Source organism: Delphinapterus leucas, chromosome 2 (genome assembly GCF_059928025.1).
Source record: "Delphinapterus leucas isolate spDelLeu-1000000601 "Yukka" chromosome 2, BTC_Dleu_Yukka2, whole genome shotgun sequence".
Lineage (NCBI taxonomy): Eukaryota > Metazoa > Chordata > Mammalia > Artiodactyla > Monodontidae > Delphinapterus > Delphinapterus leucas.
Genome location: NC_143130.1, coordinates 121843397 through 121987575, shown reverse-complemented (window position 1 = coordinate 121987575; position 144179 = coordinate 121843397). Strand labels below are relative to the sequence as shown.

At 36.7% G+C, this 144179-nt stretch overlaps 4 protein-coding genes across 8 annotated transcripts; 2 read left to right on the top strand and 2 right to left on the bottom strand.

Moving 5' to 3' along the window:
* Positions 1–15616: 15616 nt before the first annotated feature.
* Positions 15617–22665, bottom strand: PNN (pinin, desmosome associated protein). The gene is made up of 9 exons (XM_022570680.2): positions 22496–22665; positions 21761–21832; positions 21295–21363; positions 20864–20936; positions 20654–20748; positions 20415–20490; positions 19126–19281; positions 18910–19048; positions 15617–18173 (listed from the first exon to the last, which is right to left on the bottom strand). The coding sequence occupies exons 1-9, from the start codon at positions 22606–22608 to the stop codon at positions 16705–16707; spliced, it is 2262 nt and encodes a 753-aa protein (XP_022426388.2). The 5' UTR covers positions 22609–22665; the 3' UTR covers positions 15617–16704.
* A 3068-nt stretch (positions 22666–25733) lies between these two features.
* Positions 25734–37038, top strand: TRAPPC6B (trafficking protein particle complex subunit 6B). The gene is made up of 6 exons (XM_022570684.3): positions 25734–26124; positions 31335–31402; positions 32143–32260; positions 33209–33292; positions 35021–35114; positions 35854–37038. Exons 1-6 carry the CDS (start codon positions 26044–26046, stop codon positions 35883–35885), a joined length of 477 nt encoding a protein of 158 aa, XP_022426392.1. The 5' UTR covers positions 25734–26043; the 3' UTR covers positions 35886–37038.
* On the bottom strand, positions 28987–66188 carry GEMIN2 (gem nuclear organelle associated protein 2). 5 transcript variants are annotated; one of them, XM_089907643.1, is made up of 10 exons: positions 65997–66188; positions 65499–65583; positions 64019–64108; positions 63690–63749; positions 60950–61063; positions 59226–59270; positions 58011–58079; positions 54624–54734; positions 52845–52903; positions 28987–35814 (listed from the first exon to the last, which is right to left on the bottom strand). In XM_089907643.1, exons 1-10 carry the CDS (start codon positions 66155–66157, stop codon positions 35763–35765), a joined length of 846 nt encoding a protein of 281 aa, XP_089763769.1. In that variant the 5' UTR covers positions 66158–66188; the 3' UTR covers positions 28987–35762. The 5 variants fall into 5 exon arrangements, with proteins under 5 accessions (XP_089763769.1, XP_089763768.1, XP_089763770.1 ...); XM_089907642.1 differs by having other exon boundaries at positions 65988–66185; XM_022570682.2 differs by lacking the exon at positions 28987–35814 and adding an exon at positions 43101–43521 and having other exon boundaries at positions 65988–66183.
* Positions 66189–77067: 10879 nt separating this feature from the next.
* On the top strand, positions 77068–141975 carry SEC23A (SEC23 homolog A, COPII component). Its single transcript, XM_022570686.3, has 20 exons — positions 77068–77197; positions 82288–82529; positions 84184–84241; positions 84446–84532; positions 85774–86010; positions 89585–89664; positions 90440–90584; positions 94787–94945; positions 96040–96155; positions 99876–99999; positions 104603–104683; positions 105702–105791; positions 107446–107552; positions 117314–117467; positions 123334–123411; positions 125855–126016; positions 128410–128496; positions 129652–129807; positions 131490–131555; positions 140522–141975. The coding sequence occupies exons 2-20, from the start codon at positions 82309–82311 to the stop codon at positions 140609–140611; spliced, it is 2298 nt and encodes a 765-aa protein (XP_022426394.1). The 5' UTR covers positions 77068–77197; positions 82288–82308; the 3' UTR covers positions 140612–141975.
* The last annotated feature ends 2204 nt before the right edge of the window (positions 141976–144179 follow it).

Here is a 144179-nt window from a genome sequence, read left to right as displayed (position 1 = left end):
GCATCATAGACCAATGAAATAGAGAGCCTAGAAAGAGAAACATGCATATATGGATATGTGATATAGGAGAAAGGTAGTACTGCAGAGCAGTGTGGAAGGCACGGACTTTTCAATAATTGAAGTTGGGCAATTTGACATTCACAAGGAAAAAAGAAATGAGACTTAACCCCAACTCACACCATACACAAGAACCAGTTCCAGGAAAATGATACAATTATATATGAAAAGTAAGATAATAAAGTTTTAGAAAGTTAAAATAGGAGACTATCTTCTTGATCTTGAAATAGGGAGATACATTTTAAATAGGACACATAAAGTATCAACCACAAATATTGATAAACTAAACATTATAATCAAGAAATTCTTAATACCATTTAAAAAGTGAGAATCCCAGCTACAAGGTGGGAGATGTTTGCAATGCATACAGTTGTTCCTTGGTATCCCCAGGGGATTGGTTCCAGGACTCCTTTCAAATATCAAAATCCACAGAAATGCAAGTTCTTCATACAAAATGGTGTAGTATTTGTATATAACCTACACACATCCTCTGGTATATTTTAAATCATCTCTAGATTACTTATAATACCTAATACAATGTAAATAGTTATAAATACAATGTAAATGCTATGTAAGTAGTTGTCAGCATGTGGCAAATTCAAGTTTTGCGTTTTGGATCTTTCTGGAATTTTTTTCCCCAAATATATTCTATCAGTGTTTGGTTGAATCCATGGACGCAGAACCTGTGAATACGGAGTGCCGACTGTATACTCAACAAAGGATTCACTTCCAGAGTATATACAGAACTTGTAAAATCAAGAAGAGAAAGTCCCCAAAGAGGATATCCAAAAGGTTTTTAAAAAATAGGAAAACATACTCAACCACAACAGCCATCTAGAAAATGCAAATTAAAACCACAATGAGATACCACTACGCACCAACCACAATGGCTAAAGTTAGAAGACTGACAATACCAAATGTTAGCAGGTATATGGAGCAATGGGAACTTTTATATAATGCTCGTGATACAATGTCTTCAAAGAACTGTTAGGTGTTACCTACTAAAGTGTGTGCTCTGTGTGTGTGTGTGTGTGCACACGTATTTGTGTATAACTTACAACCTAGCAATTTCATTCCTAAGTATATATCTGTGCACATGTTTACCAAAAGACAAGAAAGTTCTATAGCAGAATTATTTGTAAAACCCCCAAATTGAAAAGAATCTCAATATCCACATACTGGTGATAGTTATCTACAGTGACATACAAGAATATGAATGAGTCACAGGAACATAATGTTGGGCAAAAGAAGTCAAACACAAAAAAAATATACATTATGATTTTATTTATGTGAAGATTAAAAAACAGGAGAAAAAATAATAACGTTTAGGATGCATTCATCACTTTCAAAATGATGAAGGAAATCAAGAAAGCAATTACCAGAAAGTCAAAATCGTGGTGTTAAAAGATAAATTGAGGAACATCAGAATTTTGAAGAGTGTATTTGAGCAAACATTGATTCCAATAAGAGCAACACCAAACTGAAAATAGTTCGGTGCGCTCCTGTCAGGAGTTAGGGGAAAGGCTTTTTTTATAGGTCAGATAGGAAACAAAGCAAGGAAATTATTTGATTGGCTATAGCTTGAGCAATTGCGTTATTTGGGAAAGCCTAGTTGGCTGTTTGTGACTGGTTGTTCTTAGATTTCAATTTCTTCCTTCAATGCATTTATGGGACTCTGCCTGAGGTTTCAGTTTGCTTTCTTAGGCTGACAAGGCATTAGGGCCACTCAGTCTAATGACTTCTTTGATTACTTTAACAGTGGTTACTTCTGAGGGTGGGAGAGGGAGGGAGAAATCATTGGAAGGGGATATGAGAGGGGCTTCTTGGGTCCTGGCAATGTTGTAGTTTACCTGGGTGATTGCATAGGTGTTAGCACTGTGATAATTCATTAAGTTGAATATGGTCTGTTTTGTATACTTTTCTGTGTGCTCTTCACAATGAAAGAATAATCTATTTATCCACGTATGAGTCAGGTAGCTAGGAATAAGTCTTACGAAAGATGAATAAGACGTTTTTGGGAAAGGCATTAAAGGAAATTTGAATAAATGGAGATATGCCAATTTCATAGTTTGGAATACTCAATATTGTAAAGGTGTCGATGTTTCTCAAATTAATCTGTAGCAGTGCTGTCCAATAGAAACATAATGTGAACCACAATTGTAATCAAATTTAATTTTGTTAATTAGCCACATTAACAAAAAGAGACAGGTAAAATTAATTTTAATAATGTATTTTACTTAATCCAATATATCCAAAATATTATTTTAAAATGTAATCAGTATGAAAATTATTAATGAAATATTTTATTCTTTTTGTCATATTAAGTCTTTGGAATCTGGTGTGTATCTCATGCTTACAGCACATCTCAATTCAGACTAGTCACCACCTCAAGTGCTCAACAACCACAGGGACAGCATAGATCTATCTAGACAATGCAATCTGAATCAAAGTCCCAACAGATTATCTTGTGGCATTGAACAAGCTGAGCTTAAAATTATATGGCAGTTCAAAAGCCAAAAATAGCCACGTACCTACTGTAAAAGAAGATGCAGATGTTTCCCTACCAGATATCATTTATTAAAAAGATTAAGTAATTAAATCGGTGTAGTACTGGTTACAGACAGAGACAAATAGACTCAGGGAACTGAATAGAGCCAAGAAACAGACCCAATTAAAAAGGTCTTTCAATAAATGGTGCTGGGGTAACTGATAATCCATTTGTTTAAAAAAAGAAAAAAAGGAAAGAAACTGGATTCCTTATACCATACTTAAAATTCAAACTTAAGGATTTAAAGACTTAAATGTGAAATGCAAATATAAAAAGCTCTGAGAATGAAGTATAGGCAAGTATGTACACAAATTCAGGGCAGGAAAGGATTTCTTAAGATGTAAATGATTTATAGCTTTGACATGTTAAAATTAAGAACTTCTGGGAGAAAATATTTGTGATGAACATAGCCAACAAAGGACTAGTGTCTGGAATATATATGCAACTCCTACTACTAAAGACAAACAAACAAACACACTATCCAACAGAAAAAGGGGCAAGAAATAGGCACTTCATAAAAGTTCAAATTGCCAAGCAAAAGCATATGAAAATATGCTTGAATGCTTTACAAGATACTAATAAAAAAGTAAAAAGCAGAGTAACAGGAACACCCATGCACTGATGGTTGAAATGTAAATGGATACAATCACATTGGAAATCAGTTTGGCGCTATCTAGTAAAGGGGAACATATCTAATAACCTAACAATGTCACTCCTAGGTTACTTACCCTAGAGAAACTCTTGCACCTATGCAGCAAGAGATATACAAGAATATTTATAAACAATATTTTTTGTAACAGCCACAAACTGGACAGAACTCAAAGGATCATCACCATAAATAAAAAGAATAAATTATTTTTATGTAATGGAACACTATACAGCAATGGAAAGGATTAACTACAACAGATGATTCTTAGGAACATAATTAAATGAAAGAAGCAAGTCACAAACAAGTACAGTATGGTTTCACTTATATAAAATACAAAGTCAGGCAAAATTAAGTGATTTTATTTTATTTTATTTTTAAATTATTTATTTTTGGCTGTGTTGGGTCTTTGTTGCTGTGCGCGGGCTTTCTCTAGTTGCGGTGAGCGGGGGCTACTCTTCGTTGTGGTGCACGGGCTTCTCATTGTCATGGTTCCTCTTGCTGCGGAGCACGGGCTCTAGGCGCACAGTCTTCAGTAGTTGTGGCACATGGGCTCAGTAGTTGTGGCTTGTGGGGTCTAGAGCTCAGGCTCAGTAGTTGTGGCACATGGGCTTAGTTGCTCTGCGGCATGTGGGATCTTTCTGGGCCAGGGCTCGAACCCATGTCCCCTGCAATGGCAGGCGGATTCTTAACCACTGCGCCACCAGGGAAGCCCTGATATTTTAAAGATACATTTTTAGGGATGCCATGCATAGGTTTTATAAATTTTATTTATTTGTTAAGTAAATTTATTTATTTTGGCTGTGTTGGGTCTTCATCGCTGTGCACGTGCTTTTTCTCTAGTTGCGGCAAGCAGGGGCTACTCTTCGTTGTGGTGCGCGGGCTTCTCATTGCGGTGGCTTCTCTTGTTGCGGAGCACGGGCTCTAGGCGCATGGGCTTCAGTAGTTGTGGCTCGTGGGCTCTAGAGCACAGGCTCAGTAATTGTGGTGCACAGGCTTAGTTGCTCCGCAGTATGAGGGATCTTCCCGGACCAAGACTTGAACCCGTGTCCCCTGCACTGGCAGGCAGATTCTTAACCACTGCACTACCAGGGAAGACCACAGGTTTTAAAATTATAAAGAAAAGCAATGATTATCACAAGTCAGAATAATGACACTCCTTGGGTGGAGGACCCAATAAAGAAAGGATGGACATACAAAATGTTGCTAAATCATGGTCGATGTTCTGTATCTTAATTCATGTGGTGGTGACATGGATGCTCACCATATTCACACTTCCATAGTTATATTTCACAGTGTATTAACATAAAATAAAAATATCATATTAAATTTTTAAACCCTGGATAAAGTGAGTGATAAAGAGTATCTCAGAGTGTTGGTTTGTTTAGTGGACAGTTTTTCAAGGTGTTATAATCTAAATCAACAAATGCAAGGAAAAACTGAATGTTTTAGTGCATATGAAAAGATTGCACCTGTAAAAATGAAGTCTGCATATGGAATGAAGAGTCGACTTTCCTCTAGGGTCATTTAAAACTGTTAGTTCATTTAATATGTGAAGGAAATCACACTGCTGAGAAACTACAAGAAAATGATAAAAAAATTACAGCATGTGAACTTATATTAAAGGAATATCATCATCAGTCATCTTTCTTCTTTCAGAAAGTTCTTTCAGGATTTCCCAGATTAGAGTGAAAGAAACCAGCAGGTCAAAAATTCTTTCAATATTTAACACTTGTCTTCTCACCAGAAGGATACACTTATTGAACAGCTGCATGAGAACCACACACTGTAATATTGCATTGGCCAGTAATATTACAAAAAGTTCATTTGGGTTTTTCTGTAACATCTTATGGAAAAACCCGAATGAACTTTTTGGCCAACCCAATATATTTTTAGCTTTTTTTTCTTTTAAAGTTCTGTCTCTTCATTTATAACATTTGTTGGTAAGATAGGAAGAAATTACCAGGGAGTAAATTGCTATTGGGTGAACCTATCACACACATTTTGTCCCAAAATTGATAACTTTTCATTGTAATTGATAAATGTTAAAAAGGAAACTTTTTGCTTTGTGCTCATCCTATGTTCCATTTGGGAGCATTTTTTTTTTTCTCTTCTACAAATAGGAGGTATTCTGGAGAATAAACTTAAGCAGCACTGGCATAGAATGTAGTTTGTTAAGATCTTTCACTTGAAACACTATATTCCTACTCTAGTACATTCTTTTACCTCTTCCTGATAAATAAAAACTACAGTAACAGAAAAAGGGGGTAACTAGAAGAAAAATTTTTTTATTGAAGAACATACAAATTTACATTTTAAAATATGAATTTTATTTTATTTATTCCTAATCTAAAACCTAACTTAAAAACTTCTAATAGCTTTACATTTAAATGAGAAAATTATTCCACAGTCAAATCAATTTAGAACACAAAATTAATTTGAGTTGCTACAGAATTTCTCAAAGTCTTTAATATGCTGATATACATTATAAATCTCTAAGGAAGGGATACACAGCTGTAATTTCCTAAACTTATTTAACCAAACCTTTTGTAGTTTTTAAAACTGAGGCTACTTTGAAAAATCATGTAGTATAAACTCCATAGGCTGTTCGGACATTCTGGACCACCTACACTATAACCTCAAACCTTTCCAAACCAAAACCAACTAAATATGATCTATTAATTGTCCCTGAAACACTGTGTGTTGCTAACATACGTTTTCCTGACTCCCTCAGAGCCAATGAATATTTGATTTGTATATATATATATATATATATATTATATATATATATAATATATATATATAATATATATATATAGTCTTTGCACTGGCACTTGGAGCCATTTGACCTTGCATACCTTGGCTGGAAACATAAAATGCCATTTCCAGGTTTAGCTCATATCCTTAGGATTCCTAAGTTTTCCACATTCTGAAGATATATAGAGATTTTCCTTGGCTTACAACAAGGTTACATCCTGATAAACCCATTGTAAGTTGAAAATATCATAAGTCAAAAATGCATTTAATACAGCTAACCTATCAAACATCATAGTTTAGCCTCGCCTACCTTACACATGCTCAGAACTCTTACATTAGCCTACAGTTGGACCAACTCCTCTAACACAAAGTTTATTTTATAATAAAGTGTTGAATATCTCATATAATTTATTGAATACTGTACTGAAATTGAAAAACAGAAGGGTTGTATGGGTATAGAATGGTTGTAAGTATATTTGCTGTTTACCCTCATGATCTCAAGTCTGACAGGGAGCTGTGGCTTGGGACACTGCCCAGCATCACAAGAGTATCCCACCACATATTATTAGCCTGGGAAATTATCAAAATTTAAAGTACAGTTTGGAAGTAAAAATTCGAAGTACAGTTTCTACTGAATACTACATACTGCTTTCCCACCACAGTAAAGTCAAAAAATCATTAAATCGAACCTCGTAAGTCAGGGACCACCTGTACAACTTTTTTTTTTCTTGTACCACCTATCTCCCAGTTAATTTCTTCCAAAAGGAAAAAAAATCTTAGACTTTTCCAAAAATTGCTCAGCATACAATAATATTTCTCATTGTAAGTACTTTTGTTCATTAAATGAACACTATTATCACCTCAAAGGCAACTGATTCCATGATGTAACCATTAGTCTTAGTTTTGCTAAGTATTCTTGTGGGAAGATTGTGAAAAATCTGTAGAAGCTAAACCACAGTGCATTGTAAACGTCTGAATCTTGACTATTCTCTAGGAAGCAGTGAGGTCTATGTGAATGCACTCCATTTCCAGCACCAGGTGTTGAATAGATGCTCAATAAATGTAGAGTGAAAGACTATTATCAGTCCTTAAGAGAGTAAAAGAAATCAGCTTAAAGTTCTTCTCTTAGTAATGAAAGGCAAGGACTACCACTCAATCTCTAATGCCCCAAATGTCTTCCCTTTACTTAATAAATAGGCTTTCAGGGACTTCCCTGGCGTTCCAGTGGTTGGGACTCCACGCTCCCAATGCAGGGGGCACAGGTTCGATCCCTGGTCGGGGAACTAGGATTCCGTATGCCGCATGGCATGGCCATAAATAAATAAAGAGATAAAGAGATAAATAAAGAAATAGGCTTTCAATAAATGTTTCCTAAATTGAATAACTCAAAAGACAAACTGAGATTGTTAACATTGATATGTTGAGAGACTAACTTGTTTGGGTTGATTTAGAAGTAGTAATGCACTTCCCTAGTGGCACAGTGGTTAAGAATCTGTCTGCCAATGCAGGGGGCATGGGTTCGATCCCTGGTCCGGGAAGATCCCCTATGCCTCGGAACAACAAAGCCCATGCGCCACAACTACTGAGCATGCACTCTAGAGCCTGCGAGCCACAACTACTGAAGCCTGTGTGCTCTAGGGCCCACATGCCGCAACTACTGAGCCCACATGCTGCAACTACTAAGCCCATGTGCTGAAACTACTGAAGCCCAACACAGCCAAAAATAATAATAATAAAAGTAGTAATAATCTATAAGCATCGTTGAGATGGTCTTAAGTATAACAAAGGTACAGAAAAGTGCACAAGTCGTAAGTATACAGTTCAGTGGATTCCCACAAATATAACCATTACCCAGGTGAAGAAAGAACTTTACCAGCAACTTAGAAGTTTCCTTCAAGCCCCCTTTCAATCTTTAACCTCTCTATTCTCCCTGAAGACAGCACTATCCTGATTTATAACACCATAATTTCTAAAACCATAGATTAGTTTTTGAAATTTGTGTCAATGGGATATTGGGTTGGCCAAAAAGTTCATTCGGTTTTTCTGTAAGATGTTATGGAAAAACTCAAACAAACTTTTTGGCCACCTCAATGATATGTATTTTTACCTGGCTTCTTTTGCTCAGTATTGTAGTTGTAGAAAGTATCATGTTGATGATGTAGCTGTGGTTCATTTATTTTAATTGCTGAACAGCATTCCATGGTATGAATATGCCACAATTTGTTTATTCCACTGTTGAGGGAATTTGGGTTTTTACAGATTGAGCCATCTATAAATAACACTGCTAGAGACATTATGTACATCTGTTGGTGAAGAGTGCATACTTTTCTATTGGATTTATACCTAGTGATAAAATTGCCTGGATATAGGATATGCAGAAAAATGTACTTCAGCAGATATTGCCAGTTTTCTAAGGTGGTTTTACAAATTTACTTTCTCACCAGCAATATACGAAATTTCGCTTTGCTCCATAACCTTACCAACAATTGGCATTGTCACTCTTTAATTTTAGCTGTTGTGGTGAGCATCTATTTCTGGACTCTATTTGTCTGTTTTATACTTTCACTAGTATCACAGTCTTAGTTACTTTAGTTTATAAAATAAGTCTTCACTTTGTTTTTCGTCAAGGATTTAGTTCTGTACCTTTTCTATTTCCATATACATTTTAGAGACACTTGTCAATTCTTCTACACCCCACCTCTCCCTTCCCACACACACTTGTGGAATCTATACTGGAATTGCACTGAATCTATAGATCAACTGGATGGAAACTGACATTTTTATAATAGTATTTTAATGATTGAATCTGGTACATTCTTTCACTTAATTCTTCTAAAATCTCTCTCAATAATCTTTTATAGTTTTGTGTAGTTTTTTTTTTCCTGTCCAATTTTCCTACCATTTATTTTTTCTTCTTGCCTTATTGCACTAGAGTTGTCTATTCTGCAAAATATTGAATAAAGGCAGAGAGAGTGATTATCCTGTTTTGTTCCTAATCTCAAGGGGAAAGTGCTCAACATTTTACCATTGTGTATCATTTTTATACATTGCTGGATTTGATCTTTCAACAGTTTAAGGTTTTACATTTATGTTTGTGAGTGAATTGCACTGTAATTTTCCCTTTCTTCTAATATCCTTGTGTCATATTGCTATCAGGGTTATATAGGCCTCATTAAATGAGCTAAGAAATGTTCCCTCTTCTGCTCTCTGGAAGGGTTTGTGTAAAACTGATAGATCCACTGATGAAATAATTGGGGCCTGGAATTGTTTCCTCTGCTCCCTGTTTCCTCCTCCCCTCAGGGGGAAAGTTCTGAATTATCTTCAAAGGAGCAAAAATAAGGCCATCATTTGACTTCTCAACAGAAACAATGACAACAGAAGACAATAAAACAATGTCTTCACAGTACAGAAAGAAAATACCCACCAACATAGACTTCTACACTGAGCGAATAAACACTTCAAAAATGAAGATGAAATAAAGGAATTTTAGGATAAATAAAAACAGAGAACTCATCACTGCAAGACCCACATTAAAGGAAATACTAAAGAATGTTTAGGCAGAAGGAAAATGATCCCGGATAAAAACTTGAAGGTGCAGGAAGGTATAAAAAGCAATGGAAAATGTAAATGAATACTGAAAGTATGAATCCATAACAATGTGTTGTGAGGCTTAAAAAATATATAGACAAACTATATGAAAAAATTAGCATATAAATGGAGTAAAATTTTCTAAGGGTCTTACATCATGCATGGATGCATGTTGTAAGTTCTAAGAAAACCTCTTAAGAAACAGTAAAAGAATGTACCAATAGAGGGGGATAATAAAATATTAATAATTATTCATTCAGTTCAAAAGAAGTCAAGAAAGAAAAAGAAACATAAGAATAGGCAAGAAAAATAGAAGGCAATTAGTAAAATGGTGAGATTTAAATCTAAATATGTCAACAATTAAACTTAGGCAGACTACTCCAAATAAAAGACAAAGGTTACCATATTGGTTTTAAAAAAATATCTTGCTTATAAAACACATCTTTAATATAAGGATCATGGAAAGCTTGAAAGTAAAAGTATGGAAAAGAAATTATGCCAACACTATCCCAAATAAAGCTGCAGTAGCTATACCAATATCAGGTAAAGTAGACTTTAAGACAAAAATATTGTTAGAAATAGAGACGTGAAAATTCTAAAAGGGTCAATTCACAAAGAAGATGAAGCAATTTTAAATTTATATGCACTACATCAGCCTCAAAAATACATAAAATAAAACTGAAAGGAGAAAGACAAATCCATGAACTTAGTGGGAAATTATAACATGCCTCTTGTAGCTGATAGTCAATAAAGAAGCAATAAGGATATAAAAGATTTAAGCAATACAACCAATAAAAAGGACCTAATTGACATAAACTGCAAATAGCTACAGAATCAATACTTTGTTCAAGGCCATATATAATAGTTACCAAACTAATCATATGCAAGGCCTAACATAATAGCAATTCTCAACAAAATTTAAACAATTGAAATTATACAGAATATGCTCTTTAACGACAGTGGAATTACACTACAAATCAGGGGACTTCCCAAGTGGTCCAGTGGTTAAGACTCTGTGCTTCCACTGCAGGGGGCATGGTTTGATCCCTGGTCAGGGAACTAAAGATCCCACAGGCCACGCAATACAGCCATAAATAAATAAATAAACTACAAATCAATAATAAAAAGGTAACTAGAAAATTCCCATACATTTGGAATTTGTATTTGGTTTTTCAGAAGTTTTACCATGCTCAAGTGGTTTTATTTATCCCACTTGATGTTCAAGACTATGGCCTTATTGAGTTTCTTCAGTTGTGCAAGATCCTCAGCCATTATTCACTGACCATCTCTGATCTACCGTTAAATTTGGCCACTGAATTCTTAATTTCAAAGTGTTTCTCAGTTCTAGAATTTCCATTTGGCTGTTTTTTAAAACTAGTTTTCCATTCTCTGTTTAAATTCTATTCCTTGCATATATTAAAGTTATTTTTAAAAAGTCCAGGATTGATAACACCATTATCAGGATTCCCTTTGGCTCTGTCATCTTTGTATCTGTTGTCTTTCGACTACAAGGTCTTATCTCCTTTTATTCTTAGTTATGTTTGATCATATACGAAAAATTGCATATAAACTTGAAACACTGGTGATGTCATCGTCATACAAAATTTAACTTTGCTCCTGCAAATCCCAGATAACAATCCAACAGGTTCATTCAGTCCCTTTGAAGACTGGTCTATTTCTGGTTCATCTTATTCCTAGAGTATAGCACTTTGGGGTTCCAACCCAAAGCCTGGGGTGTGGGAGGCTTAAAAGGGCTCCCCTTTTTAATGGCTGTTGAACTCAAAATTTTGTCTGCCTGGCACCTTGATTCTGTACAAAGATCTGTTTTCAGCATCTTGGCAGCCTCTTCCATAACAGGATCTAGGGGAAAAATAACCCCAAACACCAGGCACCTGTTTGGGTTTCCTCCTTTCTCAGATTTTGGCCCTATAATTCTATAGTACCTTAATGGTTTTCTGAAGGTTTCAGATTTTCATATCTATACTTCTACACACACACACAGAGCTTTTCTAGTTCTCAGTGGGAGGATAGGTCCAATTTAACTACCTTAACTGGAAGTGATACATATCTCCAACTCTCTTCAATCATCTTACCCCCATCACTCTCCTGAAACTGCTTTTTTTTAAAAAAATTATGTTATTCAAGTATAGTTGATTTAGGGACTTCCCTGGTGGCGCAGTGGTTAAGAATACGCTTGCCAATGAAGGCGACATGGGTTCAATCCCTGGTCCAGGAAGATCCCACATGCCACGGAGCAACTAAGCCCATGGGCCACAACTAATGAGTCTGTGTGCCACAACTACTGAAGCCTGCGCGCCTAGAGCCCATGCTCCACAACAAAAGAAGCCACTGCAATGAGAAGCCCGCACACCGCAATGAAGAGTAGCCCCTGCTCGCTACAACTAGAGAAAGCCCATGCACAGCAATGAAGACCCAATGCAGCCAAAAATAAATATTTTTTTAAATTATAAGTACAGTTGATTTACAATTGTGTTAATTTTTGCTGTTCAGCAGTGATTCAGTTATACGTATATATATACTTGCATATTCTTTTCCATTATAGTTTATCACAAGACATTGAATATAGTTCCCTGTGCTATACAGTAGGACCTTGTTTATGAAACTTTTTCTGAAGGTCAGTAATGACCTATGTTGCTAAATTCAGTGATTCTTACTCTTCATTTTCATTAACCCATCAGCATCACTTCACATTATACTGCTGCCTCCTTGAAACACTTCCTTCCCTTCCCTTCCCTTCAAAAACACCACTCTCTTCTATTTCCTTATTTCTCTGGCTTCTGCTCTTTTGCTGGTTCCTCTTCAGCTCCCCATCCTCTTAAAAGCAGAAGTGCCCAGGGCTGTCATTACAACTCTTTATACTTACTCCTTCATGATCTTACCACTGATACACTTAGAACTCTCAAATTTACATTTCCAGTAAAGTGCCTCCTGAAACCAAATGATATGTCTAGTTTCTTCTACTTTGCATCTTCACTTCGTTGTCTAATAGGAATCTCAAACTAAGCCCTTGACCCACTCACCTTCACTATCCTCAAACCTGTTCGTTTATCCTGGTCTTTCCCATTTCAGCTAATGGCAATTCACTTCTAGCTGCTCAGGTAAAATCTTCAGTCATCCCTGACTTCTCACACAACATAGTCCACCAGAAAATTCCTTGGGGACTATCTTAAAAATATATCCAGAATCTGATAACCACTTCTACTGCTACCATCCCAGCCTAAGTTACATTTTGCCTAATTATTGCAATAGCTCCTTAACTATTTGTTTCTGCTCTTGGTCCCATTTAGTCTTTCGTCAGCACAGCCCAGAGTAGTACTGTTAAATTCTATCATTTAACTCCCCTGTTCAAAACCCTCTAATGGGGAATTCTCTGGTGGCAAGAGTGGATAGGAGTTTGTCTGCCAATGCAGGGGACACGGGTTTGATCCATGGTCCAGGAGGATCCCGCATGCCATGGAGCAACTAAGCCTGTGCACAACTACTGAGCATGCGCTCTAGAGCCCGTGAGCAACAACTACTGAAGCCCATGCACCTAGAGCCCGTGCTCCACAATAAGAGAAGCCACTGCAATGAGAAGCCCCTGCACCGCAAAGACTAGTCCCCCGCTCGCCACAACTAGAGAAAGCCCACACGCAGCAGTGAAGATCCAACGCAGCCAAAAATAAATAAAATTAAAATAACAAAAACCAAAAAAAACCTCTAATGACTTGCCATAAATAAAAGCCAAAGGACTTAAAATTGCCTGTAAGGCCCTGTACAAGCTGGGCCTATTATCTCTCTTAGCTACTGTACTTTTCTCTCTGCTTACTCTGTTCCAGGCACATCTCCTTGGCTCCAGCCAATGGCTCAGTTCATTGTTTCAAAGCATTATCTGGATGTGATGGAAGAGGCAGCTTAAGTTGGAAAGAGGCAGCTTAAGTTGGAAAGACAATCAGAGATCAAATCACACAAACCACATTAATGGCCCATCAGTTTATTCATGATATTGCCTATATCGCACAAGGCCCTATCCTAGGTATTTGAAGTACAGCAATGGGATTAAAAAAGAAATCACTCTCATGGAGCTTGAATTCTAGTAGGAAGTACACAATGAATCAAAGTACAATATAGCTACATAATGCTGTGCTATGAAAGCAAATAAGGCAAGGAAAGGGGACAGCGAGGGGAAGTGTTATAAATTTAAATAGGGTACTGAAATGGCAATGGGAAGCAGAGTTGTAGGCATCTGAACATCATGCCAAGTGAGAAAAGAATAGTGTAAGAAATTTTCAGATACTTGAGGTTTATTTTTGCCAAGGTGCAATGTTCCCTACTGATTTCTTAGAGAAAGAAAGTCCAACCATGTAAATAGGCTACAGGTTTTCTGGGCTAAGCGCTTTCACAGCAGTATCTCAAGGGAAACTAGTTAAGACTTTCATTCAATGATTTCAAAAAAGATTTTTAAAAAATTCATGTTAAGAAATTAAACCCCAAAACATTTTAGTGACTTGTTATTCTGAGGGCATTGGCCCACATTACTATGCCATGTAATCATTTCTTTGTTAACTCATTAGTTTACAAACGCATTCAATTGCTACTTTAGTGGGTTTTGCTTGGCCCAAATTACTAGAGTATTCATGTGTATAGTTAACAGAGGTCTAGACAGTGCATAGACAAGCCCTAGCCTGGATACAGCTCATTGAAGATCATACTATTTTCTAATTTCTGTGGCCACACCAACCTTGGAATCTCAGAGCAAATGAAGTGTTTCCTAAGCAGCCCCTTAAATGTCTCTAATTAACAGAGCTCCAAACTAATTTCAGTCCTTAGTCACTAGCTGTATCCCTATTCAGCTTCTAAATTTCCCATAAAAATAATTTCTAACAGGACCCCTGTATGTCTTTTTCTCCTAAGAAAGTTTCATTACTTTTAAATTCTAACATTCCTTGTATCTTCGCAAGGAACCAATTACACGATTCTCTAAACATAAATTCCTTAAAATATCATTTCCGTTGGCTGGTGGGAAGCAGCAGCACAGCACAGGGAGATCGGCTCGGTGCTTTGCGATGACCTAGAGGGGTGGGACAGAGAGGATGGGAGGGAGGCTCAAGAGGGAGAGGATATGGGGACATGTGTATGCATCTGGCTGATTTGCTTTGTTGTGCAACAGAAACTAACAGTATTGTGAAGCAATTATACTCCAATAAAGATTTTAAAAAAAAACCGGATCATTTCCAAAGATAAAGCAAAACTCAATTTTAAAAATGAAACTTTCCAATTTATAAATGCATACCACTAAAGTCAGTAAAATTCAAGTTATTAGAATTTTTTCTATATACTTCATCAGCAGAGCTTAACTAAAATAACTGAAAATTGTTCTGCATATTCCGAAGATCTTTTCCTTTTTTTCTCCTCATGCATTATAAGCCCAAAATAGTCTTTTGTATAAGCATCATGACAACTGTTGAAATTTTCTGGATAAAAATGAACAAAACTTAATTTGTACAAGATCTTAACACATACAATTATTTTAGATTCATCAAATAAGGACCTTTTAAAAAAAGAACCAGGTTTTAGTCATCCCTTTTAAGTGTTTAACAACCTTTTCCCCATAATTGCACACAGGAAAATAAAATTTGTTACTGCATGCTGGAAAGTATTAAAATTCCTGGGTGAAGTGACCCTTGATATAAACAACTGGCCCAGGGATGCAGGTAGCTAGCTCTGCAGCCTGAGAACTTCTACTCCTTTACTATTTAATAATTGCTCCAAGAAAGGATTTTTTAAAAAGATTTCTTTTAACATGTTCACTTACATTTGTACAATGCTGAAAATGTATGTTGACATTTTTACTCTTACCGTTTACTTGTCAAGGGAAGGCATAATGAATATTCAAAGTCAAGCCTAAAGCTGTAGTCACAACGTTAAATTATGAACTCAAAAAAGGCCGTTTGCAATTTAAGTGCTCTCTTGTACAAAGCATCAAAAAGTTAAATACAAGTACTACTCTTAAGCAGTCACACAAGTCTAAGCCACATTTATTTGCACATGTATAGTAATGGGCAACAGATACTCCAAATTCATACAAATTTATAAAACAACAAAGGTAATAATCATTTGGTACCACTTGCGTGTTATCTTGCTTACAGATTCAAGTGTAGATGAACTTCCTTCATTTTGTAAACTTTCATACAATACTTACTAAAACAAAAATTCTTGAAAACACATTGGCATGTTTCAGTTACGGCCAACACAAAAGTTAAGACAAGACCACAAACTCAAAATCCAAGCTTAGAATATACTTTTCTACCTCTCTCCCCTAGAAAGTGACTTTTTTTCTTGAACAGATGTATATGCTATATCACACAAGTAACCAAGGAGACAAAAAATGATGCTCCCATAATCGTAAAGAAAACTCCAACCAAATCATACTGTTTTAAGTTATCTACCAAATATATGGTTTAAGTATGAGAAATGGGGAAATGCTTAGATTAAAATAACAAGGGAAATTAGAAAAAAATGGTAAGTGATTTTAAGGAGAACAAACTATGTTCCCAACAAATCTGCAAAGATCTGACTTTGACAACTCAAAATAATTGTCTAAGGCAAATAAATGTGAGGAAACCTTCAAAAACATTCTAATCACGTTCAATATCTAGTGATAAAAGCTGAAAATGATATCAAGAGAATACTTATTATACAAGCGTCAACAAGGACATCCCAAAACTAATGAAAGAAATGCACATTTATTTCTACAAAAGCAATGTATGATACAGAAGGGAACAGACTTAAAGATTTACCTATTAAAATATACAGATTCTTACTGAAGAGTATAGGATATTTAAAAAAGATGACAAGGGATGTTAATTTTTTTATTATTATTGTTTTTACATATTTTGGAACCTCACATAATTTTGATAAATAACTCTTACAAAATTATGCAAAAGTACAAGAATGTCTGGTAAACAAACAGTCTGTATTTTCCAAAAAAATTTTTACAACATGCAATTCTTAAGGCAGCATTCTCCTTACAAGGAAAGGTAATCCTTTTACTCATCAAGAAATCTTCTGCTGCAAAGAATAGGCTAAGAAAGCCTGGCTTCTTCCATTAACGCCTTTTGTCTTTCCTGTCTGATTTTCGGTCTCTTTCACTTCTTGAAGATCTTTTGCCTGATCGACTACTCTCTGATATAGACCTCTTTCTGTCAGACCGGGAATTCTTATCCTTTGATCCTTTTGTATCTCTACTACTACCTCCTTTTGAAGATTTGTGACTTCTTTCTAGTCCTGAAGCATCCCTTCGCTTCCGATCCACGCTCCTTCTGTGCTTTCTATCTCTGTTATGTCCCCGTCCCCTACTCCGACTTCTACTCTCACTACTACTAGTAGTGCTGCTGCTACTGTCTCTACTGCTGCTGCCACTTGTACTGGAGCTGCTACTGGAACTACTTCGACTACTGCTACTGCCACTGCTGGAACTGCTTCCACTGCTGCTACTGGTTGAACTGCTACTAGAACTACTACTGCTACTGCTTCGACTCCTACTCTTGCTGGTTTTATTTCTAGCTCGACCTCTACTTCTGCTCCTCGTTTTGGTTTTGCTCTTGCTCTCTGAAGGTACTGTCAAGACTGGTTCTACTATCACCTCAGTGAGTTTTACAGATTCTACAGGAAACTCCTTCCTCTCAGGTGGTAAATGCCCTTGCTCCTGAATAACCTGAGGTGGTGGCTGTGAAACAGCTAATGGCAAAGTCTCAGGCTGAGAGAGAGGCTGGGGCTGGAGTACTGGTTGGGGGTGGGGGTGGGAGTGGGGGTGGGAGTGGGAATGAGAGTGGGAGTGGGAGTGGGAGTGGGGCTGGAGCTGGGGCTGGGGCTGGGGCTGGGGCTGGGGCTGGGGCTGGGGCTGGGGCTGGGGCTGGGGCTGAGGCTGAGGCAGGGATTGAGGCTGAGCCACAGGCTCAGACTGGGGCTCAGATTCTTTTTCTTCCTTTTCCTCAGGCTCATTTTCGATTTCTAGAGCACTAGCATTCTCTTTTGCAGGAGAAAGAGATTTACATTCTTTATCTGGCTCAACTTCAAATTCCATCTCTGGCTCCAATTCCTTGCTAGTTTCATTTTCTGAAGGTTCTATGCTTTCAACTTGGTTGATTTCCATTACCTCCTGCTCAGCAATTACATTTTTGACACTCTCGACCATCTCCAGCACATCCATAACTTCTTCAGGCTGACTATCCTGCTGCTTCTCACTTTCCCTTACCTCAGTTTCCTCCTCCAGCTTAACTTCCATTTCCTGCTTCTGTTCCTCCTCCTCCTGTTCTTTCTCTGCATCACTATGAACTACACCTATTTCCTTTTCCTCTTCCTCTCCTGCTTCCTCTATTTCTACATCATTGTGCTGATTACCTGTCTCCTCCAACTCTTCCTCTCGCTGAGCCACCTTACCCTCTTCTTGTTCCGACTTCTGTTCTTCATTACGCACCACTTGATGCTCTTTTTCCTTCATTGATTGTCTTCTAGGCCTAGCCTCCATTTTATTTATTTGTTCTGCAAATTCGATGCGTCTACCTTCAAATAAAGCTAAAGGATAAAAATTTACACGTGTAAAATATACTATGATTTAGAAAATGCAAAATCACAATTTGACACCTGGTCACAAATTGTTATCGAGCTTATCTAAATGTCTTTTTTGTAAAGAGACGACAAAAGACTGATTACAGCATGTAATTACAAACTGATATAAGATGACAAAAGCAAAGATCCACTGGAAACCTATACACTAAGAAATTAGCAAAACCACACCACATTATCTAACTGATGGAAAAACAGGATAATCTTTTGCTATTTTACTTCATACTAAATGAAGAAAATAAAGCTTCTTTCAAACAATCAGTTTTATGGTATCATATCATGCATTAATTTTTTTGATCCCAAGGAGACACAAATCATCTAATCACCATCTTAGTAGTGTCTACCCTTCCATGTGTGCTTCCTCTATGGACTACATCAATGTTGACTTTTTCTTGATTCATCAGCATTTTTATCTGGCTACTAAGAGTATCAAGCAAAAGAGAAAGCTCACTCAAATGCTTAAGAAATAAACATGCATTAAGCACCATCACCTAATATCCAAGTTTCCAGTTAATATCTATCATGAAACAAATGCTCCTGTACTCCAAACACATCAGCATCTTAGAATATCTTTCTAAAAAGTTAACTATTGAATCACAGATGTCACAGGAAACAAACATGTATGTATTTGTGTGTTACCTTACCCATTAAGGAAATTTCAAGGGACCTCTTCATTTATACTTACCATTCATTTTTCTCTGTGACTCTTCTATTAGTTTTTGGGTAGCTGGACACATTCTTCCAGGAATATAGAACAAATGGGGCTTTGTTTTAGTTCTTATATATTTAATTATCTTGGCATTATGCTCATTCCATTCTTCTTGCTAAAGAAAAGGTAAAAAGGTCAGCGCTTTTGTCAACATGAAGGATTACCAATCTTAGAATTTCAAAATATACTCACCAGCTGCGCAAGCTCAACCTTCTGTTCCAAAAGCCGCAGTTCTGTCTGTTTAGCACGCCTCTCTTCAAACAGTTCTCTCCTCTCATTTTCAACCTGCTTTCTTTCTTCTTCTGCCTGCACTTCAAGTTTCTGTTCAATTTCCTGGCGTCTCTTTTGCTAAAGATAAACAATAATCTTTGAAAGCTTATTATACATCCTGATTATGTGAAATATCACAATTTTACTGTTGTCTGCAAACATGTTTCACATCTGCAATTCAGGACACCAGCTAATTCAAACTTGGCGTTTGAGGTGGACTGCAATTTCCCTTCCAGGAAATGGAGACTGAAGCCTTTTCATGTATAAATCTAAAGTTTAAAGCCATTAGCTATAATATCAGTAAGTGTTTTATTCCAACATAATTTATGAAAGAACCTTACCTAAAAGTTAATCTGAAAAAGAAGAGTACTGTCTTTATAGGTTATCTTCAGTTATTCTTTCCAAAGCAAAGAATTTGAGACAAGTGATGTCCTAGTGAACAAAGTAACTAACAAACTAGTCAACTGTTTTTAAAAATCTACGAAAAAAAAAACTACATTCTTCAAACGTTGATGCTTTAAGTTTTTATATTTTCTAATAAAGTTAACATATGAAAGATGAAATAAAATAACTGAATTGTTATCTTTCACTATAGTTCTCCCGAGAAGCAACAAGTTTGTGTTCAACTCCAAGGACACAATTTTGTAGCTTTAGTAAAATAAAAACTTCCAGGAAAATGACACAGTTAAATAAACTCTGGAGGGCAGGGAATATAATTTATGCTGTTGCTTCTGGAGTGCCTCTGAGTGTGTAAGTCTTAGAAATTATAATTATTTAATAAATTACGATGATTAGTAAGTTCAACTTCCTGTTTGAAAGAAAGCACTCTAAGCCTAAAGAAATGAACAGACATGTCCAAGACCACAAAATGAGATTGTTATAGAGCTGAAACCAGAATCCAGGTTCTCCTGAATCAGACTAGGCTCTTTGAACCACAAAGCAAAGTTCACTAAGTTACTTTAACAGCACCTCAAAAAGAACCAGTCAACAGTATAACAACTTGAGAAAGTTTTAAACGTTTCTGCTTGGCTTCATTTTAGGCTAGCAATTAAATCTTTTTCTTCTCTTTTTTTTTTTCCTTAGGAAATATTAGTAACACGCTTTATGAAGTTTACAGTTAAATCTTGAGAACTTTTCAGTGTTTAAGAAATATGCCATCAACTACTTTGATAGCTTAAATAAAGGAAGCAAAGGAAAAATTGCATAAATACCCTTTCGGTAGCAACAGTGGATTCTTGTTTAAATTTCTGAAGGGTGCCCATCAACAAGCCAAATATTCGTCGGTTCCTAAAGAACAGAAAAAAAATCCAATTTCAAAAGGTTCCACTTCATTTAAGCCTGCCATTTCCTAAAAGAAGCATAGCATAGACACTTAAACAATTCCTTAAATTTTCTTAAAATTGCATTATTTGACAAGAGTTGTTTTCCTCCAGAAAGATACTTAAGATACCTTTGCTTTCCCTTTTCATCCATATTTTGATCCTGGATAAGGTCTCTCCGTGTGCGCTCTTTGGAGGTAGCTACAACTGAAGACTGCAAAGCTGGCTACAGGAGAAAAGAAATTTCAGTTATTTAACTAGCATACAGTGGCACTCCTTTAAATGTACTAAGGTGAAAATACTATATTCACCCTCTATGAAGTTCTTTTAATCTCAATTACCTTCTTAACATCATCGTCCTCTGGGTCGCTTTCTTGGCGTGATTCTCTCCGAGTCCGACGCTCCCCGCCCAGCCTGACAAAGGAAAATGAATTTAAAAGGACCAATTCAAACTCTGATCTCCTATACCTCTCAAGCTGGTTAAGTTTTTGTAGTACAAGTCAGAAAAGTAACCCAAATTATTTTCTCAATATTATTCTTCTCATGACCTTTACTTTGGTAAAGTTTCTGTTATTGTTAGTGAAGAATTGAGTTTTGAGGGATACTGGCTGTCTCAGTTCAAATACCAAGGAAACAGACTCAGGGTAAGTGCTATACTACTCAATTCTAATACAACTTAATTCAACAATATTTATTAAATTTTTATATTTGTATGCTACCTCAGAAAATGGAACATACAACTATGCCTTCAGAAACTTGTCCTCTAACATACCTACTGACTGCCCCTTCAAGGTCTCTCTGTTTGGCTGGGGGTCCTCCTCCAATATCTGAGAATCCACGCCTGCAAAAAAAAAAGGCCAACATAAAGTAAAGCACTTGGAATTTGAGAAAACTGGTATTTCCATTTAAGGAAGATAATTTAGTTGCAATTAAAAAAAAGACTTCCAGTTAAAGTAACCTTAAATTGGCATTTACTTCAAGATGCTTTTGTAGCATTTCTTTTAAAACTATGAGAATAAGTTAAGTGTGCACATAACTGGTATAGTTACTATATTCTTCAATGTCTAGTTTTGAATGCAAATGAAATTCCAGGAAAACTCTACAGAAAGCTACAGCTGATCACAGCTTCAAACAAACCAAACATTTCTAACATTGGCTCGACCAAGAAATTTGTTTAAACCGTTTCGTTAATTTAGTGTAGTAAGTACCAATGAATTAAAATCCTAATGAAATCTTACCTCAGCAATAAACTACCACGTCCTCTACCTCCACCAGGACCAGAAAGGGCCAGCAATCTGGCTTGGATAGGCCTACAAGATATTTACAAATCAGTACAAAAATCGTTTCTAATAGCACCAAATACTTTAACGGGTGCGGTTCATCATCAAAAGAAATTAACCAGAAAAGTTCGAAGATGATGGTTTCAAAACCCACGTGTTTGAAACAGGACACTAAGCACTTTGTTAACTTCCTGATTTTTCCAAGACCAGTATCACATAAATTATATTTACCTCGATGCCACTACACATTAACAAGCTTGAATCAGGTCCGGATTTCGCCAACCCAAAGGAAGTTGCACGTGGGCAAGAGCCGGGGGGCAAGGCGGCCGGACCGCGTCCCGGGAGCGTCTCCGGGCCAGCCCCGAATCGGGTGGCCCCGGGAGAAGGAAGGCTTTGTGCTGCAGTTCCGGGCCTGCAGGGCCGAGGGCGGGAATCGGCAGTCTGGGCCTTCCCGCAGGACGGGAAGCCATCCTGGCGCACCCAGGCCCCGCTCTCCTTCCTTACGCACCTGAGCTCCAGGACTTACGGTGGGAACCTTGGAAATTCCCACCTCACCGAGGACGGGGTTCCACGGCTGCCCCGGTAACAGGCCTCGATGTTCGAGTCCTCTCAGGACTGTCCGCCCTCCCCGCCCCAACTCACCCCGGCTTCGTGGCTGCCTCTCGGAGCCGGCATTTCCCATCCGCCCCTCACCTCACGTCATTCGGATCCCGCCCGGTGAGCTTGCGAATATTCTCATCCACATTCTTTAAGCTCTCTTTGGCCTTTTCTAGCTGCTCCTGCAAAGTTCTCACTGCGACCGCCATCTTCTCCCTGCAGCAGGCTCCGAGACTGCTCTCCAGGCCACGCCTGCTTGTGTCGCGCCGCGAGACGCGAGAAGACTGACTGCTGGACTCAGCCAATGGAGATAGGAGTTGTATTTCGGCCTCAACCACTCAGCAACCGGAAGGGGGAGAAGCTGCCAGCCTTTGTGACTCTGGGCCAATGAAAAGTCCGCCAGACGGTCGCTTCCCTCCCCGATTAGCTGCGGGTGGCTGGGCTCCGCTTCTATCGCAGAGTCGGGGCGGATTTGAGAGTCTCTGGGTTCTCCAAGACGTGAGTTTGCTGGCCGGCTCTTCTGGCGGGGAGAGTGGAGTTTTCCAGCCCTTTTAACCTGTATATGACGGCCTCTTATCGTTTTACCATCTGTTCCCCTCAGAGTAGGGTGCAGGCGAGTCTTTTTTTCCCTTTTTCCCGGGTAAATGATTTGATTAGGACAGGGTGCGGCCGTTCTGTTGGTGCGCATGCCCAGAGAGGCAGTGGGAGGGACGCAGGCTTCTCTTGACTAGGTTAAGCTCAAATGAGCAGAGGGAAGCGAAAAGTGAAGGAAGAGGAAAAGTCATTCATCATAATAGCAAACAATTGCTTTGTGTTGTACTCTGTGAAACATTTCACGTGCCTTATCCCCCACAAACCAAAAGCGTGAATAAACTGCCTGTTATTAATGATAAGGAAATACCGTAACTGTCCCCAGGTCACGCCGGCCCAGAATCATCATACGATCGATCAGACTATGTGCAAGGCTTTACTACAATTAAAAAAGCGACGGTGAGACAGAAGAGACGTGCATTAGCCTCTACACTGGTCTAGAGCTGGTTGGTTTAAAATAGGGTCTGGGGGAGCAGCGCTACTGTTAGCTGTGTGTGTGTCGTCCACCTTCTGGTTCTGCTCTACCCGCACTGCCAAAGTGAGAACCGGCTTTGTTCCAGAAATGTATTTGTCAATTGTAGATCAGTAAGCATTTTCCCACAGAAACAATATTATCAATAATCCTTGTGTTCTCATCATCCATCTGCAGCCAGGCATCCTTGGACCAAGCATTAGCAGGCCAACTGTATTTAATCCGAGTTACCATTTTAATTCATCCAACAATCCTTAAAAGCTCTTACTGTGTTAAGCTAGACTCTGGAAAAAAGCCTAGAACAAGATAACTGTGGTTCCTGCTGCCATGTAGTCTGTAGGCTCCTCAGGGAGCAAAGATCATTCATGTGCTTATTCATTCAACAAATATTTATGGAACGCCTACTTTTTGCCAGGCACTATTCTAGGCCCTTGGATAGTCAGTGTACAGTAAAGATATCTGCCCACAAGGAGCTTGGCGGCAGGAAGAGTGAGGAGACAGACGATAAGCGTAAGTAAATTACATAGCATGATAGAAATGGGTTAAGTGCTATACAAAAAAGAAAAAGTAAAACTGGATAAGAAGGATGAGTGTTGATAAATAATTATATGACTCTGGGACTTCCCTGGTGGTCCAGCGGTTAAGACTCCGTGCTTCCACTGCAGGGGGCTCTGGTTCGACCCCTGGTCTGGGAACTAAAATCCTGCATGCAGTGTGGTGTGGGAAAAAAAAAAAAAATTACATGATTCTGATTGTGAGCATACTTTGTCTCATTGATCCTTATTACAATCCTGTGTAGTAGGCAGTACATGAAACCTGAGAATGTGGTAATGGTACCACGAAGTGTAACAATGTTTCCATGGGAGATGCTTCTAAAGTTAGCCAGAAACGTAGGATCTATTCTTACTTCCGTAGACTCTATTACTAAGATCCTGGGAAATTTAACATAGTCTAATTTATGGGGGATAATCAGTAGGATGCCATGTTCAACATTTAGTAATGCTCAATAAATATTAGTTTCCCCTTTAGTCTCCAGAATATGCAAAGAACACCATGTTACTGTGGTTTGAGAAATTGACCTTGGTAAGTGGCCAGTGTTTTGCTTAATCTTTGACCTTGATGGTGGTGATGAGGGAGAATGCAGTTGGGACATAAAGGACCTGATTTCACATATGGGAAATTTTAGTGCTGGAAAAAAAGATTAAGATTGCAAAATACTCTTCAAAATTAGTGTTTCTTTTCAAAGGGTTAGGTGAAACTTACATGCTTGATTTTATGAGGTGATGGAAAAAACGGATCCAAACGTTAGAAGGGGATATGAAAGGGTATGAAGAGTTGAGAGGTTATTGTTAACAATTTGAGAAGACTCAACATATTACTTCGGGGGAAGCAATGAATTAATTGGGGAAAAAATCTGCTTCGTAAATTACTAAGAAAAGATCTAATCATAGGCTAAGCATCACGTTTAAGACAAAGTTTGCCAAATTTAAGACGTGCATATGATCTAACATATGTATTCGCATGTCTGTAGGGGTTAAGTCCCACATCCACCATAGATTCTCATATGAACTCCGTCCCAAAGTGACGTCGCATTTCTGATGTCTTTAATTTGTATTTTCTGATTCAAATTACCTTGTGCTTTGCTTACTCCATCCTTCTTGTCCCTTGTACCCTACTCCCAGTAAACCTCCTGGTGGCCAAAACGACTCTAAATCTTTTTGTACACCCAGGCTTAATCCAAAATGGATTGGGATAATCTCTCAATATACCTAAAGTATATAGCCTGAAAAATGACGATTTATTCACTTAAAAATTGTATTTATTTAGGCTGCACCAGGTCTTAGTTTCTGCATGCGGGATCTTTAGTTCCGGCATCCAGACTTAGCTGCGGCATGCATGCGGGGATCTAGTTCCCCGACTAGGGATGGTACCCCGGACCCCTCCATTGGGAGCACGGAGTCTTACCCACTGGACTACTAGGGTAGTCCCAATATTCGCTTTTTTTTTTTTACAACTTTTCATATTAAGCAACATATGGCAGAAGTGGAAGCTTTTGATGAAGCTAATAGAAATTCTTGTCAGTTCTAACATATCTAATTAACACAGAGATGGCAGCGGGAGGTCCCGTCTTATTTTACCACCTCCCCCGCCCGCCGCCTTCCATGTTGTAGGGGGAAGAAACCTTCCTCCTCTCGGCGTCAGCGGTTCACCCCGCGGAAGGAACTCTATGACCATAGAGCTGGCGAATGCTGGGGTAGAGGAGACCGGAAGTTGTTTTTTCGCCTCCCCCGCCCAAGGGCCGGATGGGGTCTCCGGGAGCTGGGTTTGGTTCCCGCTGCTGTCAGACCCTTTCGTTTTGCCCAAGGACTTAGTGGTCCTGGGGTGGGCGCGCCGCGGCCCCCTCACTCCAGTATCAGCCTTCGGGAAGCTGAGTGAATTCCTCGGTCTCCTAGCAACGAGGGACGGGCTGCGGACTGAGCGAGCGGCGGCGGTTCAGCCCAAGCTGCCCAGGCGCTAGCCGGAACCCCGAGCCCGGCCCAAACGGGAGCCTAAACCCGGAGCTTGGAAGAATAAGCAGGAAATGGCGGACGAGGCGTTGTTTTTGCTTCTGCATAACGAGATGGTGTCTGGAGTGTACAAGTCCGCGGAGCAGGGGGAGGTGGTGAGTGCTGCCACACGCCCTTGAGGTCCTTTTGCGGTGACACTCGTTTCCACTCAGTTTTCTTTTACCCCCGTCCCATCACCACTCATCGCCTCCCGAAGTGTAGGCAGATTGGTCCACCTTCAGGTATCCTAAGCCTTAGAACCTGTCAGCTGTCTTCAGTCTTTCATCCTTGTCTCTTTCGTATCTTTTACTATTTGATACCTTTTTGTCCAGTCCCATATCTGTGTGTGGCACGCCACAGATTTTTTGTTTTGTCCCTTCCATGTGTTGTCCCTACCATGGTTTGCGTCAGAGTTAACTGCTGATTTTGGCACCCTTACTTAATTCGGCTGTCACTTCCAGCACCTCCCAGTCGTCCACTGGACATACCTCTCCCAGTCTGAGAATCCTGTCCCTCCCTCCCCATCCCTAACCCTCAGTAACACTCCAGGCAACTCAAAGAAAGAGGGCTAATGAGATAATTTAAAAAAATACTTAGTGTCCATTATATGTCAGAGCTAGTTGCTAGGGATATAGTAATGAGCCAAACAATGGCTCCATCCTCCTGGAGGTTACTTCTAATGTGTGGTAGTCTTCATTCGCTAATTGATTCATTCAGAAAATATATTAAGCGTGTATGTGTATTGTGGGCCTGGCATTATTAGATGAATAAGATAAAGTCCCTGCCTAACAGTCGTTGAGGAATAAGGGTTCAATGAATAATTAACGTATTGGGTGGTAATTAGATATGGAATCATGGAGTAGTAGGATTTTATACATGAAATATTACAAAGTCATGCTCAAGTCAGAAGCTCTAGTTTCTATAATGCTATTGATAAAGAGGGGTGGAAAGTGAGGGCAGGAAAAGCATCCTAGGCAAAGGTAAAGTCATAGAGATATGAAAAAGTGCAGTGCATTTAAATATGCTTGAGTATTTCACTGTGACTAGATTGAATAGGTGGAGAGTGAGAAGTTTTGAAAGCTGAAGCTAGAAAGAGGTCTGTATGATTGAAACACATGGACCTTCTCAGTGGAGGATTTTTAAGGAGGAGAATTACATGCTCCATTTGCATTTCAGAAAGATAAACCATTATTTGGGCTGGAGAGGGAAGGTCCTTGTAGTGAGAAGACCCATTATTGGAGGAGTCCAGGCAGGAGATAATGAAGATCTGGATAACGAGAAGAGGAGAGAAAGTTTGAGAGATAGGAGGTAGAATCTCTAGAACTTGATTAGGTATAGGAATGAGAGTTGAAAAATTATCCCCAGGTTTTTAGCTTGAGCCACTGGGTTGGATGGAGAGGGAATAAAGAAGAAAGAGGTGATGATAATGAATTATTTTGAACAGGTTGAATTTATGGCACCTGTAGGACATCGAGGAAGAGGTACTGTCAGTTTGTAAACTATAAGAAGGATACTGGCTGTTTTGGGTACTATAACAAGAATGCCACAGACTGAGTGGCTTATAAACAACAGAAATTTATTTCTCACAGTTGTGAAGGCTGAGAAGTCCAAGATCAAGGCACCAGCAGATTCAGTGTCTGGTGGAAGCCTCCTCCTGGTTCATTTATGGATGTGTTTTGGCTGTGTGCTCACATGGTGGAAGGGGCTAGCTAGCTCTCTGGGGTCTCTTTTATAATAAGGGCACTAATGCTATCCTTAAGGGCTCCATCCTCATGACAGAATCACCTCCCAAGGGCCCTACCTCCTAATACTATCTGGGAGTTAGGATTTCAGCACGCTAATTTTAGGGAGATATTAGTAGGAAGACATCAGGAAGAGTATTGGAAATGAAGCAAATTCTATTCCTTTTTTTTTTTCCGGCTGCACCTTGCTGCATGTGAGATTTAAATTCCCCGACCAGGGATTGAACCACTGGACCACCAGGGAACTCCCCCAAATTCTATTCTCATTCAGATCCATCTGTAATAGAGATTTTTTCCAAGTTACAAACTTTTGACTTTATCATCATCCATAAACAATAGTTAATGTTTTGCATCTGTGCTAAGTGCTGAGTAGCAGACATTTGCTGTTTGTGCAAAGTCAGCTTTCCTTATACCCTTTTCCCAAAAGAATAATTAGCAACACACCTTTTTTTTTTTTTTCTTTGCGGTACGCGGGCCTCTCCACTGTTGTGGCCTCTCCCGTTGCGGAGCACAGGCTCTGGACGCCTAGGCTCAGCGGCCATGGCTCACGGGCCTAGCAGCTCCGTGGCACGTGGGATCTTCCCGGACTGGGGCACGGACCCGTGTCCCCTGCATTGGCAGGCGGACTCTCAACCACTGCGCCACCAGGGAAGCCCCAACACACCTTTTTTATCACAAAACCTCTGCTCCCCACCCCACCATGTGTGCAATCAATTCTCTTCATTCTACTCTTTCTACTTTCTTTTCCTGTTCCAACTCTTGCCCAGGAAAACTTTTTTTAAAAATCCCTCTCTTTTTTCCCCCAATGGATTAGCTAAAATAAAACAGCTGTTCTAATCATGACTGATAATTCTGAGACATGTGCTAGTCCTATAAGAGAAAGGAAATCCATAAGTTTTGAATCATTTAAACTAAAAACAACTTTCTTTTCCTATTGCAATTTGTATATGGTGGGGAAAAAATTTTAAGTCCATATAAGCAAAAGGGATTTTTAAAAAGTTATATGGTAGTCCACAGGGCAAGACGGGAATAAAGACAGACCTACTAGAGAATGGACTTGAGTTTACCGGGAGGGGGAAAGGTAAGCTGGGACAAAGTGGGAGAGTGGCATGGACATATATACACTACCAAATGTAAGACAGATAGCTAGTGGGAAGCAGCCACATAGCACAGGGAGATCAGCTCGGTGCTTTGTGACCACCTAGAGGAGTGGGATAGGGAGGGTGGGAGGGAGGGAGATGCAAGAGGGAAGAGATATGGGGATACAAGCATAACTGATTGACTTTGTTATAAAGTAGAAACTAACACACCTTTGTAAAGGAATTATACTCCAATAAAGATGTTAAAAAAAAACAAGTTATGCGGTAGTCTTGATGAGTAGAATCCATATTGGAGTCTAGGTGTATGAGGGTTTGTTAGTGTCTCTACTTCGAGTGTGCTTCAAATTTTTCATAGCAAAAAAATGTAAAAAAGACATAATCCTATCATCCAGAAATGGTTTTTATATATCTTTTTAGACATAAAGTCATAAGTGTAAGTGAAATAAAGGAAAAATCCCAATGTTCTCACCTTCCCAATCAATGATTTTCAAACTGTGCTTGAAGAGGAATTAAGTCTAAAAACTGAATTGGACATTTACCAATTTATGGAGAATAGTGTTTTTTTTAAGGTTAATGGATAAAATATTCTTAAGTTTTTCTTAAAAATTTGGTACTTTACTAGTGAGCACTCACAGATGCCAAAGTGAATGAACAAGTGCAGCATCAGAAGGTTTTTCCTGGGGCTTAATTCAAAAGCTCATGTGATCAATAGCTAAGATTTGAGAATGTCTGCATATAAGCATATTTCCTGCTTATCAGTATGTTCCTGGGTTGTTCCACAAAGAGCATCATGACTTACAGGTACTCATTCTACCTAAGCAAGTTTGGGAACGGGTGTGGAAATTAACAGAATGGTGCTGAGTGGTCCAGTAGAGAAACAACATGATTTGGGTTTTACAAAGTCTATACCAGAAATACAGAAGATAATCAAAGGAAGAAAAAAAACTAGAGATAAGATCATTTGGAAGGCTCTAACTGAAGACCAGGAGAGAAATGAATGCTAAGAGCTACTTAAGCAGTCAGGAGAGAGAAGATGGATTTTGAAAAGCATGTAGATAATAGGCTCCACAGGACTGCAGTGTGTGTGGAGGGCTGGGAGCAAGGAGGTGAAGAAAATGGAAGTTTTCTGGTTGTGGTAACTAGATAGATGGTGGTGCCATTGATGAAGTTAAAGAATTTTGGAGGCAGAGCAAGCTGAGAATGTTAAGATAATATCATTTGAATACACCTAATTTGAGGGGCCTGTGGGACCTCTGGATGGCTGTGTCCACTAAAGTCTGTACTAGAAATACAGGTTAATAGTCAGCCCCATTAGTAGCATACATGGTTCCTTAGAATAGAGTTCAGCAAATAATGAGGCCTATGGTGGTAGCGGGAGGCAAAGGCTTCAGAATACATAAAAATTCTTTCCCTTTTGGAGCTGTATTCTAGGAGAGGGTGGGGATGAAGGGACATGAGCAATACAAAATTAGTAAAATGTACATTAGGTTAAATGGTGAAAGAAGTTCCTTGGAGACAAGCAGGGAAATGAGATAGAGCATCAGAATCACTTTAGGAAGGGTTCTTAAAACACAGCTCGCTGACGCACACCTACAGTTTCTGATTCACTAAATTGGGGGTGGGATTACAGAATTTGCAGTTTTGACAAGTTCCCATGTGATGCTGATGTTGCTAGTCTTGGGACACAATTTGAGAATTACAAGGATAGAAAGTTTCTGAAGTGGAATGATACTGTATTTTAAAACGTTGAAATGAGCCTCATTGAGATGGTGACATGTGAGTGAAGACTTAAAGTGAGTGAGTTGGTCATGTGAATGTCTGGAGGAAGAGCTGCCTATGCAAGAGCGCTGAGATTGGAGCCTGCCTGGCATGATTGAGAACAGCAAGGAGATCAGTGGAGCTGGATGGAGTGAGTGAAGAAGAGTAGAAGGTTGAGGCCAGAGAGGCACAGGAGTCTGGATTGTATAGGGCTTTGTAGTTCATCCAGAGAATTTTGAGTCTTCGACTTAGGCGTGGTATTTAAAGCCTTAAGAGTGGATGAGATTGTCAAAGGAAGAGTGAAGCAATTGCATGATTCCAGGCATAGGAAGGTGGGGTCATCAACTAAGACATACTGAGAAATGGAAAGCTTGGATGACTCTAACAGACATTTTGAAGCAAGGGACGATAGAACTTAGTGAAGGCACAAAGGGAATGACTGACAGAAAATCAAAAGCGATACCATGACCTCAGTTTTATAACTGAGGAGAGGAGTTGAAAATGGAAAAAGCCAGGGAAGGTGAGAAGAGTAACTGGGAAGGGGCTTTGGCATTTCTGAAAAGTAATAACAGTTTCCTGTTTATCCTATTGCCTTATGAAAATGATTAGTACTAAGAAAATTCAAGTATGAGTTGTAATTCACTTTTTCTTACAATGTTTCAGTGAAAAAAGTATAAATATTTAAATTCTAGCATTCTAAATTTATTCAAAACTGTTTTTAAATAGGAAAATGGACGCTGTATAACTAAGCTGGAAAACATGGGGTTTCGAGTGGGACAAGGATTGATAGAAAGGTGAGCAGTATGGATTTGAAAATTTTCTTCCAGGTAGGTTATGAACAAAGATGATCCATTTCAAAAGACTGAATAAAACTTGAGACAATTTAATTTTAATTCCCAAACTTTATTTATTCTCTGTTCTTTAATTCACAGATTGAAATTTCTTTTTAGGTCTGATGCTATTTTAACTCAGTTATCCAACTTTCATGTTTTAATATTTGAAGAAAATATGTATCTTCTATGTTTTAGACTTTTTTCCTGAAAACTTTGGTATGCTGAAACAACCATCTAAAATCTTACTGCCTTTCCTACTTAAGATCTAATATGTTCTTTAACCTAAATGGAATTTTGTTTAAATGCATACCTTAGAGTCTCTGTTTATGCATGTAATAATCTTTCAATTTATAGATCAATTTTTTTTAGTATTCCTTTCTCACTATCTGAAATAGTTGAACTCTGATTATATTTTATATAACAATACCATGATTATGCTCAGCTTTTTCTTAATGTGCTAATTGTACCTAAAATTGCTGCGTACTGTTAGACTAATACACCTTTAGACTAATTTTAGCCCCCAAATTATATAACAGAATGTGAATCCATTGAGATGGGATCTACTTTACTTGGTGCTTATCACTTTATGACTGTCAGTAAATGTTCAGTGCTGTTGTGGCATTTGAAAATTAGTTAATAATCTGCCCCTCCTGCTTTCTTTGGAGGAAAAGGACTGTATTACTTCTAGTTGATCTTTTTAGGTTTACAAAAGATACTGCAAGGTTCAAGGATGAGTTAGATATCATGAAGTTCATCTGTAAAGATTTTTGGACTACAGTATTCAAGAAACAAATCGACAATCTAAGGACAAATCATCAGGTATTTAGATAAATTAAGGCCTATTTTTTAAGTCCTTTAACTTAATATAAATGTATTTTAGTGATTTACTTATTATGTAAAGCTTAATTTCTCGTCAACTTTGGAATGCTTCTCTTACATGGTATTAATACATCATTACTTTTTTTCTCTAATGGGGTATAGTGAATAAAGACCAAGAGACAATTATCAGTAGTTATAGCTGTCCCTTTCCCTCAATTAAATTTTAAGTTTTAAAAAGTATCAGATATCAGAATGATAAAGGTTTTATTATTTCATTATTATTACTTATAATATGCAGAACCAGAAATATATCACATTTTTCTGAAGGCTAATTTAGAGAGCATATTTAACTCTTAAATAACTCTTGCCTGTTTAGTTGCTGTCATATTTCTTATTCTTAAAATATTTTGTTAAAATAAAAATAGGTTGCATGGAAAATCATGCATAAAATAGATTTTATAAAACTCAAGGAAATACTTGGAGTATATTTGGCATTTTAATAAGGTATAAAAATGAAAATAATGTATCTTGTAGCTACCAATAGAATTCATTTTTTCAGATAACAGTATCAACCTTAGCTTATAAGTACCTGAAATGCTAATAGGAAGAAGTGACTATGATTTTTGGCTTTCTAGGTATGAGTTAATAACATATAGCTGCTAATTTCACCCGGACATGTATTTCTGATTCTTTCGCACTAGACTGTGTTCTTTAAGGACAGGAACTGTCTTAGGTATCTTTGTATCTTCAGTATCTTAAAGCATTCAATAAATATTAGTGTTATAAAATGCTGAACTCTTCAGCTTGAACATTGCAAAACTTCTTCATATAAAGAAATTTTGACCAACAGAAAGGTGAGTTTTAATAACTTTAAATATTTCTTAAATTGTTTTGAAGGGAAGAGTACAGATTACATTGACTTTGGATGTTTTTCTATTTTTGGAACAGGGCATCTACGTACTTCAGGACAACAAATTTCGCCTGCTTACTCAAATGTCTGCAGGAAAACAGTATTTAGAACATGCATCAAAGGTATTTAATGGAATAGAAGATCGGGGTTTTTTTATTATGAAAAAAGTAGAACCATAGGGAAAAGTACAATGCCAATCACAACAGACTTTTGAATTCAAAATATGTTTTTAAATTGTTCCTTTTGTTTAAACACTTTTCAATGAAACAGCAGGTGTTCATTATATTGAAACAACTAACATTAACCTGTAGCTAAGTAGGCTTATGATGACCAATTAAAGAAACACTATAGTTTAAATGCCATTAAAAATGTAGATTAATGGTAGATTCTCGAATACAGTATGGATACATCAGAAAAGATACTCAAGCTTAAAAAAACTGGTATTAGCTATGCAGAATTATTCACCTCAGAGTTCATATTTACAATCTCCATCAGTAAATTTAAAAAATGTTTTAAATATAATTAACATTTGTTTCTAAGAATACATGTTTTGTGTTAAGTATATCTGTGTTTCTGGGTTTCATGTATTTTTTTTCAGTCTCAGGTAGGAATCAATAAATAGACCAGATGTATTAAAGAAAAGCTGACAAGTTTTAATGTAATGGTTCCTTTGAAGTGGTTAAAATATCTTGGGCAAGCATAGCTCCAGTGGCGCAATCGGTTACTGTGCGGTACTTATAAAATACCTTGGGCAGTATGTGTAAGCTGCTGTTTATCTGTAAAATCTGTCCATATCTAAATTATCTAACACAAAGGCAGTTTGGTGTAGTGGAAAGAGTATGCACTTGGGACCAAATAAATCTATATTTTAAGCTAACTCCACAACTTACAGGTTTGTGACATTGGGTAAGTTACATAACCCCTCTGGACCTTCCTTAGTATCCTTATTAATAAAATTGATTATAATAATACCTATATTATAAAGAATCTCTAGGTTCTCTCCCAGCTTACAATTTCATGACTCCATATCTGATTACTTATCAGTACCCATTTATTTATATTAATTATAAAATAATATTCTATATTATTCATAGATACATAGTAGTGTTGTTGAATATCATGCAAAATGTAGATAATAAAAAATTTCTTGGATTATTTGATTTTTGGTTCTCATTTTTGTCCTGGCTGTCTCTGCTGTGGCATAGTCCCATTTCCCTTCCTTGTTTCCATATGACAGGGTTTCTCAACATTGGCACTTTGATATTTTAAACTAGGTAAGTCTTTGTTTTGGCAGGCTATAAGTCTTGAACAAGTCAGGATTCTTGGTTGTAGAAAGCAGAAACCAATTTTGATTGAATGGAATAATAATTAGTTAGCTTACAGAACTGATGGGAAGGCTCAGAAAACAGGCAAGAACCATGGGAGCAGGAGTTCCCTCGTGGTCTAGTGGTTAGGATTCGGGGCTTTCACTGCTATGGCCCAGGTTCAATCCCTGGTCGGGAACTGTGATCCCTTAAGCCGAGCAACATGGTGTAGCCAAAATTAAAAAGAACCATGGGAGGTTAAAGCAGCCAGAAAGCCCAAATCACTCCACAAGGAGGGTCTATTTAGAACCCTTCAGGCAGCACTGAAGGTAGACACAAATCACCTCTGCTGCCTCTGGAACTAATTCTAACGGGTTTCCAGCTTGGTTTTGTCACAATCATGATTTTCAATGATTTGAAAAATTCTTCCACAACCCTTCCTTAAACAGCAATGACTTATTAATATCAAGGTTTAACTATCATTTATCAATAGCTTTACTATCTTAGTAAATCCTTAATATATTTTACAATTTTTTTTCTTTTTAGTACTTAGCATTTACATGTGGCTTAATCAGAGGTGGCTTATCAAACTTGGGGATAAAAAGTATTGTAACAGCTGAAGTATCTTCAATGCCTGCCTGTAAGTTGAATTCACATTTCTTACAAATGTTTTTAGCAATTATTTTTCAGGTCTGGTGTTTTTTGTTTGTTTCTTGTTTTTGTTACTTAGAGAACATTTAAAATGCTAAAACCATTTCATTTTACTTTTATCAAATTTTAACATTTAATGTAGTAACATGTAGCATACTTATATTCATAGTCAATGATTTTTAAATTCATAATAGTGATTTAAGAAAATGTGCTAAGGAAATCCAAATTTATAAGACAACTTAAGGAATGATTCTTAACTCTTAAAGGACAATTTTCTGCAGTATTCTTTTAAGATAGCAACTTTCCTTATAGTGTTGAAAATTTTTTTAAACAGTTTTCTAGAAAATATCTATTATATAAAGCTAAATAAAGCCAACTAGTCTTTTATTGCTAAACTCCTTTCCAAATATCTTTCCACCAGAGCTACCAACCAAGCATAAAATTGGCTTTGAGCATCACTGTATTTCCTTTCTATTCACAATAATTAGCAATGAAATACCTAAAATGTAGGAATCACAGAGAAACAAAAGCAGTCATTCACAAACCAGATAATCATCTGATAAAAACGAAATTGACTTTATCAAATATTGTGAAGAGTGTGAAAAGTTGTTTGATATAGCAAGTTTCTTGATTGAAACTACTTACTAAATGAAGCAGGAAACTGATGTTCAGGCCTGTTTTCCTTGTACCTAAAATCAAAGAATGATTTTTCATGTTTTTTTTCTTAGGTAAATTTCAAGTGATGATACAGAAGCTATAGAAACTACTGAAATGCAAGGCTTCAATAGTGTAAAGAGAGAAATTATTCCTGTATAAAGTATTTCAAGCAGCAATGATTTAATTACATTGTTGGACATTTGTATTGATATAAGCTATTTGCTAACTTATATAATGAAAGATGCACTCTTAAGCAGGAGTAAGGGTGTATTTTATCAATTTAACACAGACCTTAAAACAGGTAAAGAGACATTCTACTGTAACATACACTTTACTGAAACTATTCAGAATGAAAACCTAATTTCAAATAAGTAAACAACAATGCAGGACCCTTATTTAAACATTCTTATTTGCTTAGAGTGATATGTATTTAACCAGAGATGAAGAAATAAAACTCAGGGTTTGGTAAATTAGCATAAAGAAAGTATGTACCAATCAGAATCTTTTCGGTAAGAATGACCAAATTTTGGTTTTGTTTTATGAATTTGTTTTAGTTATTTAAAAAAAGCAAAGAGTACATTAAAATTTAAACTTAATTATTATTTTATTGCTTATAATTTATTTCTATTAAGAATCTTTATGCTTGTATAAGGATTTCATTATATACATTGTGTGTGTGTTGTGTATGATATATATATCATATTTAACTGCCTAAATTGCTTAAAAACTTTATTTCACTTTAATAGAATTCAGTTCTTGAGAGCTCCATTAATGTAATGAAGTGAAATACAGATCTAGATAAAGTGAGATATAGATGTGAATTCAGTGACTCCAGGGCCAAAGAATATTAGGTATTTGAGGAAGGCATTTTTATACTTCCTGTTATCAGTCTTGACTTTCAGTTTCTCTCTCCATGTGTGGAAGTGCTGGTGAAGATTCTAACATCTTTATCTTTTTTCCCCCTTATTTAATCTTCCCCAAGGGCATAGGGGTGGATTATTGGATTAGTCACACCAACATTCATGGGACCATATCTTCTCAGTGGGTTGGGGTCAGTGCTCATCTAGTGTATCTCTCACCTCCTCTCCCATCTGATGACCATGAAAGGGACAAGCATGGAGATGAAAGCTATCATACTGAGGATAGCAGGGTACACAGAAAGTACCTGAATTGTGCTTCTGAATTAACCAATCCTGGAATTGCTTCACCTCTGGACTTTTTGTTATGTGAGATAATAAATTACTTATATTGTTCAATCTACGTTTTGGTTGTGTATTTTGTTACTTGTAGCCAAAAAGAAGTCTCTCTTAGTAGAGATGAGGGGAAAGTTAGGTTATACAAAACACAGTATGGGAATACTGAATTTCCTTTTTTTCTGTAGGGGAAGGGGAAGACATTTAAAGGTTTTTACATTTAAAACAGTAAAACCATAAAGTGCTAAAGAAAATATGAGGTTAGTTTTATGATCCTGTAGTAGAGAAGGCCTTTTCAAGACATGCAGAAAATCATAAAGGAAAATAGTAGAAAAAATAACATATCTTCAACAAATGGTACTGGGAAAACTGAATATCCACATGCCAAAGAATAGAACTGGACCCTTACACCATACACAAAAATCAACTTAAAAGTGCATTTAAGACTTAAGACATGCAGAAAATCATAAAGGAAAATAGTAGAAAAAAATAACATGTCTTCAACAAATGGTACTGGGAAAACTGAATATACACATGCAAAAGAATGGAACTGGACCCTTACACCATACACAAAAATCAACTAAAAGTGCGTTTAAGACTTAAGACCTGAAACTTTAAAACTCCAAGAAGAAAATAGGAGAAAAGCCTTTATAATATTGGTCTTGGCAATGATTTCTTGGATTTGACACCAAAAGCACAGGCAACAAAAGCAAAAATAGACAAGTAGGACTATGTCAAACTAAAAAGCTGCATAGCAAAGCAAACAACAGAGTGTAAAGGTAGCCTATGGAATGGGGAAAATAGTTGCAAACCGTGTATCTGGTAAGGGGTTAATACCTAAAGTACACAAGGAACTAAAACTCTAGCAAAACCCCCAAATAACCCAATTAAAAAATGAACAAAGCACTGAAATAGACATTTCTCCGAAGAATACATACAGATGGCCAACAGGTATACGAAAAGATGCTCAGTATCATAACTAATGAGGGAAATGCAAATCAAAACCACCATTAGTTACCACACCACACCCATTAGGATAGCCATTAAAAAACACACAAAAAACCCCCCCAAAACCCAGAAAATAAGTGTTGACAAGGATGTGAAGAAACTGGAACCCTTGTGCATTCTCAGTGGGAATGTAAAATGATATAGCCACTAGGGAAAAGAGTATAAAGATTCCACAAAAAATTAAAACTAGAACTACCGTATGATCCAGCAATCCCACTTGAGAGTATACAAAAGAATTGAAATCAGGATCTTGAAGGGTTATTTGCACTCCCATGTCCACTGCAGCATTATTAACAATAGCCAAGAAGTGTAAGCAACCTAAATGTCCGTTGTATAAGGATTTGCACTATTTGGTTGTGCTCACTGATGGCACTTGATTTGTACTGGCATGCAAGGAAATACTGTGCAGCCAGTAAAAAGGATGAAATAGATCTACATGTATTCACTTACATGGAATGATGTTAATTGGTATTAAGAGAAAACAGTTTGTTACAGGACACTGCACATGCAATATATAAAATATACATTATGGGGACTTCCCTAGTGGTCCAGTGGTTAAGACTCCGTGCTCCCAATGCAGGGGGCACGGGTTCGATCCCAGATCAGGGCACTAAGGTCCCACATGCTGTAGTGAGGCCAAAATATATATATAAATATATAAAATATATAATATTTATATACATTATGAATATAAATACGATTGTGAGCATATCAAAAAGACTTGAAAGTTACAAGTAAATTGTGCATTAGATTATTTTAATGTAATCCCATAATAAAGATATTTTTATTTGGGTATCCTTTTGTACAACTTTATATCTTAATTATAGTCATCAACAGCCCTAAGTGAATAGTAAACTTGTGTTGAAGAGCAGATGTATGTTTCAAAAGTAAAAACTACACTGTACGAATGACAAACTATGAGGACAGCATTTATAAACTATTTAGTCAGTGGCCTATGCTAACCATAATGACATAGTTCAGTCCCCTGTGTCTACCAGTCAAACCTCATTAAGGGAATTTAAGCCTGGAGATGTCATCAGAACCTGACTTGGTCCATTTGGGCTGCTATAACAGAATACCACAGATTGGTCAGTTTATGAAACACAGAAATGTATTTCTCACAGTTCTGGAGGCTGGGAAGTCCAAGATCAAGGTGCCTGTAGATTTGTTGTCTGGTGAGGGCCTGCTTCTTGGTTCACAGACAGATTGTCTTTTGACTGTGTCCTCACTTCGCAGAACGGAACTAGCTAACTCTCTAAGGTCTCTTTACAAAGGCAGGAGGGCTCTGCCCTCATGACCGAATAATCACTTCCCAAAGGCTCTGCCTCCTAATACTATCACCTTGAGGGTTAGGATATGAACATATGCATTTTGGGGGGACACAAATACTTAGTCCACAGCAGAACCCAACATACAGTGACTAAAGGGAAACAAAATCCTAGAGCCAAGGTTACATGGTGAATTGTTTTCCGAGTCCTACTAGAATATAGCTGTAGGATGGGAGTTCAACTCAGGCCTGGGTAAGCACCAAACTGATTACGGAAACTGGGATTGGCACAAATTTTGGGGTCAGCAAAGTTAAGAAAGAAACTGGATAGAACCTACTAAAGTTTTTCAAAGTGCTCTTTGAAAAATGAGTACTGTGATCAGATACATTTTATTCATCCTCTTTTGTCAACTTTATTTAATGCACATGAATGGCATGTTACAAGTTCTGAAAAATCAATAATCAGCTTAATTTTGTTTAGTATTTGATTAAAGTACCATTTTTTTCAAGAAACACTAAAGTTCACATAAATAAATATTGTAAGGCATATTATTTAGGAAATATTATTTTAAAAAATCTGGTGGGAATTTGGTAATATGTATAAGAAAATATCATCTTAAAATGGACACAGGTCAACTTGATCTTTCTCAATAATTTCTAACACGTTTTTATATCTTTGTCCCCAGGTGGCGAAACTGATAACCTGAACCACTTTTCATCTAATTTGGCCTCTAACTGGCTTATTCTGCTAAGAGACACAGATGAAATAATCTTATTTTAAAAGGGAGAAATGAATACAACTTTAATAAAAGTATTACTGCAAGTTAATAAATGCATAATGTCCTCCTGCCAAAAAGAAGTAATGAATCTTTTACATGAAAACAAATACAGGTGCAATCTAATTTACTTGGTCCACGCTCGCACAGACCTGATTAAACTACCATTTGGTAGCTATTATTTTCAAAATAACTACCTCTAAATTCTATATTTAAAATGTGTAATTTCTCAATGAACTTAAAGTTTTCTACCTGTGATAAGAGTTGGAAAGATTTTCCTCTTCAATTTCTCATTAAAATCAGAAGATACTTTTAATTGTGAAAGGCTCGATAAACCCTAAAGCTACTGATAGCTACTGATATATTGGTAGTCTGCATATTTACGATTACATTAGTGGTTTCTAATATCTTTTATTTGTTTCTACATTCCTGAAAAATATCCTTATGCCAAGTTGAGTTACTAGAAAAATAAGTTCTCAGTTAAATATTAGAGATCCTACAGCTAGCTGGAAAATAAAGATGTAACTGCATTCAAATAATTTCTTATACCACTGGTCTTCTGTACATGCAAAATTGCCTTCTTTTTTATGTTTCTAGTCCTCAGGAATGTTAATTCTTCTGTGTGAGTAGTGAACATGCTCAGCCACTAGCTATGGAAGAGTTATACATAAGTTAGAACAAATTGACACTTAACCTTTATTAAATCAGTCCCTAGCCCCACCCCCTAAAGATCAAATCAGCAAAGAATATGAGGCTATAACAAGGCTACTTGTGGTATTGGTTGGAGATCTAAACTCTTTATGGTAGACACTGCTGGCTGCCTACCCAATAGCCCCTCTCCCCTGTTTTCTAACAGAACCATCTTTGGTAGGAGTGCTCACCTAAAAAATTACATTTTCCAGCTTTCTTTATAAGTAGAAAATGTCATAACTCTGGTAAATGAAATATAAGTTGAGGGTTTCTTGTAACACTTTTCTCCCGTTAGGACAACAAGAAGTGGTGGTACCTTTTTATCCTCCCTGGAACGTAGATTCGAAGTAAGAGATAAAGCAAACAGATCATGACTAAAAAGATGAAAGCGATACACTAACATTGATGAAGGAGAAATCTGGATGCAGCCTAGGATATTTAAGGTATTGGACAGCTGCTGCACCAGCCCTGAATTTCTCAAACCAGAATCAGTTTATGAGAAACAAAAATAAATCCCTAATTTTTAAAACCTCACTTAAGTCAAGTTTCAAGTGCAATATTAACTGATAGACTCATGACTTGCAACCCAACTCCTGGGAACTTACGGTCAAAGTAAGGAAAGAGTTATGTACGTACAGGTATTCACGGTAGTGTTTTCTATATTGAATTAACACTGAAAACAGATTAGATATCCAACAATGAGAGAATGTTTAAATTATGGTAAAATACAACTTAGACTACTAGGCTACCATTTAAAAATCAGCTTTTTGAAGACATAATAGTAGAAAAGATTCAAATATAAAATTACATCTGTTCCTTGCATAAATAGCAGAAAAACTATTGGTTGCCTGATCAACAGTTATTCCCAACCCCCTTTTCCTTTTCCATCTCCCATTAGAAAGACTGGAAAAGCTTACAATTTCATTTCCCCACTTTTCTTGGGGCTAGAGGTAATAATTTTATACACTCATGGCCAACAGGTGAACACAAATCCACTGTGGATATCTGGAGAAGGTTTTGCTTTTATGAGAAAAGGAACAGATGTGGAAGGCTCTGCCTCCTTCCCCCCTTTTCCTGTCTTGAATACAGACACATTGCTCTGCACTGCAGTGGCCATCTTACCATGAGGGAAAAGCTAAAAGACTTTCAGAGACCTTGGTATCGTGGAGTCACTGAACCAATGCCAGCTCCTCTAGACTTCTTGTTATGAGAGAAAAATAAATCCCTATTTGAAAAATCATTGCTACTTGGATCTTCTGTTGCTTAAAGTAGGAAACATTCCTACCTGATATAGAAATAGGTAAACTGGGACTTCCCTGGTGGCGCAGTGGTTAGGAATCCACTTGTCAATGTAGGAGACACGGGCTTGATCCCTGAACCGGAAAGATCCCACATGCTGCGGAGCAACTAAGCCCATGTGCCACAACTACTGAGCCTGTGCTCTAGAGCCTGCGGTCCACAACTACTGAAGCACGCTCACCCTACAGCCTGTGCGCTGCAACTACTGAGCCCACATGCTGCAACTACTAAAGCCTGCGCGCTCTAGGGCCCATGTGCCTCAACTACTGAGCCTGTGTGCTGCAACTACTGAAGCCGTGCATCTAGAGCCCGTGCTCCGCAACAAGAGAAGCCATTGCAATGAGAAGCCTGGGCACCACAGGGAAGAGTAGCCCCTGCTCACCGCAACTAGAGAAAGCCTGCGCGCAACAATGAAAACCCAACGCAGCCAAAAAAAAAAAAAAGAAAGGAATAGATAAATTGTAAGTGATATGAATAAAAGGTGTGATAGGAAAATTAAAACAGTCAACCTTTTAGGGTACTACTGAAAATTACTTGTAAAGAAAAAGTTTTGTTTATACAAGAAAACATTTAGGGGCTTCCCTGGTGGTGCAGTGGTTAAGAATCCGCCTGCCTATGCAGGGGACACGGGTTCAAGCCCTGGTCCGGGGAGATCCCACATACAGTGGAGCAACTAAGCCCATGCGCCACAACTACTTAGCCCACACTCCAGAGCCCGCGAGCCACAACTACTGAAGCCTGCGTGCCTAGAGCCTGTGCTCCACAACAAAAGAAGCCACTGCAATGAGAAGCCTGCGCACCACAATGAAGAGTAGCCCCCGCTCGCCGCAACTAGAGAAAGCCCACGTGCAGCAATGAAGACCCAACGCAGCCAAAAATAAACAAAAAATTTATAAAAAAAAAAAGAAAGAAAGCATTTAAAAATAAAAGTATAGAGCTTAAAGGGAAAATGTTAGACTAATTTTGTTGCTGACTATGAATACACGTGCCATATAATCTAGATTATCTTAATTCTAATACTAAGGACATTTATCCATTGTCTTTTGTTTTGTTAAATAGTCAAACAAAATTTAGTAACCAAAACACATTTTCAATAAAATTTTATATGTGTATATGTGAATAAACAATGAAACAGCACCAACGACCTCTGTACAATTTCGTCATACAGTTTCTGTGCAGGATGCTTCACCAATAAATCATTCAATTTGTTTTAAAAGCATGTGATTACAGAAAACTATTTAAACTGTTCAGCAAAAACTGGGTAACATCTTTCAAAGATACCTCAGATACTCATACCAACACAATCTATCTTCTGAATATCAACTTGAGTTGCACAGGTTAAGATGAAGACGCTTCACATAGTGCTGAAGATGTGATGCAATCAGTACTTGAACTGGCATTGCACTTCCTCAGACTCGGGCTGTCTTCATTACAAATATCTTCTATCCCTGAGAGATCAGTTATTATCAGGATGGCTCATCAGCTAAGTCACGTTGGTCAAAGTACCTGGTGAAAAAAAGAATTTACACAGCAAAGGAAACGATAAGCAAAACAAAAAACCTATGGAGTGGGAGAAAATATTTGCAAATGATACGACCAACAAGGGTTTAATTTCCAAAACATACGAACAGCTCATACAAGTCAATAACAAAAAAACAAACAACCCGATCAAAACATGAGCAGAAAACCTATATAGACATTTCTCCAAAGAATACGTACTGATGGCCAAAAGACACATGAAAAGATGCTCAACATTGTTAATTATTAGAGAAATGCAAATCACAACTACAATGTGGTATCACCTCACACCGATCAGAATAACCATCATCAAAAAGTCTACAAATAACAAATGCTGGAGAGGGTGTGGAGAAAAGGGAACCCTCCTTCAGTGTTGGTGGGAATGTAAATTGGTGCAGCCACTATGGAAAACAGTATGGAGGTTTCTTTAAAAACTAAAAATAGAATTACCATATGATCTAGCAATCCTGCTCCTGGGCACATATCCAGAGAAAACTCTAATTTGAAAAGATACACATACCCCAGTGTTCATAGCAGCACTATTTACAATAACCAAGACATGGAAGCAAGCTAAATGTCCATCAACAGATGAATGGATAAAGAAGATGTCGTGTACACACACACACACACACACACACAAATGGAATATTAGCCATAAAAAAGAATGAAATATTGCCATTCGCAGCAACATGGATGTACCTAGAGATCATCATACTAGGTGAAGTCAGACAGAGAAAGACAAATACCATATGATATCACTTATATGTGGAATCTAAAAAATGATACAGGGCTTCCCTGGTGGCGCAGTGGTTAAGAATCCACCTGCCAATGCAGGGGACACGGGTTCGAGCCCTGGTCCGGGAAGATCCCACATGACGCAGAGCAACTAAGCCCATGCGCCACAGCTACAGAGCCTGTGTTCTAGAGCCCATGAGCCACAACTACTGAAGCCCGCACACCTAGAGCCCATGCTCTGCAACAAGAGAAGCCACTTCAATGAGAAGCCTGTGCACCGCAACGAAGAGTAGTCCCCGCTCGCCGCAACTAGAGAAAAGCCCGTGCACAGCAATGAAGAGCCAACGCAGCCAAAAATAATAAATAAATTAATTAATTATAAAAATAAAAAAATGATACAAATGAACTTATTTACAAAACAGAAACAGACTCACAAATATAGAAAAACAAACATAGCTACCAAAGAGGAAAGGCGGGGGAGAATAAACTAGGAGTTTGGGATTAGCAGATACCAACTACTATATACAAAATAGATAAACAAGGTCCTACTGTATAGCACTGTGAACTATATTCAATATCCTGTAATAAACTATAGGGGAAAAAAATCTGAAAAAGAATATATATATGGATAACTGAATCATGCTGTTGTACACCAGAAACTAACACAACATTGTAAATCAACTATACTCCAATTAAAAAAAATTTAATGTATACTTAAAAATATTAACTGCAGCACTACTTGTAATAGCAAAAGACCACAAACAACCCAAATATTCATCAATAAATGGACTGACTGAATGAACTAGGATACATCTACACAGTGGAAGACTATGAGGCTTTTATAAAAAAAAAAAAAAAAAGAGGGAAATATCTGCACTGCTACCATGTGATTTCCAAGATCTGTTAAGTGAAGAAACAAGGTACAGAATGGAATGCTTAGTATGTTATGTTTTGTAAGCATGTGCAGAAATGCAGATATATTTATATATATTTGCTTATATTTTTTAAAAGAACACTGAATGGAAGGATAAATCAAAAATTAACAATAAAATGGATAACTACAAAAGGGAGAAAAGACGCTACAGAGGATAAAGGTGGATTCTAAAATGCTCCAAAATGTACCTTGAATTATAATTTTAACTTTGGAATAATGTAAATATTTTATGAAATTATAAAAGATTAAATAAAAACAGAAAATGACCAAATGAACCTTCTCCTATACTAGGTTGGTGGCATAACCACACAGAGGAGAATAATTTCAAGTTATCTTAAACATGATGTTCTGATATCCCTAGTGAGACATACCAGTGACAAAGAGAACTGCAAAGAATTTTTTAAATGTACAGAGTGAAGTCAGAAAAACAAATATCATATATTGATGCATATATGTGGAATCTGAAAAAATTGGTATAGATGATCTTATTTACAAAGCAGAAAGAGAGACACAGACGTAGAGAACAAACGTATGGATACCAAGGGGGAAAGGGGGGTGGGATGAACTGGGAGATTGGGATTCATATATATACCTATTGACACTATGTATAAAATAGATAACTAATGAGAACCTACTGTATAGCACAGGGAACTCTACTCAGTGCTCTGTGGTGACCTAAATGGAAAGGAAATCCAAAAAAAGAGGGGATATATATATATATATATATATATATATATATATATATATATATATACACACACACACACATATAGCCAATTCACTTTGCTGTACAATAGAAACTAACACAACATTGTAAAGCAACCAAGAAAAAAAAGAATTCTTAAACTGATTTCAATAGTTTTATTATCAGTAATATTGTTAGTATTATTCTGAAACTATTATGTGACTATTACAGGATAAAGCCAAAAATTATGTTAATATTATTAGAAACCAGAATTTTGAGCATAGAAGAACAGAAATAAAACATTAAATAAAAATCAAGTAGTCGGGCTTCCCTGGTGGCGCAGTGGTTCAGAGTCCGCCTGCCGATGCAGGGGACACGGGTTCGTGCCCCAGCCCAGGAAGATCCCACATGCCGTGGAGTGGCTAGGCCCATGAGCCATGGCCACTGAGCCTGTGCGTCCGGAACCTGTGCTCCGCAACAGGAGAGGTCACAACAGTGAGAGGCCCGTGTACCGCAAAAAAAAAAAAAATCAAGTAGTCTTAACTTAGAACTGAAATATTAATTTGAACTCATGATTTTATTTTTCTCTTTCTAAAAACTACATAACTTCCTAGCTCTGTTCAGTCTAAATGCAATGACCAAACGAATAACAACTAGCTTCCCTAATGTCCAAATTGTGGACTCTAGACACCATTTTCTACTTTAAAACAGGAACCAGCACTCCCAGGAGAAAAGAAAAGACTGATTCCAGATCTGGAGCCAAGTGTCCAAGATACATCTGAGTTATTTTGGCATACTAGAAAGGAAGAAAGCCGTAAAATAAAAAAGACTACTAAGGTTATATAACAAAAAGCATAGGAATTGATCTGAGGGGCTCCCACTGTCCAAAGATGGAACAATTTGAGCATCAAAAAGAATATTGACTGCAATATCCCTTTACCTGAATGCGATGGTCAACTTTATCACCACTAAAAGTGGGACAACTAGACATTATATGCTTCCTGATGTGACACAATAGCACACATACAGTCTTGTCAAACAAACAAACATACACATTACATATAATCAAGCCTCTAGACCTACCTACCAGTATGGAGGATAGATGAACCATTAAATACCATCATGAAGTTAGCTGTCAAAACCAAAATGTGGGAAATTTTACAAGTCAAAGGACCCGGTTTCTTCAACAAGAAAATGGCAAGAAAAACCCAAGAGGTTGATGGGGATACTTAAGAGACATATTAGACAAATGTAATGAGTGCAGTGCACTTGGATCCTGATTTGAACAATTCGAATGTAAAAAGACATTCTTGGGACAATTAGGGAACATGAAACATGGACTGGACATCAGACGATACTATGGAGTTATTCTGAAATTTATTAGTTATTCAATAAATTTGTGATACAAATACTACAGTCATGTGTTTTAAAAGCCCTTATCAGTTAGATACACTAAAACAGGAAAAATGACATGTCCGAGATTTGTTTAAAATACAATCACAAAACAGTTGAAGCTGGGTTATGGATTTATCTTGGGGGTTTATTCTACAACATTTTTATGGTTTAAACAACTCCATAATAAGAAGCTTTAAAAAATAATTACCATTGGTAAAACAATTAAGGCAGCTAACATTTACTGGATCCTTTTTGAATGGGATCCCACTCACATAACGAGGTATTTCTATGAATTAGCAGTTCTTGCCTTAAAGATACCCAAACAAACAAAACCAACAGTAAAAAACCCTCTTGGGTTTTCTGTCATAACAATGACAGATACTTACATTGAAGCTGTTACTGCAAAGAGTCGAGGCCTATGTTATCTTTTTTCCAAGCTTGCTATAACCTTCTATAAGTTTTCCTAAGTGAAGTCTATAGAACTGTCCTAGAACTTTTCTGTCCTAGAACTTTTTTCCATTTTTACCTAACTTTCTGAGGGGAAAAAAAAAAATCATGACCCAATACACTTGGACATTTCTTCTCTCATAATTGTATATTATAAAATATCAGTCAGATGATATATTTAAGTTTCTGGTTCCATTAAGTACTAGCTTACTGAACCATCAATTATCGATACTTAATCTTTATGAACTGGTGTCCCATCTGTAAAGGAAAAAAAACCCTGAGTTGTTTTAAGAATTAGAGATACAGTATATTTGAGCCTAGGGCATCCTCTCATTTAATCCTTACTACCAACAGGTGAGGTAGGTATTAATTTTGTTTGTGATCAGCATAGTTAAGGGCTTAGTTCTGGAGTTTGGATCTTAGCTCTGCCAATTACTAGCTCTGTGATGGTAAGAAAGTAATTTAACCTCCCTCTGCCATGGTTTCCTCATCTGTAAACTGATAATAGTACCTACCTTCTAAGGATTAAATGAGTTCCTATTTTGAAGCACTAAGAAAAATGCCTGGCACAAACTGCCAAGTAAGTGTTATTTATCATCATTAGCATAATTACTGTAGATAAAGAAATTATATGCTGAAAAGCAGTTCTAAGGGGGAAGTTTATAGCAATACAAGCCCACCTTAAGAATCAGGAAATATCTCGAATAAACAACCTAACCTTGCACCTCAAGCAATTAGAGAAAGAAGAACAAAAAAACCCCAAAGCTAGCAGAAGGAAAGAAATCATAAAAATCAGATCAGAAATAAATGAAAAAGAAATGAAGGAAACAATAGCAAAGATCAATAAAACTAAAAGCTGGTTCTTTGAGAGGATAAACAAAATAGATAAACCACTAGCCAGACTCATCAAGAAAAAAAGGGAGAAGACTCAAATCAACAGAATTAGAAATGAAAAAGGAGAAGTAACAACTGACACTGCAGAAATACAAAAGATCATGAGAGATTACTACAAGCAACTCTATGCCAATAAAATGGACAATCTGGAAGAAATGGACAAATTCTTAAAAATGCACAACCTGCCAAGACTGAATCAGGAAGAAATAGAAAATATGAACAGACCAATCACAAGCACTGAAATTGAAACTGTGATTAAAAATCTTCCAACAAACAAAAGCCCAGGACCAGATGGCTTCACAGGTGAATTCTATCAAACATTTAGAGAAGAGCTAACACCTATCCTTCTCAAACTCTTCCAAAATATAGCAGAGGGGGGAACACTCCCAAATTCCTTCTACGAGGCCACCATCACCTTGATACCAAAACCAGACAAGGATGTCACAAAGAAAGAAAACTACAGGCCAATATCACTGATGAACATAGATGCAAAAATCCTCAACAAAATACTAGCAAACAGAATCCAATAGCACATTAAAAGGATCATACACCATGATCAAGTGGGGTTTATTCCAGGAATGCAAGGATTCTTCAATATACACAAATCTATCAATGTGATACACCATATTAACAAATTGAAGGAGAAAAACCATATGATCATCTCAATAGATGCAGAGAAAGCTTTTGACAAAATTCAACACCTATTTATGATAAAAACCCTGCAGAAAGTAGGCATAGAGGGAACTTTCCTCAACATAATACAGGCCATATCTGACAAGCCCACAGCCAACATCATCCTCAATGGTGAAAAACTGAAAGCATTTCCACTAAGATCAGGAACAAGACAAGGTTGCCCACACTCACCACTCTTATTCAACATAGTTTTGGAAGTTTTAGCCACAGCAATCAGAGAAGAAAAGGAAATAAAAGGAATACAAATCGGAAAAGAAGAAGTAAAGCTGTCACTGTTTGCAGATGACATGATACTATACATAGAGAATCCCAAAGATGCTACCAGAAAACTACTAGAGCTAATCAATGAATTTGGTAAACTAGTAGAATACAAAATTAATGCACAGAAATCTCTGGCATTCCTATATACTAATGATGAAAACTCTGAACGTGAAATCGAGAAAACACTCCCATTTACCACTGCAACAAAAAGAATAAAATATCTAGGAATACACCTACCTAAGGAGACAAAAGACCTGTATGCAGAAAATTATGAGATAGTGATGAAAGAAATTAAAGATGATACAAATAGATGGAGAGATATACCATGTTCTTGGGTTGGAAGAATCAACATTGTGAAAATGACTCTACTACCCAAAGCAATCTACAGATTCAATGCAATCCCTATCAAACTACCACTGGCATTTTTCACAGAACTAGAACAAAAAATTTCGCAATTTGTATGGAAACACAGAAGACCCCGAATACCAAAGCAATCTTAAGAACGAAAAACGGAGCTGGAGGAATCAGGCTCCCTGACTTCAGACTATACTACAAAGCTACAGTAATCAAGACAGTATGGTACTGGCACAAAAACAGAAAGATAGATCAATGGAACAGGATAGAAAGCCCAGAGATAAACCCACGCACATATGGTCACCTTATCTTTGATAAATGAGGCAGGAATGTACAGTGGAGAAAGGACAGCCTCTTCAATAAGTGGTGCTGGGAAAACTGGACAGGTACATGTAAAAGTATGAGATTAGATCACTCCCTAACACCATACACAAAAATAAGCTCAAAATGGATTAAAGACCTAAATGTAAGGCCAGAAACTATCAAACTCTTAGAGGAAAACATAGGCAGAATACTCTATGACATAAATCACAGCAAGATCCTTTCTGACCCACCTCCTAGAGAAATGGAAATAAAAACAAAAATAAACAAACGGGACCTAATGAAACTTCAAAGCTTTTGCACAGCAAAGGAAACCATAAGCAAGACCAAAAGACAACCCTCAGAATGGGAGAAAATATTTGCAAATGAAGCAACTGACAAAGGATTAATCTCCAAAATTTACAAGCAGCTCATGCAGCTCAATAACAAAAAAACAAACAACCCAATCCAAAAATGGGCAGAAGACCTAAATAGACATTTCTCCAAAGAAGATATACAGACTGCCAACAAACACATGAAAGAATGCTCAACATCATTAATCATTAGAGAAATGCAAATCAAAACTACAATGAGATATCATCTCACACCAGTCAGAATGGCCATCATCAAAAAATCTAGAAACAATAAATGCTGGAGAGGGTGTGGAGAAAAGGGAACACTCTTGCACTGCTGGTGGGAATGTGAATTGTTACAGCCACTATGGAGAACAGTATGGAGGTTCCTTAAAAAACTACAAATAGAACTACCATATGACCCAGCAATCCCACTACTGGGCATTTACCCTGAGAAAACCAAAATTCAGAAAGAGTCATGTACCAAAATGTTCATTGCAGCTGTATTTACAATAGCCCGGAGATGGAAAAAACCTAAGTGCCCATCATCAGATGAATGGATAAAGAAGATGTGGCACATATATACAATGGAATATTACTCAGCCATAAAAAGAAACGAAATTGAGCTATTTTTAATGAGGTGGGTAGACCTACAGTCTGTCATACAGAGTGAAGTAAGTCAGAAAGAAAAAGACAAATACCGTATGCTAACACATATATATGGAATCTAAGAAAAAAAAATGTCATGAAGAACCTAGGGGTAAGACAGGAATAAAGACACAGACCTACTGGAGAACGGACTTGAGGATATGGGGAGGGGGAAGGGTGAGCTGTGACAGGGCGAGAGAAAGTCATGGACAAACTAACACTATACACTAACAAATGTAAGGTAGATAGCTAGTGGGAAGCAGCCGCATGGCACAGGGATATCGGCTCAGTGCTTTGTGACCGCCTGGAGGGGTGGGATAGGGAGGGTGGGAGGGAGGGAGATGCAAGACGGAAGAGATATGTGAACATATGTATATGTATAACTGATTCACTTTGTTATAAAGCAGAAACTAACACACCATTGTAAAGCAATTATACCCCAATAAAGATGTTTAAAAAAAAAAAAAGAAAGAAATTACATGCTGAATGTGTGTACACTCTAAAAAAAGTATCTTGTCTGGGGGAGGGAAAAATGAACACAGGATTACTTACCCTCCCAATATTAAAAATACTATAAAGCTTTGAAAAGTTATTGGCATTGGAATAAAAACACTGACCAATGAAGAAAAATATAAAGTCCAGAAAGAGACCTAATATAAATATGTGTGTGTATATATACACACACACACAAGAATTTAGAATATGAAGACATTTTCAAATAAATTCCAGGTGAAATTTTAATGTAAGCAATAAAATCAAATGTATACTAAATAAAAACATGCCCTGACTGAAAATGAACAAAGGACAGTAGCAATTAAAAAAAACTGCAATAAAACATATTCTACCCTTACTGATAATCATACAAAAGCAAATAAAAATAATTTGTATCTTTTTATTATCAGAATGGAAATATTTATATCAACTGAAAACACCTAGTGCTGAATAGGAAACAGGCACTCTCATTGACACTTTAGTGGGAACAGAGTTGTATGATCTTTCTGGAAGGCAAACTGGCAATAAATATATCGGTTTTAGAAATACATGCAAGCCCTTGGGACTTCCCTGGTGGCACAGTGGTTAAGAATCTGCCTGCCAATGCAGGGTACACGGGTTCGAGCTCTGGTCTTGGAGGATCCCACATGTGGTGGAGCAACTAGGCCCATGTGCCACAACTACTGAGCCTGCGCTCTAGAGCCCGCAAGCGACAAGAACTGAGCCCGTGTGCCGCAACTACTGAAGCCCGTGCGCCTAGAGCCCATGCTCCACAACAAAGAGTAGCCCCCCCTTGCCGCAACTAGAGAAAGCCCTCGCGCAGCAATGAAGACCCAACACAGCCAAAAATAAATAAATAAATAAAAATTAAAAAAAAAAAAAGAAGTACATGCAAGCCCTTTAACTTATTTCTAGGAATTTATCCTTTGGAAAATATAGAGCTGTATGTACAAGGATCTTCAATGCAGCATTATTTATAGAAAAAAACTAGAAATAAAGGGAATTGTGATAACACAATACTGTTTCCTTATACCTCAACTTCCTCATTGTAAAATGGAAACAATACTCTCTACCACCATTAATAATGCTATCATAAAGCAAGAAGCCAAGGATTACTTACCTGCTAACCAAGCAGATTAACAAATTCAAAGCAGGAACCCTCTCATCATCTTTGCTGTCCTACAAAAAAGAAAAAGAAAAAGTTTAAAATGTAGTCTGTTATCCCTTAATATTTTTGAAACAAGTTTCAAGATGGAAAACATGAGCATTTTATTAGAGGATAGAAATAATCACAGGGAAATAGAAAATGTCAAAGAAAAAGGAGAAACTGTAGAGTTAATGATTCCTTGGGAAACATCTAAGATCATCTTTTAAAGAAAGGTCCTGAATAGGTCCTGAAAAGAAATAAGAGTTGAGGGCTCTAAGGAGGGTAACTTGGGAGAGATCTTCTTCCTGGTTCCAAGTAAAGGAGCAAAAAAACCCTGTGTCCTAACTGGGCACAAAGGGAAAAAAATTATATAAAAATACTTCAAAGAAAATATTCCAGAACAGAGTTCTCAATTACGATGGAAGTAGTTTGTGAACTATACATTTTATAAAGTTCACTTTAAATATCTGTTAAAATGACAGACCTAAGACACATGGAAGGTAGTCTTACAGAGTATGAAATTTATTTTTATACATTTCAAGGAATAGTCACAATAACTCACTGAGTAATGTTATAACAGACATGTCATACATTATTCAAACTTGGGACACACTTCAATGATGTCAGCATATTCAATTCCTTTATGTGCCAAGAACTTAACAATATGAATAAGACATACTTCCTGCTGATAGCACAGAAGAGGAAATATCCATATCAGCTTTAATTAAAGGAAAAATATGTTAAGTGTCATAAAAAAGACACAAAGCATACTGGAAAAACAGATCATTGAAGAGATTATTTTTAATTGTGAGGATTAGGGAAAGTATCACAGAAAGTGATAGGATATGAGCCAGGCTGTGAAAAGTAAATGGTATATAGATGCAGATTAGAAGAGAGTGAAAAGGCACTTCTGGAGAGGGAGTAAAGTCTAGGAACACAGCTTAGGGAATATTTAATGAGTGACAAGTACATTTTGCTCAGAGTACAGGCCATATAAGTTAGTTTGTGCCATATCATGGATATTTAATGAAAATATTTTGGAGTAGTCAATGAACAAGTATACATTTTGTGGAGGAGTAAAAAGGAATAAAAAAAATCAGAAGTGGACTTAGTCTGGCATCAAATTAATTTATATTGTAATGCTGCAGGTATGAGTTAGAGGAAGGGTCTGATTGGAGAAATTCAAAACAATTATTATGCCAGACTGTTAGTTGACCACTCTGGCTTCTTGACTCCCCTTATTATTTAGCAAATGAATCTCATTTTTAGCTGGGCACACTGTCACCCAACTAAAGTAAACATTTCCCATAGTTCCTTATGGCCATGTGACTAAATTCTGGCCAATGAGCTATTTTGGCCAGATGTGTTTGTAGAACCTCTGGGAAGGCTCTTTGGAGGGGATGACCTTCTTCTCTTCTTTCCAGCTTCCTATAGTGAAATAAAATGGCTGAAGCTCCAGCAGCCATCCTGGATTATGAGGTGAGCTTGAGGATGGAAGCCACATGTGGCAGAACTCAAAGGCCTGGGGCGCTGCCACCTTAGATCTAATCTGCCTACCTTCAGACTCCCTTTGTCTGAGAAAAGCACTTACATTTTATTTAAGCTACTGTTATTTTGGACTCTTCTATTATGTAACTAAATCTAATCCTGACTAATCAAATATTCCATGTTTTCCTGTTTCATTGAAATCGTTCTTTACCACCACATAAATTGGTGAGTGCTTCTGATTTGAAATATTAAGTTTGAACTTACCACTAAAAGCCTCACTTCAGAGCACCTTCTTGCAAGCTGCCGAATCAGTGAATGAGCCTCCGGTAATAAAGGTTTTTCAAGACAAGCCAATAAAGCATAAAGCCATCTTCCCTATATAGAATTTTAAAAAGTAATAAGTAAGCAAACTGCACCATAAATTTAACTTATAATCACTGAATTGTACCTCAGAAAGGTCATATCAAATTATGTTTCCACCAGCAGTATATATGACTGAGTTTATTCTGAGCAACACATCACTTTAGGGGAAACCTGAAGAATATTAGAACAAAGTTTAAATAGCAATTTGTGTAACACACTAAGTTAGCTCCTCAAGCAACTCTAAATCAATAAGACTTTTTCTTAAACAAGAAGATTCACACCTGGGGGTGGGTGGGATAAATTGGAAGATTGGGATTGACATATATATATATATATATATATATATACTATTGATACTATGTATAAAACAGATAATGAGAACCTACTGTATAGCACAGGGAACTCTACTCAATGCTCTGTGGTGACGTAAATGGGAAGGAAATCCAAAAAACTAACACAATATTGTAAAGCAACTATACTCCAATAAAAATTAATAAAAAAATAAAATAACATTAAAAAAAAGATTCACATCCAGGTTTCTTTTATAAAGAGTGAGTGGGACTCTCTTCTACACGAAAAAAGCTGGTATACATTTAAACTTGACTCAAACTTTCTGGGATAAATTTACAATATAAAGCTGGCATTCAGGTATTCAAATGGCCTCTACACTTAGAAGGTGCTTAAATCTCTACTGATTGTCTAAGATGTATCTATACCTAAAGATTCCTTTTCTCAAAGTCAGTGAGCACACTGTGACAATACTAAAAAATAAAAGCAAAACTAAATAGCTGAAAACCTTCTTTAATAACATCACACTTAGTTGGCAAAATAAGGTGGTATTTCTCAAAAAATATTAGACAAGTAATCCCAAGAAATAATTAAAAGGTCCCTTTTTCTTTTTGCTAGTTTATGATAAGCAAACTTCCTGTGACACAAGGTTTTTTTTTAAACATTGGTATTCTCAGTACTAGAGTTCTAATGGTATGGTTACTTAGAGGAATTGAACACTGTTGATTTAAAAGACAGATTACTCAAAATAAAACTCAAAGGATTAATCAGATTAAAATTTAGTAAATCAGCTATCACTGGTTCAGAAACACTTTAATGGTTCCTCTGGCAAATACAGCCACACTTTTCGGTAATACATTTTCATTAAATTAACAGGAAAAGCCAAAATTATCACCTCTTGAGTGGGTAATCTTTAAAAGCTAAAAAAGAAAGTTCCAAAAATCTTACAATAGAGTTAAAAAAATAAAGACTAAAGGAAGAGAAGGAAAATACGTCAGATAAATAATACTGCTAAAAGGTCGCCGCTATCAGACAGGAAGAACTGATATAGAATTTAAAGCTCAACATCTAGATTCCAATGAAAAAGTAGCCTAAGAATATGAGCCAAGTTATCTATTGAAGATGTAGCTAATATATAAACCCATGGAAAAAGTTTTGCTTCACTGATAACGAAAGAAACATAAATTATATTTACTTTGAAGTACTACTATATATTTACTAAATTTGAAAAACCAAAACAAATTATAAAGTGATAGCTTGAACCATATGGAATTGTTGAAAATCAAATGTTTTTAACCTACAAAAAGGGCACTTTCATAAGGTTCAACTTAAAGTAGGGTTGTAGGGAAGAGAAATTTAAGAATCCATTGCTGATGTCATTATATACGGGTTCAATTCTTCTGTAAAGCAAGCAGGATGTAACAAAAGCTTACAAAACCTTGATCCAATAATTCTATTCTAGAAATATCCTGAGAAATAATAAAAAAGAAAATCAGTACAAATGTTTATAATTTAGTCATGATTGTAAAATATAAGGAAGAATCCAAATGGTCAATAATGAGAATCAAAGTAAACCACGGACATTTAGACAACGGCAATTATGTGAATTACATTATCATATAGAAATATATATGTGAAATGTGAGCTAAAAAAACAGAATATATACATTAGTAACAACTATGTAAAAGACATGTCTGACCACTCAATCGAAACAGTGATTTAAGCATGGATTTTTTTCCCCTTCAAAATTATATGTTATATGGTAGAGATTTAAAAGAATGAAAATATAAAAATAAAAAATGAAAATCCAGTGATAAAGAATATAATCATTACACTTATGGAAGAGACTTATCTAAGCCACCTGGCTGAATAGCAGGCTGGGAAACTTATACACTGTACTGTAATGTTGCTTTATCTGTCTCTCCCAGCAGACTATAAGCTTCTGGAGGGCAAATATATCATCTATTTTGACAGGAAGTTTTGGAGCCTCAGATACACTATTTTGCAAATATCCTCAATTGTGAAAAATATTTGTTTTTTAAATTATAACTCCAAAGGATAATAAAATTTCTTATTAGAGGATTAAGTGGGTAATTCATTTATATAATGTCTACCAAATTTACCCAATTTTGAAGGTGAAAAGTAAGCTGTGAGTGTAAAGCAATAAAATAGAGGGGTAATACAGCACAGTTGTTGAGAGTATAGCCTGACTGCCAGGGCATGAGTCTCAGTTCTGCCAGCTATAATCGGTGTGACCTCAAGCAAGTTACTGAATTCCCATGTGCTCCAGTTTCCTCATCTGTAAAATGGAAGTAACAGCTCATAGGTTATCAAAGGATTCAAGGAGTTATTATATATAAAATCCTTAGAACAATGCCTGGCACATATATTTGCCATTATTGGTATTTCTGATATGCTTTTTTTTTTAAACATCTTTATTGGGGTATAATTGTTTTACAATGGTGTGTTAGTTTCTGCTTTATAACAAAGTGAATCAGTTATACATATACATATGTTCCCATATGTCTTCCCTCTTGCGTCTCCCTCCCTCCCACTCTCCCTATCCCACCCCTCCAGGCTGTCACAAAGCACGGAGCTAATATCCCTGTGCCTTTCTGATATGCTTTTGTGAACTGGATTTCAAAGCCATTTTAGAAAATGCATTTCAAAGTTCTTTAGGTCAGTGCTATTTGAAATGGGGTCTGCAGACTGGCCAGTCTGTTTGTTACTGATCTGTGACAAGATAAGCAGCTTCTCCCAGGATATAAATCAACTATTTAGTTGACTTTTTTTCCCCAATGCAAGACTATCTCAATGAAGGAAGTAGTATGTTGATTTACATTCTAGTGTAATTTCCTTATTTTACTGCAAACAACCATTGCTTGCATTACACATATAGTTGTATGTATATGACATATATATAAATAATGTAAAGCCATATCTTATATATAAGTATATAAATTTTGTCTGCATTATGAAAAGAAAAAGATGCAGTATTACCAATTCTGGAGTAAAGTCTCTTTCTCCAAACCAATTACTCAAATATTCCAAGACACTAGTTACTGTTGCCTAAAAAGGAGGGGGGAAAGAGATGAAAGAACAGTATTAGTAATACAACACTAACAAGTTCAACCTGAGTTTCATTAAGTTCAGTTAGAAAGCAACTCGTATGTTTAAAATGGCCTCATTCTTTAGGCTTCCAGAGAAACCTGTGACTCTATTTAGTAATTGGATTAGATGGCACACTCAGTGAGAAGAGGCTTTGTAGACATGTTCTTATATACTTTCAATTATCAATACCTTGGTTTAAATCCTAGGATGTAGTTTGTAACTACTAATTTAGTTCGGAACTACTTAAAAAAAAATTCCACATACTCTTAAAAAAAAACCTTTGCATAAATACCTTCAGCTTATTTTCATTAAAGCAGAGTACAAATCTAAAGACTAAGTTAGCTAGAGAAAGATCAGTTTTAAGCTACATAGATAGAATTATCAAACTGTTGAAAATATTCGCGGGCTTACGCAAATATAGATGGACACTTACAAAAATCACTCTCAACAAATTTAGTATAACTACTACAGTACCTTAGTGTAAATGATCAAGTAAGTAAAACTGTCAGCCAGTATATGATTTACAACAGAGTATGACTGTTATCTTCCAAGGGTATCCAATGCTATGTGAATGCAAAACAAAGTTTTTATTTGCTCTTTAAATGGATAACAGAGTTCCTAGTTCTGAAAGACTGAAGAACCAAAATCCATATTTCTCCCCTTTTGATCCAAGAAATTCAAATTTCATTCTTAATGAAGTGTGTAGGACATCTGGAACTAGAAATAGCAATCTAACCTTAGTATTTATTTCAAACCCCAGAATCTAAGACTTATAACTGAAATGTATACATGTGAATAGTTTAGCACCATGATCAAGAGCATGAGTTCTGAAATTAGATCAACCTGGGATTGAATTCTAGTGTTGCCATTAAAACTTGCTGAAAAACCAACTGCAAGTAACTTAATCTCCAATTTTGTTTCCTCCTCTATTTAAAAAAGGATATTAATAATAATTTCCCATATAGGGTTGTAGTGAAGATTAAATAAGAACTGTTAAAGAGTTTAGGGCAGGGTCTTGCATACTGTAAATATTCAGTAAATGTACTCAAATACCTTAACAAACATTGCAAACAAAAGAATGCATAAATTCTTATTAGATTTTACCTGATTCATTCTGCTAACAATACTAAGCAAGGGAGGAAAACCAATCTGAAAGAAAAATGAGACTGAAATTTACTAAATGGTATTATGGAGGCAGGGGGTACATTTTTTTCAAACTGGTGAATTTCTCAACACCCTGTTTTTTAAAAACAAAAAATAGATAAAAGTAAATTCTTTCATTGTCCATTACAATAAAACATTCCATGAACTATTATGTTGGTAATGCCCAAGAAAATAATGTCTTGATATTTGAATATGTAAATTTTAAAATAATGATTTTAGTAATTAGGATGTTAAAGCATGAAATTGAAAAAAATGATACTATGATATTAATATGTTGTACACACTTTTAAAATCTTTAGCTAAAGCTAACATTTTCAGGAATTAAGGGCACTTGAATGAGTTCTTTCAAACCTAAAATCTGCTTCAATTAAAAAGTACTTTGGAGTTTAATGTTGGGAGCCTTGATTATGAAAACAGTACTGACCTGTGAGAAATTTAAGAGGACATGCATTAAACTCTTGTGTCCTTAAATGGTTCTTTCATGTGGTATATATTTCACTTGTATATATTTTGTAATAACAAACTAAATAAATATATATTAATTCTTTGTAAAATTGAAACATTTGGAAATGTAACATACGTTAGGGATATTATACAAAAGAACATATGTTGTATAAGAAATAGTGTTAAATTAGCTCCCTCAGAGATCTGAATCTGTTTACACTCCCACCACCATGTGTAAGAGGGCCCGTTTTCCCAGCCCTTGTTAACACAGTGTGTCAAACTTTCTTTACCAGTATGTTATCTGAAAAATGCCAGCTCAGTGGAGTTACAAGCAATATTTTTATTATAAGTGAGTTTGGGAATCTTCTCATATACGAACAATTTGTATTTCCTTCTTGTGAGATGTCTCTTTATATCCATTGCCTTTTTTTTTTAAACTGGGGTCTTGGTCTTTTTTAGTGATTTTTGGAGGTTTTACATTTGCAGGATAAACTAATTTTAAATGGGAAAAACACAATGTAGCACCACATAGAAAACAATAAATACCTACTCAACAGAACAGAACAACATAGTATAGGGAGTTACCAGTAATGCAGATGTGTGCAGTGGGTTCCGTAAGAACATCTGCAAACTTGAGGGCAGGTGAATCCTGAAGGACAAGAAGCAGCTGGCCACATAATTTATGATTAAAATAAAGCCATGTGAAATTTAAATATACCCTCAGCATTTTACCTCCAGAATATGCAATTTACTAAGCATTTTTAAATACCTAATTGTGTCATATGTTTTCCTTTGTTTCCCTGACTACTCATAACTCATTGTTTGACCCACATCTAATCATTAAAAAAAAAAAGAATCCTAACTCACAAAATTATTAAACAGCTAAAACATGCATTGTTTTAGAAACTAGGCTGCCAATTTTTAAGTCAAAAATACAATAAACTAAGAGAAAATACTGGCAAATATTTTCTGTAGAGAGCCAGAAAGTAAGTATTTTAGGCTTTGCAGGGTACACACTGTCTCAGTCACATATTATTTATTTATTTTTAACAACCTTTTAAAAACATAAAAACCATTATGTTTTTATGTTTAGCTCATGACTATACAAAAAAAATCTGCAGACTCGATTTGCCCCAGGTTGTAGTTTGCTGAGTCTTTATACTAAATCATGAACCAAAATTATGACCTTTTTCTGTTTGTTTAGCCACATTATCACCTACTTGTACATAATCGATTCCAGGACTTTCACTTGCAGCTGGTCCAACAGCCCCTTCAGCATATAACCTCTCACCCAGACAAAATTTTTTCCAGCCTTCTTCATCTTCAGATTTTGGCTAAAAGAAAAGAAAAAAGAACTTACTTACTCCTATGTATATTTTTTTTATACTGAGCAGTGAAAAAAGAAGTGAGGATTCCTCCATATTCCCACCACCTCAACACAAAGATATAGTGCCTGTTATGGAGTGAACCGTGTGCCCCCAAAATCTGTATGTTGAAGCCCTAACCTCCAGAATGGGATTATTAGGAGACTGGGCCTTTATAGCAGAGATTAAGTTAAAATGAGGTGGTTAGGGTGGGTCCGAAGCCAATCTGGCCAGCATCCCTGTAAGAAGAGGAAGTCTGCACACAGAGACATCAGGGATGGGCGTGCATACAGAAGACCACGTGAGGGCACAGCAAGGAGACGGCCACCTGCAAGCCAAAGAGAGAGGCCTTGAGAGAGACCCACTGACACCTTGATCTTAGACTTCTAGCCCACAAAGCAGTGAGAAAATAAATTACTGTTTGTTAAGCCACCCAGTCTGTGGTGTTTTGTTATGGCAGCCCTAGCAAACCAATACAGCACCCAAGTGGTCACACCATAGATGGGACATGTTTAGTTTGGATCATGCCTTAATGAACACTGACAAGCAAGAATGTGTTCAAAGGAGGGCGATAAAGATGGAAATTGGTATGGAAAAAAAATACACTAAGAATGCTTATAAGAATGAAGGATGTTCATCTCGTAGAAGGAGACATAATTACATACCCCACATACTGAAAGGGCTGTCCAATTAAAGAAGGAGTAGATTTATTCTACATTGTCAGATGAAAAAAAGTAGGACCATTCAGTTCAATATGGCTACCTTAACAGAACAATTAAAAATTCTTTTTCCTAAAAAATTTATTTATTTATTTAAGTATAGTTAATTTACAATATTGTGTTAGTTTCAGGTGTACAGCAAAGTGATTCAGTTAACAGAACAATAGGTTTATCTGGGCACATCACCTTGCAAATTATTTTACATATATGTGCAGTTTTTCCCCCACCCCGAGGATAAACCACTTTCATTAGATTCTCAGAATGAATATGAAACCCCTAAAACATAAAAACCCATTGTCCTGGAACAATTCATCTTTTCCCATTACTCCACTGGTCAGAGGCTGTTTCTGCTTCAGGTAGCATTGAAAATCCTAATTATTAAATATTGTGGGTGCTTAATAAATGATTGGATCAATTGATCAATCAATGTCCATATTTACATAGTTGCTATCAGAGCATGCTTTAAAAATTCATTTTATTATTTACATAATGTTTACATCTGCCATGATGAACATATGTTATTGCTATGTAATAGTCTACTGTTTTGATGGATGATCTTCATTTATTGAATCAATTATGTTCAGTCATTTCTTTCTTGACAAAATTATTTTGTCATAATGTTACTAATGAGCTTCTTTTTGAATTAGTAAGTATGTACCCAAAAGTCCTTAGACTGAGCAAGAAAAAATATTATCTACCTACCTACTGCCCTCTCCCTCTTCTTACTAGGAGGCCTCACAGCACGGTGAAAGGCTTTAGAGTCAGACAAAGTTCAGTCTGAATCTCAGTTATACCTTTTATGAGTTAAATGATCTTGGGCAAGTGATGTTAGTGTCTACCACACTTTTCCTAGAGCAGAGCTTCCAACTGGTATACAGAAGCATATAGAGAGGTTACACTGAATCTCTTAGCTTTCAGCTGGTAGTTTAGGCTATGGGAGCAGCCTCCTCCATTTATCCCAATGTGTCATCGCGTAAAAGATGTCAGGAAGCACTGCCTAGAAGAAGCTTCTAAAATCTGAAATCTATGAACCACCTGAAACGTGAGCAAAATTATATGCATAGGTACATTTTTTCCCTCTGAAAATAAATACCTTTCATTTGATTCTCAGGAAAACTATAAGACTCCCTAAAAGGTTAAAAGGACTGTCCTGGGGCTCCCCTGGTGGCGCAGTGGTTCAGAATCCACCTGCCGATGCAGGGGACACGGGTTCGTGCCCCAGTCCGGGAAGATCCCACATGCCGCAGAGCGGCTGGGCCCGTGAGCCATGGTCGCTGGGCCTGCACGTCTGGAGCCTGTGCTCCACAACGGGAGAGGCCACAACAGTGAGAGGCCCGCGTACCACAAAAAAAAAAAGGATTGTCCTGGAGCAATGTATCCACCTCTTCCCCAACACCCTTTTTTATCCAGTAGTCCACATATAGCATATTTACTAAAAAGCTTAAAATTATATCTAGGATGATAAAGTAAGAAATACTACTTTCCAGTAAGCATGACCAGCTTTACTAAAATGTCACTCACTGATACTGGCACCATTACCTCGTGAGGAAAATCCCAATAAGCCTTTATTCAATCTTTTTGTAAATGCTGAAAATGCATTCAATTTCCTAAAAAGCAAATGTCTAGAAGAACCTTTAAAAACTTGTAAAGACCAATCCAAAGTCTCTCAAGATGCAGCTTAAAACTGTCATAAAAATAACTTGCCTTACTGACTCTATCCTTTTCAGGGTATTAAGATAATGGAACTGTTACTATTAATGATAGATGGGAGAGAATGAAAATAATATGGATTAAACAAGTGAATCTTTAAGAACTGAAAGTAAATATGGACTATATTCGTTATACACTGTACAATCTAAACAGAGAAACTTACATACCATGGTCACATTACTATCCAAGTGCTGTGATTTCCAGTGACTTCTATGTCTGTTCACACTCTAAAGGAAGATAAGGTAGACAAATGATCTTCAAAGAATGGATAACTCAAAAGAAAGCAACTGCTGCACAACATTCTAACAATTCTAAAACTTGGAAAATATGTTCAACTGTATTATGTCTAATGATTATAATAATTTGGTAATTGATTCATGAATATTCTTATCTTTATACACTAGAAACCCCAATTTTTCCAACTACAGTCTAAGAACAGAAGTAAGTCCGAGGGAGGGAGGGGTTTAATTTGATTAAATGATTAAAGTACACCTACCTGCCGAACAGTTGAAAACTGTGCCACTTGCTGCTGTTGCCACTGAAGAGTGGGGGAATATCCTTCAGGAGCAGGTTGGCATCCTGAAAGCTAGAGATCAGTTCATAAATGTTAGAATCAATGTTAGTGTTATAACTAGAATCTCATACCTCTGCAAAGTAAAAGCAGAATCAAGATGAAAAGTGAATAATAAAGCAAATAAGACGATACAAGAATGACAGTATTTTTTGCAGATGTAAAAAAGGAGGCAACTCACTTTATTATTTACATCTGAGTTTAAAACATTAGGAAAAGACTCTTATATAGTCACTTTAGTAAAAGCAATCTGGAATGGTTTATAGTTGGAGTTTCTAAGAAATCCACATGACATGAGACTCAAAGATATAATCTAGTCCTACCTTTCTACTGAATATAATAGCAAAACAGTTTGAAACAAACAGAGATATAAACCAAATAAAGAATTTTGGTATGAGCAGAATGTACTCAAATAATTTCAGATGCTTGACTTTATAAGGGCTACTTCTACCTTCCAAAACAGCACAGAGGTCACAACTGATCACATACTGCCTTGAAATAAAACTTAATGTGGTCACTTTTTAAAAGCCAGGTATACAAGATATCATCTTCCATCAACTAAAAACTTCTGAAAAGGAATTATATGAAACGTTACAGCGTCTGAATTTAAATCTCCTGATTATAAACATCAGATAAAGGAATTACTTAGAAAATAAAAGAAAAAGGAATTATCACAATTTAAAAACTGCTGCTCTCCTTCTACCTTTGGTTAAATAGCACCTCCTAAAACAGACCTTCTGCGGCTACTCTATCTAAAGTAGTTCTCCCAGTTATTTATTGGTCATTATATGTTACTTTTTTTCACAACAATGGTCGCAGTATGTAATTAATTTGTTTTTTTTTACTGTCTTCCTCAGGAGAATGTAAACTCTACAAGGGTAGGGACATTTTCTGTCTCATCCTCTGTTGTATTCCTAGTGCCTGGCACGATATTGTTGTTTAGTAAAATATGTGTTGGATAAATAAATGAATGAAAAGGTTCACAGTGGGCAAGTAGGTAGAAAAGTGTGATATTTGGGTTTCTGTTTTAAAAAAACAAAACCCAGTCCAATTCAAAACATGCAAACTACACTAAGATTAAAGATCAGCCTGATAATAATTATGAACTGTAAAAAGGTACCTTAAAAATAAAGGATAGCATAAGTAACCTATTGAAAGACTCCTTTAGGATTGGATCATGTTCCTGAAGTATTATGAGCAAATCTCCACGAATGCCAGGGTTACTGAAAGCCTCTCTGGAGGCAGTAAATGCCAGCTGTCCGTTTGGGGGGAAAAGTACAACTTAGTACAGAGTAGTCAAATCTTACCTACATCGTAACTGATAACTGTCTGACACTATAGGAGAGCCTTGGCCTTTTAATTTGTGGGAGGGAAAAAAAATCCCCTGATGGGTAATAAAACTCACAGAAACATTCACACTTTGCTTCCTTTTCAACTTCTTTGGGTCAATTTGAGCTACCACAACATCTGGACAGTGAGCTGCTTCGATCCTACAAATAAGAAATAAGTACAAAAACGTGATTACTATTGTTCATGTGTAGTAAAGCAAGCGATCCACTTCTATGGTTCATTATAAAATCAGAAAAAAAGTTCAGAATTGCAATCGAGGTACTAAACAATGTATTTCTGAAATTATGTTGACTGAAAGCAAAATTTCTTATATGGAAGAAATCTAAGAGCACCTATATTGTCACAAGTAATCAGGTTTAACAAAATTAAGCTCATAGAAACTCGCTCACGCAAAGATGTAATCAAGGAATGTTGTTCCGACAGTGGATGGGGGACGGGAACAGAGGCGGGGCTTTATCACACTTAAGGGTCGAGCGGGGCACTGGGCGCTGTGCCCAGGGGCGTAAGGACAACCAGGCCACCCGCACAGGGTCAAATCACTCACTGGACCCGCCTTAGGTATTCTTGGGGAGTCCTCGGAGGTACGTTGGGGTCAAAACTGTCTGTCAAGTCGCAGGGCTCCACTGGCAACAGCCGGGGCATCAACTCTTCCACTGCAGACTCCGCCGGTACCCACGCCATAGTTTTCAACGCGGCCTGTCCCACCCAGCGCATGCGCCAGGTCTGGGTCACAGCGCAGGCGCACATATTGTCACCTTTGGCGCGGAGCTGAGCAAGAGGCTGGGCTTGGGGGCGTAACTGCGCATGGGCGAACCTGCTGATTGTCGTAAGGTTAAGGCTCCGGTGGAGTAATCAAGACCGCGAGGCTGGTTCCTAGTAAAAGTAGTTCGGAAGTTTTTCTGGGTATTACGCTCTATACTCTTCTAAGACTGAGGGTTATTAACTTTTATGCATCCCTAGTAGTGAGGGAACTTTAAATGTTTTTTAAATTAATGACCAGGTTACTGTGATTATCATTTATTGAGCTCTAAATTCTTAAACCGCTGGTAGACGCATCACATGCATTTCCTCATTTAAGTTTTACAACCTTTTGACGTAAGTGGTATTATCCAGGTTTTGTAGGGGAGGAAGTCGACCGAAAGAGGGGTTAAGTACTACAATCGTAACTTTCTCCGAAAAAGGAAAACCAATTCCAACCCAGATTTATCTGACGCCAAATGAATGTAAAATTAATTTCCCAGAGGAATTTCTTGTGCTTGGCTGCGCCGAAGATCACTTTATATTTATCTGAAGTGAATATTACTTTTATTCACTTTTTCAGAATATCTCTTTCCTTAGATAATGCAAAGAATAAAGTTAATGCCAACACCTAGAAATTATCATTATTAATCTTAGGACCAATCTTGTGAGGGGGTACTTTATTTCCATTTTGCAGGTGAGGAAACAAGGCAGAAATGGATTAAGTTAACTTGTGCTGGGTCACAAATTGCAAGAAACAATCAAAGTACTATATCTGTTTTTCTAAACAAGCTGTGAGTGAATACAATTGACTTGTTTTCTAAGGTTTGTTTGTTTTTCAGGCTTTTTTTCTTCTTTTTCTTAAAGCACTGTCTTTAGCTTGCAAGCAACTGATTTCAAAACCAGAATGTAACTTTCTAAATTGGAGACAAACTAAGGACAGTCCTTAGGTTAAGAGCTAAAGAATTAGTGCTTTTGAATGGTAACTAAACAATTGGGAGACTTGGAAAGAATCTGTTTGGCTGCAGTCAAACTAGAAAATTATTTGGTTAAAAATTTTACTGATTTTGGGAGAAACAAACTTATAAGAAATATGGAGAAATGCTCCTGTCACCAAGCGTTTTGGTAATGATCAAGAACAAATTAGAAAAAGTAAACAGTGTGTCATTTCTGGACTTTCCTACAAATATATATATATATACACAAATATACACATATATACAAATATATATATATTTGAAACTAGCTTATTAGCAAGAAATATGGAGAAATACTGTCACCAAACGTTTTGGAAATGATTAACAACAAATGGAACAAATTAGAAAAAGTAAACTGTGTCATTTCTGGATTTTCCTACAAATACATTTTTTTTAAACTAGCTTATTAGCAATTTATCCCCATTTTTCTGGAGAAAAGAACCTAGTAGACCAACCACAAGGGAACAATTCTTAATACTGGACTCCATGTATAAGTGTGTGGCAGAACTACACAGGGATGAAGGGAACAAGGGGAGGAATAGCAGAATGGAACAAAGGTTGTCCTGGGAAATATTAAGAAAATTGTTTTTCAAAAGAAAATGTGAGTTATAAAGTACATCAGTGATTCTGAAATGGTGCTAAAAATTTAAATACACAGGAATAAATTCATTCAAGAGAAAGGAAAGTAAAAATTTATAAGGGTTACTTTCTACTCTTTAAAACTAATCTGACTTAAAAGAATTAAGGAATGAACATTGGAACACATTTTAAATATGGTTATAAATTGGAAATTGCACTAAGTATTTTTGAATGTTTCAGTGAGATATGGGACAGTTGAGAAGAAACTATTTGGTTGATGAAGTTATTCTGAAAAAAACTTAATTTTTAGAAAGCTGAACTTCTAAAACTATAATAACCATTTCATTTAGCCTCTTTCTAGGAAGAACTATTCCTAAGATACCAAACTGCTTCCGGTGCCCCGTTTTCAAAGATTTCCAGTCACTTCTCAGTTTACAGTGGAAAGACTTTTCTGTTTCAGTGTTTCTCACATTGGTGGTTGGCTGTAGGAGTAGTATGAAGGTTATGAGAACAGAGCTCAATGGCTGTTTATTGACGATGATGGCATCTGCTAAGTCAAAATTACAGAGCTAAATGCAAAATTTGTCCCTGTATTTTATATCCCTTTAAGCAGCTCAGTTATTTTCAAATGTTTGTGTATATAAGAATTATCTGGAAGAAATTATTTAAAATACAGACTCCTGTGTCCTATAACTCTCTTCCTCCAGAGTTTGAGTCTATTTATTGGTTGTAGGACTCTGAAACTGAGATTTTTAAGAAGCATTCCAAGTGAGAAACATAACTTAGCCCATCCATTTAATCTTTTCCCTCCCTATTCTTTAAGATTTACTACCCTAGAATTTCTCCTACATTACCATACTTTGTCAGTTCTTTTCTCCTTGGCTACAGTCTAAAATTTAACTTGCCTCTTTATGCCGTTGAACTTTAATAAATTCAGTCATCCAACTAATGTTTATCAGTTTTCTATTACGTGTCAGGCCCTGTGGTAAGCATTGGGCTTTATTAGGTGATCTGGGGACAGTGGAGCTTTGCTGTCAAGAAATGGGGATAATTCTGAGGAGTCCAGCTCCTGGTTAAAAACCTATGTGTGATTTTTTTTTTAGGCCTGACTATACGCCAGTTACAAAGGCTTTACCTGGCAGGCTTCACAGGGAAACCTGCCCTCTCCACACCAGACTTGATGCTCCCATTCAATGCATTGCAGTCTCTGAAGGGAATTGCAGTCAACAACAGCCAGGCATTCTAATGCACTGCTGCATTCCTAGCTCAGGTGTTTCCACTTGGAGGTCTCCTTCATGGGAAACTTCACGTCTCTGAGTCAGTACTCAGTAGTTTTCCACTCCTAAGGCTGCCCCCATCCCCACCCCCAGTTCCATAAATCTGCAGGAGTCTTTTGTTTGGGACCCCCTCAACAGTGAGATGACCCTCAACCAGTCATGCCATTCCATGGGGGTAATGGAACAGGGGGAGTCTGTGCTTTCACCAGGTTTAGACTCTTGCTTATGCAATCACAGTAAGTGATTACGGGCTTCACTTTTGCATTCATTTTGGCTCATTGTTGCTTTGATTGGCTTCTCTGACACCTGGGAGCTGAGTTCTCTCTTCAGCTCATCTGAACACTTGACAAAATCTGTGATTAGGTATTTTAATCACTCTTATCTAGAAAGTAGAAGAAAGAAGGGAAGCTAATGGTGTAATTGGTAAAGAAGCAGCAGTCACTCATATTAGCCAGGTTAGAGAGGTATTCGGTCATTTTGTGGTTTGGACAATCTTCTTGAATTTGTCAGACTTCAGAGACACGATTACAGAGTGGTCTTGTTTTGGTCATGATCCTTCAGGGTTCCTGAGTGTTCTTGTCTGATGTTGGTGTGCTGTGATATGGTTTAGGTTCAACAAAAGAATAGTGTGGCCTGGCTGTGAGTGCCCGGGCAGCTCCTAACAACAGCTGGGGCCAACTGATAGAGCCAGGCCAATTTCAGGCTCTCAGAAGATGCTTTTTTCTTTCTTAGGGCTATATGGGGCCAAATGTTTTATATAGATTATCACATTCAATCCTCACAATGTGTTGTTATTCTAAGTGGTAAGTATGATTGTTATCTTTATTTTCAGATGAAGAAACTGGCTCAGAAAATGTTACATACCATGCCCAGGTCATACAAGTAGGAAGTAGATGGAGCTGAGATTCTATCTTGGGTGGTCAGACTTATGAACCATTGCTCTAAAACTTACTATGCTCCACAAGATACAGCTCAGCACAAATGAGAGGCTTTATGACCCACTGGTTGTAGATTAGAGAAAGGCAATTAAGTTAGACGCAAGGGGATCCTGGTCTTGGGTCACACCCTCTGGGCATGAGCAGAGTCAGTCTCTTTATCTCTGTCTGAGAATGCTGTTCTTAGGCTTTGGAGTCCAGATCCAACAAAGCTCACTGATGCCAGAAAATTAAGGTGAAGTCTAGTTTAGTTATGGAACACAAAACCCAAAACTTTACTCCTCTTTTAAAGTAAAAATACAAATCTAGCTCCTTCCTTTTAAAGTAGGAGTTCCCTTCTTTGCTACGTGGTTTTAATAATTCTTATGTTCTTTACAAATCAAATAAACATTAGATAAAAAGAAAAGGAAAAAACCGTTAGTAGATAATCATGTTTTGTTTCTTTAGCTATAAATGGTTTGAGAGCAGATCATAGGATTTCATTTGTTTAGTTCAATTAAATGAACTCAGTAATAATTCTGGAGTTGGTCAGAGTGGCAGAATGAAATCGTATTGGAGTATAATACTGGTGGGGCACTCTGTGGAATAGAAGCAATTGCTGTTTGAACAAGAGCTAGAAATTTTTAAAAATTTATTTATTTTATTTATTTTTATTTTTGGCTGTGTTGGGTCTTCGTTGCTGTGCGCGGGCTTTCTCTAGTTGCCGCGAGTGGGGGCTACTCTTCATTGCATTGCACAGGCTTCTCATTGCGTTGGCTTCTCTTGTTGTGGAGCACGGGCTCTAGGCATGCAGACTTCAGTAGTTGTGGCACGCGGGCACAGTAGTTGTGGAGCGCGGGCTCTAGAGCACAGGCTCAGTAGTTGTGGCGCATGGGCTCCGTTGCTCCGCGGCATGTGGGATCTTCCCGGACCAGGGCTCGAACCAGTGTCCCCTGCATTGGCAAGCGGATTCTTAACATCTGCGCCACCAGGGAAGTCCCTATATTATTTATTTTTGGCTGTGTTGGGTCTTCATTGCTGCGCGCGGGCTTTCTTTAGTTGTGGCGAGCAGGGGCTGCTCTTCGTTGTGGTGCATGGGCTTTTCATTGTGGTGGCTTCTCTTGCTGTGGAGCACGGGCTCTAGGCACATGGGATTGGTAGTTGTGGCACATGGGCTCAGTAGTTGTGGCGCATGGGATTAGTTGCTCCACGGCATGTGGGATCTTCCCAGAGTAGGGCTTGAACCAGTGTCCCCTGCATTGGCAGGCGGATTCTTTTTTTAGGCTCAGCGGCCATGGCTCACGGGCCCAGCCGCTCCGCGGCATGTGGGATCTTCCCGGACTGGGGCACGAACCCGTGTCCCCTGCATCGGCAGGCGGACTCTCAACTACTGCGCCACAAGGGAAGCCCGGCAGGCGGATTCTTAACCACTGCACCATCAGCGAAGTCCCTTCTGCCCATTTTTTGATTGGGTTTTTTGTTGTTGTTGTTGAATTTATGTGTAATTTATTAGTCTTATTTACTATTATTATACCTGATATGATTGTAGTCATTGTGTGTGCAGACTACACCACCAGACAGATATCATACATATGGACTTGACACTCTGCCGATGCTGAGTATTACTCTTTGTAGTGAGTAGTCCAAAAATAGTTGGCTAGTGCCTTATAATGTCACTATCTGAACAAATGGAAAAGAATCCATATTAGAAAAAACTGCAAATGCTTTATTTATTCCCTGGTGGTCTAGTGGTTAGGATTTGGCGCTTTCACTGTCATGGCAGGGGGTCAGTCCCTGGGCGGGGACAAAAACAAAAGCAAACAAACAAAAAATACCCAAAGCAGACACTGGATTAAACCAAAAAGTAGAGGCAAAAGCTCCATCTGGTGTTGACCATATAAAATTCCAAGGAATTTGCATTATCATACTTCACCTGACTGTGTAATACTAGAACCTCCAGTTTAGAAACATCTGTGGATTGAAAAGTAGGAAGGAAAATACTGGCTGTTACACATTAACTAGTGATTAAGATGATTAATGACTGAAGAAAAAGTCATAGGTTGTTTAGAATACTTGCCCCCAGATAGTCCCTGAAAAAAAGTTCCAAGGTCAAATATCTTTGGGAAATGTATGCAAATGCCACTCTTAAATATTCACAATGAATATTAGCATATTAAAATTCTTGACAAGTCAAGAGTCCTATTTTACATAATTTAACTGGTATTTGAACACAGGACCTCTCCCTCTCTCTCTCTTTTTAATATTCTCTGGCATTTTCAAGAATACCAGTTTGAAAAAGTAATTATCTTAGGAGTATTTGCTTTAAAAAAAAAAGACTTTTTCGGGGGGGGGGAACTTATGTCAGATTTTATAGTTTTACCATCCAAATACATAAAAATGATGATGATAAAAACAATGTTTGGGCTTCCCTGGTGGCGCAGTGGTTGAGAGTCCGCCTGCCGATGCAGGGGAAGCGGGTTCGTGCCCCGGTCCGGGATGATTCCACATGCTGCAGAGCGGCTGGGCCCGTGAGCCATGGCCGCTGAGCCTGCGCGTCCGGAGCCTGTGCTCCGCAACGGGAGAGGCCACAACAGTGAGGCCCACGTAAACAAAACAAAACAAAACAAAAGAAATACAAAAAACACACAATGTTTTATAATTGTTTAGGTTTTCATGCTCAATTCAAGAATACTTAGGGAACGATCATTTTGTGCCAGGACCTGCACAAGGTGGTGTAACTGACAGCAAACAATTATAATCAGTTGCATGTTGGCAAATGTTTAACAAGAATCCTTCAGGTTCACAGATTGATCTAAAATGCCTTGGTCCGGGGATGTCTATAATTTAGAAAGCCAGTAAAGGGACTTCCCTGGTTGTCCAACGGTTAAGACTCTGTGCTCCCAATTCAGGGGGCCCGGGTTCGATCCCTGGTCAAGGAACTAGATCCCACATGCTGCAACTAAAGATCCCACACAAGGCAACTAAGATCCCGTGTGCCTCAACTAAGACCAGGCACAGCCAAATAAATAAATAAATAAATATTTTAAAAATGAAAGCCAATAAATACTGTTTTTGGAGGTTCTCCCTTTTTCCAATTCATAGTCTGACTCCTTTCTCAGGAGCTCAATAAATTTTCCATTCTCTAAAATGGCCATACTACCTAAAGCAATCTACAGATTTAATGCAATACCTGTCAAATTACCAGTTACATTTTCCACAGAACTACAACAAATAATTCTAAAATTTATATGGAACCGTAAAAGACCAGCAATCCTGGCAAAAGAACAAAGCTGCAGGCATAACCCTCTCAGACTTCAGACAATACTGCAAAGCTATAGTAATCAAAACAATGTGGTAGTAGCACAAAGACAGACATGTGGATCAATGGAACAGAATAGAGAGCCCAGAAATAAACCCACACATCTATGGTTAATTGATCTTTGACAAAGGAGGCAAGACTATACAATGGGGAAAAGACAGTCTCTTAAGCAAGTGGTATTGGGAAGGCTGGACAGCAGCATGTAAATCAATGAAGTTAGAACACACCCTCACACCATACACAAAAATAAACTCAAAATGGCTTCAAGACTTAAATATAAGACAAGACACCATTAAAATCCTAGAAGAGAACATAGGCAAAACATTCTCTGACATAAATCTTACCAATTTTTTCTTAGGTCAGACTGACCTAATCAAAAGAATACATATACATATATATGGTATATATTGTATACATTATATATATATGTGAATCACTTTGCTTGACAACAAACCAGAAACTAATATAACATTGTAAATCAACGATACTTCAGTTAAAAAAAAAAAGAAATTTTCCATTCTCTCTCTATTCTTCCTCAGATGAAAACCTCTTAACTTTCAGTATATTCAAAAAACTAGTCTTTACCATTTACCATCTGGGTCCAATGGATCCTTTCTAATTTTTATATCTTTAAGTCATTTCATGAATAATTTATACACATTAGAGTAAAGGGATATTCAATAAAGCTGTTATAAAAAAAGAGTAAAGGGATAATGAAAAACAACTTTATTGGACATTTAAGTATCTAAACATAGAAAACCCTAGTTTTTATTCCATATTTTCCTGGTTTTGAAGATATATCCAAAATGGGCAATGTCCTCTAAATGCAACTACCTACACATTATCCATGATGCTGAGTCTGGAGCATACTCATCTTGTAAATAGTGACTGCAGATTCCAAATACATCACTACTGCATACTAGCTTATTGTTGCTTCTGATTCTTTTTGCAGTTGCATTATCAAAACACAAGACTTGTAGAATTTTTTGAAACATTTAAAGGCTCATCATTTTGTTGAAGAGAGGACAGCCATCTTCTTTGCTACTTAGCTGCAAAACATTTGTATTTTTAGTTTTATAAATGAGCAACTCAAAGAATTTTTAATTTCTAGATTATCTATTTCCTTCTTATCATCTTTGTATACACAACTGCCACTATCATTTGTGCAGTTGTGTATATATATATGTATCATATATCATATCATTTGTGCAGTTGTGTATATATATATGTATCATATATCATATCAAGTAAATGTATCCATATAAACATCATAAAAGGTGAAAGAATACTATCATATGTACTCTTAACAAAATGAGATTATCCAGATGTTTGCTGCAAAATCTTGTGGAATGGAGTTATTCCTTTTGAATGAGTAAGTAGATAATACCACGTTTTCTTTTTGTCCTTAGAAATATATTTTTTACTAATTAATTCTTGAGTTTGAAAAATTCAGTTAGGTGGTGGTCATCTAAAGATTCCTAGTTTAAGGTTATTAGGGTCTAGAGTGCTGTTCTCTATCTCAGCATTAATCTTCTGAATTCTGAATTCTCAACTATATTCAATAAGAGCTAAAGCATAGTACAAAGATCTAGAAAGATGATGCAGTACTTTGAGCATTGCAAAAAGAAAACTGAAGGATAATGCAATAGTGATGACTTACTTCACTATTCTATCATCTTAGGTAATTCTATCATTTTCCATTTTCTTATTATTTTAGTATATTTTGAAGCATGATTTGGAACAATTAATGAGTAATGATGAAATAGTTCCATGGATGATGAAGTAGGAGAATGTTGCAGGACATAGGAAAAATAAGATCAGTAAGATTCCATGATGTATCCTAGATTTACAAGAGTCCAAATGACCCATATGACCACTGCAAATAGAGAAAGTTTTATCCTATTTTTTAAAAAAATAAGTTTTCTCTTTGTTTTTTGGAAGACCTTTAAGAAAGAATAAAAGTCATGAAAAAAATGAATCCTTACAAATAGTACTCCCAAAAGAGGAAATCTCAGAAAACCAAAGTTTGGGTCTAATGGATCCTGATGATATGTACAAAGGTTAAATTCTTAAACTCATTCACCTTTAAGCACATAAAGACAGATATGAATGAATTTGTTACCCATCATAACATTTATTTCATTGTAATAGGAAACAAAAGCCTTTTGTTCAGCTGAATACATAGGCATTATGACTTCTTAGACTTCATTGAGCTGGATGGCAAAGATCCCTTTCTGGGGGCCATAAAATAATGAAATTACCGAAGGTGCTATACTTTGGTGTATTCCTCACTGAATTCCTATGTCTATTTACCCTACTCATTCCTAGATCTTGTTTCTTTTTGCGAATGTCCTTATTCCACCTTTACATCATTGTCTACAGCTATTTACTTGCTGTACTTTCAGCCAAGAATCCTTGTTAAGGTAGTATCGTGAGCCCACTTTATTTGCAGGCCTTTACAGAATTTTGGCTTCTGATTCCCATTTCCTCTTCAGGATTGTATTAAAATTTGATAAGCAAACTAATACTCTTTTACCTTACAAAACAATCTTAGAGGAAGTAAAATATATGTTTGCTGCATATCTTATTTCTTGTGAATATAAGCTTGAAAGCACAAAAAATTGATCTTTTTCTCTATTCCATAAAATGCTTATAGGGCTAAGCTTTGCAGGATTTTAGGTGTTGACCTATCTGGAAATAATTCCGTGAGCAACCCCTCACTGAAGGGTGGGGTTGCCTGAGACCACCAAGCTCGAATGCCTTTCCAACCAGTTTCTGTCTGTCCCATTTTGCTCAGTTCTTTTCTTGGAAAGAAAAGCAGAAAACACATCAAGATTAATCAGCCAAAGATTGTAGTGTGTGTGTGTGTGTGTGTGTGTGTGTGTATAGGGGGAGAGGTGGCAGAGGCAGTGTAGGAGGAAAGAGGTAAACTGACTAGGAATACAGGAATAATACAGGAATAAATAGTATATAAATTCTTCCAGACCAGACATTTGGCTGTTTTGCCTACATCATATCACAGCATCGCTACTGTGCCTGGCACAAAGTAGATAGACGTTCAGTAAATGTTTGTTGCACTAAGTGAAAGAACGAACTTCTCACTTTGCTTTTTCAGCGGCGATGCAGCCTGTGTTTCTTGGAATCAACCCGGGCCCTAGAGGAGAGGATGTCCTAGAGCAGGGGTCCCCAAGCCCCCACCCTCACCTGTCTGCGGCCCGTTAGGAACCCAGCTGCACAGCAGGAGGTGAGCAGCGCGGAGTAATGGACGCTTAATCTGCCGCTCCCCATCGCTCACATTACTGCCTGAACCATTCCCCCTCCACCGCCGAAAAATTATCTTCCACAAAACCGGTCCCTGGTGCCAGAAAGTTTGGGGACCACTCTCCTAGAGGACACCTCCATTTCTCTCAGCAAGCTGAGGAGTCTGGCGACAGAAGGTCACACATCATGAGACCTGCGGGGAGTGGGAGCCGCCATGGCTCCGGGTAGAGGGGACCGGAGGGCCACGGCGCACCCCACCCTCGCGCTCCAGTTCCACCAGGTCCCGTTCCCCTCCCCGCCCCTCCTGAGTACCCCTGTTAGGTTTGGCATTGTCACCCCGCCCCTCTAGCTCTGGTCCCCTCCTCTTCCCCTCCCTTTTCCTCTCCCTATCCCCTCCCCACGCCCCGCCCTGGTCCCGCACCCTCCCCTTCAGTTCCCTGGCCCGGTCGCCCCGCCCCCAGAACCGTCCCCTCCCCCTCACGCCCCTTCACGCCCCGCCCCGCCTCCCCCTTTGACGTGGCAGAAGCGGCACCAGCCATGTTAGTCCCGCAGAGTTCTGCGCCGAGGCCGGGGGCGGGGCGGCGCCGTCCCTGATTGCGGTGCCACGGCTTCTCTGGCTCGGCGGAGAGGGCGGATTTTGTAAGGCCGAGGCTGCGACAGGCGCGGATCTCGTACGTGGTGGCACTGTGGTAAGGATCCACTTCAGGGCTGCCTCCTCTCGGCTCCCTTGGGGGTCCGCGGGCGCTCAGTGGGAAGCGGGGGAGGGGCGGCTGTGCGGCGGCGGGTCCGCGGGCAGGGGTCTCAAGGGTGGTGCCTGCTCTGCCGTCTTGGTGCCCCGGGGCAGGCGGCGTGCGCCGGGGCTGCGAGCCGGCCCGGCGGGGCTGCCTGGAACCCTGAACTTGTCACTCTCTCACCCACCACCCTCTGCTTAGTTCTCTCTGGGCCTGGGAACCTGGCCCCCTCACCCACCTGACCTGTATCAGGTGCGAAAGATGGGAGTCGGGTGAAAAACAGCAGTTTGGGCATCTCCCCCAGCACCCCACCCTCCGCTCCCGGCCGATCTGCCTTCCCCACCCCACCATCACCGCTTCTAGGTACTTTGACTTCTTGGTTCATTCCCTGCCTGAGCTGAAGAGCCCTAGACTTTGAACCGAGGTGACTTCGTCACCCGTAGTTCGGCCTTGGGTTAAAGGGGATAAGGAGAAAAGTGCCAGGTATAGCTAACACCTTGGGCCTTGATTACAAATAGACTTCAGTTATCAGATTAGACCAATTGTACCTACTTCATTCAGCCCTAAGTGTTTTCCCGTTCTGGTGGGAAGGGAAAAGTCATAGTTAAATCTGCATGTAATCACTGGATTGAGTAAGTTGAATTCGTGTTTTCACGTGAACTTACTCAAGTTACACCCCTCAAAGTCGTGGATAACTAGCCAAGTTAACTTGGTTAAAAGAAGTTTTAGATTTAAATATAAATGCGTGTTAAGTCTTCCTTCTCTCCCTTCTCCAGTAGTCTAATGGACATCATTTTGGAATTCCAGTCATTTTTAATAGGCTCAGAATTTTAGATTTAGAAGGGGTCTTGTAGTTTTCTAACCCAAACCCCTGATCTTACAGATGAGAAATTGAGGATCAGAGGGGTTAAGCTATTTTTCCAATATAATAAATCTAGTCATGGGAAGTAGTTGAAGACACTTCATTGAAGATTTTAGGACAGAAAAGTGGGAGAGGCACATATAATTGTTAACAAATATATCTGATTGGAAGAAACTCAAATTTTACTTGCAATTTACAATGTTTTGCACTTAGTTATCTATAAATGGGCTAAAATCGGAATATTTAAAAACTTTTAATTATTATTGAATAGGTAAAGCCTTTTAAAATACTGTGGGCACATATCTGATGTTCTAGGTTAAAGTGACTTAATGCTTCTTTCCTTTTAGTTATACCATGAGTAAGTATTTAACTAAGGTAACTCCCAATGATTATAAGTTGTGCTGAAAAATGAGACATTTCTTTAGAATGGTCTTTTGTGTTTGTGCCACTTAAAAAAATATATAACACCTAGTATATTAAGTCTGCATCCTAATATAGTGTTTGAATCGTATTTATTTAGCTTTATGCTTTTAGACAAACATAATATCAGAGGAGAGAATGCTTATCAAATAATGCCATTTTATAAAAAGCTGGTTTGTAACAGGACTTTATTTCAGATATGCTATTGTTGACTATGGGACCAAACCTGGCAAAATTTGTACTAGAATGAGTGATTTTAAGATTGAGTAATTTCTCCCTTGGAAAGGTGAGGGAAGTTGGGGGGGTGTTTTGCATGCCTATGTAATTGGACCAGTTAAGAAGAAACAGGTGGGACTTTTTCAAACCACTGCTGGAAAGTGAGAAGGTAGGAAATAAGTGTGATTTAGTGAACAAATATAATCTTAGAGCAGAGAGACTGAGAGGAAAAAGAGTGAGGAAGAGGAGGGGAATTGTACTCAAATGTAACTCAGGTGATATTTAGTACGTCTCAATAAAAAGTAAGGATGTGGAGTTACAATCCAGGTTTGTTACCTGTTGTAGAAACTTAAATCTGGCTATTGCCTGTGTGTAGATGTCTTCATGCTAAGTTTCATAGAGCCTTTCTCTACTAGGCTCCCAGATTTTGAATTAAGCCCCAGAGTCCTAAGGAGGTGATTCTCAAGACCTCATTATACTCTTTTTTTTTTTTTTAAAGAATGGATGCACTTATAAATTTATTTATTTATTTTTGGCTGTGTTGGGTCTTCGTTGCTGCGCGGGCTTTCTCTAGTTGTGGCGAGCGGGGCTGCTGCTCTTCGTTGCGGTGCACAGGCTTCTTATTGCAGTGGCTTCTCTTGTTGCGGAGCACGGGCTCTAAGCGCATGGGCTTCAGTAGTTGCAGCACGCGGGCTCAGTAATTGTGGCTCACGGGCACGGCCTGTGGGACCTTCCTGGACCAGGGCTTGAACCCGTGTCCCCTGCATTGGCAGGAGGATTCTTAACCACTGCACCACCAGGGAAGTCCCAAGACCTCTTTATACTCTTAAGCATTATAAAGCATATAATACTTAAGAGTATTATAGGATGCAGAAAAAAAAGAAAAACCTGGCTTAATAGAAGACAGGTAGATTTTTATATCTACTGCTTTGCAGTCTATTGTAATATGTTGTTTTGGTTGAATTGTGTGAAGGAAGTCTGGCTTCACATAGGTACGTAGTTGGAAAAAGGAGAGATAATATTAATAGCTTTTTCGTATTAAAAAATGTGCATATTCTTTGATACTATACCCAAACTCGACAGTTTTAATTAAGAAATCAAGGGTTAATTGCAGTGTGGAGTCTGAAACCTTAAAAATGAACTTTTTGTACTTATTGTGTTATAACCCATTGGTCTGTCCTACACTTTGAATGGATCATTTACCCATGCATGATTTTGTAACATCATGAAAAGATCATTTGGGAGCTCTTGCTTCACTGAATAATGTGTATCTTCCAAATGTTGGCATGTTTCATTATATAATATATTTAAAATCATATTATTATCGCTACTGGTCTCATCAGCAAAATCTTTACATATTAGGAAGTTGTGAAGCTCATGGTATTAGGTACAAGTTTTAAAAAATTTTAATGTTTTAATTTAAATTTGAGAAAGCTCAGATTTTATCATTGGCAACAAATACTGTGAATGGTTTTGCAGGTGACAGGCTCACTTCATCCATTTTTAAGAAAATATATGACAAATATGACAAAGTACTAGTTATATACTATTCTTGGAGAATTGAGAAAATAGTCACTTAAAACATTTTTTGTGTCTTGTCGTTCAAATGAACAACGCTGATTGGTTGAGTATATTTTAATAGTCTTTTGATGCTTTTTGGTGATGCATTTTAGATGTATCTCAGATTATAGATGCAATTAAGTAATAAACAGAAAACTTCATTTGCTTTATGTTCTGTAGAAATAATGGGAGGGATTGCATACTCCTAGAATTTATACTCACATCTGTAGCATGGAAGCTGTTGCTAAAAACCATTTCTCTCCCAGAGGAGGTTGTTTCTCCTCTTATTGTTGCCTGTGTTAAAACTGAGGTTGGGGGGCTTCCCTGGTGGCGCAGTGGTTGAGAGTCCGCCTGCCGATGCAGGGGACACGGGTTCGTGCCCCGGTCCGGGAAGATCCCACATGCCGCGGAGCGGCTGGGCCCGTGAGCCATGGCCGCTGAGCCTGTGCGTCTGGAGCCTGTGCTCCACAACGGGAGAGGCCACAACAGTGAGAGGCCCGCGTACCGCAAAAAAAAAACCAAAAACTGAGGTTGGCATCTTCTAACTCCTCTCTGATTATCCCAGACCTTTGTTTTATCATTATCTTTCAACAGCCACTTTTTCTTGAAAGCTCATATTATCTTTCTCAAAGCTGTCTCCTGTATTTAGCTTTAAGATAATCTTTTCTAAACAAATCTAGATATCTTAGGATTTCTCCCTACCCTTTATCAATCTTTGAAAAATACATGATCGCTTTTGAATAGCATAAAATTCCTTAGCTGTCTCTGAAATTCTGATGGGAGGAAATACAGTGTTTAATTTTTATTTTATTATTTTTTAATTGAGATATATTTGGCATATAACATCTCTTTTAGAGAAAGGCAAGGTCTTAGCTGCTTAAGATACTTCAGATTTGTTAAGCTTCGCTTTCTGTAATTTGTATTACTAAAATATATTTGGACATTTTTCTAAAATTAAAATTGTTATTATATCTAATAATACCTTTTCTTCCCTTACTTACATTTTAAAATCAGCTCCTCATCCCATTGTTGTTCTTAGCTACTTCAGCATCCATGTTGCCTCTGTTGGCACTCTACCTTCATAATTCTTCGGTTCTTGATGCCATTCATCTCTCCCACAAGTCTTTTAGCCAGCCACATAGTACTTGAAATTCTATCTTCTCAGACCTTTAAATTTTACAGTTTCCTTCCATCACTAACCATTGTTGCATTTTGAGAGCATGAGATAGATAGAACTGCTTCCCAGGTAGGAGAGCTGGCATCCTAGTCAGGAAGCTAAAGAATAACAAGATGGAGATGTCTCTTGATACTGGGCACTAACCAGAGTGGCATCTCCCTCTTCCAGTGGTAAAGTTAAATGATTATATTGAAATTATATATCTCAAATTAGAGTTTAAAATGCTCTCTTAAGTTGGAATGTTAAAAATATTCTGAATTAAGTTTCTGCAAGAGAGGTTAAATGATGCATGATAAAAAATTACCTGTCTAAAATAGAAGTACCTAGTTTTAGAAAAATATTTTTGTTTTGCACCCTTAAATATTCTTTTCTAGCAATTTTAGTGGAAACTTACTACTTTCTGGGTAGAAAAGCATGTGAGTTTTAGAATTTAATGTTTTTGACAATCTATGTATTAGAATAATGTAACTCACAAGGCTGATATGGAAAACTTAGGATCTAGATTTTCCCCCATTTTTGCCTAAATCAATAGGACATCTATTTTATTATTTATTATTTTTTGCCATAGTTTTTTTTGGGAGTGAATAAAAAACGATAAAATACCTCTCATTGGGCCTAATATGCATTGGGTTCTGTAGAGCCGTTCATTATTTTGTTATAATTGTGGTCATTGTTGTTTGCTAATTTTTTTTGAGATAAATATTTTCATTTGGTTATGATTTCTAATGGATTAATATTGCTGGAAGTGGGAAAAACATACTTATTTTGAATTTTCTTAAGAGGATTTAAAAATATCCTTTAATTTTGTTACAGAAATAAGAATCAAGCTCTACGATGACAACCTATTTGGAATTCATCCAACAAAATGAAGAACGAGATGGAGTCCGATTTAGTTGGAATGTTTGGCCATCAAGTCGACTGGAAGCTACAAGAATGGTCGTTCCAGTAGCAGCCTTATTTACACCACTGAAGGAGAGACCAGATTTGCCACCCATTCAATATGAACCTGTTCTGTGTAGTAGGACCACTTGCCGTGCAGTTTTGAATCCCTTATGGTAATTAAAGTATATGGAAAAAACTCATGTCACTATGATTTAAAAAAATGTAGTTTCTTTCTTGCTCATTTATATAAGAATATCTTTGTTTTTGATTATAGTTATTTTTTCAAATTAAGGTAGTCAGATCCAAAGAGCTATAAAATCTTAGGATCATTCTAGTTGTAGAGAGTTGATAAGAAACCAAAATGCAAAGTTGTCACTGTGTAAACTGTTAGATTCTATCAGTATTCTCTAGATACTGATGCTGGCAACCAACCCATCTTGTGTCATTTGAAAGGTCATAATTGAGTGGTATGGTGTTTGAAAAATGTTATGATTTCTTGTTACATAAGCCAGACTCTCAAGAATTAACTTTTATTCCTCTTTCTGCTCCCTCTCTCTCCACTCAGTCCACTAGCAAATCTGGTTGATTCCATCTCCAGAACAATCAGGATTCTGTCTCTTACTCTCTGCTAGAACATGATACTTCAAAATATACCATCTTTTTCCTGGATGGTTTCATTATCCTCCTAACTGGTCTTCCTGTTTCCATTCTTGCTTTTCAGCAGTCTCTTCTCCACTCAGAAGCTAGAGTTTTACAAATGGATATCAGATTATTAAAATTGTTCAATAGATACTTATTACACTTGGAATGAAACATCCATAGCCCTTATCAAGACCTATAAGACCCTATATGATCTATCCTTTGTGTATTTCTGCCTTCATCTTGTATCATCCATTTTCTTTATTTTCATCTGCATTATACCTTACCCTCTCTCTTATCCTTGGATATACCTAACTTACTTCTACCACAGACTTTGTGCAATAGCTATATGTGCTGCCTGGATTGCTTTGCCCCCAGATTTTCCTGTGACTGGTTTCTTTTCATTCTGATTACATGTCAGTTGTTTATTTTTTTATTTTTATTTTTTTTGGCTGCGTTTGGGTCTTTGTTGCTGCGCGCAGACTTTCTCTAGTTGCGGCGAGAGGGCTTTTCATTGTGTTGCGCGGGCTTCTCATTATTGTGGCTTCTCTCGTGGCATGCAGGCCCTGGGGCGTGCGGGCTTTAGTAGTTGTGGCTCACGGGCTCTAGAGCACAGGCTCAGTAGCTGTGGCACACAGGCTTAGTTGCTTCGCAGCATGTGGGATCTTCCTGGACCAGGGATCAAACCCGTGACCTCTGCATTGGCAGGCGGGTTCTTAACCACTGCGCCACCAGGGAAGCCCTTCAGTTGTTTATTAATGAAGGCTTTCCTTTATAGTAGCCCTTCCAAATACATTCTCATGTCCTGCTTTGTTATCTTTAATCTTTATTATCGCTATCTAAAAGTATCTTCTGTGTTTATGCGTTTACTTGTTTATTGTCTTTCTCTTCTACAATATAAACTCTGTGATAACAGGGACCTATGATCTTGTTTACTTCTTTATCAGCACCTAGAATAATGGCATTCAATAAATATATTTTTATTGAATAAATGCTTTCTAGATCTAAGTTTAGAAGTTACTGAGCCATTTGGAGGAAAAGAAAACACCTAAAAATACATGGCTTTTAAAGATTGCTTTGATATCAATTTGAATATATTCATTTTCAGAAAGAAATTAATTTTATTGAAATTAGGATTATTGTACAATTTAACTGAACCATGAGCTATTGTATCTTTTCTTAAAACAGTCAAGTGGATTATCGAGCAAAACTCTGGGCTTGCAACTTTTGTTATCAAAGGAATCAGGTAAGAAAACCCCTGTTGCAGATGTTAATGCTATAATACTGCTCTAAATATGCAGAAAGATGCATATTTAAAAATAAAGATAAAATAACTTTATATATGATGAAACTACCTTTTTTAATAATTAAATGATCAGGAAATAATTATTTTCAGTTTAAAATTTCACACAAATAATTTATTAAAAAAAATTTTTTTTTCTACCTGCAGTTTCCACCTACTTACGCTGGTATATCTGAACTGAATCAACCTGCTGAACTTTTACCTCAGTTTTCTAGCATTGAATATGTAGTTCTGGTAAGAACATAAGAGTAACTCTTTAAGAAATTTAAAATATCCAGTAATTTATACCAAAATAACTGTTAAATTGAGCTGACTTAAAAGGCATCATTTTTTTTTTAAGAAGATGTTGGGGGTAGGAGTTTAGTAATTAATTTATTTTTGCTGTGTTGGGTCTTCATTTCTGTGCGAGGGCTTTCTCTAGTTGTGGCAAGTGGGGGCCACTCTTCATCGCCGTGCACGGGCCTCTCACTATTGCGGCCTCTCTTGTTGCGGAGCACAGGCTCCAGACGCGCAGGCTCAGTAGTTGTGGCTCACAGGCCTAGTTGCTCCGCGGCATGTGGGATCCTCCCAGACCAGGGCTCGAACCCGTGTCCCCTGCATTAGCAGGCAGATTCTCAACCACTGCGCCACCAGGGAAGCCCAAAAGGCATCATTCTTGATTCTCACATTGAATTGATTGAGAATTTCAAAGGTAAGAACTGTCAAGGTCAGTTTGAGTAAGGTAATTTCTGTTGTAGTTATTTGAAAGGTGGCCAAGGTATTGGGGGGGGGGTGTGGTTTGCTATACCGAATAGATCAATAAACAGTAAAGTATCAATTTTGCTTTGTAGTTGGAAAGTCAATTACAAATACTTGGTCAGTATGATGCTCGAGGCTAATGATATATTCCCAAGTCTAATAATGAAATTACTCTTGCATTGGCCCTTGTTAGGAAAATCATTTTTCTTCCCTTTCTGAACAGCTTTACATAGTTATTTACATATTTAAGTATTAAGGTAATATTTTTTATGAATGTTGTAGAGAAACCAGAATATGGTTCACTGAGCCAGTCAGTAATTTGTCCACTCTGGCTAGTTTCCAGTTCTCTTATAATCCAATTCAGGGTTAGATAATTATTTTATAAAAATCACCTAATTTTGCTTTTAAGCTTTATAGTTACTATTTTCTTATTTTAAAAGAAATAAGTGCTTATTATAAGAAATGAAACCTCATGCAGTTAAGTAAAATTGAAAGTGAAAATCTCCTTCATGTAACTATAAATAATGTTTTTAAACTGACTTTTTCACTTGATGATGTCTTGGATATTTCTCCATGCATATATAACCTGTTTCATTTCTGAAATGGCTTTATTAGGATTCCATTGTGTAAATTATTGTAAATTATTTAATTAGTCCTCTATTGATTATCCTATGTATTGTGCTGAAGTGTTAATACTTTTAAAACATTTTTTTTTTAATCGCAACATTTTTTAAAAGCGTGGTCCTCAGATGCCTTTGATATTCCTCTATGTGGTTGATACTTGCATGGAAGATGAAGACTTACAAGCCCTGAAAGAATCTATGCAGATGTCATTAAGTCTTTTACCACCTACAGCTTTGGTTGGCCTAATTACTTTTGGGAGAATGGTGCAGGTTCATGAACTTGGATGTGAGGGCATTTCAAAAAGCTATGTCTTCAGAGGAACAAAAGATCTGTCTGCCAAACAACTGCAGGTAAACAACAAGAATGGTAGTTTTAGCCTGTTTGTGCACATCACTCTATGTATGTCTGTAAATGCCTTCTAGATATACGTTTCTAGAAAATATTATGAATGACTAATATAATTGTATTATAACAAAGCCTTTAAATTTAGTGTTGGCCTCAGCGTTCTTTCATTTGCCTTAAATTGTTATCGTAGAGATTGAAGACCCTTCACTTTTGAAGTATCTTTAAAATTTAGAGTGAAACTGAAGCTATTTTACTAGAGATTTGAAAGGTTTATAGAAGAGTCATGCTGAAGACTGAGAGAAGGTAACCACAGAATTTTAGCTTTTGTTTCTTTACATCTCAGTTAGGAAAAAAACACTTTTGGCAAGGGTACATATTTTAAGGCTTGAGAGTTAATAGGTGAACCACGAGTATATATATCTTTTCACACACTAGGACATTTTTATCTTTGCGGCAAATTGAAGCTTTGTCTTCCAAGGCAGCGAGTTATGTGTAACATACTAGGATCATCTTGGTGTATTTTTCAAAATCTTTTTCTGTCCAGAGATTTTGATCATAAGAGAGTGAGTGAATATGTGCTTCAACTGGAAGATAGTTGAGAGGGTAGAGATTGTTCATGTAAGTGTTTTGAAAAACTTTCTAAGTGATTCTTTTTTTAAAATTAATTAATTAATTAATTTTTGGCCGCACTGGGTCTTCGTTGCTGCGTACAGACTTTCTCTAGTTGTGGCGAGTGGGGGCTACTCTTTGCTGCGGTGCGTGGGCTTCTCATTCAGTGGCTTCTCTTGCTGCCGAGCACGGGCTCTAGGCTCACGGGCTTCAGTAGTTGTGGCACGTGGGCTCAGTAGTTGTGGCTCGTGGGCTCTAGAGTGCAGGCTCAGTAGTTGTGGCATATGGGCTTAGTTGTTCTGAGGCATGTGGGATCATCCCGGACCAGGGATTGAACCCATGTTCCCTGCATTGGCAGGCGGATTCTTTTTTTTTTTTTTTAATAAATTTATGTATTTATTTATGGCTGTGTTGAGTCATCATTGCAGTGCGCAGGCTTCTCATTGTGTTGGCTTCTCTTGTTGTGGAGCACGGGCTCTAGGCCTGCGGGCTCAGCAGTTGTGGCTCGTGACTCTAGAGCACAGGCTCAGTAGTTGTGGCGCACGGGTTTAGTTGCTCCACAGCATGTGGGATCTTCCCGGACCAGGGCTCAAACCTGTGTCCGCTGCATTGGCAGGTGGATCCTTAACCACTGTGCCACCAGGGAAGTCCCTCTAAGTGATTCTTATACAAACCCCAGTTGAGAAATTACCCTGATTGATAATCCTGGTATAAAGTAGACAGATATGAAATCAGACTTTGGAGGCATCCAGGTAGCCCAAAATGAAAAAAAAAAAAAAGATTTTGAGGATGACTAATTTGAAGCTTAGCAGACTAGGATAGTGGTGCTGCAGTTAACCGAGACAGAAAATACTGGAGGAATATGCAGGTTTGGAGGGGGAGGATAAATGAACAGTGAATATGGTAGTGAATCATAGTAGTGATTAAGATTTGAGGAAGTGGGGAAAATTAGAGTCTGTGTTCTTTCAAGAGGTTTGTTGTTGAAGGTAGGGAAGGAGATAGTGCGAAAGTTTGAGAGAGAGAGGACTGAGTTAAAGAGGTTTACTTTAGGAGGGACACTTGAATGTGTTTATACACAAAAAGAAAGAGACTAAAGATGGTGAGTGAAAGGAAGAGTGAGATGAGGAGAGTGAGGTTTCACAAAACATGACAGGGATTCCTTCAAGAGCATAAGAAGCAGAGTACCTTGAAGGGGAGGATCACTTGTTTCCATGAGACAAGAGAGAGTGGGCAAGTTTTAACCTCTATGTACCTTAGTTCTGTTTTTGTTTTTTTTTGCGGTACGTGGGCCTCTCACTGTTGTGGCCTCTCCCGTTGCGGAGCACGGGCTCCAGACACGCAGGCTCAGCGGCCATGGCTCACGGGCCCAGCCGCTCCGTGGCACGTGGGATCTTCCCGGACCGGGGCACGAACCCGTGTCCCCTGCATCGGCAGGCGGACTCTCAACCACTGTGCCACCAGGGAAGCCCATACCTTAGTTTTTTCATGTGTAAAGGGAGATAATAATGGTATGTATCTTACGGGGCAGTCATGAAAATTAAATGGATTGTGCTTTTAGATGTTTGCTATTACTGTTATTTTTAAACTGTAAATTTATTTAAAGTAGTTTATTTCTAGTTCTGATTGTAGAATACATTTTACTTAAATTATGTAATATATATGTAATACATAAAACATCTGCCTTTTTGAAACAATGAATGCATGCAAACTAAATTTTTTTCTCCATCAAAATGTTTTTATCTTCCTTCTCTACCCATCTTGTTGAAGAGAGCCTGGTCTTTGTTCCCCAAATAGTTCTGGATTCAAATCTTAAACTCTTCTAGTTGTGTGATCTTGGGCTGATCTCTTTGCTTGTTTTCTCCTCTTCTATGGAAAGGAATAAACAATACGTATTTTACCAGATTATTTTATTTTAATACTAAATGAAATAATGTAAGTGAGAACACTCAGTGTAGTGTAAACTCTTTCAGGGCTTCATAGCAAAATCTAGACTAATATCTTGCTTTGCTACTTACTAGTTTTGTAACCTTAGGCAAGTTACTTAGCCCTTCTGAGTGTCAGTTTTCATTTGCAAGGCAGGAATTTAAAAATCTACTTCATTATATTTTGTGAGGAAATATTATATACAAAGAGTTTAGCACAGAATCTGGCACATAAGTCCTCAGTAAAAAGTTGCTGTTCATTCTAGCAGTGTAGGAAATACTGCAGGATTGGTTCAATATTTTTTTTTTTTTGCAAATCTTTAGACTTTCTGATTTTCTGTTATATACTTTTATTCTATTACTTTATGATTAAGCATTTCTAGATTCAAGAAAATTTTAGTAAAATAACATTATTTTCATGTGTCTAGAGAGGAATTCTGCATACATATAAAATTCAGAACAAAACTGGCAGTTTGGTTAGGCATTAAGTCAGAAAATTAAGAAGAATAGACGTACAAGGTGTGTGTACCTTATAAACCCCATTAATACAATTCCTTGTATCTCTCCTTTATATTTATTACAGTTGCAATTTTACACTTATTTAGCTAATGATTTAACTCTTGTCTGTTTCACCAGATATAAATTTCCATACGGTCAGGGACTATATATTTTTTTCAACATTAGATACCTGGCACATTGAGATATAGTTGCTGAAAGGAATGAATGAAGATAAGTTAAGAAATATAGACATTCAAGTTACACAGTAACTTATTTTTACTTAATTAGAAATAAAGTATTTCTGAGCTAGTATCCCTCTTTTTTGCTCACATAGCACCTTGTACTTTGCTGTCGTATGATGATCATTTCATTGTATTACTGTTTACCTGACAGTCTCCCCAACTAGAACTTTTGCTTTCTGAGGGAAGAGACTTTGTGTTCTTTATTTTTGTGTTCCTGTTGCCTACAGAAGCACCTTGCATGTCATAAATATTTGATACATCTTTGTGGGAGTAATTAAATGGATATCACAAAAATAATCTCTTTACAGGAAATGCTGGGGCTCTCTAAAGTACCAGTTACTCAAGCAACACGTGGTCCTCAGGTACAGCAGCCACCTCCTTCCAATAGGTAATAAATACGGCAAAGAGAATTTTACAATTCATGTGGCTATTTTAAGCATCCTATATCCTTAACTTGAATGTAGGGATTCAGTGATACTATATTGTTAAACATTTTTAGGAATATAAATATTGCATTAGTATACTTTTTAAAGAGTTGAGGTAGAATCACATCGCTGAAAAGGTTGGTTTTTCATTATTACAGTGTAAGGAGTTTCTTTAGTTTTGATATATTCTTGATTTTCTAAGTTCAGAAAAACTTAATTTTTGTGGTTGAAGGCAGCCAAGCAAAAATAGTGCCCCACAAACTTTTCATTTTGCCTCCTTAGCCTTGGAGTAGCTTTTTCCACTAAACTTACTAATCAGAGGTGGTCTTACTAAAACTGAGTTGATGTATCTTCTCATAATTAATTCAGTAACCTTAAAACTTACTAGATTGGTAAAAGGAAGGTGCAGTCTCAAAGTAATACTTGGTTTGAGTGTTTTATTTATAGTAGTTGTACTCAATGTGGTTCTTCACCAGTGGGCAGCATCACCTGGGAACTTATTTGAAAGGCAGATTTTTGGTCACCACCCCAGACTTACTGAAACAAAACTTTGGAACCAGCAATCTATGTTAAAACAAACCCTCCCACCAATTTTGATGTACACAAAAGTTTGCGAACCATTGTTCTACTGTGTATTCGAATTATTTTTCTCTATTTTTAAGAAAGTGGACAATTTGTTTCTTAAACCCTCACCCACAAACATTTATAAATGGATTTTTATTTAATTTTGTTTTGCAGGTTCTTACAGCCAGTACAGAAAATAGACATGAATCTCACAGATCTTCTGGGAGAACTGCAGCGAGACCCGTGGCCTGTACCACAGGGAAAGAGACCTTTGCGTTCCTCTGGGGTGGCACTTTCCATAGCTGTAGGACTACTTGAGGTGGTGACAATAGCTTTGTTTTGGAATGTAAATGTGTATGTGTGTGTATGGAATGATATGTACAAGATAATGTTGGGTGGAAAAATCAGGTCATAGGACAGCGCATATGTGATTTTATTTAAAGTTTGATCTGTGGTACATCCTTTTGTGTATAGAGAGGCTTCTGGAGGGATATTTACCCAATTGTTAACAGTGGTGGGTTAAGGAGAGTTTTACTTTTAAGTAGAATTTGAAAATTTTACACTTGACATATATTAGCTTTGTAATTAGAAGAGTTTTTTAAAAAATGTTTTTTAAAATTTGAAATGTTATTAAATTTATAGAAAAGCTGCAAAGGACTTTTTTTCTGAACTATTTGAGATTAAGTTGCTGAAGTGATGTTACCAACCCCTTGAATACTTTAGTTGTATTTCCTATAAACCAGGATATTCTCCTACATAACCATAATACAACTTTCAAAGTCAGGTTTTGAAATATATGATACATACACTGATGTATTATACAATACATAACACTGATACATTGCTACCATCTAATTCTCAAAACTCATTCAAGTTTCACTGGTTATCTCAATAATTTCTTTTACTGAAAGTATTTAATTCAGAGGCATGTATGTAGTGGTTATGTCTGTTTAGTCTCCTTTAGTCTGGTATAGATCCTCAGCCTTTCCTTGACTTTCATGACCTTGGCACTTTGGAAGATTCAGGCCAGTATATAGAATGTCTCTCAAATTAGGTTTGTCTTGATGTAGCGTCACAGTTAGATTGAGGTATTGCATCATTGGAAGGAATATCACAGAAGTAGTGGTCTGTTCTTACTGTATCCTCTCAGGTGGCACATGATTTTCATTTGCGCATTATTGATGATTATGACTTTGATCACTCATTAAGGTGTGTCTGCCAGGTTTCTCCACTGTAAAATTACTCTTATTTCCCCTCCTTTTGTAATTAATAAACATTAGATGGTGAGGATCTTTGAAACCATGCAAATATCCTATTCCTCATCAAACTTTCAATTTATTCATTTATTAATATCACTGTGGATTCGTGGTTTCCTATTTTTTACAGTGAGTTATCTGTTACTATCATTTTTTATTCTTTTAACTTTCTACTTTGACATAATTCCAAACATACGGAAAAGTTACAAGAATGGTTCAAAGAATTCCTTTAAACCTTTCACCCAGATTCCTCAGATGTTAACATTTTATTACATTTGCTTTATCCTTCTCTCTCCAGATATTTATATAGTGTGCTCTCTCTATAAATATAGATGTAGCTATATATAGGTATCTATTTGTATGTTACACACATATAAATATTAAAAAACCATTTGAAAGTCAGTTACAAATGTGATGTCCCTTTACTTCTAAGTTCTTTAGTGTGCATTTCTTAATTACATAAGAACATTCCTTTGTATAACCGCAGTTCATTTAACAATCATGAAATTAACATTGGTATAACACTATTTTCTAATCTTTAAACTTTATTCAGATTTCACCAGTTATCCTAAAAATACTGTATATTGAATTCACTTGTCATGTCTCTTTGGTGTCCTTTATTCTGGAACAGTTCCACAGTTTTCTTTGTGTTTCATGACAATACTTTTTAGGAGTATAGGCTAGTTATTTTGTAGAAGGACTCTCAATTTGGGTTTATCTGATCTTTAATCATGAGTAGATTGAGCCTATGCAATTATGCCAGCCTAATTCTCTTGCCCTTGTAAATTACTTGATCATTTGCTTGGAGTATTACTAGTATGTCCTGTGGGTTAATTTTCTCTAGTGCCTGGTGATCCTTTTCTATATGTGTATTCAAGTATTTTGTTTCTATAAAGTTTTCTTGTATTACAGTTTTAAGTGTTAGTTTTTTCATTGTTTTGTTTATCTTCTTTAAGAACTCCAATTATACATAAATTGGATCTTTGCTTGTTTTCTATTTCAACCACTTTATCTCTGATCTTTTATTCTTATTTATTTCATTTTCATGCTCTTGATTATTTTCTTGCTGTTCTTTAGTGCCCCTTAATAAGTTTTCATTTGAATCTGGCAGTTGTTCTATGCTGGCTGCTAGCTTCCTTCTTTCTTCCTTGTACTTTTCCCCAAACTGCCCTTGCTTGTGTGAAGGCTTGCGTGGGAGATAGCTCACTGGGACTTAGTGTTTATTTATTTATTTTTTACTTATAAGTAACTTGAAGTTTGAATGCTTTTTGAGTTCTAGGTATGAAGGTGTGTGGTTTGTATACTTTAATTTGTTCTTGTTCTTTACTGATGTTTCAGCTTTACATGACTGCTGTTACCTCAGCAGGATGATACCCAGTATGAAAACAGTATTTTTATTTGTTTATTAATCTAGTTTAAGAATGTTATAGAAGTAATAAGTATACCTAATAAAAACATTCAAATATGCAAGGATGTATAAAAATGAAAAGTAAAAGGCAGTTTTCCTTGCTCTTGCCTAGATTTGTTAATCATGAATTTTTAAAATTATCATCAAAGTATATATCATTGACATTCTTTTCTGAAGCTATAATGTAGCTTGAAAATGCACTGCGTATTTTTGTTCAATAACTGCTTATAGAAATTAGAAATAAAAGCATTTCAAATATGATATATAAATATTGTTAATTGTGGAATAGAGTGGTTATACACATAGAGAAGGAGATGTAATTCTTTGTAATTGCAGTTTTGCTGCTTGCTGGGGAATCTTTCATGTATTAAAGTCTTAGGATACCTTTAAATTTTTTTTTTTCTAGATTCCCTGTTTCTTTTGGATTGTACTCAGTTCTTTTGTTTATTATAAATTTTCTGAGTTCTTGCATGTCTAAAAATGTTTTTTAATTTTTCCCTCTCACTTCATTTGTACTTTGGGTCCCTGTCTTCAATAGGATCTTTGAGCCATTCCTCGCTAGTATTCTAACAGATAGTTTATTGGATAATTTGATGTAGTCTCATTCTTAGTCCTTTTCAGGAAACTTATTTTTCCCACTGAACATTTTTAGAATGTTCTCTTTAATTTTAGAGTTCTGAAATTTCATTAGGTTGTGTTTAGGTTTGATTATTTTTTCATTATGTTTGGTTGTTGGTAGGTCCTTTCATTAAGACTCCTGTCATTCTTCAGCTTACTTTCTTTTTTTCTTTTTTATTCTATATTCATTAGATTGATGCTGGACTTCTGCATTTCTTCATATCTTTATTTTTTTTCCTCATGTTTTCCTTCTTTGCTCCTATTTCTTAGAGGTTTCTTCAAGTTTATTTTCCATATCTCTAACTTGGTCTTCAGACATGCTTTTTAGCCCATTCCTTGAGGTATTTTTACTTTTGCCATGATTTTAATTCTAGAATCTCTCGAGAGTTTTCATATTTGTTTTGATATTCATTGTAACATGTGTTCTGTATCTTTCAGCCCCCAATTTCTATGCTGAGAACCTTCTCTGGGAAGATTGCCTACTTTTCTCAGAGAGCTCTTCTTAGGAATTGCTAAAATCTGTTGTCATTAGCTGCTGTTTCTGGAGCTGACTGCACTTCTTTGGCCCATTGCTGCTTTTTGTGTTTTTTTGACTCTAAATGTAGAGTTTTTAAGATTTTCCCTTGGGAAGATCTGGCTTACTTTTGGTATATATATATGTACATATATATTTTTTAAATTATACATAATATATATAGTTAAAATTCTTTCATCAATCCAGTATAATCTGTTGTTTGGATTCCTCAAAATTTCTAGTCTGCTGATAGTACTCTTTCTTATTTATTTTTAAACAGTACCATTTATATCATTTCACTGGCATCTTGGGAAGAAGGGGGAGGTAGATTGAAGTACTCAATCCATCAGTTTGAATTAGAAATAAAAGTTGTGCATGTATTTTAAGCATAGAAAACAAAAATAACAACCAAACAGAAAAAGATACCCTCTTTTCTTCTTCTTTTCCTACCCTTCCCTATCTAGTACTAGAAACATCCTTGCTTATAGGGATCAGGTTTATAGATTATTTTAAAATTAGGAAGGCATTGCTATTAGAATAGGATTTCAAAAGAAAGATATTCACACAAACATCTTGTTTTTAAATTTTGTTTTAAACATTTGATTATTCTTGGAAAATGTATGCTTCCCTGTTTTCTAGAAAGAATATATAAAAATTCACTATCATAAATGTATATCCATATATTTTCCTTTAAGCTCTTCTCATGAATTACTTTTTCCTGATAGTGTACTTTCCCCAACACTGGTGCTCGTATCATGATGTTCATTGGTGGTCCAGCCACTCAGGGGCCTGGAATGGTGGTTGGAGACGAATTGAAGACACCCATAAGATCGTGGCATGACATTGAAAAAGACAATGCAAAATATGTTAAAAAGGGAACTAAGGTAATTTTGGTTTTTAAGTCCTTTTGCCTTATTAGAAAAATTCATTTGATGGAAGAGGAAGAATATAATTACTTTCTGATAAATCTGATATTGTGATGATACTGCAACTGCTCCTCAGAATTAGAGAAATAGTCTTTTTCTTCCTTGATAATTTGTTATATTTTTTCTGGTTTTAAATATTTTAAAACTTAATAAGGGGCACCAATAGGTGTCTCTTTAAAAACTACTCCTGAGAGAAAACCTGTGTGTCTTTTTTAATATTCATGTTAAAGAATGTCTTTCCCATCAGGAAGAATTTCTTGAATTTTCCAATTTTTCATTTCCAGGAGGCTGCCCTTTAGATATGTATATTGTTCATAGCTTGAATAGTCCATCATTTTCTCATAAGTTGTTCTCTGTTCATGTAACTTCAATTTTATCTGGGTTTGTGTCAGTACATTTTCACTACTGTTGATTCTTGATACCCTTGTATTGGTTCTGCTTGTTAATGTCGCATCCCTCCCCCCCTTTTTAAAAAAATTGTCTAGAGTTTACAATTTTAGTTTAGTTGTCCTGTATTATCTCATATTTCTTTTTGGTAGTCATTATTATATTTTTAGGGTGTAATTAATAACATAATTTTTGTCACTATTAATGGATGCTTTTTTTCCTGTCACCTAATTTCCCTTTTGAATTTGGAGTATTTCTTAGAGCTTCAAAAGAAGTTTTATATTTGTTTATCTTAATGCTTTTGCTATTGTCTATTTTTCATGTTACTTGAGTATAGATTTATCCAGGAAAAAGAGTTCTGTGTTGTTCTTCCATCATGTATGTATGAAGAGCAACATGCCTTTCTTCAAGGTTAGCTCGAAATTTAGGAGTTCATTTAGAATGAATGGCATTTAAAGAAAAGAATGTGAAAGTGTCAGACTTATTAGAAGTTATCGTATCATCTTATGAGACGTTATAGAAAATTTAGAACAAATCACACTTAAATTATTATGGATTATTCTTTTAGTATTTCTTAGATCATTTTGATTTATTAATGGCAAAAGATTTATAGGATGATTAAGTTTGTACATTACTTTGATTTGATCTTAAAAAATCTGTTGTAGCATTTTGAAGCACTGGCTAATCGCGCTGCTACGACTGGTCATGTTATTGATATCTATGCATGTGCATTAGATCAGACAGGTCTCCTGGAGATGAAATGCTGTCCTAACCTTACTGGGTATGTATATACATTTTTACAAGTATTGCAGTTATAAACTAATAACGACACTTTACAAATATAAACCAATAATGGAAAAAGAAATAGTCATGATCCTGCCACTCCAGGGCAACAGCTATTAACAGTTTTTGATACTCCTTTCAGTAAAGCTTACTTTAAATTTTTTCTAAAATACAGTTAAAAAGGCACAAGTTCTGTTTGAAAAGATCATCTTCATACCCTTCAGTCATTGTTTTATATTATTATTTTGGTAGCTTTTTTGAGATATAATTCACATACTATAAAATTTACTCATTTAAAGCATGTAATTTAATGGTTTTTTTTTCCTTTTAGTATATTCTACCCATCACCATGATTTTATTTTAGGACATTTACATTATCCCAGCAAGAAACCCTGTACCTATTAGCAGTCACTTCCCATTTCTCCTTCCTCCCCCTCCCCCTTTCAGCCTAGACAACCACTAAACTACTTTCTGTCCCTATAGATTTGCCTGTTCTTGATATTAGGGGGAAACCATTTTATCCTTCACCATTAAGTATAATGTTAGCTGTGGATTTTTGTAGATGCCTTTATCAGGTTGAGTATGTTCTTATTCCTAGTTTGTTGGATTTTTCTTTGAGTGAGATGGGAAGTCATTAGAGAGTTTTCAGGAGAGGAGTGATATGATCTGACTTAATGCTTTAAAAGGATCATTTGACTTTAGTTGTCTTTAGTACATAGAGGGACACAGGAATATCAAGTGGTGGCATCACAGCTGGTGAGAAGTGGTTGGATTTGGGGTATATTTAGAAGACAGAATTTGCTAGGAGGTTGGATCTGGGGTTTGAGAAAACCAAATAAGTCTAGAAGGATTGAGTTGTCCTTTATTGAAATGGGTAAGACTGGGAGGAAGAACATTTGGGGAGAATATTAGGAGTTCAGTTTTGAACATGTTTGGTTTGAGATGCCAGTAGACATCCATGGGGAGAGGTTGAGTAGGCAGTTGGATATTAGAACCTACAATGCAGAAGATAGGTCTGAATTTATATCTAGAGATATAAATGCAGGAGTTGTCAGAATATTGCCGTGGTTTTTTTTTTTTGGCTGCATTGGGTTGCTGTGCACAGGCTTTCTCTAGTTGCAGCAAGCAGGGGCTACTCTTCATTGCGGTGTGCGGGCTTCTCATTGCAGTGGCTTATCTTGTTGCGAAGCATGGGCCCTAGAGTACATGGGCTTCAGTAGTTGTGGCACACGGGCTTAGTTGCCCTGCGGCATGTGGGATCTTCCCAGACCAGGGATTGAATGCGTGTTCCCTGCATTGGCAGGCGGATTCTTAAGCACTGCGCCTCCAGGGAAGTCCCTGTTGTTGGTTTTTTAAAGCAATAAAAGTGGATGAGATTGTAAGATTGTGTAATTTAACACTACGAAGGTCATTGGTGACCTTCCTAAGAGCACTGAAAGTTGACTTAGAGTGAATAAGAAAAGGAACAGGAGGAGGGGATCGGAAGCAGCTGACTTAGACCAGAGCTTCTCAGACTTTCATTTCACATGTACAAGTCAGTTGGATATCTTGTTAAAATATAGATTCTGGATTTAGTATGCATAGGATGGGACTTGAAATTCTGCTTTTCAAACAAGACCCTTGGTGATGCTAATGTTGTTGGACCAAGGGCAACACTGAGTAGTAAAGGTATAGACAGCTCTTTCATAGAGGTTTGCTGTAAAAGGGAGTGGATAAGTAGGGTATGGTATACGTTGCCATTATTTTAGGATGTTTTACTAGGTTTAGTGATAACATAGATCGTTCTAGATGACATGTTTGCAAAAGTGGAAAATCTGAAAAAATCTACATGCAAACTATTAGAATTAGTATGTTAAGTTGTCAAGACTTCTAAATCAAGGTCAGTGTACAAAATTCAACTATATTTTTGTATAACAGTAACAAATAGAGTAGACCCTGGAACACCATGGGTTTGAACTGCACAGGTCCACTTATATGTGGATTTTTTTCAATATATACATACTATAGTACTACATGATCCTTGGTTGGTTGACTCCAAGGATGTGGAACCATGGATACGGAGGGCTGACTATAAAGTTTTACACAGATTTTTGATTGCACATAAGGGTCTGTGCCCTAAACTCCGCATTGTTCAAGGGTCAACTATAAAAAGCAAACAAAATTTAACAGCATACAATCTATAATAGCATCAGAGATAACATAAATTAGGACTTTAGCAGTATCAAAAATAAAATTTCCATTGATTAATTATACCACATCAGTTTTTTTTCTTTTGCCTAATGTAATTTTTGATTGTTTTATTGTTATTTTAAAAACTACTTAAAATATTTTAAAAATATGATGAGCAAATACATGTAAATGTTTGTACTCAGGTTGTATATGGATATATGTATCCGCCTTTTAATTTAAACAGTAGAAAGTTTTACATAGCTTCCCCTACTTTGCATTTTTTACTGGTATCTTGGAAATGGGTTTATAGTAGTACAGTTGTAGTAGTACAGTTGACCCTTGAACAATTTGAGGATTGGGGGAACTGACCCTTTGCATAGTGGGAAGTCTGAGTATAATTTTTAGTTGGCCCTCCATATCTGTGGTTCCTCTATATTTGCAGTTCTGCATCCTCAGATTCAACCATCAGTGGATAGTGTAGTTCTGTAATATTTACTACTGAAAAAAATCCGCTCATAAGTGGACCCACGTAGTTCAAAACCTGTGGTTTTCAAGGGTCAACTGTATATTACTCCATTGTGTGGTTGTACCGTATTTTATTCAGCTAGTCTGAATTGGAAACATCTGGATTGTTTCCAATCTTTTATTATTATAAATAGTACTTCAGTGAATAGACTTGTGCCTGTATTTTGCTTTTTGGTTTTTGTTTGCCCCATTATCTTTGGGATAGATTCCTAATAGTGGGGTGGCTGGATTACAGAGAAAATACATATGTAATTTTGTTAGATACTGTCAAGTTCCCTTGCTTTGGGTTTGCACCATTGTCCATTCCCATAAGCAATTATGAGCATGCCCGTTTTTCCACAGCCTCATCAACAGAATATGTTGTCAGACTGATTTGCTGATTTATTAGGGTGGCAATGGCATCTCAGAATAGTTTTTATTTGACAGTTAGTGTTTTTTAAAACTTAAAAAAATTTATAAAGGTACATGGTTACTGAAAAAATTTTAACAGTACTTAAGTGCATAAAGTGAAAATGCTCCCAAAATATGCCTGTATTCTCATTCACTGGGTATAACACTGTTAAGTTCAGTGTGACACACAGAGACAATATATGCATATACACACACTACACATGGAGATGTTTATTTTTAAGAATGAGAATGAATGCTGTGAACTGTCAGATGTCTTCACCAGTAGGGAGAACTGGGTAACTGGGATGGGAGAGACACATATATTACTATGTACCCTTTTGTACTTTTTGAATTTTGTAATGTATAGATGTATTACCTATTTAAAAAAGAATTTTTAAAAATTACTGAGGACAGATACAAGTGTTAGGGGCACTCAGGTACCCTCAGAATTGAGCTTATTTGTGGCGTGGGGATATTTTCATATAATTGAGTTTTTAAAATGTTTTTTAATGTTAATATCACACATCTTGGGAAATATCTTTAAAATTTTGTTGGTAGTGTTGAAAAATAATTTACTTTTCTGGTTTTACACATGGACCCTTGTGTCACATTGTTTTTTGCTCTTTCCATGCAGAGGATACATGGTAATGGGTGACTCTTTCAACACTTCCTTATTCAAGCAAACTTTTCAAAGAGTTTTTACCAAAGATATGCATGGACAGTTTAAAATGGGCTTTGGTGGTACATTAGAAATAAAGGTAAGAACCAAAACTTGACATGTATGGTATGTTACCAAGAGAGAAATTTGTAGGCTTGATCATAATTTTAAAACATCATCAATCAAATTCAAGATATGCTTTAAATATAGTGGTTATTTTGTATTGAAACCTGGAGTTAGAGATTTGTTCACCAGAAAAATGTTCATCGTTAAATGTACAATGAAATTTTGCTTGAGCATCTCTAAATAATTGTTAAAACAAGAGGAAATTATATAAGTAAAATTTCCTTTAACTCTACTTTTTGTTTATATAGCGTTTAACTTTTTAAGTATAGGCAAGTATACTTTTTAAGTATACTTGGCAAGTATACCTCATTTTATTGTGCTTCGCAGATACTGCATTTTTTTACAAATTGAAGGTTTGTGGCAACCCTGTGTGGAGCAAGTCTGCTGGTACCATTTTTTCAACAGTATTTGCTCACTTCATGTCTCTGTGTCACATTTTGGTAATTCTCACAATATTTCAAACTTTTTCATTATTATTATATTTGTTATGGTGATCTGTGGTCTGTGATCTTTGATGTTACTATTGTAATTGTTTTGGGGCACCATGAACCGTGCCCATTTAAGACAGTGAACTTAATCAGTACATGTGTGTGTTCTGATTGCTGCAGCTGCTGGCCGTTCCCTTGTCTCTCTCCCTTTTCTCAGGCCTCTCTATTCCCTGAGACACAGCAATATTAAAATTAGGCCAATTAATAACCCTACAATGGTCTCTAAGTGTTCAAGTGAAAGGGAGAGTCCCACATCTCTCACTTTAAATCAAAAGCTTTGTGAGGAAGCCATGTCAAAAACCAAGACAGGCCAAAGCTAAGTCTCTTGGTTCCAAACAGTTGGTCAAGTTGTGAATGCAAAGGAGGAGATCTTAAAAGGAATTAAAAGTGCTACTCCAGTGAACACACAAAGGATAAGAAAGAAAAACAGCCTGACTGCTGATATGGAGAAAGTTATAGTGGTCTGGATAGAGGATCAAACCTGCTACAATGTTCCCTTAAGCCAAAGCCTAATCCAGAGCAAGTCCTGTCCTCCCTTCAATTCTAGGAAGGCTGAGAGAGGTGAGGAAGCTGCAGAAGAAAAGTTTGAAGCTAGCAGAGTTGGTTCATGTTATTTAAGGAAAGAAGCCAGCTTTGTAACATAAAAGTGCAAGGGGAAGCATTGAGTGCTGATGTAGAAGCTGCAGCAAGTTATCCAGAAGATCTAACTAAGATAATGAATAAAGGTGGTGGCTACATAAAACAACAGATTTTCAATGTAGATGAAACAACCTTCTACTGGAAGAAGATGCCATTGAGAACTTTCATAGCTAGAGAGAAGTCAGTGGTGGGCTTCAAAGGACAGGCTGACTCTCTTGTTAGGGACTAATGTGGTCGGTGAGTTTAAGTTGACCTAATACTCATTTACCATTTCTCGAGATCCTTGGGCCCTTAAGGATCTACTCTGCCTGTGCTCTATAAATGGAACAACATAGCCTGGATGACAGCATATCTGTTTACCACATGGTTTACTGAATATTTTAAACCCACTGTTGAGACCTACCACTCAGAAAAAAAAGAATCTTTTCTAAATATTACTGCTCATTGACAATGCACCTGGTCACCTAAGAGCTCTGTTGGAGATGGACAATGAGATTCAAGTTGTTTCCATGCCTGCTAACACAACATCCATTATGCAGTCCATGGATCAAGGAGTAATTTCAACTTTCAAGTCTTATTTTTTAAGAAATACATTTCATAAGGCTATAGCTACCATAGACAGTGGTTCCTCTGATGAATCTTGGCAAAGTAGATTGAAAACCTTCTGGAAAGAATTCACCATTCAGATGCCATTAAGAACATTTGTGATTCGTGGGAAGAGGTCAAAATATCAGTCTTAACAAGAGCTTGAAAGAAGTTGATTCCAGCCCTCATGGATGAATGTGAGGGGTTCAAGACTTCAGTGGAAGAAGTAACTGCAGATGTAGTGGAAACAGCTAGAGAACTAGAACTGGAAGTAGAGCCTGAAGATGTGATTGAACTGCTGCAACCTCATGATAAAACTTGAATGGAGAGGAGTTGCTTCTTATGGATGAGCAAAGAAAGTGGTTTCTTGAAATGGAATCTACTGATGAAGATGCTGTACAGATTGTTGAAATGACAACAAAAGATTTAAAATATTACATAAACTTAGTTGATAAAGCAGTGACAGGGTTTGAGAGGACTGACTCCAATTTGGAAAGAAGTTGAACTGTGGGTAAAATGCTATCAAACAGCATTGCATGCTACAGAGAAACTGTGAAAGGAAGAGTCATTCAATGCAGCAAACTTCATTGTTGTCTTATTTTAAGAAATTGCCACATATATCCAGACAAAACTCTAATTCATAAAGATACATGCACCCCTATGTTCATAGCAGCACTATTCATGATAGCCAAGACATGGAAACAACCCAAATGTCCATCGACAGATGAATGGATAAAGAAGATGTGGTACATATACACAATGGAATACTACTCAACCATAAGAAAGAAAGAAAGAATGCCCTTTGCAGCAACATGGATGTAACTAGAGATTATCATACTAAGTGAAGTAAGTAAGAAAGAGAAAGACAAATACCATATGATATCACTTATATGTGGAGTCTAAAATATGACACAAAGGAACCTATCTACAAAACAGAAACAGACTCACTGACATAGAGAACAGACTCGTGGTTGCCAAGGGGCAGGGGGCTGGGGGAGGAATGGAGTGGGAAGTTGGGGTTAGCAGATGTAAGCTATTATATATGGAATGGGTAAACAACAAGGTCCTACTGTATAGCACAGAGAGCTGTATTCAATATCCTATGATAAACCATAGTGGAAAAGAATATATAAAAAAGAATGTGTGTATTTGTGTAACTGAATCACTTTGCTGTACAGAAGAAATTAATGCAACATTGTAAATCAACTATACTTCAAAAAAAAGAAACAGAAAAAAGAAATTGCCACAGTCACCCCAACCTTCAGCAACCACCATCACCCTGATCAGTCAGCAGCCATCAACATCGAGGCAAGACCCTCCCCCTGCAAAAAGTTTATGACTCACTGAAGGCTCAGATGATAGCATTTCTTAGCAATAAAGCATTTAAAAATTGAGCTATGTATATTGTTTTTTAAGACATAATGCTATTGCACACTTAATAGACTACAGTGTAGTATAAATATAACTTTATGTAACATAAGGTTATATAACATAACTTTGTGGGAAATTAAAAAATTGGTTTGATTCTCTTTATTCTCAATATTTGCTTTATTGTGGTGGTCTGGAACCAAAACCACAATATCTCCAAGGTATGCCTGTATGGTTTTTTTAGTGCTAAATTTGCTTATGTTAGTGCTAGATTCTTTAATTGCAGGAGTTGGTATCTAACTTAAGAGAAACATTTTCTGTTTTATTTGGATAATCAGTAATTGTTTTTGGTAAGTTGTTGATATTATTCAATTCTATCATTCATTTCAAATTTGGGATTCAAGAAACCCAAAGGTTTAGTGTTATTTTTAAGTGTCTTACAAGCACATTGATTTTGAATTATTAAATATTTCTTGTTAATCTTCTTATTTCAATGAATGCTTGCTATATGTCCAGCATTAAGCTAGGAAATTGTAGAGATCTCAGGGAATATCTAAGGCACAGGTATTCTTATAAAGAACTTATTCTTGATAGAAAGACAAGATTAACACATGTGATTGAATGAAACAATAATAGATTATAAAAGAGCTGTAAAGGTTTAGGGAAGAAAAACGAATGTATGCAGCATACAATTTATCCTAGATGGTTTTACAGTGACTTAGAGTGGATTTTGAAACATGGCAGAGTTTAACTTGGTTGAGGAGAATGATTTTAATTGGGAGCCCAGTGTGAAGAGAGGCACAGAGGAGAGAAATCAGCATGGTATGTTTGGCAAGACTGCCCTGTGATAGTGGATGGCTTGTATTGGAATGTAAGTGAAATAGTTTTAATTGTGTGGTTTGGTTGTAGTTTGGAGATGCATGTGTAGGCAGAAGAAGCCCTTATAGGTTAATGAAGAACAGTGTTTGGGGTAAAATTTGTCTTGATAGTGGTATTCAGGATTTGTCAGGAAAAAGAATCTCATGTAAGAAAACTTGAGTTGGGCTTCCAAATTTTTAGATAGAAGATAACATTAGCTTAAATTTGGGGGTTAGTGGAGATTGGAAAGAAACCAGTCTTGGTGACAGATTTTCAATGGGAGTTAAAATAGAAGGTGGTACACCAAAGTGTACTAGAGTCATTCCTTGGTATCTGTAGGGGACTGGTTCCAGGACACCTCCCCCACACCACCACTGCAGATGCTCAAGTCCTCTATAAAATGGTGTAATATTCTTATGTAACCTACACGCATACTTTAAATCATCTCTAGATTACTTATAATACCTAATAAAATGTAAATGCTATGTAAATAGTTGCCTGTGCACAGCAAATTCTAGTTTTGCTTTTTGGAGCTTTCTGAAAAACTTTTTTTCAAGTATTTTCAATCCGAGCTTGGTCGAACCTGCAGCTGTGGAACCCACTGATATGGAGGACTGACAATATATTCTTATTTTGCAGACCTCAAGGGAAATAAAGATTTCAGGAGCTATTGGACCCTGTGTGTCTCTCAATTCTAAAGGACCCTGTGTGTCTGAAAATGTAAGTCATCTTTATTCTAAAAAGAAAATACAGTTAATTCTCAGGGCAGATCCAAGAGAGACCTGGGGTGGCAGTCTATAGCATTCCTTTCAAAATTATTGTGTGGGCTGTTTTACAGTAGAATGTGGCTCAGCTTCCATTGGTATACCTCTATTTGTTGTTCTTTCCACATACCCCTTTTCCCATCCACCCCTAAATTAAAACTTTTGTACTGTCACTAGTCTTCTATTTTTTATGCCTAAGTTATTCCTTGCCCAGCGTGCCTGAAAAAACAACCACAACTATGATTTAGAAATTTGGAAACTCCTGAAAGTCAAAATTAATTCTGAAACTTTTTTCGTTAGTAGAATTTCCGTCAAAGTAGCCAGCAGATTTAAGCTTTTAAGCTTCAATTCCTTTCTTTTCTTTTATCACATCTAGTGGACATATAAGGCACTTTGAAATAGTAGAATCATGTAGCTGTGGAGAGGATGATGGGACAAATAACAAAGTGTGCAATCATCTTTACAATGACAGAGTTTAAAAATTAATTTTAAGCAGTTTGCATGGAAAAATTTATATCTAAGAAGTTTTCTTGGGAATTAGACTGCTTAAATTACACAGTTCTGATCCAGAGAACCTATATTCATATATGTGTATGTTATATGTTAAATCACTGTCTCTTTACACAGATTAAATAGTTGGATAGAAGGATAATGTTAGTTGTAATTACTTCATTAAATGGTGTATATTTTTAAAGTCTACAATATGAAGAACTTGTATCAATACTTTTGTAAGTTACTTAGCAAGAATTTGAATTAATTATAATTTTTTTTGTGTAAAAATTGCTTAAGTTTATTTCATAGTATATTTATATGATCTTAAAAAAATCTTAAACCTCTAACATTTATTGAATTAGTTAGAAACCTGAAATAGATTTTTTCTTACTGGTATTTTTTTCTACTTTTTCACCTTAATATATATATAGTAATAAACTATATTCTCTGGTTTTCAAACATACTGTGTTTTATTTTTATAGGAGATAGGAACAGGTGGCACTTGTCAATGGAAGATATGTGGACTCAGTCCCACTACAACCTTAGCCATATATTTTGAAGTTGTCAATCAGGTATGACTTTTTATATTTGAATATTGAAATGCATATTTGAAAAAATACTTTATTTAGGCCATGAATATTTCCAGAGCTTATGACCCAAAGATTATTCTGTTTTGGAGTTTTTGTTTGTCATTTTCCGTTTCTCAAGGCTACACTCCTTGGTGAGAGGATATACTATAATAGAGATGTCAGGGAAACCTGCAAATGCCCAACCTTGGACAACCCAACTTTTAGTCTTAGTTTTCTTTTGTTTTTAATAAAAAATTGAAGCATAAATAAAATCTTAAATTCTGTTCTAGTTATGCATTTTTGTAATTAGGTATCTAGTTCCTCCTAGGTGTCTCAAGGTATATAATATTTGAGTCCTCCTACGAGAAAGTTTAATATATCAAAACTTATAGAAAAAAATTGGAAGGTAAAGCTGCCAATATTTGGAAAGATTTTTTTCTGCTGCTGCAGGAAAAAGTTATCATATTAAAGAATGATATAATGGATAAATTATTGACTTATATACCAATAGTTATTAGGCATAAAATGAACCACAAAGTATTAGTAGTCAGCCTTCCTAAGACGGGTGCAGGAATTTTTTTTTACATTAAAATTTGTGAAAAATATAGTGGCTCTTATTGACAAACATTTACAACAACAACAAAGCAAGAATGTTGTCAAAGGGCATGAAGAAAGTTTCCCTATTGACCACCCCACTTTTTCTTTCTGAGGATCATTATCATATATTACTATTGGTCTCTTCTCATTAATGATTTTCTGTTAGTCATCTGTTCATCATGTGATTGTCTTCCTCAAAGCTGTGTTTTCATCTTATGTACCTAGGGGAGGAGAACTTAGCTCAATTTCTTTTTCTTTTTTTTAATTGAATTGTAGTTTATTTACAATGTTGTGTTAGTTTCAGGTGTACAGCAAAGTGATTCAGTTATACATGTATATTTTTCTATTCTTTTTTCAGATTCTTTTCCCTTATAGGTTATTATAAAATATTGAGTATAGTTCCCTGTGCTATACAGTAGGTCCTTGTTGGTTATCTGTTTTATATATAGTAGTGTGTATTTGTTAATCCCAAAGTCCTAATTTATCCCCTGCCCTTTCCCCTTTGGTAACCATAAGTTTGTTTTCTATGTCTGTGGGTCTGTTTCTGTTTTGTATATAAGTTCATTTGTATCATTGTTTTTTTAGATTCCACGTATAAACCATATCATATGATATATGTCTTTCTCTGTCTGGCTTACTTCACTTAGTGTGATTATCTAGGTCCATCCATGTTGCTGCAGAAGACATTATTTCATTATTTTTTATGTTAGCTCAATGTCTTTTTATCCAGTTACTATTAGGCAAAATTGCCTCACTTATGCCTTTTCTTATCTGTTAATTTCTTTACACTTCTCCCTTCATTTTGTTTTTTCATGTTTCTCTGAATTTTATATTACTTGAAATTGATTTCCTAGCTTGACTCACTCCATAATTTTTCTCCTCTCCCAAATCCGTGTCTTTTTCCCGTGGCAAATCACCACTGTTTTGTATGCACTGGAAATAAGCATCCTTCTGATAGATTTTAGAATGAATTTTGTTAGTGCTAGGATATGCAGTCCATGACTGTATGACAACAATGTAATAGATCTTGCTTAGATTCTACTCTTTTATATTTATACAGCATAATGCTCCAATTCCTCAAGGAGGACGTGGTGCAATCCAGTTTGTGACTCAGTATCAGCATTCAAGTGGGCAGAGACGTATCCGAGTGACTACCATTGCTAGGAAGTAAGTTGTATTTGTTAGAGATTTGATTTACATATCAAAACTATTCTGGGTCGTGCTCCCAAACTGGCTTCCTATTTTGAGTGACGTTTTGGAATGAAGTTAGTCTGGAAAGGATTCTTAGATGAGGTGAGTCTAGAATTGAACAGGCTTTTGGTCTTTTTCTGTTTGTTTTGGATTTGATTGTCTGGGTAGGAAAAGTGTTGGTCAGTATAAACTTAACCTGATTTAGGCATAGCCTAGAAAATAGACCCTGAAGACATCGTAACTCTCATTTTATTGAACTGTATTTAAACTCTAGCTTCATTTCTGAAAACCATGAGACTATTCTGGTGAGTGACGGACATGGCCTAATGAAACAGTGTTGTGTTGGATGGTCTGTTACTTAGCAGAGGGTAGTATGTAGAGAGATTTATTGTCCTGCTGTAACTTTGCTTTGACTTAAAATCCTAGATGAATGTTAAGGGAATACATTATTCCTTTGAAGAAAAAGTGCCCCCTGAGCTTTCCTTTACATCTGTTCATTTGCACATCATGAACCTGGAAGTATTGATTCTTGGCAAACATGTCAATTTATTTATGGCCCCTCAGCACACACCCCCAACCCCATATGCACGTATAACTTAACTTGGAATTCAAAATATTTACTTAAGGAAACAACTGGACATACCAATTTGAGGGATATTTTATAAAGCTACTGGCTTAGACTCTTCAGAAATGTCTTAGAAGGCAAAGAAAGTGTTAGTAACCAGTTAAGATTAAAGGAGACTAAAGAGAATTACATCTAAAGCCAATATATGATCCTGGATAAAATCCCATCAGGAAAATTTTTGCTATAGAGGACCTTGTTGAGACAACTGGGGAAATTTGAATATGGTCTACATATAGGATAATAGTATTTTATCAATGTTTAATTTCATTAATTTAGTAATTCATTGGGGCTATATAAGAGAACTTTTTTGTTCTTAGGATACACACTGAAGAATTTAGGGGAAAGGGTGATGTATCTGTAACTTACTCTCAAAAAGTTTGGCAAAAGAAAAAGTGTGTGTATGAAGGAAAAGAGAACGATAAAGCAGAATGTTACAGTGCTAACAATTGATAAATCTAGGTGATGGATATATAGATTATTCTACTTATAGCTTTATGTTTGAAATATTCTTAAAATGAAAAGTTCTAAAAAGAGTTAGGTTAATCATTCAAGAGAAAGGGAACTTTTGTCATGAGAAATTTTTCATGGGTTTATATATTTTCAGTTTTTTACACAGAATTTATGAGGCTATTTGTAGAGAGAGAGAGATACTATGTGTGTTATGGTGCCATTTATATCATTGTGTCTCACCAAAGCACCCACTCTTTCAAATTAACTTATCCTGACCATTTTCAATAATCAAGGCTTATTTTTTTTCTTTATTAATTAGAAATATGACTTTAGGGGCCTAAGCAAGTGCATTTGTTAAGTGAATAAGCCATATGAAAATAAAGGACTCAAGTTCCTGAGATACAGTCAAAAGTTATCCTAGGGCTTCCCTGGTGGCGCAGTGGTTGAGAGTCCGCCTGCCGACACAGGGGACACGGGTTCGTGCCCCGGTCTGGGAAGATCCCACATGCCGTGGAGCGGCTGGGCCTGTGAGCCATGGCCGCTGAGCCTGTGCGTCCGGAGCCTGTGCTCTGCAACGGGAGAGGCCACAACAGTGAGAGGCCCGCATACTGCAAAAAATAAATAAATAAATAAATAAATAAATAAAAATAAAAAAAGTTATCCTATATTTATAGAGAAAATAATTTTGATCTGGAAAGTTTGGTTTGAAACTAGTTGTAAGAATCACAGTGAAGAGGTACTGAAAATACAAAAGACAGATTTTACAATGTGAACAAACCCTTTAAACTTTAAGAGCAAAATTTTAAATTTATGGCTAAAGAACTTTTAAGTAGTAAATTTTTATGTGCTTATTTGCTAATTTATTTTTACTACTGAACCATTGTATTGATATTTTCAGAAGAAAAATGTCACCTTTATGTTTCAGTTTGAAGCAAGTGAATACCATGGTCATACAAGTTGGGAAAATACCAATTTAAAACAATTTTGGTTTTGGGAATTCCCTGGTGGTCCAGTGGTTAGGCCTCGGCACTTTCACTGCCATGGGCCCAGGTTCAATCCCTGGTTGGGGAAATAAGATCCCAAAAGACGTGCGGCGTGACCAAAACAAACAAACAAAACCCAGCTTTATTTTTAGCTCTATGATATTTTTAAATTAAAAAATAGGGACTTCCCTGGTGGTCCAGTGATAAAGAATCTGCCTTCCAATGCAGGGGATGCAGGTTCAATCCCTGGTTAGGGAACTAAGGTCCCACATGCCTCTGGGCAACTAAGCCCACGTGCCACAACTACTGAGCTCGTGCGCCTCAATTAGAGAGCCCGTGTGCTGCAAACTACAGAGCCCACGCGCTCTGAAGCCTGCGCGCCACAACTAGAGAGAGAAAACCCGCACGGCACAACTAGAAAGAAGCCCGTGCACCACAATGAACAGCCTGTGTGCGGCAATGGAAGATGCTGCATGCCTCAACGAAGATCCCATGTGCCACACCTAAGACCCGATGCAGCCAAAAAAATTTTTAAAAAATAAAAAGATAACTAAACTATTAGTATAATCACTAAGTGTTCAAATTGCACTAAAAATAACTTTTGAAATTACCAGCTTTTGGGACTTCCATGGTGGTCCAGTGGTTAAGAATCCACCTTACAATGCAGGGGATGCGAGTTCAACCCCGGTCGGGGAACCAAGATCCCACATGCTGTGGGGCAACTAAGCTCATGCACTGCAACTACTGAGCTCGCATGCCTCAACTAGAGAGCCCGCATGTGCAAACTACAGAGCCTATGTGTTCTGGAGCCCGTGTGCCACAACTAGAGAAGCCTGCGTGCCGCAATGCAGACCCAGTGCAGCCAAAAAAATATATATATATATTGTGCTTTGCATGGTGTATCTTTTTAAAAAATAATTACCAGCTTTAATTCCTTTATTTATTCTCATTCTTTTCTGCCTCTTGGTATTTCATTAGACTGAGATAATTCGTGGGTATCAGTCATCTGGAAAATATTTTAAAATTTTTCGTCTATTTGAAAAAAATTAAAAATAGAGGAAGAAAGGAGAAGAATTTTGAACGTTGCTGCCGGGATTTTCTTGGGATCACGTCTTACATCTTTGAGTCATGTAAAAGGGGTTCAGCTTTTCACAAAGTCTGTAACTATTGCCAGAATTGCTTAAAGTGAGGTACTTCAGAACTAAGATCAGCTGAAGTATTACAAAACTCTGTGAAATGTTAAACAAACAAACAAAAGTTATTGCTGGGTCTACCCAGGTTCAGTTTGGATTAGATTTATAGAACATGTAAATTTAATAAATTACTGTTATTTCGTACGTAATTTCAAATTTATCCCTTAGACTAAAATTTTTATTAATTTTTGATTGGTTTTAGTGTGTTAATATGGAGAGAAAAGAATACATAATTTTAATTATGGGCCGAAGAGTAAGACACGGAGATCACCTTCCTCCCCACAGATGCATCAGAAATACATCTACATGGGGAACAACTCCTACAGAACACATACTGCTGGCAGAAGACCTCAGACCTCCCAAAAGATGAAAGGCTCTTGGTGCTGCAGCTGGGAGTCAGTGCTGTGCCTCTGAGGTGGGAGAGCCAACTTCAGAACACTGGTCCATAAGAGACCTCCCAGCTCCACGTAATATCAAACGGCAAAAATCTCCCAGAGATCTCCATCTCAACACCAACACCCAGCTTCACTCAATGACCAGCAAGCTACGGTGGTGGACACCCTATGCCAAACAGCTAGCAAGACAGGAACACAACCCCACCCATTAGCAGAGAGGCGGCCTAAAATCACAATAAGTCACAGACACCCCAAAACACACCACCAGACGTGGACCTGCCCACCAGAAAGACAAGATCCAGCCTCATCCACCAGAACACACGCTCTAGTCCCCTCCACCAGGAAGCCTACACAACCCGCTGAAACAACTTTAGCCACTGGGTACAGACACCAAAAACAATGAGAACTACGAACCTGCAGCCTGCAAAAAGGAGACCCCAAACACAGTAAGATAAGCAAAATGAGAAGACAGAAAAACACACAGTAGATGAAGGAGCAAGATAAAAACCCACCAGACCTAACAAATGAAGAGGAAATAGGCAGTCTACCTGAAAAAGAATTCAGAATAATGATAGTAAAGATGATCCAAAATCTTGGAAATAGAATAGAGAAAATGCAAGAAACGTTTAACAAGGACCTAGAAGAACTAAAGATGAAACAAGCAATGATGAACAATACAATAAATGAAATGAAAAATACTCTAGATGGGATCAATAGCAGAATAACTGAGGCAGAAGAACAGATAAGTGACCTGGAAGATAAAATAGTGGAAATAACTACTGCAGAGCAGAATAAAGAAAAAAGAATGAAAAGAACTGAGGACAGTCTCAGAGACCTCTGGGACAACATTAAACGCACCAACATTCAAATTATAGGGGTTCCAGAAGAAGAAGAGAAAAAGAAAGTGATTGAGAAAATATTTGAAGAGATTATAGTTGAAAACTTCCCTAATATGGGAAAGGAAATAGTTAATCAAGTCCAGGAAGCACAAAGAGTCCCATACAGGATAAATCCAAGGAGAAATACGCCAAGACACATATTAATCAAACTGTCAAAAATTAAATACAAAGAAAACATATTAAAAGCAGCAAGGGAAAAACAACAAATAACACACAAGGGAATACCCATAAGGTTAACAGCTGATCTTTCAGCAGAAACTCTGCAAGCCAGAAGGGACTCGCAGGACATATTTAAACTGATGAAGGTGAAAAACCTGCAACCAAGATTACTCTACCCAGCAAGGATCTCATTCAGATTTGATGGAGAAATTAAAACCTTTACAGACAAGCAAAAGTTGAGAGAATTCAGGACCACCAAACCAGCTGTACAACAAATGCTAAAGGAACTTCTTTCGGCAAGAAACACAAGAGAAGGAAAAGACCTACAATAACAAACCCAAAACAATTAAGGAAATGGGAATGGAAACATACATATCAATAATTACCCTAAATGTAAATGGACTAAATGCTCCCACCAAAAGACACAGATTGGTTGAATGGATACAAAAGCAAGACCCACATATATGCTGTCTACAAGAGACCCACTTCAGACCTAGAGACACATACAAACTGAAAGTGAAGGGATGGAAAAAGATATTCCATGCAAATGTAAACCAAAAGAAAGCTGGAGTAGCAATTCCCATATCAGACAAAATAGACTTTAAAATAAAGACTATTATAAGAGACAAAGAAGGACCCTACATAATGATCAAGGGATTGATCCAAGAAGAAGATATAACAATTGTAAATATTTATGCACCCAACATAGGAGCACCTCAATACATAAGGCAAATACTAACAGCCATAAAAGGGGAAATCGACAGTAACACAGTCATAGTAGGGGACTTTAACACCCCACTTTCACCAATGGACAGATCATCCAAAATGAAAATAAATAAGGAAACACAAGCTTTAAATGATACATTAAACCAGATGGACTTAATTGATATTTATAGGACATTCCATCCAAAAACAACAGAATACATATTTTTCTCAAGTGCTCATGGAACATTCTCCAGGATAGATCATATCTTGGGTCACAAATCAAGCCTTGGTAAATTTAAGAAAATTGAGATTGTATCAAGTATCTTTTCCGACCACAATGCTATGAGACTAGATATTAATTACAGGAAAAGATCTGTAAAAAATACAAACACATGGAGGCTAAACAATACACTACTTAATAACGAAGTGCTCACTGAAGAAATCAAAGAGGAAATAAAAAAATACCTAGAAACAAATAACAATGGAGACACGACGACCCAAAACCTATGGGATGCAGCAAAAGCAGTTCTAAGAGGGAACTTTATAGCAATACAATCCTACCTTAAGAAATAGGAAACATCTCGAATAAACAACGTAACCTTGCACCTAAAGCAATTAGAGAAAGAAGAACAAAAAACCCCCAAAGCTAGCAGAAGGAAAGAAATCATAAAAATCAGATCAGAAATAAATGAAAAAGAAATGAAGGAAACGATAACAAAGATCAATAAAATTAAAACCTGGTTCTTTGAGAAGATAAACAAAATAGATAAACCATTAGCCAGACTCATCAAGAAAAAAAGGGAGAAGACTCAAATCAATAGAATTAGAAATGAAAAAGGAAGAGTAACAACTGACACTGCAGAAATACAAAAGATCATGAGAGATTACTACAGGCAACTCTATGCCAATAGTATGGACAATCTGGAAGAAATGGACAAATTCTTAGAAATGCACAACCTGCCAAGACTGAATCAGGAAGAAATAGAAAATATGAACAGACCAATCACAAGCACTGAAATTGAAACTGTGATTTAAACTCTTCCAACAAACAAAAGCCCAGGACCAGATGGCTTCACAGGGGAATTCTGTCAAACATTTAGAGAAGAGCTATCACCTATCCTTCTCAAACTCTTCCAAAATATAGCAGAGGGAGGAACACTCCCAAACTCATTCTACGAGGCCACCATCACCCTGATACCAAAACCAGACAAGGATGTCACAAAGAAAGAAAACTACAGGCCAATATCACTGATGAACATAGATGCAAAAATCCTGAACAAAATACTAGCAAACAGAATCCAACAGCACATTAAAAGGATCATACACCATGATCAAGTGAGGTTTATGCCAGGAATGCAAGGATTCTTCAATATATGCAAATCAATCAACGTGATACACCATATTAATAAATTGAAGGAGAAAAACCATATGGTCATCTCAATAGATGGAGAGAAAGTTTTTGACAAAATTCAACACCCATTTATGATAAAAAACCCTGCATAAAGTAGGCATAGAGGGAACTTTCCTCAACATAATAAAGGCCATATATGACAAACCCACAGCCAACATCATCCTCAATGGTGAAAAACTGAAAGCATTTCCACTAAGATCAGGAACAAGACAAGGTTGCCCACTCTCACCACTGTTATTCAACATAGTTTTGGAAGTTTTAGCCACAGCAATCAAAGAAAAGGAAATAAAAGGAATCCAGATTAGAAAAGAAGAAGTAAAGCTGTCTCTGTTTGCAGATGACATGATACTATAGATAGAGAATCCTAAACATTCTACCAGAAAACTACTAGAGCTAATCAATGAATTTGATAAAGTAGCAGGATACAAAATTAATGCACAGAAATCTCTGGCATTTCTATACACTAATGATGAAAAATCTGAAAGTGAAATCAAGAAAACATTCCATTGCAACAAAAAGAATAAAATATCTAGGAATAAACCTACCTAAGGAGACAAAAGACCTGTATGCAGAAAATTATAAGACACTGATGAAAGAAATTAAAGATGATACAAATAGATAGAGAGATATACCATGTTCTTGGATTGGAAGAAACAACATTGTGAAAATGACTCTACTACCCAAAGCAATCTACAGATTCAATGCAATCCCTATCAAACTACCACTGGCATTTTTCACAGAACTAGAACAAAAAATTTCACAATTTTTCTGGAAACGCAAAAGATCCTGAATAGCCAAAGCAATCTTGAGAACGAAAAACGGAGCTGGAGGAATCAGGCTCCCTGACTTCAGACTATACTACAAAGATACAGTAATCGAGACAGTGTGGTAATGGCACAAAACCAGAAAGATAGATCAATGGAACAGGATAGAAAGCCCAGAGATAAACCCACGCACCTATGGTCACCTTATCTTTGATAAAGGAGGCAGGAATGTACAGTGGAGAAAGGACAGCCTCTTCAATAAGTGGTGCTGGGAAAACTGCACAGGTACATGTAAAAGTATGAGATTAGAACACTCCCTAACACCATACAGAAAAATAAGCTCAAAATGGATTAAAGACCTAAATGTAAGGCCAGAAACTATCAAACTCTTAGAGGAAAACATAGGCAGAACACTCTATGACATAAATCACAGCAAGATCCTTTCTGACCCACCTCCTAGAGAAATGGAAATAAAAACAAAAATAAACAAATGGGACCTAATGAAACTTCAAAGCTTTTGCACAGCAAAGGAAACCATAAACAAGACCAAAAGACAACCCTCAGAATGGGAGAAAATATTTGCAAATGAAGCAACTGACAAAGGATTAATCTCCAAAATTTACAAGCAGCTCATGCAGCTCAGTAACAAAAACACAAACAACCCAATCCAAAAATGGGCAGAAGACCTAAATAGACATTTCTCCAAAGAAGATATACAGAATGCCAACAAACACATGAAAGAATGCTCAACATCATTAATCATTAGAGAAATGCAAATCAAAACTACAATGAGATATCATCTCACACCAGTCAGAATGGCCATCATCAAAAAATCTAGAAACAATAAATGCTGGAGAGGGTGTGGAGAAAAGGGAACACTTGCACTGCTGTTGGGAATGTGAATTGTTACAGCCACTATGGAGAACAGTATGGAGGTTCCTTAAAAAACTACAAATAGAATTACCATATGACCCAGCAATCCCACTACTGGGCATATACCCTGAGAAAACCATAATGCAAAAAGAGTCATGTACCAAAATGTTCATTGCAGCTCTATTTACAATAGCCAGGAGATGGAAACAACCTAATTGTCCATCATCAGATGAATGGATGAAGAAGATGTGGCACATATATACAATGGAATATTACTCAGCCATAAAAAGAAACGAAATGGAGTTATTTGTAGTGAGGTGGATGGACCTAGAGTCTGTCATACAGAGTGAAGTAAGTCAGAAAGAGAAAGACAAATTCCATATGCTAACACATGTATATGGAATCTAAGAAAAAAAAATGTCATGAAGAACCTAGGGGTAAGACAGGAATAAAGACACAGACCTACTAGAGAAACGACTTGAGGATATGGGGAGGGGGAAGGGTAAGCTGTGACAAAGTGAGAGAGTGGCATGGACATATATACACTACCAAATGTAAAATAGATGGCTAGTGGGAAGCAGCCGCATAGCACAGGGAGATCAGCTCAGTGCTTTGTGACCGCCTGGAGGGTGGGAGGGAGGGAGACGCAAGAGGGAAGAGAGATGGGAACATATGTATATGTATAACTGATTCACTTTGTTATAAAGCAGAAACTAACACACCATTGTAAAGCAATTATACTCCAATGAAGATGTAAAAATAATAATATTAATTATCTAATTTTTATCACTAATAATTGAATTAAAAACCAATGAGAAAATATTCTGATAGTTTATTCATTTTCCAGTTTAGTAAATGACAATTACTTAGTCTGGGAGAAAACTTTATTTTTCTATTTCCATATATTTGCTTTTATAAAATTGAAGAAGTGAATTTTTAAAGTCTGATATACCAACTTGTATATCTATGTGCATATGCACACACATTGTTACATGTAAAAATCTTAATGTTTTAAGGAATATGTTTGGAAATCGACCTTTACAGTTATTTTAGAGAATTTTATTAGGTTTGGATATATTTTTCTGAAAAACAGTGAGTACTATACTGAAACTACTACTAGTGATTTTTTTTAAAGCTAATTTTTCTAGGTAATATTGGAATTTTGAAATATTGAAGTAATTTTCTGTATGTTTTAAATTTAAATCTGTGTGACAGCCAACTATGATATCATGAATATAATAATTTAGCAGCACTTCTTGCTTTCTTCTTCTTGTCTTTAGCTGGGCAGATGCTCAAACTCAAATCCAAAACATTGCTGCATCTTTTGACCAGGAGGCAGCTGCCATTCTTATGGCTCGGCTGGCAATATATAGAGCAGAAACAGAAGAAGGTCCAGATGTGCTTAGATGGCTAGACAGACAGCTCATTCGACTGGTAAGAAGTAAACATCATACTTTTCTAAATCCATACGCATTTATTTGTAGTCAATTATTTTCTTTCATGGTACTTGACAGCGTAACTGAAAGTCTGTATGAGGGACTCCTAATAAAGTTGCTGAGAAAGGCATAGTAATGAATAGCAGAGTTAATTTATCTCTTCCAGTAAACGAAAATGCCTTTTTTCCTTAAAATAAAAGAGTGACAATTATGTAACCCATTATTGTTATTATTTTGGGGGGCTGATATGAAATTAATTCCCAATTTAATCCTAAATTACTATATCTGTTTTTACTCCTTTTTTGCATATTTTCCTTCATTGCTGTGGTTTAAATTTTCTATTTTCATTTTAATGGAAATTTTAAGAGAAATTAATTAGGGTATAAAAATTATACACATTAACATATAAAAATATAGGCAAGTCTTTTTTATCTGGATCTAGATTACCAAAGTGTATGTTAGTAAAGTTATTATGATGATTTACTTGAGCTTTTAACATGTCAGGAGCCCATTACTTTCATTATGACCTAGAATGCTTAGTTCTGTTCTTTTTTTTTTTTTTTTTTAATATTTATTTATTTATTTATTTGGTTGCACCAGGTCTTAGTTGCAGCACGTGGGCTTCTTAGTTGTGGCATGTGAACTCTTAGTTGTGGTATGCATGTGGAATCTCATTCCCTGACCAGGGATTGAACCCAGGCCCCCTGCATTGGGAGCTCAGAGTCTTATGCACTGTGCCACCAGGGAAGTCCCAAGTTCTGTTCTTAATGCTTCATTTTCACTCAGCAAATTCTGGCCTATAATTTCCTTGAAAGTACCTCTTCAGTTCACCCTTCAGCTCAAACAGCCTGTTGAGAACTCTCTCTGTTAAGCTATCAAATTTCTGTTTGTAGCAGGAGGTTTTTGTGCCCTTTGTCTAGATTTTCACACAGTTTTTAAAACATTATCGAGGGAACTAGTCTTTGTTTAATAAAGTTAGCCATTTTTTGTAGCATCATCCAGAGCTTTTATTCTTTCATTTCTGAGGGTGTTTTTACACTAGCACCTCTTTGTGAATAAAGCAGTCTTATGACGACATCAGCCTGTCTTTTTTTAACAATAGGCATAAAATCTCTCTTGGAGTCAATCACTGATTGGACACCGTCAGTACAGATGTCCTCCAAGGTGGACTTTTGTTTCCATATAAGAAGATCAAAACATTAAATATATTTTGACCTTTGCTTGTTTAGGGCAGCAGAAAAGTTCTCTTGAATTTCACTATTATTTAGCAACTTGACATGACATTGGTGAAATCCGTTGACTCATCATCCTGAATAGAGAAGGTGTTATTTTTCAGCTAATTTACACAAAACTCTTCAGCATCATGTAACATGTCATGAATGCATCCACTTGTTATATTGTTTTAAGATGGAACCTTTTCAATTTCTCAGACTTCATCTTGTCCTAGCATTTTACTTACTGTAATTTTACATGTCATTGTTAGCACTCATCAACTATATGACTTCTCCTTTTCTAGATAATAAAGTTTGCTCTGAACTATCTTGCTTCCTGAGCCTTTTCACTGATTGTGACTTTGTTTTAACAAACGCTTTATTGTTTTGAGAGTCTAAAAGCTGTTTGAAGTAATCAGCACCTTTATTTGTCAAATGGTTATGATTTGTAGTAAAGTACTTTTTCCATTTTGCTGGAGCTATTACTACATTTGTAGGTTATGACATGACACAAAATTGGATAGTACAACTTGGCTTATCAGCCCCACATAAAACCCACTGGTAAGTAGCTTTCAGTGTGAAGATGGACTTTTTCTGTGTTCTGTTGTATGGGTTTAGTGAAATGACTCAGAAGATTGTAATTCTTCGGAATTCTCTGTAGGCTTCTGTCTAGAATCTTTCTCTTCTCACACCTCAGCTTCAAAAATTGCCATATTGTTTGAATGCCTGTAAAACACAAATGCTAATAAAATATAACATAGACTTGGTCTTGTAAATAACTGAATGAGACAGTTGCAAAAAGTACAAAATGATAAAAAAATCTCACAATATAATTCAATTCTAAGCTACATATCCTGCAGTTTGCACCATTTACAACAGCAGCAAGTTGAGGGTAGAGGACAGGCGAGTCATGACATAATGAAAATTATACTCTGCTCGTCTGTCACAGCAGTATAGCTTGTCTGTTCCATGAGTCAGCTGGCAACTGTGTGTAAGAGGGGATTGGTGGAGGTAGTTTCCGAGGGAAAGGCTGATATCATCAGACTATTGCCGTGCTTTCTTTGCAAAACAGCTTTCATCAATTATCCATGACCCCCCATTGTCTTGTGTCAAAAACTGAGAATGGAGTTATCCAAATGAATATAGTGCTACTGCCACGTGAGACTAAAAGATCTGCAATGAAACTGCTAACAGGATAACTTGGAAACTGCATCACTGTGGCTGGCATCATATGGTGTGCAAAGTTCAAAAAATAATTTTTAAAAAGATCACAGTTTCTTATAGAAACCCTAGTGACTAATATATGGTAAAAGTGGTGGGAATATGGTTTTTACATTCTTTTCTTTAATTGATTGAATCAAATTAGTGTACAATTGAAGTGAAGTTTCAGGTGATGACAGATGAACCTTAGTTATAGAAGCTATTCTAAGTAGCTAACATAGTGTAGCCTCATTTTTTAGTTTTTTAAAATTTTATTTTTGGCTGTGTCGGGTCTTCGTTGCTGTGCGTGGGCTTTCTCTAGTTGCGGAGAGCGGGGGCTACTCTTCGTTGTGGGGCGCGAGCTTCTCATTGTGGTGGCTTCTCTCATTGCGTAGCATGGGCTCTAGAGTGCGTGGGCTTCAGTAGTTGGAGCTCGTGGGCTCAGTAGTTGTGGCCTCTCGGGCTCTAGAGCGCAGGCTCAGTAGTTGTGGTGCAAAGGCTTAGTTGCTCCGCGGCATGTGGGAACTTCCCGGACCAGAGATCAAACCCATGTCCCCTGCATTGGCAGGCGGATTCCTAACCACTGTGCCACTAGGGAAGTCCCTAGCCTCATTTTTTGTACTGATTCCCTATTGCTGAATTTTCAGCTGTAACAATGATAGCAACACGAACAGAGAAAGGATTAATACCTCTTAGGTACTACACTTTTCTAATTTTTTTCCTAATGAAAAACCTGTGAAATTATGCTAACAAACTTCTTACCTCAATTTGGTATAGTGAATATAACTGTTTTCTTTTTTTCTTGATGACTAAGAGTCATTTTAATTAAAAATAAGCGAGTGGGAACCTGCTGTATAGCGCAGGGAGCTCAGCTCGGTGCTCTGTGGTGACCTAGACGAGTGGGATGGCGGCAGCGTGGGAGGGAGATCTAAGAGGAAGGGGATATATGTATACATATAGCTGATTCACTTTGTTGTACAGCAGAAACTAACACAACATTGTAAAGCCACTATACCTCAATTAAAATAGATAAAATAGAAGAAAAAAACCAGAAATAAACATCTTTTTAAAAACTATTTTGTAGCTAATGAGCATCATATGGCCAGATTGGTGCTGGTACCACATTTGCTTCTGACAGCTTTAATATAAGCTTTCATTCTCCTCGATCAGAATCACTTAAGATATCGGTATAACACATGATATGCTGCTTCCATTATCAGACTCTTGTTTGGGTCCATCTTGTGTCTGGCTTCATGGATCTGTTCCTTCCTTACCTTTTTGGCTCCTGACCTTTTCTACTGAATGACATCTTCTTATAACTTAAAATTACTATTTGATTTTTTTCATCTTTGACCTTTGGTTTACCCACTAACTACTCCTTTCAGCTGTGCTGCTAGCTACGATGGATAAACAGTTCATCTCTCAGGAAATCATTTCTCAGGACATTTCATTCCCAGGAAATCTCTCTTGTTTAAGGCTCTTGGGGCTTTCCTTGCAAATTTTATCACAGCTAGGTTTTCTTCTTGCCATACCAGTGGGACCAGGCACTTCAGTTGTGCTGTTTTTCAGGAGGACCACTTTTGTCATTACCATTTTCTTTCTTTTTTTTTTTTTTTGCGGTATGCGGGCCTCTCACTGTTGTGGCCTCTCCCATTGCGGAGCACAGGCTCCAGACGCGCAGGCTCAGCGGCCATGGCTCACGGGCCTGGCCACTCCGCGGCAAAAATACTATTAGCAGAATTTCATGCCAACATTTGTCATATGTATGACAGAATGTGAAAATTTTCATATACAAGAGCTGTTACAAATCAGTATTATTTGGGCAAAAGATGAGCAAAGGTGATGAGCAAGGAATTAGCAAAATAAGGAATGCAAGTGACCAATAAACATATGAAAAAGTTACCAATCTTATTTATAATCAAATCAGATAATGTGTGACATATTGGCTTTTCCACAAAATCTTTTCAATGTGTTTGATATTCTAGATCTCAAGTGTATTTTATATCCTAGATCAGCACTGTCCAAGAGAACTTTCTACAGTGGTGGAAATGTTCTGTGTTCGGCACTGTCCACTATGGAACTACTACCCACATGTGGCTCTTGAGCACTTGAAATATGGCTAGTGCAACTGAGGAACTGGATTTTAATACAATTTAATTAATTTAAATTGGATTATAGCTAGTGGCTTTCATACTGGACAGTGAAGATTTATTATCCAACTCTATAAGTTTCGTCAGTGAAGTGTTATTAGGGGGCTTTGAAGACAGAAACATTCTTATTCCCACATACCAAGATCTATTTTCTGAGGATTAGTGCTACAACTATAGCTTTTCTATCCTTTGGATAACTGTGGTTCTGAAATGATTTTTCCTGGAAGCCAAAAAATGTGATCAAACCAATTAGGCCTTCGTATGTGCTCTTTAAGGCACAGATAACTACATAAATTATTTAGTTGAACATTTTAGGCTGTAAAAGTCCTGTACTACTTGCAACAGTGAACCTTTTGTTATTTTTTGCTTATTATTTTTGCCCTTGATCATATTCAAGTACCGATAAACGTTGCCAGGAAGTAGACCAGTTACATAAGTACTATAAAAACTTTTCAGGTCAGAGACTTTGCTCAAGAACAAGAGGAAGCTAACATTTATTGAGTGCTTAGTGTCAGTCATTGTGCTAAGCACTTTCTCATGTGGATTATCTCAGTTATTTAGATGCCTTTTGTCACATTATCATAGAGGGTTTACTTCTCTGTTGCTAGAGTATGTGTCTCCTTGATTTCCTTCCACTTTCTGCCTTTGCATTTCTTCTTCACCGGTTTACCTGTTGATCTTGATTTTCTTCAACAGTTCTTTCTTTTTGGTCTTTTTTCTAGTGTACCCAACTTTATACCATCAATTTGCCTTTGGAGCCACTATGGTATTTTGATAGTGCATCTTTCTGTCAGTAGACTATTGTCTTTTTTAAGTAGAGTCTTAGGGGGTGCCTGTTGAGCTCTTCTGGCCATCATCCAAGAGTTCTTTATTTGCTATCAGAGACACTTAGTTAAAAAAATTCAAACATTTTAAGATGAGTTGTTTTGCATTGGAGCAATGTATTATTTGTTTCCAAAATTCAAGTTTATGTCTTTGGTTGTAATCATTCTCTTGGTAAGTCTATAAGTAATATTCCAGTTTTATCCTGTATCAAGTATCTTGCCTCCTAAAGAGTAATAACTTTAAAAATAGAGTATGCAGCTGATGGGACATATTTGCTCTCTTTAATTTGTGTCCCAAGCAATTTTGTGTGTTATCATACAGAACAGATTTGGAAATTCTTTTTTTAAACAGAATTGTTTATGATTGTTCATAGTTGCTGAATTAAAAGTGACAAACATTCAAAAAAATAGAGTATGCATAGACAAAGTTTTAGCTCTGTGCCAGGGAATATATTACTAACATATTTTATTTTATTTAGTGTCAGAAATTTGGAGAGTATCACAAAGATGATCCAAGTTCCTTCAGATTTTCAGAAACTTTCTCCCTTTATCCACAGGTAAGTAGATAAAAGGTCCGTGTTCTTAGTGTTGACAGGAGCATTGGCTTTCACTTTTCCTGTTGTCTTTTATTACTCATTTTATAGGGTCATTCTTTTGGTTAGGTTTTAAGTTTTGAGATAGTTAAGAAATTAGTATTATGCTTGAATAGCTAGTGAAAAGTATAGTATTTTTATGATGGCCTTGCAGATAGCATTTATTTGTGTTGAGTAGAAATTTACACTGGAACCCTACTGTGGAGTAGAATTAGGTGTGAAGCAGATTAGCTTTCCATCTGATGTAAGGGATCTAACTAATTACAGTAGTACCAAAAGGAAGTAATTTTACAAATCAGCTAGTCTTATAGCATGGTCTCATTGCCTGAGAACAACTTTATGGGGACATCCCAGGTAAATAGAAAAGAAGCTAATTTAATTTATCTTACAGAACCTTTTCCACTTGGGTAGTGGAGTCTATCTGTTGTTTCGATAGATATTTTTAAAAGCCTAGGTTGTTTATATGATGAGTAATAGAGATAATATTTATTCAACTGAGTATATACTATGTGCAAGGAATGTAGGAGAATAAAGATGGCTGACATGGATCCCACTTTCAAGGAACTTTCATTCTGAAGGGTGAGATATGAAATATACATAAACAACACAGAAAAGAAAGTGAGAAATACTATGAGAGATATATAACATTTAAAGGAAACTTTAAAGAATCCTTCCAAATTGATGATTTGATATATCTTTTTTTTTTTTTTTTTGGCGGTACGCGGGCCTCTCACTGTTGTGGCCTCTCCCGTTGCGGAGCACAGGCTCCGGACGCGCAGGCTCACGGGCCCAGCTGCTCCGCAGCATGTGGGATCTTCCCGGACCGGGGCACGAACCCGTGTCCCCTGCATCGGCAGGCGGACTCTCAATCACTGCGCCACCAGGGAAGCCCTGATATATCTTTATAGAAGAGGTAGTGTTTTGTTTTAGCTCAGTCTGGAAGGATGATTAATATTGAGATGTGGAAATTCAAATTTTTGCTCACAAAAAATTTGTTTAAAGCTTCAACTTTATTAAGTTGAAGTATAAGAGCTATACTTATTTTTTGAAAATCTTTAAGTAATCTGTAACCTAGAAGCTCCATGTTTATAGGGGGAGACTTTCCTAAATCTCTGATTGAGGTTTTGGGGAGCTAGGAAAAAGCAGGGTCTATTTGTCTTAAGGGAGGCAACCCTTTGTGTTTTGGGAATTCTCAGGCCTCATCTTCATAGAGAAACTAATAGGAAAGGGAATTGAGGGCATTAGTCTAAGTATTTGACTAAATTCTCCACACTTTCCTTACTTTCTCTTCTCTCCCTCTCCAAGCCTTCTCTTTGGGCTTTTGGATCTTCCAAGAGATCTGGGCATCCCATCTTTTCCTCTCATTGAAAGTAGAGAGCCAGAGGACCCAGAAGTGCTTTTTTCTTTGGGTTTTCAAAGCCTTATGATCTTCTAAAAGGTGACATAAACTAAATCTAAGGGAGGTCTTCATTTATAAAATATTTACCCCCAGATTTACCAATTATACATTTTTGTAAGTAAACAAGAATGATTGAAGTGGTAAGGGATGAGAGAGCCTCTCAATGAATTATGGATCACTGAAAAAAGGAACAGGAATAAGAATTTCAATGAGTGGCATGTGTTGGGAGAGAGCTGTGGAATGAGTCCCAGGCAGGGCAGCATGTAGGCACTTGAGACCTGAGGGCTGAAGGAAGTTGAGAGAAGTAACTAAAAGACAAATGGGAGTATTTTGGAACTGATCCTATTGATTATATCAAAGACCCCTGGTGTCAAAGGACAGTGTAGCTGTCCTTCTTTCAGGCCTAATTCACCCCCTTTTTGATCTCTTTCACATGAGGAGTAGGTAGAAGGGGAGAAAATGAAAGGAGAAAGAAATTATGAAACAAAGTCTAGAGAATGTTTCTTAAGGATAAAGGAGACCTTAAATATTAAGAAATAAGTGGATATATATGTCCTTTCTTTTTAAACCAGTGCAGTTTTGGGGATCTATCTGTTAATCTATTTTTATGTTCTCTTAGAGTCTTTTGGTGGTGGTAATGAATAGAAATAAAAAGGCTCAGAGATGTGGACAGAGAGATGAAGAATAAAAACAAAGTTTGCTGCTAATGCATCACCTAGCATCAGTCTCTAATAACTTAGATCTGAGCGAGGGGTTTTTGTCCCTATTCTTGTTTTCCTTTTGAGTCATCTTTTTTGCTTTAATTTTTAAGTTGTTGTTGAATTATATTTTTAAGTAACTGATAAATATCATGAGTAAGATTCTTTCTGAGAAATACAATTTAGAATGTTCTTATTGTAAGGTGTTGTTTTATTGTGTTAATGGTTGTAATCAAATGCTTTTGTAGTAGTAAACTTCTGTTGTAATATTAAAATCAGTAAAAGCTGTCTCACATGTTTTATCTTATAGTTTATGTTTCATTTAAGAAGATCTCCTTTCTTGCAAGTGTTTAACAATAGTCCTGACGAGAGTTCATATTATCGTCACCATTTTATGCGTCAAGATTTGACCCAGTCTCTAATCATGATTCAGCCTATTCTGTATGCATATTCTTTTAGTGGACCACCAGAGGTAAGAGGGACAGAAAAAGAAATTGGTTTTGTTACTGTGATGTGTGCTATTAAAAAAATAAAACAACTAGGTTTTTCTTTAAATATAGTTATTAAATACAAGAATTTAATTCAAGTGTTATCTTAAGTTATTCATATATTCACTTAAAAATATTTATGAGTGCTTACTACATGCTATATACAATGCTAGGCTGTATTAGGAAATCATTAAAAAATAAAACAACAATGAGGTAGAAGAGACTTTTTAAAGATCATTTTGTCTAGTTGTTTAGTTGATTAAATCCTATAGGGCTCATGATTATTCTTATGTCTTTAACAATGTCTAGAGGTAGTGATGATTCTAGAAACTGTATTCCAGAGTTTAGTGTCTGACAATTAGGGCATTCTGTCTAAACAGAACTTCTTGTTTTAATATAGTCTCATTCTCCTATAGTCTTTTTGGAACAAAAGATACAGTTAATTATAAAGATATACTTAAAAAAGTGATAAAATCATCCATTTTGCCTTCTTAGAAAACTGTCACACTTATTTTAACCTATTATTAAATAAAGAGTTTTTCCGTTCTAAGGTTAAAATTATCTGTTACACTACTTAAAAGTATGAAAATAATACTTCAGAAAAGGTTATTATAAAGAGAATATTTATAATATCTACTGATAAATGATCTCTAATGATGCCTTTATTCACTGTTTTGTAAAAAATAGTGGGTAAAATGTTGTATTTTTTAAAATTAATTAATTAATTTTTTATTTATTTGTTTTTGGCTGCGTTGGGTCTTTGTTGCTGCGCCCAGGCTTTCTCTAGTTGTGGCGAGCGGGGGCTACTTTTCGTTGTGGTGCACGGGCTTCTCATTGCGGTGGCTTCTCTTGTTGCCGAGCACGGGCTCTAGGCGCCTGGGCTTCAATAGTTGTGGCACACAAACTTAGTAGTTGTGGCTCATGGGCTCTAGAGCACAGGCTCAGTAGTTGTGGCGCATGGGCTTAGTTGTTCCACGGCATGTGGGATCTTCCCGGACCAGGGCTTGAGCCTGTGTCCCCTGCATTGGCAGGTGGATTCTTAACCACTGCACCACCAGGGAAGTCCCTTAAAATGTTGTATTTTGTTACTATAATTTTTAAAGTAATTTGTCATAGTTTCTACTTTTCTAGAAAATGCATTTTTAATATGTTGGTCTATGTTTGGTTTTGTAGTTCTTTGAATCAGGAAAAAAGTTTTAGAAGTAACTTTTTTTCTTATTATCATAGTAATATATGTAAGTTGTAGACATCCGGAAAATGTAGAAAACTGTTTAGAAGAAAATTGGAATCCCACTGCCTACTCCTATCAAATTTCAAACTCTCTGTTTAATCCATGAATCCCATTAGCTTCCTTTCTTAAGACTTTGCTTTTGAAGTTATCCTCTTTCTCTTCTGCATCATCACTTTCTCTCATCAGGATCATTCTCATGAACATAGAAACCTTAATAGCGCTCGTGTTAAACAAAAAGCCCCTGGACTTCACATTTTCTCTAATTGCCACCACATTTCTCTGGTCCCAGTCACAGCTAAATGCAGAAAGTTACTTGTCTATATGTTCCCACATCACATTCTCTTCTCAACCTATATTAGTCAAAGTCTTGTCCCTAATTTTTTTATTTGGCCACGCCGTGCAGCTTGCGATATCTCAGTTTCCTGACCAGGGATTGAACCCAGGCCACAGCAGTGAAAGTTCAGGATGCTAACCACCAGGCAACCAGGGAACTCCTCTTGTCCCAAAATTATACTGAAACAACTCTTATGAAGGTCACCAAAGCCTTCATCTTGCCGGAACTCTCAACAATATTTACCTTGAGGATTTTCCTTGAAAACCTTTTGCTCTAGGCTTCTCTGACACCTACAACACCTACTGGTCTTCCTCCTCCTCACTGCCTGTTCCTTCTCAGTCTCTCCCTGCTGGTTTCTCCCTTTCCGACCTCTAAGTGTTGGCGTGCTCCGGGCTCAATCTCTGACTTCTTCTCTAGCTTCCCTTTCTCTAAGTGGTGCAGTCTCACCATATAGCTTTAATTACCATCTTTGTGCATGTGATACCCAAGTTCAGGCCACTTCCTTCTATTTCATATTCAGTACTATTTTTCCATCTCCAAATTTGTTCTTTCCCAAGCCTTTCCCCTCTCACTCAGTGGTACCACTATCAGTTAGACTCTTTCCTCTTGACTGGACTCTATTTTTCAATTGTTACTTCAGTTTAGAGATTCCTCAGAAAGTTAAATTGAAATATACTTTGAGAATTCATAATACTAAGAGGTTTTATGTAATAAGGTAATAAATTAAAAAATTTAAAATGTCCTAGAAAGATCAGTTTTATGTTTTTAATTATGTTTTCCTGTTTCCTCTTACGTTGTTTTCTTTGTGTCAGCCGGTTCTTCTTGATAGCAGCAGCATTCTTGCAGATCGTATTCTCCTCATGGACACATTTTTCCAGATTTTGATTTATCATGGTGAGGTAAGAGTCCATAGCATTTAAAGCTAAGCACGTAGGTTCAATAAAGTCTTTTTATTCATAGAAGCTTTTCCCCTTTACTATATGACTAGTGTTTCCTCTATGATAAGCTTTATTTCCACTTTTATAAGATATGTGTAAATCTAGATTCTTTGAGAGATACAGATCTCTTTTTTTCACAAACCTACACTCAAGCTTATAGTCTAGTATTCTAGTAACTTCAGCAGATATATTTTTCCAGTGTTTTAATTGTAAATGATTTTAGATTTGCACTGTAATGGTGAAGACCTTATTCAGAATATTACTTTAAGTGATATTATCCAGGACTTTCAAAGACCTATTGATTATTATTTTTAATTGATACCAGTTACTAGTGCTGTTTACCTTTTAAGAGTAATGTCTATGATATGACAGAGCTAGGTTTTTTGCTTATATCTTTTGTCTTTTTGTACTTTTGTTTCTTCAGTAGCTCATTAATGTGCTTAAATGAGAAATCAGAAATGCAGATGACTGTTCCTCTGTTAAATACGGAGATATAAAGCAATATAGAGTATACATTGATTGATTCAGTTAATTGATTCAGTTAACTTAGAAATCAAGCCAGGTTTAAAGTTGTGGATGATTTAATTACATGGTTTTTGGAGTCATTTTCCTTAATAAAAGAATTGATTCAGATGCTTTTTTACAGGTATATTATTTTTATAATATTATTGCTATTATTATTAAAGTTTTTATGTTTATGTATCTTGGGAGAATGTAACTCCATTGGTACAGACTTCATAATAGTAGGTCATTAATTTTGAAGTCTCTAGGAAATCTTTTGTAGTGAAAATCCCCCTTATTTATCATAAACTTAGGTAGATAGCTTTTAGCTAACATTAATATGATAAGTATAGCGTTTTACAATTGTTCTGGCTGAATTATTATTTCTTTTTACTTTTAAAGGAGAAGAAATATCCTAATTTTGCATCTGTTTACTCAAGAATACTGAAATTAGGATTTGTAACTTAAAAAAATTTGTAACTCAAAAAAAATAAATAGGATAATGTTCTATAATTTTCTTATTTTCTGAAGATTGCTTCATTTGAAAAAAAATCTCTTAAAGTTTTTGGTTAGGCAAGAAAAAAAGTCATAATTTTTTAACTGTTGTAAAATTAGACCATAGCTCAGTGGCGTAAGTTGGGATACCAGGACATGCCAGAATATGAAAATTTCCGCCACCTTCTGCAAGCCCCAGTGGATGATGCACAGGAGATCCTTCACTCCAGATTTCCAATGCCGAGATACATTGACACTGAACATGGGGGCAGTCAGGTAAGTACTGTTAATTTGTTTGTGTGTTTGTTTGTTGCTGGTTTTACGAGTTGATCCTACTTGCCTTCTGACGTTAATTTGAATAGACTGCTTCACCAGGCACATAAAGGAAGGAGATGGGCAGATGGTTTCCAGGGGAAGGTATGCTTGCTTTTTGCTTTAGCTTTGAGAGCAGGGCAGTAAGATTATTGACTAGCTGTCTAAAGCTGGTGGTTTATCCCATCTTCTTCCTCCAGCCCAGCTCTAGTAAGGAGCCAGGATGGCATTATGGTGGTATGCAAGCTTTAGTTGAGCAAGAAGATATGAACAACTTGGGAAATAATTTAGTGTACTTTTCTTAAATCTGTTTACTTACTGGTAAAGTCTATGAATACGAAGTTTGTGGTAACATAATGTTCTTCTGTTTTCCTCATTCTGTCATTTCAATTTTCTAGGAAATATAATAGGAAAGCATTATGGCATTGTAAAAAGGTGTGTAATTTTTAGAATTATGAGGATTAAATAAGATACATGTACATATACACATAGCCCTTTTGGGCCTTACAGAAGACTCAGGATCCCTTAACATACACTCTTAAAACACTTTTACTGCTCCCTTGTAATTCTTATTAGAGTTATATAAATTAATTACAGATTATTATAAGTTTGTTTCACTTGTTCCTTAAAAGCACAGATGTTGCTTTGTTTATTAATGTATCCCTAGTGCCTAGCACAGTATTACATAGTACGTAATAAATATCAGTAACTATTATTCAGAAATGATAGCAATTATTATTAGGGTTTTACTATAATAGAAGCTACCCTGTATTGAGAATTTGCAAAGCTGCTAGTTAGCACTTTACATACCTTCTCTCATTTGATTCTCATAGCAGTCCTATTGTTACCTCCATTTAACAGATAATAAAACTGAGACTTAGGATACTTGTGGCCAAGGAAACATAGTAAATGGAGGAACTGGGATTTGAATCCAGACGTTCTGACTCTTGAGCCAGTGCTCTTGTGTTTCTACTTTGAGAGTAGAAAAAGATTTTATATGGTACTAAATTTCAAAAGACAGGGCTGTCCTTGTTCTTCCAACATGTAATAATAATTTATGACTGGTTCTCTCATTGATGTTTCACCGCATGTAGTGCTGTCTTCCTCTTTTATTCTGGTTATTATTTAATGATGATAAGGCATAGTGGATAGATGGGTAAAATGTTGGGTAAGTGCTCTCATGGAATAGCCTACAGTTTAAAAAAGTTTGAGAGTCATTGTTTAAAGTAAAAGAACATGTATAGGTTTTCATGGCTTTTATTTTTATCATTTTTGGGGACTTCCAACCTCTGATGACGTTTCAGACCAGGTATTTGGTAAATGTCACAGTAACCTTGTCATAATTGTTGCAGACATAATCTTTATAATGCTGAGTTTTGGACTCAACAATTTGTATTTGTTACTATGAATGTTATTATGTATGTATGATTTGGCGAGAAGAGGTTACATTTATTATTTATGTGTAACATATAGTGGCCTATATATTTCAAACTTTAGTTCATTTTTTTAAAGTTGCATTTTAATAAAGTTAATTTGACCAAAACATATTAAATAAAATTGAGTTTAGATAGTATAATACATTTGTTTAGCCTATATTGACCAAATCTATTTTTGATGGATAATGTTATTTCTTCTTTGCTTTTAAGGCGCGTTTCCTGCTTTCGAAAGTCAACCCTTCACAGACTCATAATAATATGTATGCCTGGGGACAGGTAAGTGTAAATAGCAGATGTTGGAAATTATTTCTTTGTGTTATTATAGTTTGTTATTTTAGTGAATGCTACATTTTTTCCTATGTATTTGGTAATGTCTGTTGGAAAAGTAATAAAAAAATAAGAGTCGAAAATAGAATTAGCATTTGTTGGCACCACAGAAAATAAAAAAGTGATTATATCAAATAGATAGAACCCCTTCATATTTCAAGCTTAACAATTTACCCTTGAGACAAAAAGCAATAAAGTGTATAATATGAGATAGGAGGTGATGATTCAAGCTTAATGCTAGGCTATGAACTATAAAAGGCCACAGTAAGCTGGGAGTGGTCAGGGATTGTGGTTGAGCAGGAGAGGCTGGAAGCCTGGAAATCATTATTAATATATTTTAATTTGGTGGGAGTCCTACCTCTTGATACAATATATCAACATTTATCAAGTGTTCCAATCTTCATGACTCTATATTGGTACTTTAAGATTCACAGTGATCATCCCTGCCTTTGAAGAGCTTGTAGTCTAGTATTAGAAATAAAATACATACCTAAGTAGTTAAAGTACAAGGCAGAGTGGGCTATGTGCTTTTAGGAAGATTTAAAGTATTACAGGGGGATAGACGAGGAGGAGTGGAAGAGGTCACATGGTGGCAGCAGGAGAGGGTGTCAGAATAGAGCTCAGAAAAAGAGACATTTCCTTTTAGAGTGGTTATTAATCCAGTAAGTAGAAATTGTATGAGGAAGGGAATTCTAGGTAGAAGACAGTATGGAGTAAGGTAAAGGGTACACGTAGGGATGAATAGTAGAACTATAAATTGGCAATATATTGTGCAGCCAAATTGTGGAGGCTCTTGAATGCCAGGCTGAGGACTGAGGAGCTGAGTCTTTATTTGGTAAGTAATGGAATGTTATTGAAGGTTTTTGGACAGAGGGGCAAATTTGAGTCTTAGATAATACAGTCGAATCTTAAGATTAATTGGGAGCAGTGTGTAGGTTGAAACTGTATCTATCAAAGTAATCCAAGTGAGAGGGAAAGAAGACCAGATGGTGAAAAAGAGTAGATCTGAGCGATATTTCAAAAGTAGACTCGGTGAGATTTGATTAGAAGTTGCAGGAAAGGAAAACTTACTCCAGGGCAAGACAGCTGTATGCAAAATGTGAATTCTGACTGAATTCTGGATTAGAGAGAGAGAACAGCTTATAAAGAACATAATTGGGATGATTTGTGATATTTGAATGTGGACTATATGTCAGATACTAGTATAATATTATTAAATTTCTTGAGTGTGATAATGGTGTTGTGGTTATGTAGGAGATTGTCCTCGATCTTGAGAGATATATCCTGAAGTGTTTGGGGGTAAAATATCATGATGTCTTCAACTTGCAGAAATTATTTAACAAGAAGAAAAAGAAAAGGAAAAATATATAGAAACATAAAGAAAATGTGGCAAATGTTAATCGGTGATTTTATGTTTAGAGTATGTGGGTGTTTGTTCATTGTACTTTTCTCTAGGTTTGAATTTCTGAAAAATAAATAGTTGAGGGAGAACAAGGTAATATGGGGTTTTGAGCCTGGGTAACTGAGGAGAACATGTGCCAGTAAGTGGGAGGGTGGAAAGAAAATGTTTGATTTTATTTATTTTTTATTTTTTGTTTTATTTTATTTTTTTGCCACATTGTTTGTGGGATCTTAGTTCCCTGACCAAGGATTGAATCCTGTCCCTTGGCAGTGAGAGCGCAGAGTGCTAACCACTGGACCACCAGGGAATTCCTGAAAATGTTTGGGTTTAGACTTTGAGTTTGAGATACCATCTAGATGCCCAAATTGAGCAGATTGTTGAGAATTTGGGTTTGGTGATCAGGGCAAGGATTCATAGACAAGTGATACTTAAAGTCATCACAGTGGATTCTTGTCCAAGGTGAGAATAGAGAGGCAAAGCAAGGATGAGATAAAACCTTGAGGAAGTACAAGTGGTAGGAATATTTTATAAATAATCAGAGAAGTGGAAGGAAAATTAGAAGAATACCACATCCTAAATGATGAGGGAGGACGTTATAGAAGGAAGAAGAAGGGAGTAGCAAATATTGAGGTGCTGCAGACACTTGATTTGATGATTAGGAGGTTATTTGTGGCCCTTGGTAAGCAGTTTTAATATAGTGGTTGAGTAGCAGATAGATTGTAAGGAATTAGTACGTGGTAAAGAAGTGGAGGTCATAAGTGTAAATGATGCTTTGTGTGTGTGTGTGTGTGTAAATGATTCTTCTGCAAATTTAGCCTGAGTGAAGAGTAGGATGATTGTTATTACAGTAAGGGCACAGAATTTATTTGTGGACCAAGTGTAAGGAGCTAATGTAGGGGAGACACAAAAGAACAGTGTATAGATGTTTAAGATCCTCAAAAGGAGACAGTGTGATCACACGCATTGTGTGGTGGTTAAGCATTGGTAAGGAGGCAGGACATTTCTTTCTGCAAAAGCAAAGGGTGAGAAGAAGGGTGAAGACAGAGAAAGATTTTGAGGTGGAGAGAAAACTCACATTGGATAAGCCTGTTTCTTTTCAGTAAAAGATTATTTGCTAAGAGAGAGAAATGCTGGGGTTAAGAACTAGAAAATAGAAAAGATTAAAAACAGCTATAGGGAATATAAGAAAGCAACAGAAGATGAGTAAAAGACTTTTACAGCATGGTGAGGGTCCATTTTATTTACTAACAGTTTCTTGAGCATGCTTTTGTAATGTTCTCTAGCCGTGCTTTGTAATTCAGACATTGCATTGGGGCTAATTTAGGACTGGAGGTAAGAAAGATGGACACAGCAAAGGGAGTAGAATAATTGAGAACGATGTTAGATAACTGACTGTGGGGTCCAGGCTGGTTAGAAGAGCAACGAAGCAGTAATTGGGATTAAGGTCCTTTTCCTTTGAATATAGAGGTGCCTCAAAAGTTTGCCTTGGGCTTCCCTGGTGGCACACTGGTTGAGAGTCGGCCTGCCGATGCAGGGGACACGGGTTCGTGCCCCGGTCCGGGAAGATCCCACATGCTGTGGAGCGGCTGGGCCCGTGAGCCATGGCTACTGAGCCTGCGCGTCCGGAGCTTGTGCTCCGCAATGGGAGAGGCCACAACAGTGAGAGGCCCACGTACCACAAAAAAAAAAAAAAAAGTTTGCCTTGAATTCTGTACATTCACTGTTTCTCTGGGTGATTGTATCCACTCCTATGGCTTCATCTTTCATCTGAGGCTGACTTGTAAATCTCCATCTTTGGTTTGGCTTCACAGTGACCTATAGACTGGAATTTCTATAACTGCCTGCTGCACAGCACTGGAGTTTTCTGTAGACATTTCATAAGCAGCATGCCCCAACTTGAACTCTTTCACACTATCTTGTACTGACTGACTTTCCTATTTTTATAAAGGGCCCCACTGTTCTCTCAATTCCCAGGGCTTGGAACTTTAGTCATTTATATCTTCTCCCTTCTGCCCCTAATTACTGACTTATTTTCCCTGTCCATTCCCTCCTTTCCTTGTCCTAATCGAAGTCAGGCCCTTGTTACTATTCACATAGACTGTTGGAATTACCTGCTCTTGGGGCTTCAGCCTTTTCTTCCATTTTGGCACTGGCCAGAGTGGTCTCCCTAAAGCCGTTCTAAGTCAAAGCACTGCCTAGAAATCTTTAATAACCCCCTACTAAGTTACATAGAAGTTCTATATTGCTATTGAGGGTCCTTTGTGGTATGCTCCAAATAGCTTTGTCCACTTTTAGCTACTCTTTAGTCTTTTTAGCCAAACTGGACTTCTTACTCCACTCTGAATACACTGAGCATGTGACTTGTCCCTATCACCACTTGTAACACATCATAGCCATCCCTCAAGGCTCAGTGCAAAGTTTACTGACTCCATGAAACCTTTTCTGTGATTGCATGACTGGATATTGTGTAATATCCCTGGCGCTTCATCCCCAGCCCCTTTTTTCATCTATTTCTGATGACACTTATTTCTCCTGTTAGATTATAAATTACTTAAGGGTGATAACTGTGTCATTTTCATCTTTGACTTTCCACAGTACCTTAAACATAGCATATATTGACTATAGTAGATCTGGACAGGAGAACAGAGAGATGTTTTAGGAGTTAAGAAGCTTTCGTGATATAGATAAATAAATTGAATTCACAATCTAAAAGTCCTGAAAGGTGAGGAGTTTTTTACAGCAAAGAAAGGAACTTACTCTTGGAAGGCGTTCAAAGGGTACACATAGCACATGTGAGAAAAATTTGTGCCCGTATAATACATATACGTATAGACTCTCAATATCACCCCTCACCCTCTTCCAGTTGCTGGGGGAACAAAAAGCCAAATATTACTGTGATGTGGAAGTTCGGAGTACAGGATGTACCATGAATCATACTTTCCATTATACTTAACTCTAGTTAACTGAGTATTGGTTTTGGTTCTGGATCCCACAACTTAAGAAGAACTTATTTAAGAAAAAAAAATTACAAGAATATAGAAAAGTAGCACCAATAAATAAAGTTAATAGAGTTAATGGAAATGGTGAATAATCAATATGAAGGGGAGGTTAAAGAATTGAAGGATACTTTAAAATAGTACTTGTCAGGGGTCACATATCACATGCCCCTAGGGACCAGGTGAACCTGACTGCATATAAGAAAACTTGACTCTCAGTGTCAAAAAGCAATACCTGGAGGCAGCGGGCTATGGCAGACTAGGGTTTGTGGGGAGGGTACACAAATCCTTTTCTAAAGGGGGTAGTGTTCCTCCCCTCCAGATGATTGTTGCCATACACATAATTCAATTAACAAAATGTTGTGAGCTCACATTATGAAGACCAAATAAAACCTATCTCTTTGTGGCTGAATTTCTGCATTAAAAAAACATGGTTTAGTTCATGGAAATAATGGCTTGTTCCTTGTTTGGGGAGGTTTAAATTACAGCATGGAGATGTAGATGGAAGACATATAAAGTAAAGAACTTGTTGAGCTGTTAAACATGGAGAGGCATCATTCTGGGCTGGTAATTGAAAACTCTGCAGGTTACTAAACTTCCTATGCCTTCTCTTCCTTGTCTGTTACACAGTTTGATGACACATACTTCATATGCCCAGTAATACTCAGTAAATATTAGTTATTAGTTTTCCTTTTTATCACTGGAAAAAAAGTCTCTCTAAAGATATTTAAGATAGGAAAGAAAACCTATTTTAAACTGAAGTTTAATTATTACTGCCTGGAAGTAGGGGCATTAGAGACATGAATAAGAGCCCTAACACTTAAGCCCGACCCTGAAAGATGGAGATTATTTCATTGGATGAATATGATGGAGAAGGAAATCCCAGGCAAAGGAATAAACCTGCATCTTGTTTATCTGATTCACTCATTTGTTTATCCATCCACCCATTCATCTATTCAGTACTCAATTTTGAAAGCCATCACCTTTGGAGAAACTTAAGTGTACTTACTTGTTATTAAGTGAATTCTTTTTATTGATTTGATAAAAAGTTGTTTAAATATTTATAGTCATTAAGTTAAATTATGTCCTTATACTATATCGTGGTTTTAATTACATTGTTATCAAGTCTGTCTCTCCTTAGATTTTTTATAAAGTGTTTTCCTCAAAGAGGCAGTTGAAGACAGTTTGGGTTTCTTCTCATTATTGCATTTTAGAAAATATAATCATCTTTTCCAGGAATGCACTTTAAAAATTTTTGTAATTTTTTGGCCACTCCACACCACACATCATGTGGGGTCTTAGTTCCCCAAGCAGGGATTGAACCTGCTCCCCCTGCATTGGAAGTGCGAAGTCTTAACCATTGGACCGCCAGGGAAGGCCCCTAGAAATGCATTTGATTTAGCAAAATTTAGGAATTAGTTACAGTTACACCTTTGGGGGAAGCTGACATTTGATCCTATCTTTTATGAATAGATTCTTACAAAAACAAAACAAAAAAATTTCTATAGGATTTTACTTAGACCATTTCTTTTTTTAAGATTGTTTCCAAACTATTTGAAAAATCTTTCATTTGTATTAAACTTGTTCATGTGTCTAAAAACAATGAAATTTTGGTCTGACATATTTAAATCAGTGTTTCTCAGTCTTTATATTTTGTTAAATTTGAAAACATCCCTTTCCTGTAATGCTGTTTGAAATGTCAAAATTAAATAAATATGTTAATTAGAAGTAAGAAAGAAACCAAGAGCCCTAAGGTCTTTTTTGACCTATGATTTTTATAAGAGAAATTATGTTAATATCTTTATAGATAATAATAGCTAATAAGCTGAGTCTGTACTGTGTTTTAGTCATTATGCTAAGATTTTCATACACTTCTATTTGTTAAAACACTCCTGTGAGGTGAGTACTATTAATCCTATTTTTCAGAAGAGGAAATTGAGGCTTATATAGGTTAAGTTAACTTACCTCAAATCACACAGCTAAACTGTGACAGGGTCTGGATTTGAACCTAGGTCGTTCTAACCCCAGAATCAGAATTTTTAACCATTAAGCTAAATTGATGATTGAAATTTAGGGCGTTAACATGGTAGCCAAGCATTTTACTAAAAATTATGGAATTTAATACCTTAGTTTTCTTTTTGTCAGAAGTCGAGTACCCAGTGTAAGTATTATCCACGGATGGCCTGAAGAGGGCACCACTGCAACACTGCTTCTGTGACAGGGTGCTGGAGGTCTCTGTTGCTATAGTGCTTCATATACTAAATGATATAAAGCTTGGAACTTTTTGCTTAATCCTGAATATATTTTAAAGAGAAAAAGAGTGCAGTTGTAAAGTTGAGATCAATCAACTGCAAATTTTTGATAAAATTGAGTTGAGCATTAGTATTAATCACTTCAAATAAGATCACAGTATATGAATTAGAAAATCCATATATATTTTGTCTTGGCTAGGAGAAATAGATCTGGGATTGGGTGAATTGAGGTGGAAAATGTGTAAAATGGAAAAAATTCAGGTATAATAATAATAATGTTATATGCCTACTGTGTGTGTCAGGTATTGTTGTGTTTGCTTTACAAAGTTTAACTCATTTAATCATTATAGCAACCATGTGAAATAGGTTCTGTTATTATCTGTATTTTACAAATGAGGAAACTAAGATTCAGAGAGGTTAAGTAAGTGGCAGAGCCAGGATGTGAGCTCGGCAGTCAGGCTCCAAACTCGGAGCTCTTAATTCCAGTGCTGTTGTCTCCCTTCATTATCAAGTTTTTCAAGTTCTTATAAATTCACATATGAAAACACATAATAAAATTGATTTTCCATTATTCAGGAGAGGTTATGGCATATCTGTGGCTATGCCAGCCTAGAACCACAAGACCTATAAAGTCAGAGCTCATATTTGCCACTAACTTGCTGGTATCCTCTGAAAATTACTTAATTTCTTTGTTTTAGGTATTTTATATATACTGATAAATAAGAAACTGGATATCAGGTGAAAACTTTAAAAATCCAGATATAGAGGGCTTCCCTGGTGGCGCAGTGGTTGAGAGTCCGCCTGCCGATGCAGGGGACACGGGTTCGCGCCTCTGTCTGGGAAGATCCCACATGCCGTGGAGTGGCTGGGCCCATGAGCCATGGCCGCTGAGCCTGCACGTCCGGAGCCTGTGCTCCGCAACGGGAGAGGCCACAATAGTGAGAGGCCTGCATACCGCAAAAAAAAAAAAAAAAAAAAAAAAAATCCAGATATAAAATATTCTAGAAAAACTTTCTTGCTATAATAAAATTTCATTATTAGTGGATTGGATTACTAAGGTAATCAACACAGTTTTTATTAAAATAGAAGTTAGGAATTTTCCCTAACCCTTGTTAATTACTTAGAACTCACAGAAATCAATTAAAATTACTTGAATGAAAATATATAAGTATAGTTTATTTAAAAAATGATATAAATTCTCTTCCTTCCATCTGGCGGTTGTGCTAAAATGTGTGAGTGGAATTTTATTTTAGTAAACAGGCAACAATAAGGGAGACTTATTTCTTAGTAGTGATAAAAACACCAGTACATTCAAGACAAATGAACACTTTACTACTTTAAAGATTAAGTTGGGTATGGAGCCAATGTAAGACCAATTGGTAAACTGCGGTACAAATCTGACTCTGACCACATGGGGTTAGTGCAGACTCCAAAAGTTAAAGGACATGGTCCACGAGACTGCCCCGACTTAAGATGCCAGCCGAAAGTCGAATCCCAGGTTACCCACACTTCTGACTAACTGGCTACAAATCCGTGTGTGTGGGGGGTGGTGAGAAAGGGAGGGTGCTGGGGTGGGCAGTGGGTTCCCATAACCCCCCTCCCCAGGTTTGGTAATTCCCTAGAACAACTCACAGAACTCAGGAAAGCACTATATTTATGATTACAGTTTTAGTATAAAAGTTACAAGTTAGGTCCAGCTAAATGAAGAGACAGCAAGGTCTGGGAGGGTCCCAGATACAGAGCTTCTGTGCCCTTTTCCCATGGAATCAGGGTGCATCACCCTCGCAGCACATTGATGTATTCCTCAAACAGGAAGCTCTGCTGGGCTTTGGTATCCAGTGGTTTTTTTGTTTTTGCTTTTGTTTCTCTTAGGCATGATTGATTGAATCTCTAGCCCTGCATCTCTTCCTCCCTGGAGGTCAGGCTCTCTTAAAGCGCAGGCATCTAATTACATGGTTGATCTTTCTGGTGACTGGTCCCTATCCTGAGTCATCTCATCTCATAGCATAAACTCGGGTGTGATCTGAGGGGCTCATGAATAACAGATACTACTTTCAGGAAATTCTAAGGATGTAGTTTCCCTCTCAGGAGTCTGGGACAGGAATCTGGGACAAAGGCCAGCAGATTCTTTATTATACAACAGGGAGCATAGACATTATTCTGCTTAAAATGATTTCCTTGTCTATTTTTTTAACATTTGTTTATATACTTTAAGGTATCATCTCCTGTGTTTTAATCATAGAAAATATCTTTCTTTTCCTCTAGGAGTCTGGAGCACCTATTCTCACAGATGATGTTAGTTTACAAGTGTTTATGGATCACTTAAAGAAACTTGCTGTGTCAAGTGCTGCTTGATGTGCTAAACATATTAAGAACACTTAAGAAGATGAAATAATATTTCAGTTTCTTTTTTTCCCCCTTTTTTCAGTTAATCTGTGGAAACCAACAGAGAGATCTCTCTAGACTCTTTTTGTATTAGTATGGTTTGAGACAACAAATGGAAAAATGTTCATGTTTGTAGATTAAGCTAGAATATAAGAGCAAAATGTTCATGTTTGTAGATTAAGCTAGAATATAAGAGCAATAAGAACAAATTTGTTTTGCTTGTCACAGTATTATAACTGGTTTTAGAAATTTGAGGTCTTTATAACTTATGTTAAAAAGTAAAAATAGAGTCTGCCTTGTACTACAGAGATATAACTCATTTGTATGTTGCAGACAAATTCAAAGTGGCACTGAATGTTTTGACCTTTTGAAAACTTGTTTCTTAATTTTAACCAAAAAGTAAACCAAATCATCAACAGTAATGATAAATGTGAGAATTTTTGCCTATTCATTGAGTATTTTTCTGTGATTTTCAGCACTTACGTATACACTATTTCTGTATTTACTCTGTTAAGGCAGATTTATTTTTATGATGATTTGTTTAGGAATTATTTGACTTTATATATGGTAATTTTTATGAAGATAATTTAATGTTGGTCATTTGAAAAAATAGTTTAGAGATGAAAGTTTTTGGGTAACAATTCCACAGTTGGCAACATATGTGAAATTCCCACAAAGTATTCAACTATGTGATTAAAAGTGATAATTTTTTTATAAAGGGAGATAGAAAATAAACAGTTTGGCACAGTACATTTTAGAAAGGCTTTGCAGTAAAAGGACTTCTGTAACTTCTAAACCAAATTTGGTATTCACTGCATGGTTTTGTTTCCCTTTGTTTTTCTGAGGTAAATTTTACATTATATCCTCCAGTATTTTAAACTATTTTGGGAGTTTACACACTGCTTTTGGTTTTTGCTTCCATTTTGTGAACTTTATTAAGTTGTAGTTCTTATTGAAACAGTATTATCTAATATTCTGTTGAATTTTATCATTTGACGCTCAGTTCTATTTTGATTTATTCATTAGTATCATTCACTTTTACCTCTTAAAGTTTACTTGTAGCAAATGTTTACATTGCTAAAGCCAGATATGTTTGACAATGAAATTTACATCAAGTACTGCAAATAAAAGGTGGTGCTATGATATGGGCCTGGAAGGACAGTGTCATGATTGTACTTGCATGAACACTATCATCTGATGGTAAAATAGACAGAAACTTAAAAAAATTATTTATATGTTATATTCAATTGGAGTAAATAAGTTGTTCTGTTCCATTTTATTTGAATTGAACTGTGCTAGGTCTAAATACCAATAAAATATACTTTTTCTCTGTTTTCCTGCTTATTTTGAAACCTAGTAAGCCTGAAAAGCCTAATGTAAAATTAAAGCATTTATAAAACCTGATATTAGTGGATTAAAAAGTTACTCATTTTAAAAAAATAACAGCTTTATTGAGGTTTAATTCACATATTACACAATTCACCCATTTGAAGTGTAAAGCTCAATGGTTTTTAGAATATTCATGGAGTTGTGTAGCCATAACCACAATCAATTTTAGAGCATTTTCATCTCCCAAATAGTTATTTGTTTTTGCTATAAGGAACTGAGGAAAATCCCTGTGATGATGATACATGTTTAGCTTGCCTGGCCCCTTAACTTATATCCTTTAAGAATGCATTGTTTTTTCTTCTCTTGAGTGATGAGCCGCTACTTACTCCTAAACTCTCCTCTACTTCTAAATCAGTTACAGCCGAAGGTACTAAAGTATCTCTGTATTTAAGGGATAAGAATGAACAAATATATCATCATACCCTTTTAGCTTACCATTTGAAAGAAGTCACCCTGGATAATTTTTGTGTATAATTTAGCTATTACTAAATTGCTAGCTATTTAAATAGACTTGAAGGAAGAAATGTTTAACCCTTTTAATGAACTTAGAGTGGATAACAAATATTTGCTAAATCACTAGCAGCACTGAGAAGCTTTGGTGTGTCCAGAACTATTAGGGAATTCATTCTTGAACCTACTTACCCCTAGTGGCTTTATCTCTAAAAATGACTTTAGATCTCATCTATGCACACTTATATTTTGTTGTAACAGAATAAATTTATGCTTTTATTGGCTGATTCCAAAAATGATCTGATACTTCCTCTATCCAGTTCTCCACTTGGTAAACTTCCCTCTCATATTCCCTAGCCCAGACTGCATCTAAGGAATGTGCTTGTTTTCCAGTCCAGACCAGAAACTAAGGAATCATTTTCAACTCTTACTCTCCTCAACATCTTTAGTAACCAAATTATACCAATTCTATCTCTGTAGTATCTCCCTAATCTGTTTACTGTTCTCCATCTTACTGCTATTCTACCTTCATCATATCTCACCTGGTTTGTTGAAATAGCCTTCTAACCAGTCTGCTTTCCCCAGTCTCTTTTTCTCCATCTTTCTCTTCAATTCACTGAAACGTGGATATGATTATGTCATTCCCTCTGCCCTCATAATGAAATCCAAACACTTTGACCTGGTAACATTGTATACTACACATCAAATCCATAGCTCTCTCCTAGAAATAGTACAAAGGATGCAATTGGAAAGGTAGTGCTGGAGAGTGGTCTCTAGTTCTACCTAAGCATTAGTCTTAGGTGTGATATTTGGGGTCAATATAGTGACAAGAGCAAATGCATTCTTTATTGGCTGTTACAAACTAAATGCTGTGGCTCGTTGCACTTGGCTTTTAAAAAGATGAATATCTTTTTTCAGTTATTTTTCAAACAATACTGACAAATTAGGATTATTTGTTTTCTAATGTCTAGCTTTACATTTTAATTTATATTTTTCCTGTTTCCGATGTACATGCATACATCTTGTACTCTGATGTGCTCAATTGGTATTCATCTTGAGCATGTTATCAAGTAATTCTAGAGATATTTCTGTTTCTTGTTTGCTTTTTAGTAGTTTAATTTATGAAATTAATACATTCTCCTTATGTTCATTCTTTGTTTAATATATTGAAACAAAATCTGGTCTAAGTTTAATGTATTATCTGGTGACTATAATAATAGGTATGCAATACCAAGTATGTAATAGTGAAGTTACATTACTAAATCAGATTTTTTTTCTCTCCCATCCCTATCTATGGCTTATACCGAAATAAAGCTCAATTATTTGGGTTGAAGATGTGATCCTGGAATATTAAGGATTTTTTTAACTTAAGTAAACATAGAAAAAAATATATAGTAATGCATCTAAAGCATTTGGAAGGTGGATAGAAATATTAACTTTAGGCTTTGTTAGATCAACATAAAATTAGCTATGTATTTTTAAAAGTTAAGGGTAACAAAGATAAAACCAGGATACATACTTTTTATACCAGACTGTGTAACTTCCAAACAGTAGGGGAAAAGAAGCAATAAAAATAATTTGATCAATCAAGAGAAGGCAAGAAAGATTAAGAAGGCAGCATGACAGGGAGATCAGCTCCGTGCTTTGTGACCACCTAGAGGGTTGGGATAGGGAGGGTGGGAGGGAGGGAGATGCAAGA

Bases quoted from the DNA above. Each gene is read 5' to 3' on its own strand.
- PNN (XM_022570680.2), bottom strand. From the start codon at position 22,608: ATGGCGGTCGCAGTGAGAACTTTGCAGGAGCAGCTAGAAAAGGCCAAA. The intron at 21,364-21,760 runs GTAAGATTTCAT...TTTTTTTTGCAG, and splicing joins CGTGGTAGTTTATTGCTGAG to GCGTGGATTCTCAGATATTG. The intron at 19,049-19,125 runs GTGAGTATATTT...CCTTTTCTTTAG, and splicing joins AGGTTGAGCTTGCGCAGCTG to CAAGAAGAATGGAATGAGCA.
- TRAPPC6B (XM_022570684.3), top strand. From the start codon at position 26,044: ATGGCGGACGAGGCGTTGTTTTTGCTTCTGCATAACGAGATGGTGTCT. The intron at 32,261-33,208 runs GTATTTAGATAA...TTTTTGGAACAG, and splicing joins ATCTAAGGACAAATCATCAG to GGCATCTACGTACTTCAGGA. The intron at 35,115-35,853 runs GTAAGTTGAATT...TTTTTTTCTTAG, and splicing joins AGTATCTTCAATGCCTGCCT to GTAAATTTCAAGTGATGATA.
- SEC23A (XM_022570686.3), top strand. From the start codon at position 82,309: ATGACAACCTATTTGGAATTCATCCAACAAAATGAAGAACGAGATGGA. The intron at 123,412-125,854 runs GTAAGTAGATAA...TTTATCTTATAG, and splicing joins CTTTCTCCCTTTATCCACAG to TTTATGTTTCATTTAAGAAG. The intron at 126,017-128,409 runs GTAAGAGGGACA...TCTTTGTGTCAG, and splicing joins CTTTTAGTGGACCACCAGAG to CCGGTTCTTCTTGATAGCAG.
- GEMIN2 (XM_089907642.1), bottom strand. From the start codon at position 66,157: ATGCGCTGGGTGGGACAGGCCGCGTTGAAAACTATGGCGTGGGTACCG. The intron at 64,109-65,498 runs GTGAGTTTTATT...ACTGATCTCTAG, and splicing joins AGCAAAGTGTGAATGTTTCT to CTTTCAGGATGCCAACCTGC. The intron at 59,271-60,949 runs GTAGGTGATAAT...TTTTTCTTTCAG, and splicing joins CTGGAATCGATTATGTACAA to ATTGGTTTTCCTCCCTTGCT.